The 144179-nt window shown below is 39.2% G+C and overlaps 3 protein-coding genes across 4 annotated transcripts; 1 reads left to right on the top strand and 2 right to left on the bottom strand.

Annotated features, from left to right (window-relative positions):
* Nucleotides 1-7426: 7426 nt before the first annotated feature.
* LOC5573078 (polyserase-2) lies at nt 7427-15709 on the bottom strand. The gene is made up of 3 exons (XM_001660661.2): nt 14650-15709; nt 8540-9050; nt 7427-8478 (listed from the first exon to the last, which is right to left on the bottom strand). The coding sequence occupies exons 1-3, from the start codon at nt 15135-15137 to the stop codon at nt 7561-7563; spliced, it is 1917 nt and encodes a 638-aa protein (XP_001660711.1). The 5' UTR covers nt 15138-15709; the 3' UTR covers nt 7427-7560.
* A 6884-nt stretch (nt 15710-22593) lies between these two features.
* LOC5573080 (extracellular matrix protein A) lies at nt 22594-103058 on the top strand. 2 transcript variants are annotated; one of them, XM_021846436.1, is made up of 12 exons: nt 22594-22818; nt 22880-23059; nt 74321-74533; nt 74600-74713; nt 82490-82603; nt 83020-83679; nt 94104-94307; nt 94366-94584; nt 94640-94912; nt 94982-97153; nt 101267-101488; nt 101544-103058. In XM_021846436.1, exons 1-12 carry the CDS (start codon nt 22656-22658, stop codon nt 102935-102937), a joined length of 5928 nt encoding a protein of 1975 aa, XP_021702128.1. In that variant the 5' UTR covers nt 22594-22655; the 3' UTR covers nt 102938-103058. The 2 variants fall into 2 exon arrangements, with proteins under 2 accessions (XP_021702128.1, XP_021702127.1); XM_021846435.1 differs by lacking the exons at nt 22594-22818; nt 22880-23059 and adding exons at nt 68288-68561; nt 68625-68810.
* A 276-nt stretch (nt 103059-103334) lies between these two features.
* LOC110676884 (translation initiation factor IF-2-like) lies at nt 103335-138961 on the bottom strand. The gene is made up of 6 exons (XM_021846437.1): nt 138715-138961; nt 138538-138647; nt 137419-138158; nt 135123-136184; nt 121444-121455; nt 103335-103708 (listed from the first exon to the last, which is right to left on the bottom strand). The coding sequence occupies exons 1-6, from the start codon at nt 138804-138806 to the stop codon at nt 103502-103504; spliced, it is 2223 nt and encodes a 740-aa protein (XP_021702129.1). The 5' UTR covers nt 138807-138961; the 3' UTR covers nt 103335-103501.
* Between the last annotated feature and the right edge of the window lie 5218 nt (nt 138962-144179).

The raw sequence follows: 144179 nt of genomic DNA, 5'->3' as shown, positions 1-144179 counted from the left end.
GTGGCGTACAGACTCCAACAAATGTCGCATTTAGAAACAACATATGAAACAACTTTCTGGCATACAAAATATTTGCTACGTTTGTATTTCAGTCAAGCTAAATGATACAAAATTGGTTTCTTCGACAAATGTGTTCAACTAGCGGACTTTGGGGCAAGTGTGCCATAGGGGCAAGTGTGCCACCCCTGCTTTTTATAAAAACTACAATATACATTTTTCTTTGAGGTTAACAATATGTTCTCTTATAGTTCATAATACAATGATCAAAATATGATGAAAATTTACATCGACTTGTGCAAAGACAACCAAATTTGAGTGGATTTTTATAAGATTTCGTTGTTTCTAAATAGCACGGTGAAGGATAAATTATTAACAGATTTTTCTAACGTACTGTACATCGTTAAACTATTCAAATGTGTAAGTTATTGTGGCATTTGAACGAAAAAAGTTTTTAGTTTTACATACGAAATCCAGTTTGGTTGAAATGTATACTTATTGGGGCAAGTGTGCCACCTATTTAGTAAACAAAAATTGTTGGGGTGAAATTTATAAAAGCGTAAACATCATCAACAAAATCATAATAATAAACCAAAATGAGGCAGTTTCTGAAGTATAGTAGGGAAATAACTGACATTTTTGCCCCCCAAAGTGATTTTTTTCTCAAATTATTCAATAATAACATGTTTTTCGGCTTATTAAGTATCGTTTTACATATCTACATCACTATTTTACCGTTATTAGTGCTGATCAAGTTTAACATTATGCATATTCGCCATAATGTAAGGGTAAAACATATATTGTATTAAATGGAGACAAAAATAACCATTTTAGTTATACGAATTGAGTAATAGGGAATTACGCATGCTTTGAACCTTGTTATTAAGCATCCCCTTATTACGGTAAACTTAAAATTCTTTTTTAAATTATTGATTAGCGTCTGCTTTGTAAGTAATATTAATATGAAATAAATAAAATTTCATTTCAAGTAGAATTACATGCGATGTTCACTCGGTGGCCGTCTTGCCCCATATGGGTGGCACACTTGCCCCATAGTGTCGAAAAATCGGTTATTTTGGATGATAACACTTTTTGAAATTATTTTCTTTTTAAATGGGACAGTGGTTATGACAAGTTGTGAAACTAACATCATGTGGCTAAATTTGTGGATTTTATAAGCTTTAGGCAACAATTTGCTTAAGGTGGCACACTTGCCCCAAATTCCGCTAAATGAGATCTCTGTGGTAGCTAGAGCTGGTATATTGAATTGTAATTGAAATATTGCTTATGTTTAGTTGAGCGTGCATGTTTGGTTTGATATTAGCGTGCATGTTTTATATCAGCGTGCCTTTTGGTTTCAGCGCGCAAACGAATGAGCACACAAACAGCTTGCAGTCTTGTCTCGGGATCGAGACTTCAGTTTAGTGAATGATTTTGTGACGAGCGGTTGTGCTGGTTTGTACCTAGCACAGGCGCGTTGTAGAGTGACTGGATTCGGATACTACAATGGCGCAGCTGGTAGAATCAAGCAAGTTGGAATGCGTTTTTTTTTTGGTTTCTGAAATGGAATAGGGTAGGTGTACCAATAGTGGAGGTACTAATCACGATTGAACTTCATTTAACCGCACAAATTCAAGAAGCGCAATTAATGTACATGTAAATGTTGTAACAGAAAGTAACGACCATTGACTAAATGAGAAAAATGTTTTCATCGCAGTAATCCACGGCTTGTCAGGAAACAATAATACCTCCACTATTGGTACACTGTTCATTTAGTTTCGGTATATTTTTAATTTGTGTTCCTATAGTTGCGGTATCCGTGGTTCTCTTATGGGATCCTCCACTATAGGAACACTTTACCGCAACTATTGGTACAAGTAAGACAAGTTTTAGCAATTTTAGTGATATTTCATCAGTTTTAAAGCAATTTGAACGCTCTTTTCAACTATTCCGTGTATCAACAAGCCAATACGTCGATTGGCAGTGTTGGTTCTGTGGCTAATGTAATAAAAACAGTGAAAACGGCATTACCACAACTATAGAAACACCCACAACTAAGGGAACAATTACCCTAGTTAAGAAAGTTGTGGTAAGTATGATTGAAGTGGAGAGAAAACGTCCCCAGTAGACTTCCTGTCGGAAGAGCAGTGAAATAGGCTGGAGGATTGACTTTTAAGGGGGCAAGATCCGTCATTGATTTCGAATTTTTCAAAAGCAGTTTTTTCGTTCAAAATTAAGACAATTTACAAGAAAATATGTTCACTGTATTATATTCTCCAACCGAAACACAGTGAACATATTTCCATCAAATATTTTTTTGTTTTGAACAGAAAAACTGCTTTTCAAGTTTCGATGTGTAGTGTAGTATGGGAAACCAGTACCTGCACTTTCGGCCGTTTCCTCCATCGGCCGAACGCGCCTGTGCTAGGTACAAACCAGCACAATCGCTCGTCACAAAATCTTTAACTTAACTGAAGTCTCGATCCCGAGACAAGACTGCAAGCTGTTTGCGCGCTCATTCGTTTGCGCGCTGAAATGAAAAGGCACGCTGATATAAAACATGCACGCTAATATCAAACCAAACATGCACGCTCAACTAAACATAAGCAATATTTCAATTATAATTCAATATACCAGCTCTAGCTACCACAATCTCTTCGCCCAAAAACTTATTACAGTCATCTCGCCCTTACTCGATATTGAAGGGACCATCGAGTTTATTTATTTATTTATACACACCGTCTTCGGCTTTAAGCCGTACAGACTGTTGAACTTAACTCTAGACATAAACATAAGAATTTCATTAGACTTATTTCATTACAAACAACAAAATTCAAAAACATCAAACTAAAGCCACATTTACATAAAATTTGAATCATTAACATCACATAAATCAATCAAAACTAATCAGTCACATAACAAAGCTTGAATCAACAGTACAACGAAGAGGGAACATTTTATATCGGTTTCCACGTATCATATGGTCGATTTACGAATTCTCGAAACTTAACACCTCTCGGCCAGGTAGATGCATCCAACGCAGATGTTTTCAAATGCTTTTTCAACGCGATCTTGAATGACACATAGTCAAACGTCTTAGTGTTTCTCCACTTCGGTATTAGTTTGACGACGTCTCCGCAATCAGACAACGGAACACCAAGTTGCTGCGATACCATCAAACTGATGTCATTTACGGTAGCACATTTATCTATATTGGTTAGATATAACGCAAACACGTCATTGTCGGGTGCTTCGGTGGACAAGTCCAAGATTTCATCCTGCGTTGTGCTGCTGCAAACCACTTCATTCGTACCATCGAAAACCTTCAGCAATGAGATAGGCGTTGAACAATGATGCGGTGTGGTAAGATCAGAGTTTGTTTGGGTGATTTTCGAGAGCGTACAAACAATATCTGCAACAGTGGTCTTCAGTTCGCTGATGTCATCCAACATGGATTTAGGCGTATCAGTGTTGGTCGCTACGTCGGTTGATACTCTTTCCCTCATTCGGCAAAATACTGTCATACAGGGGCTGCAGATCCATATTATATTGCTCGATAAAGCGCACAAATCCGTTTCGGTCACACTAACGCATTCTGCGTGAAATGACTTTGCGCACATCCCTTCGCACACCGTGTATAGATCAGCATTGATGTCGATCATAACAGAACACTTTCCGCAACAACGATCCATTTTGCAATGATGGCTTTGATACTGAGATTCAGACGGTACCGTTTTGTGGGATTATCACCGTAGATACGACGAATTAGTTGATTCGTTCGATGAACTCGAATCGAGACGGTGGTTATGACGATAAGTATCAGCAATTAAAAATTTTTGATGTTTCAAAACTCGCGATATTATGCGGTGAAATACGAGACGATCAGCGGTTCAAGAATCGACAAACTCGCACACACACATTTTTGTTAGGGAGTTAGGGAGGTATCGAGTTGCAGAACACAAAAGCAGTGCAACTGCGTTCCAAGGGGCCATCGAGTTAGCCATGAAAACCAACTTTTACTATGGTTCTCTAACTCGATATCGAGATACGGAATATCGAGTAAGGGAGAGTTAACTGTAGTTCGAAAAACATTCACAAGGTGGCGCTAGTGGGCAAACATTTTATTTGGTTGTATCTCAGTCCTATTATAAGATACGAATTTGGTGTCTTCGACGAAGTTGAACAACTAAATGAGACTTATACCTTGGACAGACATCTGATACATGTACCATGGTACAAGTTGTCAAGAAAATTATTCCAAGGCTATCTTGAATGAAGACAATTATCAGTATGGAACCCATTTCAAGATAATTGTACCATGGTACGTATACCACAAGTGCGTCATAAGTATTACTCGCAAAAACTTTCTTTGGTCGGTGGTGGTGTCGCTAGTGGTAACACATTTTTTTTGCGTTTATACATATGTCAATCCAATGGTTGGATAAAGAGTTGGTGTCTTTGACAAAGTTGAACAACTAAATGAGACCTATTCACTTGGAAACACATTGGTTCGAAAATCATCAAATGGCAAACATTTTATTCGCTTGTATATCAGTTCAGTGATTAAATCGAAAGAAAACTATTCTCCTTAAATCTTTTTAGTTCGGTAGTTCCTCTTATGATGGCGCTAGTCGGCAAATGTTTTGTTCGCATATTTTGAAGTCCAGTGATGAAAATCGTGAATGAATGAATTATCTTGAAATCTTAAAAAAGAAAACACATATTTTCTAGCCGTCGATTGATGAAGCTGATCATTTGAAGGGAATGAAAAACGAGAAAAACGACAAATTGACTTATCCACCGATGAACTGAATTCACTCGGTCCAAGAATTGTCATTCTTCGGCGGGACATGTTCCCAGATGCTCTGACCCCGATCTATTTAAAAAATCTTGGACCAAATCGATTCGGTTCATCGGGGGATAAGACCATATGCATCAGTAATTCAGTAACTTCAACGTAATAGACGAATGATTTTCAAATATCCAAGTCTGTGAAGCATGTAATAGTTGGAGCACAATATATGACTGTTATTGGGCTATACCACAATTTTTTGATTAGTTCTAACAAAAATCTGATATTGTCAAATAAATATTTGGATCGTTGTCAGATTCCAACCACACCATGTACCAATAACTTGACCAAGAAAATTATTTTAAAATATTTGTTTTCATTATTAACTGGCAAGTTTTATAACGCCTTTCTAAAGGCTTTTCTTAAACATCTGTAGGTGTTTTTGGGCCCTTCCTTAGCCGAGTGGTTAGAGTCCGCGGCTACAAAGCACAGCCATGCTGAAGGTGTCCGGGTTTGATTCCCGGTCGGTCCAGGATCTTTTCGTAATTGAAATTTCCTTGACTTCCCTGGGCATAGAGTATCATCGTACCTGCCACACGATAAACGTATGCAAAAATTGCAACTTAGGCAAAGAAAACTCTCAGTTAAAAACGGTTGGAGTGCTTACAAGCTGAGAAGCAGGCCCTGTCCCAGTTGGGACGTAACGCCAGAAAGAAGAAAGAAAGACTATGTATAAATATTTCTCAAGTTTTTATGGCTTTTATTGTAAAAAAGATTTGAGCTTCGTAGAACATAGGCATCCTGGATAACTATGATCTATTCTGGACAAACATTTCAAAAGGGCACATCGACATTGGTAAACAATGGCTTTCAAAGACGCTGTTGAGCCCAATTCAACTCGATCACGTTCACCAATAACACTACCAGGAAGAGCTAACGTTAATCTTCTTTATAGTGGTGTTAATTTGTGTGGGCGGGCTGAAATGGGCTCAACAGCAACTTTTCCGATAAAAAGCTCAAGACCCAAGAGGCGACTCAAGAGTCGTTTCAGTATTCTTCACACCAGGAACACCACTGTTGCCAGCCGAACAATTGGTGAAGCATTCTGCATGCAAACCCACTTTATGCTGATCAATAACAGTTTATTCTGACGACCTATCAAAATGTGATCTTCGGCAAAGTTCGAACTGAAAGAAGAGTGTGGCTAACGTCCCCTATGGGAACATTTTGGGTGTGTTTTGAGAATGACACTACCAAGACAGCCAAAAGGAAGGAGGTTTCAAGCGCCCTAATACTGTTTGGCGATCAAGCAGGTTCTATCGATCGATGGCTTATATTATTGGGGAATCATTACACAATCATGGATGGTTTGTCCATATCATGTGTATTTCTCCCCGATAAGCCACACACATGATCATTTATTTATGAACTGCGTTTTTTGTTTTTTTTTAGCCGGTTGTTATTATTTTACATACAAAGGTATCGACCGTGATAATTTTTATAGTGTCATTCTCAAAACACACCCAAGCCGTTCCCATAGGGGACGTTAGCCACAAGGAAGTGACGTTTCAAGTAATACTGATTCATATGGTATGCCCTCTTCAACATCTAATCCAATTTCTCTCGCCGTTCCCTTACGGTACCTATCCATCTAGTATTCATTGCATTCTTCTCCATGCTCCCTCTTACTTCGAGCAAAATAGACCGATATGCCGATAAATAAATTCAAAATAAAAATTATCACGGTCGATACCTTTGTATGTAAAATAATAACAACCGGCTTAAAAAACAAAAAACGCAGTTCATAAATAAATGATCATGTGTGTGGCTTATCGGGGAGAAATACACATGATATGGACAAACCATCCATGATTGTGTAATGATTCCCCAATAATATAAGCCATCGATCGATAGAACCTGCTTGATCGCCAAACAGTATTAGGGCGCTTGAAACCTCCTTCCTTTTGGCTGTCTTGGTAGTGTCATTCTCAAAACACACCCAAAATGTTCCCATAGGGGACGTTAGCCACAAGGAAGTGACGTTTCAAGTAATACTGATTCATATGGTATGCCCTCTTCAACATCTAATCCAATTTCTCTCGCCGTTCCCTTACGGTACCTATCCATCTAGTATTCATTACTTTCTTCTCCATGCTCCCTCTTAGGGATCATGCACAAATTACGTCACGCTCCAAGGGGGGGAGAGGGGGTCAAGCCAAGCGTGACTAGCCTTACAAAAATTTTGGAGGACTCATACAAAAAACGTGACAAAGGGGGGGGGGAGGCGGTCAAAAAAGTTGAAATTTAGCGTGACATAATTTGTGCACCATCCCTTACTTCGAGCAAAATAGACCGATATGCCGATAAATAAATTCAAAATATTTATGATCAAATGCATACGAAAGTAAGATCATTGCCTTTCGAATGAGCTATAGAAAGTTTGAATTAGATATGTACTCAAAGAGATATGGACAAAACACTTCGGAATGTTTTTAAGGAGTGACCCTAAACTTTTGCACTTTTGAGTGTACGTACATAATAAAGACGGGGTTGGTGATTTAATGGTTATGCTTTATAAACATAAATTCAAGGATTCAAGCCAAGGTCAATATTCGGCTTTCATAAATAATGTAAATATTCAATTTTAGACAGTTTGTCACATTTGATTTATTTACCTATACATCAGACATTACTCTCTTTAAAATAAATAGTAAACAACACATCAGATCGAGCTTTAATATCATTTTTAAATTATAATCCTAATAACTACTTTACGGCTTTATTGTTTGCAGTTCAATGAGAGGTTCAATTAAAGGTATTAGCGGAGGGCGAGCTATTACCAACGGTACTTTTCCTATGCTGTCTTTAGGACAACAAATAAACCCCATATCTCCCTCAAACCCACACATAGTCACACCTGTCCCGTTCCGTTTTTGTCTTTCAACTTCCGCAGCACAACCCCAATGATCAAGACAAGACCCATCCACACCTTCTCGTGTGCGACATGGTTTGAAAAATAGCGAAGAAGTGTCATCCACTGGAAACGTAAGGGATGGTTCAGGAGTAACGGATCGGTCAAGCACAAACGATTCTATCCACGCCATGTAGGAATCTAGCTTGAGCACTATCATGGAACTGGGAGTTCCACACTCACCCGGTACAACGTTGATACCTTGCAGACTGGAGTGACCACGGTTAAGCAATGGTCCACCTTCGTCGATCTCACAAAGTTCCGGAAGTAGGCGGTAATCTGTGTTCCAGCAGTCAACATTGCCGTGTATGACGCCTGAGATGTTTGCATTCGAAAGCATTTCACCGTCACACTTGTGACGGACTGGGACAAATAGTTGTTCCTTGACGTTGACGGAAACGTTACGTAATATTTTCAAAGAGCTTAATCCATAATCGTATGAACCGGAAGTGACACAAGCTGGAGCGATATCGTTATTTGGCTTTAGGTATGATTCCAGCCTTATAAGAGCAACATTGTCCTTCGCAACTACCTTCGTATAATTTGGATGACGTTCAATTTTGCTGATGGTGACTATTTCTCCTAGAATTGAGATGTACTTAGGTTCATTTCCTGCCGGATTCACGGTACAGTTAGCTGTTGTGATAACAGTATTGTAATCGATCAGTGTTCCAGCACACTGCAGGCCTTGTTGTCTATGCTCCCAAAGAAGCTCAACCTATGGAGAGAAAAAGTTTTAATTAATTCCAGAACGATAATATCTATAAACATTTTCTTACTCGATTTACTGGCGGGCTGGCAATCTTACATTCTGGTTCCAGTTGATAACCGACTCTATAGCGTTCGTACTTTCTCACGCATTCCAGTGGGTCTAACGATTCTCCAACAATCGACTCTATCCACCGAATGTGGGGTTGGATTTTCTGGTACACACCAAACGATCCAAACCCGCAGCTCCTGCCGAATGAAGTCACACCAACAAGTATTGGAATGTGCTGATTATAGGTGCGAAGAGTTATTTGTAGTGGACCTCCGGAGTCTCCCTGACACGTATCCATACCGATGTTAGAGGCACACATTTGCTGTTCTGTAATTCCATTTGGTAGACCGCGAGTTGCCTCAAAATGTTCGGCGCAGTTTGCTCTAATTTCCTCTCTCAAATGTGCTTTCAATAGATGCGGGCTACCTTGTTCCGCATATCCGGTGGCTCCAAAACCTGCGACATCGAAATTATTATACGGCAACTGAGAATCGTACCAAACACAAGCTGGACAAACTCCCGTGGTTGTACTACGAAAAAATACGAATACATTAGTGATTGAAGAAATCCCAGTTTTGCATTTCAATCTATCCAACAGGATACTTTTTGCAGGGATGAAAACTACTATCGTATCGTGAGTGAATCAAATGCATACCGAAGCATTTTAACCGTGTCTAAAAATAAGATAAGAATCTGAAAATGTTATTTTCGGGTTTCGAACTTGTCAAATGCCCTGTAATAAATTTACCTTCGGATTACATTCAATGTAAATACGTACCAAACTTATACAGTATGGCCCATAAAAAATGCAAAAATCGACATATCATGTTTTATGATAGTTTTTACATAGAAAATGTGAATGAAACATAAATATTATTCATTACTTCGCTTTGAACATGATTTTTTTCACCTTACCAGAGAGGAATTGGAAGCATATCTTCAAATTTTATCATGCGGACGTCGAGTTCAATATCTGTGTTATGAAAGCTTCTAAAACATCAACGATGACGTGGAATTCTTCACAGGCCTTGTCTCCAGCATACGCCTATATCAAATGATAGAATTGATCCTGGGTAATTGTAGACTTAAACATTTTTTTTGAAAAAAACGTCTCGTTTTGGAGAGCTTTGATTGAACCTTCATATAAGTGTGGTAAGCGGCTCCGTTTTGCTTAACAAATGTTATCCTCAAAAATCTGTTATAGGCCTCCGTATTTATTTTTTATTCAACCTTAACAAAAAATAAAGGCATATCAAACCTATAAGACGCAAATGCCCTCAAAACTATGACCCTGGCAAAATATTTTATTGTGATTATGAAAAACACGTTCTATAAAAACTCCTCCATCCTCTGATACCAAATAAACTAAAATTTTCAACAATAAAGTATGATTTTTAAAGGTAGAAAGTTTATCACCAGAGTATACGACAACCAGACGCTGTTCCTAGCTTTGGGCGGACAAAACCTTTGAACTTATTTGCTTTATTACATTATTTAGGACAGTAAGAAAAATATGACAAAAATTGTCCTGGATAGCGAAGTTGTGTCAGAATATACTACAATAATCAGAAATTACATCACTATCAAAAACAATGCAAATCACGCTTGTGGATGCTATATTCACGTTCGAACAATTTTCGCATTTTTTTATGGGCCATACTGTAAATGTTTTACAGGTGACATAAGGTTATGAACTACACTGCCCATAACTGCATAACAGTAACTAAAATGGTTTACGAATCGTACTGAATTAATTCATAATTCTAGCACCCACGAGATTTGACTACTTCTTTACACAACGGAGAACCAGTGAGTCTATTTGACGTTCTTGGAGGAGAATGACATCTCATCAAGTTAACCCTTGTGCTAAAAATATGTTTCTAATAAGATTTTTATAAGCGTATTATAAGCCATAATTCTAATAAACTATGAAAGATATTCAAATATGAAAGAACTGCCTATGATAAAAAGAAGAAAAAATCTTATAAAAAATCAAGCAGGTATAATTCAAATCATTATTATATCAGAATGACTAGAAAGAACTGACGATGATTTAAAGAAGGTAAAATAATAAATTAAATGACTGGTGGTAAATGACTGGACAATGCGTACCATTGGTACTTCACGTACCTACAGGTATAAAATAGACCCCATTTGTGGTCCTTAGCCTCTTGTCCAGTAACTCCTATCCCTACCTCCCCGTGGTGCCGCCTGGGATACGAGTAACCGTAGGGAAGATCGGGTAACCAACCCTGGTGGAACCTTGGTCGTATGCTGACAGGGAAGGGGGGCTCCTCTCTTCTGAGAGTGTAGCTTATCAGAGCGTCTGTTCTCCATGTTAGGGGCGGCTCAAAACAGCGTCTGTTCTCCATGTTAGGAGCGGCTGATCATCGTCATAGTGCCAGCGTGGGACTCTAAACAGTGCTGTGCACGATGATCCTCCGGCGAGACAGGGGGTTGGGCATCGAAAACGGACTAACGATTGGAAACTCGGATCATGGAACTGTAAGTCTCTCAATTTCTTGGGAAGTATCCGCATTCTTTCCGAATTATTGAGGGTCCGCAAGTTCGACATCGTAGCGCTGCAGGAGGTTTGCTGGAAAGGGTCGACGGTACATACGTATAGGGATGGTTATACCATCTACCAGAGCTGCGGCAATAGACATGAGCTGGGCACAGCTTTTATCGTAATGGGCGAAATGCAGAGGCGCGTGATTGGGTGGTGGCCAATCGACAACAGAATGTGCAAGTTGAGGATCAAAGGCCGTTTCTTCAATATCAGCATAATCAACGTGCACAGCCCTCACCTAGCAAGTGACGATGACGATAAGGATGCTTTCTACGCGCAGCTGGAACGTGAATACGACGGCTGCCCAAGCCATGATGTCAAAATCGTTATCGGAGATCTCAACGCTCAGGTTGGCCAGGAGGAGGAATTTAGACCGATTATAGGGAAGTTCAGCGCTCACCAGCTTACCAACGAAAACGGCCTTAGACTGATTGATTTCGCCGCCTCCAAAAACATGGCCATACGTAGTACCTACCAGCACAGCCTCCCGTATCGGTACACCTGGAGATCACCCCAACAGATTGAATCACAAATCGACCACGTTTTGATTGATGGAAGGCACTTCTCGGACATTATCGACGTCAGAACCTATCGCGGCGCAAACATCGATTCGGACCACTACCTTGTGACGGTTAAAGTGCGCCAACGACTCTCCGTTGTGAACAACATTCGGTACCGACGCCCGCCCCGGTATAATCTGGAGCGACTCAAGCAACCCAAAGTCGCAACTGAATACGCGCAAAGCCTTGAGGCAGCGTTGCCGGAAGAGGGAGAGCTCACCGAAGCCCCTCTTGAGGACTGCTGGAGTAGTCTCAAAGCAGCCATAAACAACGCAGCGGAAGGTGCCATTGGATTCGTGGAAGCAAATCGACGGAACGGTTGGTTCGACGAGGAGTGTCAGACGGTTTTGGACGAGAAGAATGCAGCGCGGGCGATGATGTTGTAGCAAGGCACCCGTCAAAACGTGGAACGATACAAACAGAAGCGAAGACAGCAAACCCATCTATTCCGGGATAAAAAGCGCCGCCTGGAAGAGTTGGAGTGCGAAGAGATGGAGCAGTTGTATCGTTCTCAAGGAACACGTAAGTTTTACAAGAAACTAAATGCATCCCGCAAAGGCTTTGTGCCGCGAGCCGAAATGTGCCGAGATAAGGATGGTGGTATCTTGACGGACGAACGTGAGGTGATTGAAAGGTGGAAGCAGTACTACGATGAACACCTAAACGGCGCAGAGGAGGAAGATCAAGACAGCAGGAGGAATGGCTTCATCAGTACGGCGGATGAGGGAGACGTGCCAACTCCTACAATAGGTGAAGTTAAGGATGCTATCAAACAGCTCAAGAACAACAAAGCAGCTGGAAATGATGGTATTGGAGCGGAACTTATTATAAAGGGCCCGGACAGGTTGGCCACTTGTCTGCACCGATTGATAGCCAGGATCTAGGATACAGAACAGCTACCGGAGGAGTGGAAGGAGGGAATAATATACCCAATATACAAAAAGGGTGACAAGTTAGAATGTGAGAACTATCGAGCGATCACCATTCTTAATGCAGCCTATAAAGTGCTTTCCCAGATCATCTTCCGCCGTCTATCGCCACTGGCAAGTAGATTTGTTGGAAGTTATCAAGCCGGATTTGTGGACGGTCGATCGACAACAGACCAAATCTTTATGTTGCGGCAGATCCTCCAAAAGTGTCGCGAATATCAAGTCCCTACGCACCACCTATTCATCGATTTCAAAGCGGCCTATGATACCATCGACCGCGAAGAGCTATGGAAGATTATGGACGAGAATGGTTTTCCCGGGAAACTGACTAGACTGATCAAAGCTACGATGGATAGTGTACAGTGCTGTGTGAAGATATCAGGTGCTTTATCGGACCCGTTTGAAACACGCAAAGGACTTCGACAAGGCGATGGTCTTTCCTGCCTCCTGTTCAATATTGCGCTAGAAGGTGTTATGAAACGGGCGGGCTTCAACATGCGGGGCACGATCTTCAATAAATCCAGCCAGTTCATTTGTTTCGCTGACGACGTGGACATTGTCGGAAGAACGTTCCAGGTGGTTGCTGAACAGTATACCAGGCTGAAACGTGAAGCAGATCGGGTTGGATTGAAGGTAAATACGTCGAAGACGAAATATCTGCTGGCTGGAGGAACCGAGCGCGATAGAGCTCGCATAGGCAGACGCGTGACGATCGACGGGGATGAGTTCGAGGTGGTGGACGAATTCGTCTACCTCGGATCATTGATAACGTCGGATAACAACTGCAGCAGAGAAATTCGAAGACGTATCATTGCCGGAAGTCGTGCTTAGTATGGACTCCACAAGACCTTGCGGTCTGGTAAACTTCACTTCCGTACTAAGTGTACCATGTACAAGACGCTAATAAGACCGGTAGTCCTCTACGGGCATGAGACGTGGACAATGCTCGAAGAGGACCTGCAAGCGCTAGGAGTTTTTGAACGACGTGTGCTTAGGACGATCCACGAGAATGAACCACGAGCTTGCGCAACTCTACGGTGAACCCAGTATCACGAAAGTCGCCAAAGCTGGAAGGGTACGATGGGCGGGACACGTTGTGAGAATGCCGGACAACAATCCCGCAAAAATGGTGTTCAACTCAAATCCGGCCGGTACAAGACGAAGGGGAGCGCAACGAGCTAGGTGATTTGACCAAGCGGAGCAGGATCTTGGAAGTGTGGGGCGATCGAGGAATTGGAGGTTAGCAGCCATGAACCGAGTTAGTTGGCGTAACATTGTGGCGCAGGTCATGTCTTGAAGGACGTAGCGCCAGCAAAACACGAAACAAAATAATAAATTAAAATTATTGCCAACAATTATGGTACCAGTACAAATCAAAAGAATAGCCTAAGTTTTAAAGAAGGAGCAATTTCTGATAACCCAGAAACGAATCAACCATCAGCTAGGAGTCTTGGCGCGAGTTCACAATTTCGTTCTGAATTACGGGTCGTTCTAATTATCCTCTTGGAGCACTGATATAGCGATAAACATGACGTTTGGCCACAGCATGAGAATCAACAAATGAATAAGCTGATCAGTTATTGAGCCACATTTATGAATCCTACTGATGAATAGAAACAATTTGATTTTTTTGTGTCGAACGGCCAAACACCGACATAAGAATATTTATAAGCATTATATAAAACTTGTATATTACTGTTACGATTGCTGTTTACGTTTCTAAACGCAAATACCAGACGAGATTCGATGTTCCACAGGATATACGAAATCAAAGATACTACTCTTGAAGCACATTTAGGAACAAATTCACGCCAAACGCAAAGTTTTTCTTAGTTTGATATTGAGAAATGACTATTTCGAGGCAGATAAATGAACTTAGTTTGTAGTATACACTTAGGGGGTTATTGAATATCTCGATTTTATCAAAATGAAAGAATTGTTTTTGCCATTAAGGTGTCAACTAAGCTCTATTCTCCGTTTTGGTACACACACGATACGGTATAAGTTTTCATTTTTGCGAAAAGTATCACACTGCACAGATAGACTTCAATTTTGCACCACTCCAACTTACACGATCTTCTTCTCTAGCTCGATCAACGCAATATCATTATACTTGCTGCTGAAGCGATGCTGCGGATGTCTGATAAATCGAAGAATTTTAACCTGTTGCGCATACTCATCGTCTTCCTCGGAGACCAAATTCACGTCACCAAATCGCACCACACTTGGAGCATTATTTTGTTCATCTACTGCACAGTGCGCTGCCGTTACGACGAACCGTTTCGTTATCAACGATCCTCCACACTTCCACGCGATACGAGTGCCATTTTCTGTCCAACCGATAACGGCCATATGTGGAAACTCGGTGACATTCGCGCGCGTTCCTCCAAATATCAGACACTGGTCATTCTTGGGGCCATTGTGGAACCGCTCATGACAGTCACTTAAGCTCGAGCGCGAAAAGTATCCCACGGGAACACGTTCTTCAAAATACGATTGCCCCGATATTGCCGAAATAGCTATCAGCTGACAAATAAACACTTTTTTAAGTAACGCCATGCTTATCGAAAAGCGGTGCGCGCTAATCACTATGATAGAAGAACTGATACGAGACCATCCATGACGGTTTACTTTTATATGACGTCTTTGCGGCTTCACGAGACGTTGTCCGTTAGGTGCCACAAAAACAACTGGTAGCTTGCTGAATCATATCTTGAGTACCAACTGGATGCTAATACAATAAGTGTTCGGTTTTAACAACAGCAGCATACACCATCAGTCGATTGAATGAATACAGCATATTGATGGACAATAAAATCGTGCGACTCTTGTTCGCTCCGGTAATGGCTTTCTCTGTGTTTCGTTCGTCGGTGATTCCCATTTCATGCGTTGTTCTGTGGGTTTCAGACGTTGCAGCAGCCTGGCTGTGATCAGCTTAGGCGAAACATTGTCTGGCACGGGGATTTTTGAGCCATCATTATAACAGGAAAAGGGTTCGGTTTGCACGTAGGATAACTAGCAAATTATTGAACATCTTATAATAAAAAGTGCGAACTGACCTGCGAAAGTGCGAACCATCTAAGAATTACCCTTCGCAATTTTGTACTTTATACAACAATTGTGGTTAATATGCTATACTATTGCTATCTATCGACACCAAACCAAAATGTAGTCCTCAAAAATCTTCACTATAATCTTCAACAGTGTGGCGCTAAACAATGCGTTAAAATCAACAAATGTGTTTTATGCGTTTTTGAATAGAACCCAAACAATTGATTTCAGCGCTATAGTTTGTTCGGAGAAGTTTCTTGATATATTAAAGCGCATCTTTTCACGTAAAAAGCTTCGTGATCAATCCACCTAGCAGTGACAAAGTTGTAAAAGTTGCAATTTGAAACAACTTTGTCGAAGACGCGATTTTGCTATCTCTTATACTTTTTGAGAGATATGCTGTTGTATGTGAATGACCCTTAATAATTATATTTTTAATCATAACATTTTTCCAAGATTTTTAATATTTTTTGTTTCTTCCGCAAAGTTGTTTGTCACATAAAAACACATATTTTAGTACACTACACTGAAGACGGCCTTAAAGTTGAGGTTGGAATAAACGTACCTGTCAGAGGATACAAACTCTAGCGGGATAAAATAGTATAGTACTAAATTCGGTTTTTCGCTCATTTATAGGTATTCCACTAAACAATTCGAAGAATAAAGCTAAATTTTATTACCATGGTGGGGTAAGTGGATCACCAATAACAAACATCTGTTTTCAAAACAAATGTGGTTTAATTATGTATAGTACGAATGATAATACACTTGTTCTTGATATTAGTGCTAGTAATATTACATTTTAATACTTTGAAATTAAAAAATATCTTTATTTAATCAAAACATATGTATTTACATATTTTATACATTACTTCACACTAATTCGAACAAAAATAATATTGTAGCTAAAATAATTTGAAGAAAATTCATCCATTTGTACACATAAGTCATAAAGAAGTATTTTAGGATTATTCCTAACAATGTTTTATAAAACCACTCGGAGTTTAAAAATATTAGCTACATTTACTTTTGAATAACAAACTGAAATCCTTTTATTCTATTTATGAATATATTTGTATCACCTGTCTAGAACAATTTATATGGTCAAATAAGGTACGATTATATGCTTTCAATTGGAAAATTTGTATATTTTGCTCTTTTACAACTTAGCTTAGATAAACCACGAAAAGTTTCGCGTAAATTTTAAAATTATTACTTTTTTATACCAGAGAGGTTAAAAAACTTTCAAGTGGATTATTTCAAATTGTTTTTGATCAATTTGACAAATTTAAGCTGGGAATGAATCAAATTAAGGGAAAACAACATTTGTGGATACTAAAACTTATTAAAATTATCGTAAGCAGTCTGCCACTCAAAAATAATAATACTTGATCCACTTACCCCACCCCATAAAAAAGCAGGGGTAAGTGTACCATGTCCAATATATCTGTATTTATTTATAAAAATCACATATTTTTCATTGTGATTCATTGAATTAGAACTGAAATGCTCACCACGTGTCGAAAAAACTTATAGTATTCGACTTTAGACAGAGATACAGTGGATTTTTGATTGATGGAAAACAATTTTAAAATTAATTATTTTTTGCAGCTAACAAGTTTGCTTGTGTTGGTGTACGTGTAGTACCAGTTTTGCAATAGTATCAGTGTGGGCGTAAGAATATAACTTGAAACGAAGCAATGGTGCGAAAACATTCAACATATGCAAGTATTTATGCTTAATATTGACGCCAGAAGGATCTCCGACGGTGAGAGCTATATTAAAACTATGCATTGGCTAGTGTTAGCGTGGGCAGTGTTCTTTGCTTACATTTTATGGGGTCCATACTAAACTCAAAAAAAAAACACGCAATCAAAATCGAAACAGAACAACCGAAAACGCGATTCCTATGCGGTTCAAAACAAATGCTACAAGTAGGGGAAGACGGGGTAAGAGCGCCCGCCGGGGTAAGACGGACCACCTCCAGTTTGGCATGAAAATGGCGGTTTTCTTGAAAGTTCACCAAGCACTTTGCATAAACACAAGATTTTTGACATTCCAAAGCATATAGCATTATTTTTTCAATGCCAAATATCAAAAACAAAGTGTTTGCTCGTAAATACTGAATTTGATCTAATTTTAACAGATGCTCACTTAAAGATTTCAGAAGAGATTTTTCGTCGAACATGACAAATTACCCGTCCATGCTTTAACATAAATGTGAAATATGCTTCAGTGAAGTGAAATATGAATTGTAAATATTTAGCTTTGAAATGAGGCCCTACTTGTGAAAATTGCGCAAGCGTGGTAAAACCGACCACTGTTGATGGGGTAAGACCGCCACCCCTAATTTGTACCAAATAAAATGTCTAAACCATTTTAAAAATTGTAACTACATTGTACATTATTATTCAAGTAAAATAAAATCAATTTTGTTGAAAATACACAGCCAATCCGCATATTTTTCCAAAATATGCATGTCTTAAGGTAATGATAAGTATATATCTAAGTTTTGTTTAACTAATTAACCCTAAAAATGATTCAATATTCACGTGATTCAATGTAGAATTCATAAAACAATATGCTTTTTAGAATAACAGGGAACTGATATATTTTATCGCAAAATTGTGAACGAAAATCGAGGTGGTCGCTTTTACCCCGTCGCTAAAAATAATCGTGATAAGAAATCACTTTTTCAACCTTCAAGAAATATTTTTTTTTTTACAAATACAATACCTACGATATTTTTTGATCATACCCAAGGCTTCAAAAAACGACATGCTGCGTCTAAAAAGGATTTATTGATTCTTGATTTTGACATGTGAATTAAATTCCTTAGGCGGGCGGTCTTACCCCGTCTTCCCCTAAGAGTTGAATTTCGCGACAAGTTTAACAAGTCGATAGCAAAGGGGAATCTTTAGGAAACAAAAGTCACTCTCGAGCGGCAGTCCATGTGATTGTAACTTCTCTCGATATCAATTAGCAGTTTTCGTTTGAATTTATTATTTTTGGTTTGATCGAAATCGGGGAAGCTATAATTGTAAGATTGTCAGTTCGAGAGAAAATCATGGAGCTTTTAGCTCCCAGATAAGTCTAATTCGCGAGAGGCGTGGGCGTGATCGAGACGAAACGAGTGATTTTAGCGAAACTGAGCGTTAAAACTGATGATAATTCTTAAGTGATTCGTGATTGCTAATGATTGTTGAATGTTCTTTTTAACTACTACACTCATAAGATTTCCCTTTTATTTTTTAGTTGATTACTATTTATCATTTATGTTTGTACATTTCCGTCTTTCCCTTAAAACGGTTACGCGTATTGTGCATAGGATTTGTTTCTGTTTTAAAATCTCAAACCAAGCAATGGGCCCCATAGAGAAGTGTTTTTTTTTTCTAAAAACAAACAGCCCTTTTGCGATTAACCTCTATTTCTACACTTTATGAAAGAAAAAACAGCATGTTAACCGTAAATCATTATACAACGTTGCTATACAATCGTATATATTTATATCACGGTGTGCCAGAAACCGTTATTAACGTAAAAAAATGTCCAAGATTTTGGCACCTACATTCGAAACCTACCATTCGAAAGATATAGTATTCAAGCACCTTCTCCGTGAATTTGAAAATATTTTAACGAGGGAATCGAAAGTTATCGTGATTTGAAGGGTTTGAACTGTTTTGGAAGGGATTTTTACATACTTCACAATTTTCCCCACCAGTGCATCATTATTAATTTGTAAACTAGCCAAGTAACCATCAGCTTTGCATTGAGCATTCAAAACATATGATATCCAAGCATCTTCTCTGAAATTTTGAGACAATTTCTTCGAGAAAATCAGAAGTTACAGTGATTTGTATATTTACTATTATTTCTATGAAGTTTAAATAAGGGCTTATTTATATGGCTTTGCTATATTGATGCGCATAATTGACAAATAAAAATGTCTATAGGACTGACACTCGGTATCCAAAAGATATAGTAGAATCTTCGCAGTTAGTTTGATATAATTTTATCGAAAGACAACATAACCGGAGTACTTTGAAGGTTTGGACATGTCTTTAGGATTTATTTTCAATCGTCTTTCATTCGAGAAAGGCAGTGTTTCGTTACAGCATAAGCAAATGTGATCATTTTCGGCGTTTTGCTGGGCAGTGATTCGTTATGGCCCAAATACGCGTATTGGTTAATCTGAATAATTTGAAAATGGTTCTTTGTTACTCAGTCGAGGATGGATTATCAACTGATATCGTTTTATGCTACTGTTTTAAATGTTCTAAATACGATTGTTCAGAATTTATTTGGACAACGTTTATATTTGTTCAAATAATAGTTCAATAGTTGTTCAAATTAATTCAAATAAATAAGTCTATTATTGTCGAAATAAACCTTGTTTCATGTTTTTCAAATATTTCAATGCAACAAGTCTCATATTCGGATTAGTTTTTACATAATATACCAAGGTCCTTGAATTGTTAGGTACTATAAATATCGACTTTTCATTTAGATACTGATAGTTTACGTTTTAGATTGATGTTGCATGATTCGCATCATGCAAAACCTTTGAATGGTTCGTTATCAAAGGTGTCGTCATATGAGTCTCAAGTCAAGTTTTGTACACATGAAAGAATTACTTTTTATTTTATTTTATTTACTATTTTGTTGACATTATTACATTTGTAGGGAGGTGTCACCAGTGAATATGATGCGATGATCTCTAGGACTCTTGTAATTAAGCGTTATGTTTACCAAGACGAATCCTGTAATATAACCTTTTTCCATTTTCTAAACACCCAATGATTTCTCATGGAAGTGCAGAGGATCCCAACGGCTTCGTCAGAGATAGCAACACGTAATACATTTATTCCATAACCCAAATTGACCTGTATTCGAACGCAGGCGGCGCTGATATTGCTTAGTACAGGAAATGAGAATTCCATTACTTACACACTGAGGATGATGCAACAAATCCTAAGTAGCATAGCATCCGTTGGTTTCTTATACAAGTATAGTTGCTCTTGTAATGACAAAGAAGCAGCAGAGGGCGGTCAATCACGCTCTTTTATCACATTGATTAACATATTGACAAGAATTTGTTGGATTTAGTAATAGTAAAACATTGAACATACTAATTAAAAATATTCAAAATTTGCTTTTCCACAACTTCAAAGTACTCTAGTTATGTTGTCTTTTGATAAAAGCTAACTGCGAAGATGCTAGTCAACTAGTGTGTGTAGTCAACTAAATCTTCTGAATGCCGAGTGTCAGTCCTATAGACATTTAATTTGTAAATTATGCGCATCAATAAAGCAAAGTCATATAAATAAGCTCTTATTTAATCTTCATAGAAATAATAGTAAATATACAAATCACTGTAACTTCTGATTTTCTCGAAGAAATTGTCTCAAAATTTCAGAGAAGATGCTTTGATATCATATGTTTTGAATGCTCAATGCAAAGCTTATGGTTACTTGGCTAGTTTACAAATTAATAATGATGCACTGGTGGGGAAAATTGTGAAGTATGTAAAAATCCCTTCCAAAACAGTTCAAACCCTTCAAATCACGATAACTTTCGATTCCCTCGTTAAAATATTTTCAAATTCACGGAGAAGATGCTTGAATGCTATATCTTTCGAATGGTAGGTGCCAAATTCTTGGACATTTTTTTACGTTAATAACGGTTTCTGGCACACCGTGATATACATTTCATAAAAAAAAAAGATATAAATTGTAAATTGTAATGCAATACTATTGACGAATGATCCACTTACCCCACTGATACACTTCCCCCACTGTACCTTACATATAATATCCAATGTTGAAACATTGGAACAAATGTCAAATAAAATTATTAATAATTTCAGACAGAAATCGTTACAATCTTCTATTGCCACGATTAATGCGTTATATATTTAGGGTAAGTTAGGTTGAGTAAATTAAAAACGTGTTTTTTTTCTCTCTTATAAGCAGGTGAAATCAACTATCCTGTAAAAAATCTGAACTGCTACGGCAAATGAAATGTAATATGTTGTTAACAAAATGTTAAATAATGAATTCTTAAATTTGTTTTACCAAATCAGGATGATAGTGTTTTCTAATAACACAGAACACCTAGATATAAGAAATTAATGTAATGTGTTGAATGATACTAATGAAGAAATTAAAAAAAATCTCAACTAACCCAGTCTCTAATCATCTGTTCTATGATAAAAGGCTGTGGAAAATCTCAATGCATCACTTTGAAAACAACAAGTGAAATTAAAGGGAAAGTTACATCAGAATCGTGCTTTTCGAAATTATTGTTCTATCTTCCTCTTAAGTGTTCCAAAGAGTATCAAATTCTTAGAGTGTTAACAATTTGCATCGTTCCATCAATCTGCAAAGGGTTTTTCACTTCTTCTTCTTTTTCTTCTTGGCATAAACGTCCTCACTGGGACAGAGCCTGCTTCTCAGCTTAGTGTTCTTATGAGCACTTCCACAGTTATTAACTGAGAGCATTCTTTGCCAATGTTGCCATTTGCACATTCGTATATCGTGTAGCAGGCACGATGATATTCTATGCCCAGGGATGTCAAGGATATTTCCATTACGACACCTTCAGCATGGCTTTGATTTTATTTTCGCCTTAAAGTATCACATGCAACTATGTTCAACAAGGCTATGTACATTTCTTATTAAATTTATTTCATATCAGATGTGTGATGCTCCTCAACTCCGAGAGGTAAATGAAATGCATTCTACCAAAACATCATCTGTTCTGAAATCATATGGATCATTTTATATCAATGAAGTTCAGTAAACATTTATTTTTGATGTGCGATTGAATGGGAAATGATGTTCCAAAATGACACTGCCAAGCTTATCTAAACCATAAGGTGATTGGACAAGCAATAAAGTTTTTATTATATCGATTGTGGAAGTATATTTAAAATTGACAATTTCGAACGATTGAGCTATTTGTCTACGATCGGTTGTTGGTGTCGGTTTAGGTTACGTACAAATATACGCATCATTTTCGGAGAAAATGAGAAATTTTTCAATATCCATTATATTGGTGCTAATCGTCTTAAAGGATTATCAAACATCAGCACTAAGTTTGAATTGTGTTCAGTGTGAGAATTGTCCTGAAGAAATAACTGACTTCAGTAATAGTGAACCATGCGAAACGCAATGCGCTGTATACAAAAGTGTGTTATGGATGAAAGGTGAACTGAATCACTGTAATCTCATGAGCAATATTCATTTCAGATGAAAATAATCAGATTGATCGTGGATGTTTCGTCAGTGCAGAAAATATAATGCTTGTTTGTCCGGGAGACAATTGCAACTATAAGCGTATTCCAACATGTGACCAGTGCACAACGTTGGATGACTGTATTACGACTGTGTGTGATAGGGAAAACGACGAATGTTATGCCGGAAAATTCGGTAAGTTTCTTCTTTTCAATTTCTCATCGTAACAGGCGGTTTTTCATCACGCCAATCTGTTATGAAACGGCCTTCTTTCCTGTACCAAATTGATCGGCGCTAAGTCAGAGTGGACCAAGTACAAAACTTGGGAAAATTGGGTTATACTATCATTATATGCGAAATTACCTTACTTCCATTTCACTTTGATCAGATTCGATGAATGTTGTAAACTGCGAGAGATATGTAACAAATTTACTTTGAATGATCAATGAAAATCCATAATAGTATGCAGTCAGAGTAGACCAAGTGCGTATTTCCATAACAGCGAAAATGATCAGCGCACTGAGAAATGCGAGGAAATGAAAGATATTTCATACGATTTGTCAATTTTTCTCACATCGAATGAATCATCTTATCATCTTTTAATAGAAACTCATGAATATTACTAAATTCGATGCATTTGATTTTGATTTTTGACTATTTACCACATTTGGATGGGTGGTCAGAAATTGCAACAATTTCTGTGCATACAGAGCGGACCAAGTGTCAAAAAGCAACGAATCCATCGATTATTGCAATTTTGAGTCGATTTCAGAGTCCGATAGAACATTTTGATAGTTCTATGATGATGTCTAGTTCTATTCTATAGTTCCTTACAAACAGGAATTCCCTAGAGCCCGCTTATTGGACCAGTATATTTTGGGAAGACTCAATATTTTCACTTGGTCCACTCTGACTGAACGCATATTTGAATATTTCAGGTATTCAATGCCCTGGCCCTGCAAAACTTTAATTGTCATGCTATCTTAATGCCACTGATTTCGGGATTGAAGATATTGATTATTGAAGAGATTACGAAAGAATGTTCATAATCTGTTTATCTTAGATGTAAGTACCCAGTTTAACGCTATATGGAAATTTCTGACTTAGATTACAAAAATGGTCCCAGTTTGTAAAAATGGATTTCGTTAAGAGATTTGAGACCGAATTCATGTTCTACTATAACTAGGCTGTCGTGGATAAGTGACGAATCCATTATGACTTTATCAAATAGTGATCGTAGAACAGATTGTTTGTAAGCGGTGCAAAAACGCTAAAAACTTGTAAATTTTAAAAATTTGCATATAAATCCTCAAATGCACTTGATTCCAACGAAAATATCTTTGACATGAAGTGTCATACTAATACTCTTTACTATTGCATTGGTTTTTCGTAACTGATTGACAGAAACTTCGTTTTTTTTTCGTTTAATATGTTGTGGGTCTCGCACTATCAAAGTTACCCGCATTATCAAAGTTACCCCGTTTTACGGTATATTTAACTGAATATGAGAATTAACGTTTTGAACTCATGCGTAAACCTTTGAGGCCATTGAGAACATTACGATAGGTAGGAGGTTTCTGAGATTTGCAGCCATTATTGCATAATGGAGCGAGAGATTGTTAACCTGTCAATTATTACTCCGTACCAAGTTGGCCGCGTGCAATCTTATTTTAATATTTTCAGCGGAAAAAAGTTGCGGAAAATAATTTTCTGTACCACTTCTAAGTTGTCCCCTCTGACAGTTTTAAACTGCAATAAAAAAGTTTCAAAATTAATTCGACATAGAACCAAAAATAACTAAATTGAAACACCGTAAATTTTCTAATCACGTGGGGAAAGTGAAAAGTTTCTTATTAGAGATTGAATTTGTGTTTTCTCTTTAGGTAGCTATAAGTATACAAGGTTTGCAATTATCATAGAACAACTGAACGTGGTGATAATTTAAGAAACACTATACTAAAAGTGTTAAAAGCTATTATCATAGAACTTCTCTAAAAAAAAGGTTGACAAATATTACGATATTAATATGTTTACTTTGGACAGCCAATTAAAAGGAAGACGTTGATTGAAAAGTTCCAATATAAAAGAACGCACGTAAATCTCGTGGAATGTCTATGTAAAGCTAGTTCAAAATATAAAAATGGTGTATAGGCGTATCCACATAAAAAAAGTTCTTAATATTTTATTGAAGGATTCCGTTTGATTTCTCCCGAAGAGTTATCCGACGTCATATCAATACAAATAACGAGCGGTGTAAATTCTACAGAGCAGTTTGCTGACCCACGATGTAAGAACTAACATTGGAAATGTTGCAGTTATAACATTGTCGAATCATTTCAACAAACATAACTGAACAGAAGAAAATTCAAGTAACAAGAATAAAATTTTCTTTGTTTACATGTTACTTATGTTATTGATCATTGGGACGTCTTGACAAATGTTAAAGGTAACAGAAATCGTGAATATAACTGTAAGTTTTTGAATTTAATCTTCAAAACGATAAACTTGCCCCACTTGCCCCACTTGGCACGGTAAATGGCTGGGCATGGCGTACCATTGGTACCTCGCGTACCTACAGGAATAAAATAGACCCCATTGTGTGGTCCTTAGTCTCTTGCCCAGCAACTCCTATCCCTACCTCCTCGTTGTACTGGCAGGGGTACGAGTAACCTTGGGGAAGATCGGGTAACCAACCCCCGGTGGGAACTTTGGTCGTATGCTGACAGGGAAGGGGGGGTTTGCTTTTGCTTTTGCTTCTGCAAACCTTGAGCGTCTGCACTCCATGTTAGGAGCGGCTCACAACAGCGTCTGTTCCCCATGTCAGGGGCGGCTGATCATCGTCCGAGTGCCAGAGAAGGACTCTAAGCTAAACTGCGCACTATGGCCCTCCGAACATTTAGGGGGAATGGTCCTCCGGAAATCTAGGGGGTTGGTGTCAGGCCCTGCAAGCCAGCCGTAAAAATACACCAGCACAGGAACGTCAACGAGAGAATACGGACCGGAACAATCGGCAAAGACCACAGCGACGAAAATGGACAGGTTCGATGGTGCGAACGTTTAGAGGTAATCATACCATCTACCAGAGCTGCGGCAACACACTGGGAACAGTTTTTATAGTGATGGGTGATATGCAGAGGCGCGTGATCGGGTGGTGGCTGATCAACGAAAGAATGTGCAAGTTGAGGCTCAAAGGCCGGTTCTTCAACTTCAGCATCATAAACGTGCATAGCCCTCACTCCGGAAGCACTGATGATGACAAGGACGCATTTTATGCGCAGCTCGAACGCGAGTACGACCGCTGCCCAAGCCACGACGTCAAGATCATCATAGACTTAAACGCTCAGGTTGGCCAGGAGGAGGAGTTCAGACCGACGATTGGAAAGTTCAGCGCCCACCGGCTGACGAACGAGAACGGCCTACGACTGATAGATTTTGCCGCCTCCAAGAACATGGCCATTCGCAGCACCTACTTCCAGCACAGCCTCCCGTATCGATACACCTGGAGATCACCACTGCAGACGGAATCACAAATCAACCACGTTTTGATCGATGGACAGCACTTCTCCGATATTACCGACGTCAGAACCTATCGTGGCGCTAACATTGACTCCGACCACTACCTGGTGATGGTTAAACTGCGCCAAAAACTATCCGTCATTAACAATGTACGGTATCGACGCCCGCCTCGGTATAACCTAGCGCGACTGGCCCAACCGAACGTCGCTGCCGCATACGCGCAGCATCTCGAGGTAGCGTTGCCGGAAGAGGGCGAGCTTGACGAAGCCCCTCTTGAGGACTGCTGGAGCAACATAAAAGCAGCCATCAACAACGCATCCGAGAGCATCGTCGGGTACGTGGAAAGGAGGACATGTGACGATTGGTTCGACGATGAATGAAGGCAGGTTTTGGAGGAGAAGGATGCAGCGTGGGCTGCAATGCTGCAGCAAGGAACGCGACAAAACGTGGAGCGATATAAAAGAAAACGAATACAGCAAACCCGCCTATTCCGGGACAAAAAGCGCCGCCTGGAAGAAGCGGAATGTGAAGAAATGGAACAGCTGCATCGTTCACAAGAAACGCGAAAGTTCTACGAGAAGCTTAACGCATCCCGAAAAGGCTTCGTGCCGCGAGCCGAAATGTGTAGGGATAAGGACGGAAGCATCTTGACGGACGGACGTGAGGTGATTGAAAGGTGGAGGCAGCACTACGATGAACACCTGAATGGCACGGAGAACACAGGCGACGAGGGTCACGACAGCGGAGGAAGTGGCTACGTCAGCACGGCGGATGAAGGAAACCAACATGCCCCCACATTGAGGGAAGTTAAAGATGCCATCAACCAGCTCAAGAATAACAAGGCCGCTGGTAAGGATGGTATTGGAGCTGAACTCATCAAAATGGGCCCGGAGAGGTTGGCAGCTTGTCTGCACCGGCTGATTGTCAGAATCTGGGAAACGGAACAGCTGCCGGAGGAGTGGAAGCAAGGGGTCATATGCCCCATCTACAAGAAGGGTGACAAACTGGAATGTGAAAACTATCGTGCGATCACTATCCTGAATGCCGCCTACAAAGTGCTATCCCAGATTATCTTCCGTCGTCTATCACCAATAATAAATGAGTTTGTGGGAAGTTATCAAGCTGGTTTCATCAACGGCCGCTTGACAACGGACCAAATCTTCACTGTACGGCAAATCCTCCAGAAATGCCGTGAATACCAAGTCCCAACGCATCACTTGTTCATTGATTTCAAAGCGGCTTATGATTGCATCGACCGCGAAGAGCTATGGAAAATCATGGACGAGTACAGCTTTCCCGGGAAGCTCACAAGACTAATAAGAGCAACGATGGACGGTGTGCAGAATAGCGTGAAGATTCCGGGCGAACACTCCAGTTCGTTCGAATCCCGCCGGGGACTTCGACAGGGTGATGGACTTTCGTGCCTGCTGTTCAACATCGCGCTAGAAGGTGTCATGCGGAGAGCCGGGTTCAATAACCGAGGTACGATTTTCACAAGATCCAGCCAATTTGTTTGCTTCGCGGATGATATGGATATTGTCGGCAGAACATTTGGAACGGTGGCAGACCTGTACACCCGCCTAAAACGTGAAGCGACAAAAGTCGGCCTGATGGTGAATGCGTCAAAAACAAAGTACATGCTGATAGGCGGAACCGAGCGCGACAGAGCCCGCCTGGGAAGCAGTGTTACGATAGACGGGGATACTTTTGAGATGGTTGATGAGTTCGTCTACCTCGGATCCTTGTTAACGGCTGATAACAACGTTAGTCGTGAAATACGGAGACGCATCATCAGTGGAAGTCACGCCTACTATGGGCTCCAGAAGAAGCTGCGGTCGAGAAAGATTCACCTTCGCACCAAATGTACCATGTACAAAACGCTTATAAGACCGGTGGTCCTCTATGGACATGAAGCATGGACCTGCAAGCACTTGGAGTGTTCGAACGAAGGGTGCTTAGGACGATCTTTGGCGGAGTACAGGAAAACGGTGTGTGGCGGCGGAGAATGAACCACGAGCTCGCTAGGCTCTTCGGCGAACCCAGTATCCAGAAGGTTGCGAAAGCAGGAAGGGTGCGCTGGGCAGGGCATGTTGCAAGACTACCGGACAACAATCCTGCAAAGATGGTGTTCGCGTCGAATCCGGTTGAAACAAGAAGGCGAGGAGCACAGCGAGCGAGGTGGCTTGATCAGGTGCAACAAGATCTGGAGAACGTGGGCCAAAATCGAAGTTGGAGAGACACAGCCATGGACCGAGTAAATTGGCGTAACATCGTTAACGAGGTTTTATCAAATTAATTGATGTAATACCAACTAAATAAATAAATAAACTTGCCCCACTTGTGGGGTAAGTGAAAAGTATGGAGACGTTTTTCAAAAACTTTTTCTGGACTTTTTTCTTCAATTTTTCATAAAAATAAATTTCAGCATACTGCTTATATTTGGTGGGAGTCAAGCTAAAAAATATACACGACCTCATTTGTTTTAATTTAAAGTCTCTAGGATTGGAAGAATCCCAACTATGTCAAATCCATTACCCACTTGCCCCACGGTACCTTATTATCAATCTCGAATGAACCTAAAATTTCCCTTCACAGGGTTTTAGTTCATGATCTGACCTTTCAGAACCTTTCGGAAACGACGTACTGGACGGACGAGAGTTGTGTAGTGCTGGCTTGGTCTTTCAATATCTAATAAATAATGCGCTTTCAGCTAGGCATTACATAGGGTTATGTGCTAGTATCTATCGAATCAAGCATTGATCAGTGAGAACTGCAATTTTCCCAGTATTGCAGTGACTGATGCTGATACAAACCGATGCCAAACAATTCTTTCTCAAAATGGCTTTAGCATTGTACAATAAGATTTTGATAAATCTTGATCTGTTTTTGGCAATACCGTCAAACGGGGCTTCTTTTGTAATTTCTACATTCTTCAACTTTGAGGATTTGTAGCTCTTACAATTATGGATAGATATTGATAATTATTGCATATATTTAAGTTGCATATGTACGAAACAAATGTGCAAAATATGAGACAAATCCATCAAGAAATAACAAAAATGCTTGAATTGCGAAAAAGGTGTGTCCTTCAAGACAAAAAAGGGACTACTTTGGAAATTTTCACAATTTGATAATGAAATGATTTTTCCTTATAAATTTCAAACTAATTCTATAGATTATCGTCCATTGTGATGTTATTGAACGTTTTTTCATTATTAAACATAATTTAGAAAATTGCAAAGCTCGAAACAATTACACATATATAACAAATTTAAGCGAAACATGCTATTCACTATTTTTAGGTTGCAGTATAAAACTTAAACTTTCAAATTCCTTTTAAATAAAACTTTTACTTACGAATGCTTGATTTGTATGTTGACATATTTAAACGAACGATGTAACTACTAGGTACTGCGATGATTGCATGATTATTAATGAGTTACACTCCCGTGCATAAGTTTGGGTTCACATCCTAAAAAACATGCAAAAGTGTTCTGTTCATATATCTGTGATTACACGTCCAATTGAAACTCTCTAAGTCGCATTCAAAAGGCAAAGAGTTATTCTTACTTCGTGTGTATTTTTCCAAAAACATTCTTTGAACTTTGTATACTAAATTTTTACTTGAAGTTGTGACATTTTTCAAAAAACACACTGAAAAATCATATCTAATTTCCTCAGCATTGGGTCGACCAAAATTTTAAATCAAAGTGTCATTAGAATCGTAATCTTATATTCTTTGAAGAGACCCCACGAAATTTTGGCGGAAAAATCTGGAAAGTAATCAATATCAATGAAACAGTCAGTCAAGTCATCGTGCAAAAGTTTGGGTTCACCCCTCAGTATGGTGTATCGTGCAAAAGTTTGGGTCACCTGAACTTACTTAAATCTGTGAAATCTCAAACCAATCATGTACGTGCAAATAATGGCGCTGAAAAAAGCTTTAAACTATTAAAATCGGTTGAAAAATGGCAGAGATATTGACAAAAATGATGTGCGTGCGGCTCAGGTGAACCCAAACTTTTGCACGATTTGCATCATACTGAGGAGTGAACCCAAACTTTTGCACGATGACTTGACTGACTGTTTCATTGATTTTGAATACTTTCCAGATTTTTCCGCCAAAATTTCGTGAGGTCTCTTCAAAGAATATAAGATTACGATTCTAATGACACTTTAATTAAAAATTTTGGTCAACCCAATGCTGAGGAAATTAGATATGATTTTTCAGTGTGTTTTTTGAAAAATGTCACAATTATAAATAAAAATTTAGTATACAAAATTCAAAAAATGTTTTTGAAAAAATACATACAAAGTAAGAATAACTCTTTGCTTTTCGAATGCGGCTTAGAGAGTTTCAATTGGACGTGTAATCACAGAGATATGGACAGAACACTTTTGTATATTTTTGAACCCAAACTTTTGCACGGGAGTGTATGTACAAAAACTGTCTTTTTGCTATTCCGTTGCATATCACCCTACTTTTTATCAACAGGGTTAGCAACATAACGGCCTACTTTTCCTAACAACAGAAATAGTATCCAAAAGTGTTACTTTTCAGTACTGTTAACGGTGCTGAAAAGTAGCACTTTTCAGTTTTGTTTTTGTTGTCGTCAACTAGATATCGGAATCTCTTCATACGTGATTCCTTCAAGGTCTACAGGTTTCTAATTAACTAAGTACATCAGTACATCATTCGCTGGGCAATCCGCATCTTATTCAAGCCTTTCTGGAATGGAATGAGAACGTTTAGCGGACGTAATGTCAGCTATTTTACATCCAAACAAGTCTGATGCTTCACGAGACAGTTCGTTTGGCATTTTGGCACATAAAAAGCAACAATATTTACAATATGATTCAATTTTACTTTTGGCTTCCTACCTGTTCAGTCCTCGAAAAGCCACAGCGTTTCAATCAATATCGTATCGGTGCAAATGTGAAAATTTGTGACAGTCATACAACAGCTCTGTATCACAGCCTACGTGATGAAAAAATACTGATACTACGCAAGGATACCCACGTGGATGGTCTTGACATATGTTTGTGCTAATAGAAATAATCCAACTGAAACGGCATTTTCGTAATAGCAAAAAATGTTGTATGCAACTCGTTGCAAAACTCGATTTTTTCAGCACTCGTCGTATTTATCCAACTCGGCAAGCCTCGTTGGATAAATGTACAACTCGTGCTGAAAAAATCATCATTTTGCATCTTGTTGCATAATAGTTATTTATGCAACAAGTTGCAAAATGATGATTTTTTCAGCACGAGTCGTACATTTATCCAACGAGGCTCGCCGAGTTGGATAAATACGTCGAGTGCTGAAAAAATCGAGTTTTGCAACGAGTTGCATACAAAATTTTTTGCAATAACGAAAAATGCCGGTTTTTTGTTGGATTTCTGGGGATATTTCAAGAAAATCCACATGACCATCCATGCGTTGTAGCAACTCAGTGTTTCTCAATCAGGTAGGCTGTGGAATGACTGTCACAAATGTTCACACTTTCATTGCTGATTCTACTTTTAAAGACATACCAGGTAAGGACGCCCCACTTAGAATTTTCAACCATATTGTATATGCTGAATTACCAAGATTACAAGAACCGCCCCATAACGCTCCCGTCCTTTTATATAGTGAACCCATAAATCCTCTACTTCCGCAAGACTCAGAATCCCCACGGTCAACCAGCTTCTGAATCTAGAATCCGAATCCGATTTAATTCAGTTCGTCAAATGGATGAAGAATCAACTTAAGTTCTGATTCTACATCCATTTGACGAACCGAATTGAATCGGATTCGGATCCTAGAATCAGAAACTGGTTTGAGAAAATCACAGCATTTCAATAAATGTCGTATAGAGGTGATCCGACGCCGATTCGGTAACTTCCAAAACAGAACTGAAAAGTGCTACTTTTCGATACTGTTATCAGTGCTGAAAAGTAACACTTTTCAGCACTGTTTATATCGGTAGGAAAAGTAGGCTGTTATGTAGGTCATTCCCTTGATAAAAAGTAAGCCGATACGCAATCGAATTGCAAAAATGACTATTTCAATTCTTACTGCTATATGAATTATATGTAGAAGGATCATATTAATACCTGTAATTAAAAAGTAATTTTCATTAAAAACGCAATTTATGAAGTTAAGTTTTGCAAGATTGTGATGAAATATAAGTTTGATTTTGTAAAATGCTTTTAGCTTCTTAGCAGTTTAGAGCTGCTCAAAGTAGTTTATTTTAGCAATTGAAGAATACAATAGTTTTGTACTGCAAATTCATGTAAAATATGACGGAACATATTTTTTCAAGCGATTATGTTGTGAACTTGTCATTGGTACGTATTGAAATATGTGTGTTTTATGTCTATGCACTTTTCCAAATATTTATTTTATTTTTTTATGTTTTAAAATATACGAACCAACATATTATAATACAGTACACTCTCCACATCTCGATGTTCTACATCTCGATATATCTCCCTATGTCGATGATTTCATAAGTCCCTTCAGTCTTCATACATTTTCACTCTCCATATCTCGATATCCTGTTTATCTCGATATCTCCATATCTCGATGGGTTTCTGTTGATTTGCGTTCTCAATTTTCTCTCCGTATGTCGATATGATCAATATCGAAGGTTACTAGACCAAAGTTTTGGGATTCAAAACAAATTAGGAGCGCAAAATGACGTTTGTTTGTGTATTACTTTCTTGGCAAGGGAGTGTTTTGTTTTTGTTTCGGAATGTTTTCTTGTTTATCCTGTTATTGTAGATGTTGTTCCAAAAAAAACTATGCCTAGTGGTAGAGCATACATTGGTTAATAAAAGTGCTGAAGACACAAAATTGCTCAGATTAATCTATATAAATAAAAATGGAATGGTGTTTGTATGTCACGAAATGGCTTACGAACGGGTTAACGGATATGAATGATTATTTCTCCGTTTTGTTCGTCAAGGGTTCCGACGTGTTCGTGCGTAAAAAAATTCCAGGATATTACCGGGAAAGTCGAAAAATCGAGAGTGGACGGAACTGTCATTTTGTATAGGACGATCCATAGCGTATACAACAGCCTACTTGATGGCAAGACGAAGTTTGCCGGGACCACTAGTATTAAATACAAAAGGTGAGTGTCCAAAGTAGCCCCGGAATCAAAAGTATTACGGTAATGCAAAGAAAATGCATCTTGCCGTATTCTCAATCCGTTGTATCGTTTTCAATTCTGTCGCAATAAATTTCCAGATTCGTCTCACAACTTACGGCTCACTGTAGTCACTGTAGTGAGTGGTCAAACTACAACATATCAACGCGATGATAAAATGTTTTACTAGAATATATGAATCTACGGGCAGCTCCCTACATTCCTTTAGCAAGATGGATTTATTGATTTCCTTTAAAATTCATTGTTCGTCATCAGCCCAAACATATGAACACAATTCCTTTTGACCATACAATTGTGGCATTTGCTCACAGTGCAGCGAAAACAACACAATCAAACGAACCGTATATTTACGTCAAGCATCGCGCACAAGCTTTTTTTCTGAGTATAACGGATTGAACTTCTTTTACATTCTCAATTCTACGCGGTCGTCGAGGAAATTTCATAAAATTTCGTGAGTTATAGAACTTGCACGGCGTGTGATTGGAATGAAATCTTTCAGTGAAGAAGAACGAGGGTTTTCCATTGTAAAAATAAGTGCACGGCGAAGTAAGTCACACAGGGGAGCGGAAAGAAATTTGTAACATAAAGTGGTGTGACTCAGTCGATCGTTAAGCATTTCTCTCAAATCGTGTTCGTCCATGCGATTTCGGTGAAAAACCGCAAAGTGGATAATTGAACTGAACTTATTAATCGAAATACAGTAGTTTTTTTGCATTTTTGGTGTACAAGTGTACGAACCATGACAGTTTTCATAAAATTACACTTGGAAAATGAGTCTATGTTGCTGGTAAGTCGGAATATCCACCGTAGTGGAACGTTTTAAGTTTGATACGACGAATAATAGCGCTTACGACGAAGTAGAACGAAACCATACCACGTGATTATTGAGCTGAATTCAGGTCAATTTCTGCGTCCATGAGTTCTCTCGTGGTGTAGGAGTAACGCGCCCTGTCTAGTAAACAGCGGGTCGTGAGTTCGATTCTCATCGAAAAGACGTGTAACTTTTTCGCAGTTTTCACATTAATTTGACCATTTAAACCAATTACTAAGTATATGTAATGTTTAGTTTTTCGGCGATTTGTATGTTTTTTTTTTCAGAGTTGCTCCTCATTACCTGGCATTGTATAGTTCACATTTTATTAATTTCTTCTTCATTCTGGCATTACGTCCCCACTGGGACAAAGCCTGCTTCTCAGCTTAGTTTGCTTATGAGCACTTCCACAGTTATTAACTGAGAGCTTACTGTGCCAATGACCATTTTTCTATGCGTGTATCGTGTGGCAGGTACGATGATACTCTATGCCCTGGGAAGTCGAGATGATTTCCAACCCGAAAAGATCCTCAACCGGTGGGATTCGAACCCACGATCCTCAGCTTGGTCTTGCTGAATAGCTACGCGTTTACCGCTACGGCTATCTGGGTCCATTTTATTAATTTATTTATTTTTTATAAATTGATCAAAAACAAAATGCCTCCATAGACATTTCATATGAAGAATGTCGGTCCCAAAAGAAACGTTGGAATATCTTCAAAACCAGATCACCAGATAGTATTTTAAGAGCTTGTAAAAAAAAGATTTGATTTTTTTGTGCGGTAAAAATGAAGCTGCTGCCCAGTAAACACAAACTCGTATACGATAGCGCATAAGAGTACAATTGTGGAGGCAATATACGTACATGCGTCATTAGACTGCATGTCAAATGTGCGTATATCGCCTCCACATTTGTACTCTTATATCGTATCATTTACGATCGTGTGTTTACTGGGTGGTATAGAGGGGTTTATATTCTATTAATTAATAACACACCGCTTGGTATCAAATTCTAAACATGACTCATATTCCGAACATTCGATTTTAAACAGTGATTAAGCTATTAAATCTCCAACAAATGATCAGTGATTTTACAGTACAGGTCTTCCGTATTGAGAGCTTATGACAATATTAGTTTTAAGCTTTAAATTTTCCAGTGTTCGGAATACGAGTGATTTTTGGAATTTGAGACAAAACGGTACATATTACAGTTATTACTAAAGCCTATTTGATTCCTGGATCGACACTCAAACTTTCATCAACATCAACTTTTTCCGCATTTAAAACAAATGTTAGGTGTTTCTGCGAGACACATTTTTTTTTTCAATTTTACATTCGTAGCAGCCTATTTGCCTTTTCAATGCAAAGACAGATGAACTACTTGATTAAAACTGAAAAACTGTGTTTGCTGTCAAATAAACCCGTTAAATTTGTGTACTTTCCTGAACACTTCGAAATAAGTTTAGATTTTTTTTCGTCGTCATACGTTTATCGAAGCCATCAAAGTGATTATGCTTTTAATCGTCGTTATCGTGGAATTCTTCATATTCTCAATGGTGTCCCGTTATTTACGATCTAGGAAAACAAAATTACCGTCATAAACAAGACTGGGGCTGATAAGCTTTGAAGACAGATTGCCAAACTGGAATCGTGAGCCGATATTCGTCACTTCAAATGCCGCTGAAATTCTACCGAAGCCATTGTTGATGAAATGTAGAGGCATATTAAATACTTGGTGCGCAGTGCTCAGCAATGTCATGGTCAACTTTTGAAATAGTCGCGTATTTCGCGCTAACTAAAGATTATTTTGGAAGATAAGTAAACCTTATTCAAATAACAAAGGTCCAAATAAAAGTGGACTTGCAACTTTGGATTGGTCGGCTTTGAATGCGTATGTTATCAAATATATGGTTTTAAAATTCAATCAAATGTCAACCAAATCGATTTAGCGTGAGCCGATTGTTAGCAATCATCAATCAAAGTTTGAAATGCGATAAGCCAACGATATTGGCACCAATCGATATGGCCATTTGTCAGGAAAATTGTATCCCGTTTTGTCTCAAATTCGTAAAATGTCCCATATTTCGAACAGTGACGATTTCAAACTTTAGATTGCTACTTTTGCAACGTTTACATGCAGATGACTTGAATCCTAGAAGAATTGATATTCCTGTGAAGAAATTTGAGTGGTTTTCTTGGAAAATCGCTACAAAAAGTCGAGTGTTCGGGATTTGAGACAATACGGTATACAGTATCAGGTATGACATACTATGGAAATCATCATATATGAGGAGATTAAAATAGATATCCTGCTTTGATAATGCAATGCAACAATTCATCATTCACGGACCATGTAGAGGCATGGCTAGGAAATAAGATTTCTGAGATGATAAGATTACATTCCGGAACACTTAATTCTCTAATACCCAACCCCGCCTTTAGATGGGGTACACTTTGGAATTTTGTGTATTTTTTCGTAGCTCGGAAATCAAAATGATTTTATTTTTGGCTTAAACCTTGGCTCATAACACGCATATTAGAAAAGTTTTTTATGACTTTTGAAACTTTTTTGCATTTTTGAAAATTGTTTGAAAAAATGTATTCTTATATAACCTACAAATGCCCGGGGTTCATTTAACGTGTAATATAAAAAATCGTACCTTTTATATTTTTCTACGATCAACCTTTCACAAAAGAAGAGCTTGGTGGTATTAAAATAATTTCAAACCTGTTTTTCCGTTAATTGCACGGAAAATAAAAATATTTTCATAACAATATTTAAAATTTAAGATTTTTAAAAATACCGTAAAAATTTGAATTAATATTATTGCCAAGAATCAGTAACTAGAAGAGGCTTCAAGAAAAAATAAAAAAGGGTAGGGATGTTCAAAAATAAAAATTATAAAAATCAAAAACCAAAATTCATAGATTTGCGAATAAAAATAAATCATTGCCAAAAAGAACGATTTTAGATAACTAAAAATGATATTTAGATCGAAAACAAAAATTTGGGTATTAGAGGGTTAAGGCATCTCCTGTTCAATATTGCGCTAGAAGGTGTTATGAAACGGGTGGGCTTCAACATGCGGGGCAACTATCTTCAATAAATCCAGCCAGTTCATTTGTTTCGCTGACGACGTGGACATTGTCGGAAGAACGTTCCAGGTGGTTGCTAAACAGTATACCAAGCTGAAACGTGAAGCAGATCGGGTTGGATTGAAGGTGAATACGTCGAAGACGAAATATCTGCTGGCTGGAGGAACCGAGCGCGATAGAGCTCGCATAGGCAGACGCGTGACGATCGACGGGGATGAGTTCAAGGTTGTGGACGAATTTGTCTACCTCGGATCATTGATAACGTCGGATAACAACTGCAGCAGAGAAATTCGAAGACGTATCATTGCCGGAAGTCGTGCTTACTATGGACTCCACAAGACCTTGCGGTCTGGTAAACTTCACTTCCGTACTAAGTGTACCATGTACAAGACGCTAATATGACCGGTAGTCCTCTACGGGCATGAGACATGGACAATGCTCGAAGAGGACCTGCAAGCGCTAGGAGTTTTTGAACGACGTGTGCTTAGGACGATCTTCGGCGGAGTATGTGAGAACGGCGTATGGATGAGAAGAATGAACCACGAGATTGCGTCACTCTACGGTGAACCCAGTATCACTAAAGTCGCCAAAGCTGGAAGGGTACGATAGGCGGGACACGTTGTGAGAATGCCGGACAACAATCCCGCAAAAATGGTATTCAGCTCAAATCCGGCTGGTACAAGACGAAGGGGAGCGCAACGAGCTAGGTGGTTTGACCAAGTGGAGCAGGATCTTGGAAGTGTGGGGCGATCGAGGAATTGGAGGTTAGCAGCCATGGACCGAGTTAGTTGGCGTAACATTGTGGCGCAGGTCATGTCTTGAAGGACGTAGAGCCAGCAAAAGTAAAGTAAAAAGTAAGTAAGGGTTAAGGCATCCTATACCAGGGATGAATAGCCGGTCGCCTTATGATGAACACGAACATTTTCGCATCCGTAAATGACCAGTAAGTTGTATTTTGGTAAATCCTCCCCTTGGTGGAGTCTTGGCAAAATACTTCGTAGCCAATTGCTTATTTGACCTGAGGTGTGTTCCAGGCTTGATATTCAGATGTGCTTGCAAAGAACGTCATTTTTAGAACTTTAGAAACTTTTCCTGAATTTCTGAATAGGTTTCTTGTAGGATATTGGTGCCTGTTAAGATCAATTAGGTGCCGTTCACAAATTACGTAACGCTCTGGGGAGAGGGGGAGTAGGATCGTCAATCAAAAATTAAAAAAAAGAATACAAAAAGCGTTACGGACAGGGGGAGTTGGTGGAAAATTGCCTATTTTAGCGTTACTTAACAAATGGACGCTGTCTTACGGATTCTTTTCGAAATCTTCTGCATTTCTTCGAAGAATTTTAATGGATGAATGATGACTCTCCAGTGGGGAGATTGCTTAATGTTTTCAGCGAATTGCATTTGGAACTTCATGATACATTTATCCCAGGAGCCATTTATGATACAGGGGCCCAGATAGCCGTAGCGGTAAACACGCAGCTATTCAGCAAGACCAAGCTGAAGGTCGTGGGTTCGAATCCCACCGGTCGAGGATCTTTTCGGGTTGAAAATTTTCTCGACATCCCAGGGCATAGAGTATCTTCGTACCTGCCACACGATATACACATGCAAAAATGGTCAATTGGCATAGAAAGCTCTCAGTAGATAACTGTGGAAGTGCTCATAAGAACACTAAGCTGAGAAGCAGGCTTTGTCCCAGTTGGGACGTAACGCCAGAAAGAAGAAGAAGAAGAAGAAGATACATTTATCCAACTGAACGCTTACAATTTTAGCATATTTTCCTTTCCTTTTTCTCCCTACCTCGAATTTTTAAGAGCACAAGTCTTGAGAATCGATCTACGCTCCGCGTTGAAAATTTATCCCAGGCCTGTCCAACCTTTTTGGCTCTTCTTCGACATAAATGGTTGGTCCACAAATATACTACCAAGCTTTCATTTGAGACTAATTTGGTTCATGTCGATCAATTCTTGCGAGCGAACCATTTATGTCGAAAAAGAGTCAAAAAGGTTGGTGCAGGCCTGATTTATCCGAATAGTCACCACGAGTAAGCAAGCAATTTGATTGATTTTCAACGCGAATGGTTATCAGATTCTCCAGACTTGTGCACTTGAAAATTCAAAATTTGGCTTCGTTTTATAATCAGCTTAAACCTTGATTTCAACACACATTTATTTTCAGGGGCCCACCATCCCAGTTGATCATTTTGCCAGCCGCTTTGCCAATTGTGAAGAGTAATTTGACACACTAAATGAAAAAAAAACGTTGTGAGAAATTCTCCTATCATAAATCTCACCTTCCTTTGCGACAACCTAGCACATTGCCCCAATATGGACGTAATGCCAATACTCAGGAGTATCATTTTGAGGGTGAAAAATTCTAACGGCCATCTTAGAATTCTACGCCATCTCGGTTTAGAACAGTTAAATTATATTTTTAACATCTTAGCGCTCATCAGGCCTCCGTTGAAAATTCAGTCAGAACCTTTCATTCTTATCTCAGCTGTTTAATTAGCATTATAATAGAGAATTCCTACTTTATAATCTGTTTTAATAACCTGTTTTTATAACTAATGCTGAGAATCTGAGAATCAGGCTCTGTTCCAGTACAAACGTAATGCCAGGAACAACGTGAAAAACTCACTCTACTACTTAATATCAACATGTGGTCAAAATCCAAGATGGCTGCCAGATTTTTTCACACAGAATTATACTCCTATTCTTTATTTGATTCTAAGAATACTCCAACGATTGAAAAATTGTTTCTTAGTTGCACGAAAATTAATGTTTGCAATGTGGTTGTGGAGTTCAGAGGTAAATAATATGCACTCTGTCACGAAAAACCCAAAGAATCCAAAATTTACCTTATAAACTCATTATCTCGTAGAACAAAACTTTCTTTATTTTGGCTATTCTTTCAATTCATGAACTTTTTTGGGTCAAACTCAGATCAGCACAATTCTCGCGTAACATTACTAAAAGATCTATGTACAAATGAGAGGCTCTCTTTGTTTATTTTCTCTTTGATTAATAACTGAGTCATATTAACCTCTTCTGTTGCGTTTTATGTATGAAAATCTAGTCAAAGAAATTGCCTTTCGATCTGTAAAAACTCTGAAAAACTTATCAAAAGTTTTAATATTCTACTGTTATAATCGAAAGAGAGCGAGAGAGGAGAGAATCTCTCATTTGTACATAGATCCTTTAGTAATGTTTAGTATTGTTCTGGTCCGTCTCCAAAACGGTCGATGTTCCAAAAAAAAAAAAATTTCTTTTTCATTTTTTTAGAAAATTGTTCCAGTCATGCCTTTTTAAAAAATTGTGGAACCATTTTTTTTTATTTCGCCATTAGGGTGCTCTTTCGTGGATTAGGGTGACCCAAAAATTAATATTTTTTTTTTAATGTGCATCAAAATAAAAAAGATATATTCTCTAATTTATATGATTTTTTTATAAATGGATCGAAATCAATGTACGAGAGATAAAAATACATCATATTCTCTCTAAGATTCAATGCATTAGGTGACGATGATGTTTTGTCGCTACAGTTAAGATGAAGATAAATCGAAGCCAAACCTCAAATTTTCAAGAGCACGGATCTGGAGAACCAAACATCCGTTTGAACTGAAAACTTAATCGATTGGTCAGGTTTGGCTTCGATTCATCTTCACCTTAACTCTCCCTTACTCGATATTGAAGGGACCATCGAGTTAGGGAGGTATCGAGTTACAGAACACAAAACCAGTGCAACTGCGATCCAAGGGACCATCGAGGTAGCCATGAAAACCAACTTTTACTATGGTTCTCTAACTCGATATCGAGATACGGAATATCGAGTAAGGGAGAGTTAACTGTATAATTCAAGAACTAGTCTACGTCATAGAAAAGTGGTAAAACATACATGTGTGAATAACTTGAAAACTAATTGTCTCCACCAAACCATCTTGGTTTTGCTATGTTTGTGTATATCCTCAAAAAGTATATAAGATTTTTTTCTCATTTATTTATTTATTTATTTATTGCCTTCATCGGACTTCAAAGTCTTAATGAAGTGTGATGGAGAAAAGTCTCCTTGAATGAGCTAATGCGCATTCAATTGAGATCATTCAAAAAGGCGTAAAAACTCCATATCTTTTAGAAAAACATTACAATGAATAAAAATTACATTAAAAAGTACACGAGAAACTAGATTACAATATTACCTTCACACGTTCAAAGAGAAACCTTCTCGCTTTAATATTAAAATTGTCGCATCCAAATGATCCTCGTCGTAGAGGTGATAAAAAAACCAAACAGTAAATTTCTTCCAAAGTAAAATGAATGGACAGATAGGGTAACGTATATAACTTGGACATGCATATAATTTGGACAGGCTGCTTGTTCTATGCTCATTTACAATGAGATTATGAGGAATTTATGTACGGAAAATCATGTATTGCATTATTAATACACTATGCTACTTAATAATGATGGCCAATTTCATAACAATTACAAATTGGCTTCAAAAATATCAAAACTGTAAATTGTATCAAAAGAACACCTGTGAAACCTACGAATGCAAGAGGATGTATGTTTCAAGAACATACTTTAAACGCAATGATAGCGCTCAGAATAGGTATTCATAAAAAGTTTAAAGGCGGCATTATGACAAAATATGTCTAAAATTGAAGCTAAGTTCATCTAAAATCTTAACATTAGTATATAAGGCATAAATCAGGTGGTGTCCAAAATAGATTACGGTTTTTGTTCAGTTGATATAATTTGTCCATCTGATGAAACGCACTGGAATGTCGCATGCATGCATACTTGCAGGCGTATTTCGTGGATCTGATGATATTTGCTTCCATTAAATGAAATTAGTGATTATCACTAATATACACATCCAATAAGCGAAAAAATGCATAAGTCACATGTAAACTCTTCAAACATTATGATATGATCGTCCTTTTAAGAAACCATTGAATAGATAGTGAGATAACGCTCCTGTCCAAATTATATTCACATGAGGGTGTCAAAAATGTATATTTGATGTCCGAAATGTATAACAGACAGGCAATTAAAAAACGCTATTTTGGCACCTATTCCTACAGTTTGTAAGCTTTTTCTCTCCATAAACTCAGAAAACAATGATACATTAAGCATATAAGTATCATAACAAAATAATATATTAGTATCTAAGGCAGTTAATCGATCGCCGTTTCCAGACATATCCTTAGCCTGTCCAAAATACATAATTTACCCTACTCACCCTCCTAGATAATGCTGGGCTACCACTCAATATTGGGCTCCGCAGATCTGGTTTGGCTACTCTGAAGTTTTTGTTTGAAGGTCGTAGATGAAGAGTTGAAATCGGAGAAGGTGTACAACTCGTTGAAGCTTGCGGACATGAACCGGATAGGATCATGCAGCCCGTATTCGGTATTCCTGGAGTCCATCCGTAAGAATTCACGCCTTCGAAGAATTTGCTCTGGCGCATAGACATTTAGTTGTGAAAGAATTGCAGATGAATCAGTCTCTCCCAACAAAATTTTACAGCGGTCCTTATATCGTGGCAGGTTTAATGGGTCACGCCATGGAAGATCACGTAAGGCGTATCGTACAAATTTCTTTTGAATCGCTTCAAATCTCGCAATCCATGTAGTCTGGTACGAACATAAACCCGAGATGACGGTTGGCTCTGCAGATCATGTCATCGTAGTGAGCATGGAAAGTGAATGCTGTATCAAGTGTTACACCTAAATCACGAACTTGAGAAACTCGTGCAAGGGTCTGGCCGGCGATATTGTATTGGAAGGTAATCGGATGCTGCTTACGATGGAATGATACGATGCTGCATTTTTGGACACTCAGGGTCAGAAAGTTTTCCGAGCACCATTCAACGAGACAGTCAATCTGACTTTGTAGATTCGAGCAACCGGGAAGAAGGACAAATGAGAGATCGTTTATGAATATCGTGAATATAAGTGGTCTCAGGTTACTTCCTTGAGGCACACCGGATACATTGGCGAAAGTCCTCGATTTGTCAGCACCAATTTTTACTACGAGCTTTCGATCCATTAGGTATGACCGGAACCAGTTTATGATATCAGCGGATATTCCGAGTTTACATAGCCAGGCAAGCAATATTCCATGATCAACTCGATCGAAGGCGGATTTGAAATCTGTGTAAACTGCATCAACCTGAGCTCCTGTATCAATGTTTTGCAATCAGAATGAAGAAAACTGAGCAAGATTCGTACATGTGGACCTCTTAGGATAAAATCCGTGTTGATCCGGGGAAATATACGATTTGCAGGCTTCGAACAATGTATCGTTAATGATGATTTCTAAAATTTTGGAGCATGCGCACAAAGAAGTGATACCACGATAGTTGGCGACATCTCGCTTGTTCATCTTCTTGTATACAGGAAACATTTCCGGATATTTCCATGCCGTAGGAAATTTGCACTGTCTAAGAGAGTTGTTGAAAATGGCTGTTAGTGGTTCAATCAGAGCAATACTGCTGTTGCGGATGCAACAAGGGAAACGACTTTTCCGAAATTTTGAACCGTATATTTGTGGCGCAATTCCGAGCGCAGCGATTAAAATTTTCCTGTTACATAAAGTATCATTTAGACATAGTTTTTAAATTAGTTTTCTTTTACTCACGTTTGTACATTTTCCTTTTTTCTTGCAACGAATCGGTGTGGGAGTGAATAATCCTATTTTTGTACAAAAATTAGTCATAGACTACTCGTTTCTAGTTCTTAGTAATTTACCTTAGTTCACGAACTGTTTTTGAGCGCGATTCTTCGCAGGCGACTGGAACAGATTTCCTAGTTTGCTAACCTTTAATTTCGATTCTTCTCTTTAGATTTCTTTTCCACTTCTCATAAGCCAGAATGTTTCACATCTTACCACTTCACTTTAGATACCGATACAAATTAGTGTAAGCATAAATAGAAACTAGTATAACAAATAACTTTATAGAATTATAGAAACAATAACTTTATAGAACAACAAAAAAGGCTAACTGTGACTAACTATAATGTGTTCACGCCCGATCTGTAGATTTGCCAATCCTTGTATATTCTTGTTGTCATCTCTGACATTTCTCCCATGTCATCGTTAACCGTCACACGTACGTCAGTTTCGCAGGCGCAAAGTACTTGAAACGACAGGTCAGCGTTCAATAAGTGCTGTAGACATCAGGTGCGGCGCAACACTTAAAGTGTACGCAACAGTCCCCCCCAGTAGTTGGACCCTGGTCCGGCTTACTATCGTTTGCACCTATGTCCAAAACAGCTAACTTGGTCGCAGGTCTGTCGTAGAATCCGGAAGCAGTCTGCACAACTGCCGAACGAACCTGCCCATCCGAAGAGGTTTTTACCGATACAACGCGTCCTTTAGGCCAACAATTCCGCGCTAGCTCAGGATCGGCTACGACGACCACGTCACCTACCACAATAGGCTTCACTGGGTAAAACCACTTGGTGCGACGAGTGATAGTGGGCAAGTACTCTGTTACCCACCGCTGCCAGAAACGATTTGCCAGAGCTTCCGAACCCTTCCAAGACTGCTTAACCACTGAGGGACAATCTGTGTACGGAACGAGAGGTTTGGATCCGCTTGACGATCCTACCAAGAAGTGGTTAGGAGTCAGCGCTGGCGACGAACAGTTATCTACGGGAACGTGTGTTAGTGGACGGCTGTTGACGATGTTTTCTACCTGAATAAGGTAGCTCCATAGAACCTCTTCCGTAGGTATCCGTTGAGGTTTGATGATGGCTAGAACCTTCTTAACGGACTGGATCAGACGTTCCCAGCAGCCACCCATATGTGGGGACGCTTGAGGGTTGAATGGCCACGATGTTGCCGGAGTAGTGAATTCAGTCATCAGTTTGTCCTGGTCAAGTCCCGCCACCGCAGCCTTAAGTTCCTTATCCGCCCCCACAAATTTTGTCCCACGGTCGCTGCGGATCTCTATTGGAGTTCCACGGCGTGCAATGCAATTCCTCAGGGCTAGGATGCAAGAACTTGTGTTCAGCGTCGCTGCAAGCTCAAGATGTATAGCTCGAGTTGACAGGCAAGTGACAATCACACCCCAACGTTGCTCGTGTCGACGGCCAATGAGGACGAGAAACGGTCCAAAGAAGTCTACGCCCACGTACGAAAACGGACGCATGAAGGCTGCTACTCGTGCTTTCGGAAGGGATCCCATCGCTGGCGGCTCAGGCTTCGCATTGTTGACCTTACATTGCTGGCAGCTCCGCCGAACCTGATCACAGACTCTGCGCACTCGTGGAATGTAAAATTCTCGACGGACTTCGTTCACGCAGGTTTCGTGGCACTGATGCTGATAACGCTGATGCACGCTGGCCACGACGAGACGGGTGGTTGGATGATCTCGAGGGAGTACAATAGGATGTCGTTCACTTTCGTCCACAAAGTCACACTCTCCCAATCGACTGCTGATCCGCATCACTCCGTGGTCGTCGATGAACGGGTTCAGCTTGAATAGGCTACTCTTCTTCTTCAGCCGGTTTCCTGCTGCAACCACTGCTAACTCTCCGCCATATACGTCTGCCTGGGCTTGCCGAAAAAGGAACGATTTCGCTGTAGAAAGTTCTTCTTGTGTGAGCGGTCCAAGAATCATTGGTTTTCTCTTTTGCTTGTGCCTGACGTTCCCAGTGAAACGATGAACTAAGGCCGTCACCCGAAGCATACGTTGCCAAGACGAGAAGTTTTCTGCCTGTAGAATGGTACGGACTGTTCTTTCGATGTGGCCCAGAAAGTTCGCACGAAGTTCGATTATGGTTTCTTCGCTATTCAGCGAGGAAGATGGCCATTCACTTTTGGGCTTCCACAGGAACGGTGAACCGGTGAACCAACGGCTTGTTGGCTTAATGTCTGGTCTGAACTTCCACTTTGTACCATCATCTGCAACGTTGTGTTTTGTGCCCAGCCATCTCCATTCAGTGATGTCTGTTGCCTCCAGTATTTCACCAACACGAAAGGCCACAAACTGAGAATACCGTCGGTGAAGCCAACACATGACGTCTCGCGCGTCCGTCCAGAAATAGCGACGATCGATTTTAATGGAGTGTCCTTCCGCAATGCTTCGAGCTAACCGTGTACCGACGACAGCTGCTTGCAACTCCAGAAGAGGAATGGAGACGAACTTGAGAGGGGCAACCCTTGTCTTACTTCCGATGAGGGCGCATTCGACGTAGTCGTACACTTCGAAACGGAAATAGGACACAGCAGCAAAGCCGCTTTCACTGGAATCTACGAAGGTATGGAGTTCGATGGTAGCTTGATCGATTCTGGCTTCGTGTCGGAAGTAACAACGAGGTATTTTGACAGACTCCAGGTCGGGCAGTATGCGTAGCCAGGTCAGCCATTTCTCCAGATACTTTTCTTCGATCGGATCGTCCCACCCGGTTTTCGCCCTCCAGATCTCTTGTAGCAAAACCTTCAGATACATCAGATAGTGTGCGATGAGTCCCAAGGGGTCGTAGATAGCCATCAGTGTACGTAGTACGTCCCGCTTGGTGGGATGTTTGGCGCCAGACAGAAGCTCTCGATTGCGATCCGTACAAAGCTTGTAACTGGACGTCGTGTTCCACCACATGCCGAGAACCTTTTCCATGGCGAGCTCCGCATTCATCTCCATTGACTTTTCAAGCTTCGGATTCTCTCCGAGGGCCTCAAGTACCGCTGACGAATTTGATACCCAGTTCCTCATATGGAATCCACCTTGGAGGTGAATGTAGCGAACGTCATTCGCTAACTGGATCGCCTCCTCCTCTGTGTCAACGCTAGTCAACATATCGTCGACGTAGTGGCGACGGCAGATAGCATCGACAGCAACGGGATACTGGTTCTCGAATAGGGACGCGTTCTCGTTCAGGACGTACAGTGCTGTACTGGGTGAACACGTAGCGCCGAATGTTACTACCTGCATCACGTAATCACATGGCTCAGTTGTGTCCTCGCTAGCACACCACAGGATCCGTTGACTGTGTTCGTCTTCAGGTCGCATTCTGATCTGATGAAACATCTCGGCGACGTCGCCTCCAATGCCGATCAACCGCTCTCGAAACTTGTACAGTACTGGCGGCAGAGCGTTCAATTGATCTGGACCCTTCATCAGCACGGAATTGAGAGATACACCTCCTAGGGATGCAGCTGCATCGAAGACAATCCTTATCTTCCCCGGTTTGTTGTGATTGAATACTGGAAAGATCGGCAAATACCATGTTCGGTCTCCAGTCATACGACTTTCTTCTTGTGTCAGCTTACGAATGTATCCCTTTTGTTCGTAGTCCTCCATCTTCGCACGTAGTGTTTCAGCTAACCGGGGCTCACGTTCCATCCTCTTGGTCATACAACGGTGACGTCTCATCGCCATGGATCGGTTGTTAGGTAGACGTACATCGTCGTATTTCCAAAGTAGGCCGGCTTGGTACCTCCCGTCTTGAAAGGTCGTAACTTTGCGTAGCATTGCTAGGGCTCGTTCATCTTCCTTGGAAAGAAGCTGGTTTTTTGGGGCGCTGATTCCTAGACTATCGAGAGCGAAATAGTTTTTGACCGCTTCGTGTAGGCTCTCGTCCGTTCCATGAAAATGCGAGCAAATGTGGAAGCTGTGGGGAAGAACTGGTTGCACCGAATTATTCGCCGATGTATAAGTACCGTAAACCGTCCAACCAAGTCGTGTCTTCACTGCAACAGGTTCATCCAATTTTCCTTCGCGATCGTCCAAGACATGCATCACTCGAGCGTTGCTCACTCCGATCAAAATCTTCGGCTGGACGTTACTGTAGGGCTCAATCGGCAAACCCCTGAGGTGCGAGTACCTGTCAGCAAGGTTATCAGCAGGTAGAGATTGCGAGAGTAGCTTCAACTCCTTCACCGTGTAGACTTCGCGTAAAGTATGTTGACCGCTACCAGGATGTGTTCCGGAGACGTTCAAGGAAACTATAATGGCGTCCTTTTCATACCGACAGGTATCAGCTGTCCATCGCAGACATAGGGGGCTCTTCTCGCATTTCAGGTTCAGTTGTTTCGCCAAACTTTCCTCCATCAACGTCAGGGATGATCCACTGTCAAGGAACGCATGGGTGTGAAGCTCGATCCCATTGTTATAAAGCACAATCGGAATGTACTGAAACAGCACGGACTTGTTTTCTCCTCGATGTGTGTTGCATGATTCGACGTCTTGTAGCACTTGCTGATGACCTTTAGCCTGGCTCTGGGAACCAAACGATGACGTTTCCGGCTTACCTTTAGTGTCGTTGTGCAGCAGCCGATGGTGCTTGTATTGGCATCCACTTTTCCCACATATTTTTGCTGATTTGCAGGGACCACGATGAATGGTTAGGCAGCTGCGGCACAGCTTGTGTTCTCGTAGTGCGTCCCAGCGAGCAGACAGACTGAAAGACAGGAACCGCTTACATTTCTCTATTGCAGCACAACTACCCTGGCAGACGAGACATCCAGCACTAGCGTCAAACTGCTTCGGCTTCGGAACTGTTTCTGTATGCGCATTTAAGAATCCATCCTCCTTTCTGCCCCGACGAGGTTTGTTGTCGACGACTCCCGGAAACTGTGGCATTGTTACGGTGCTTCCGCCAACTTGTACAACCAGTCACTGAATTCAGATAACGTCGCTGAACGAAGAGACTGACGATGGGTTGCCCAATTCAGGCGAATCATGGGAGGAAGCCGCTCACTTAAACTGTGTAGTAGTGTGAGGTTGCATAGGTGCTCTTCTAGTTCATAAGCCTTGACTGTAGCCACCATGTTACGAACAGCTAAAGCGAAGTCGACGAGTGTCCCAAGACGATCTGCTTTGGGGGCAGGCAGACTGTTGATCTTCTGCAGCAACGAATGGACGATAATTTCCGGACGACCGAAAAGCATTTTCAGGGTAGCGATAACTTGATCTAGATTGCTAGGGTGCAACACGAAGCAGTGGGGCGGAGAATGGAGGCAGGTAAATGAGAAGCGGGAAAATTTGGTTGCTGATTGGTCTGCCGCAAAGGGAATGTCGAAACATCCGGCCGAACATTAAGCATTGTCGGAATGATCGATGGATCATCCTGCCTTTCAGGATGCGAGATTGGAACGAACGACGAAACGTTCCCGTTCGATGGCGTGGGTGGTGGGGGCAATCGATTGACACACACTGGTGATGAATGGCACACGGGGGGAAGATCGACAACACGATTTTTCATTTTTCATTGTCGTAGACTACTCGTTTCTAGTTTTTAGTAATTTACCTTAGTTCACGAACTGTATTTGAGCGCGATTCTTCGCAGGCGACTGGAACAGATTTCCTAGTTTGCTAACCTATAATTTCGATTCTTCTCTTTAGATTTCTTTTCCACTTCTCATAAGCCAGAATGTTTCACATCTTACCACTTCACTTTAGATACCGATACAAATTAGTGTAAGCATAAATAGAAACTAGTATAACAAATAACTTTATAGAATTATAGAAACAATAACTTTATAGAACAACAAAAAAAGGCTAACTGTGACTAACTATAATGTGTTCACGCCCGAACGACAGGTCAGCGTTCAATAAGTGCTGTAGACATCAGGTGCGGCGCAACACTCAAAGTGTACGCAACAACTGCACTTTTTTTTTCAAAAAGCACGGCGGTATGCCATCGGGACTTGCTAAGGAAGATGATTTTAGCTTATTAATTGCAGCATTCACTTGATGAGGAGTGATTTGGAATGCTCTTAAGGTAACCAGATTCCTTAGAGTGTTATGCCAAGCTTGCTCAATTTGAGCCGGCGATAGTCGATATTCATTAAATGCACACTTAAAGTGGGTTGCAAAAAGATTGCACTTTTCCGCAGCAGTATTACCGGTATCATCTCCCAGGAACATCTCGACTGGCAACCCGTCTTCCTTTCATTTGGAATTAACAAAACTCCAGAACTTCTTCGAAGGTTTTGTTGCATCCGAAGAGTGTACTGTTTTTACAAGAAATGGCCATAAGTTCGCTGCCGTTATACGCATAATTGTCCCATGTTACTTTTTGTGCATTTTCACTTTTTGTCATCAAACAGTTTATTTTTACGTGTAGTTTTAGAAAACACTTACCAAAAATTAACTTTGTTCGGAAACTCAATGAAAAGCAAGCCAATTCAATTTGTCCCATTGTTGAATTTCCACGCATAGCTGTCCCACTACTGTATTTCTACGCATAATTGTCACACTATACAATTGGCTGCACTAATCTTGAACAAAATATTCAGTTGTCAGTTTTGAATTAGCTGGTGTTTGGGAAAATCGTTTTGAACATCTTCATACGTTGGCTTCACATCCCATGTGGAACAAAACCTGTTTTATGTGTTTGTATTATCAGGATGCATTCGTCATTCATGCGAGTCTGACGTCAAATTTGATTGAAATTTTCATTATCAAAATTTTATATCCCACCCGTTTTTCAATGATTTTCAGTTAAATTTTCAGGGTCAATCCATTTTTTTTTTCAATTTTTTTGAACCGCCGTCACTGTAATTTTGGATTCATCACGAGGAGTACTGAAATAATCCCACATGAAGAATCAGTAACTACTTTAATTTCGAGTCCATGGCTTGCGACAAATCAACTTCATGACTTAGCAAACATAGTCCAAATAAAAATAGTTCGACCGTTTTTGGATGACTTGGCCATATGCTGGGTTGGTCCGAATACCGGTTCACTGGTGGAAGAGGCCATTATATTGGCGAATCTGAAACCTAGCTTGTGACATATCAATTTTCGTGAATTTGCAAATCAAGTCTACAATTGGTTCAAATGTATTTGAATGACTTGAGCACATGTCGGATTTTTCTGAATTGCCGGTTTCCTGGGGGAAATGGCCTCTAAGCTGTCGGTTCTGAAACCTAGCCGGCAACATCCAACTTCATAAATTCACAAATCAAGGCTGAAGAGGGGTAATTCAAAGGTTCCTGGATAACTTGATAACATGCCAGGTTGTTTTAGATACCCTGTTCCCCAGAGGAAGTGGCCATTATATTGGCGGTCTTGAGACGTATCTTGCGACATACCAAACTTGATGAAGTCAAGAAGAAGTCAAAGTCAAGTCAAAAGAAGAATATGACCTGGCCACATACTGGGTTATTCCGCATAGTTGGCTCTTCGGTGCAAGTTGCAAATATGTTGGTGGTTCTAAAACTTAATTTGCGATTATCAAATATCAGGATATGTATTGCAAACAAAGTCCAAAGAATTGTCAAATCGTGTCAAGATTTGTGTCGTGTATTTTGAGTTAAATATTTACTCCGCAGAATGACCTTGAATTCGCAGATGAGTTTCTGTCAAACCTGCAACTGGAAGAGTCGATTTAGGAATTTATTACATCTTATAAACTCTCTAACTTACTCATCCACTCTTTTTTTCACTAACTCATACATTTTCTCATTATCACACATACAGAAAACTTTGATTCCCATCCCAAACTATAAAATCTTTTTTTTTTTTCACTTCCCCACACGTGGCTCCGTTTGGCACATGTCACTTGAGCCTTCATTAGGTGCCTTAACAAAGTCTTGAGGATATACGTCCTATACATTCGGTGCAATCTATACGTAAGAACGATCATCTACAGCGGTACGCTTAGCACATAATTGGTCACTACTCTCAGTGGGACTGTTATGCGTAGAAATGCGCCAAAAATCGTCCCCGTATTTCTACGCATAACAGTCCCACTTTGAATTTCGTAGCTGTATTTACTTTATTCCAATAACACAAACTCTTGATTCTAATAAACACGCTGTTCTTAATACTATTGTGAAGATTTCAATTTAATTTACCACACACTTGGTCAATACGAGGCCTAAATGTGTTAAAATCTTTAAACGCGTTTTTCTCGGTTGTATATTTTGGAACATGGGACAATGCGTATAACGGCAGTTCGGTAGTTATTACTTGTACGGTTGAATTGCTGTTTGCTAAGCGGACAACGTGATCTACGGTATTTCCGACGCGATTTAGACCGTAATCGTTTCAGTTGTCGGAGGCGTGCATTACCCCATGGGGGTTTAGGATTAGGGCGTCATGGTGGAACGAATTCTACAAGAGTGGTTGTCATCTTCTTCTTCTTTTCTTGCGTTACGTCACCACTGGGACAGAGCCTGCATCTCAGCTTAGTGTTCTTATGAGCACTTCCACAGTTATTAACTGAGAGCTTTCTATGCCAATGACCATTTTTGCATGCGTAATATCGTGTGGCAGGTACGAAGATACTCTATGTCCTGGGAAGTCGAGAAAATTTCCAACCCGAAAAGATCCTCGACCGGTGGGATTCGAACCCACGACCCTCAGCTTGGTCTTGCTGAATAGCTGCGCGTTTACCGCTACGGCTATCTGGGCCCCAGTTGTCATAAGGCTTGTGAAGCGTGACACGGCGTCATCAATGTCAAGTGAATTTAGGAACGACCAGTCAATTTGTTGCAGTGCATCGTTTAATCCTTCGTAATTTGCTCTGTTGAAATCCAGGCTTGGCTCTTCGGAAGTAATAATGACCTCGGGTTTTGATAGAACTAATTCGTTGTCCAAAGCAGGATGATCTGCATCAATGAGAGAAAGAGGTTCGACCACTTCACAAATAGAATATGTAGCTAATGTGATATCATTCACTAACGCAAGATCAATTAGGCGATTGTTTCTGTTACTGATGAAATTTATCTGATGCAAGCCATGAAAACTGAAGCCATTCAATAGTGCAGCAGAAATGTGCAATGGTTTTTAGTCACTTCACCACACAAAATTTCACACTATAAAATATGCACTTTTGGGATTGATACAGTTATAAACTTTAAAAGCACTGTTTGACGATTCAGTTGGAGATCCAATCGATGAACGACAAATGAATATCACAGGTAAATGTCACACAATAAACACAATCGAAAATTTACTAGAAAAACAATCACTAAAGTAAACAACCAGTATTGCCAATTTTATTTTATTTATATTTTTATGGAATATAAATCAAAATTGAAAACAATAATAAAACTTCGAATTATTAAGAGGAATACTAATACATAAATAAAAACCGAATTAAGTACTGTACCATTTAATTCCATGCACTAGACTCGAAAATTAAGTTATTTTTTTAGAGACCCCCTCCAACCACTCTTTCACTCTTTCACTCACTTTACCTAACATATACACTAACACTTTTGAAATCAAATAGCCCTCCTTCACGTTTACCGTTATGCCTTTCTGGCCCCCAATATCAAATTTACTTTATTTCACTTTTTACATCGAGTATTTATTTAAAAATTTAATTTACGTCTTTATAATATTAGTTTTTAATAAGTTGTATGACTGAAAGAACTTATACGGGTAGCATACATATTACAGGGAATTTAAGAACCCTTTTATAAACGGATTGTAAAAATCAGGTTATTAACCATATTAGAGCATGAATTTGCTTTTTTAAATTGTTACATATATTCCAACTATTTGAAAAATTACATAAAACCATCATTTTTTTTCCAATGTATTCAAATATTTGGAAACTATCAGATTTGAAAACTACGACCTCCCTTGAATTCCTCCACCATCCCCTATTTTTGGTTACTTAAACTTCTTCTCAAAATTATGGCTCTGATGTGGATCATCCGGTTGAGGCTTTAGTTTTAAGTTTTTTTCAACGTTATTAGAAAAGATTAAGAGGTTCTGTGCCCTTTTGAGAACGATTTTAAAGAAAATCACTCAAAGTAGGTTTTCCCTATTTCTAAATGTTTTGTTTAATAAAATAAATAAATAAATCAGATTTCAAAATAAAGACACTGACAATGCGTCTAATAAGACAATTCATAAGACAACTGCGATCAGCAGGCTTTTTGGTTTGTCAAGAGTTTTTGAAGTTTCGCAATCTGTGTGACCGTTAGATTACAAAAGAAAAAGTAAAGCTCTGAAGGACGATTCAAATATGATGTTCATTGTTTTTCGGGATCTCTAGACCCCACCCCCCCTTCTCCCACTGTCACGCTTTCCCCAATACCTAATACATGCACTGTTACTTTTGTTTTCCCTTTCGTTTGTGTTGCATGGGCACTTTTTTTTTGTCAACCCTACCGTGGAAAGTTTACTGGAAAGCATTATATACGATTATGACCTTTGAAAGGAGCATCACACGAATCAACGGACTAGCTAGAGAATTTGTTTATTATAGAGAAGCGCGAATTCTGAAACCGAAGGTTCCAATTTAACCGTCAAACGTGGTTCCAATCGAGCAAAATCAAAGAGACTCAAAGAGATGTTATGCAAAAGAGACGATGGATGTGTGTTAGTGAAAAGCGATACGTAAGTGACGTCACTGATAAGCTTGGTTTCTTATGGCGACTGACAGGATGACACGCACACTAAAACATTGTTTGAATGACCTCAATTTTTGATAGTCATTGCAAATGTTGTTTAACAAAGTCAAAATTCTCTCCGCGTTTCTCTAGTATAATCATATTCTCTGGGACTAGCATCCAAGGCCAAATGGCACAATAGTATTACGTTCGAAAAAAACATTGCAGCGGGAGATGAACCTACACTTCTTTGATCGATACAGCTAGTTACATTCAGTGGTGGAAAAGTTCGCATCACGAAGCAGCGCACGAGTGTATACCAACGCGTAACAAACATCACCGACTCGCGAACTGGCTAGGTGTGAGTAAGTCCGCACCTGTCTGCTCGGGAGAACATGTTGTAAGAAGTAGCAACAAACTCGGGATCGTTTACTCGCGAGTAACCGAGCAAAGTGTGATTAATTATGGTTTTGATAGACAAATTAATTGTATAACCATCAAATCGACAGTAAACAACTAGTTTATAGTCAAAAACCCTTGGAAACCATAAATCTCGGAGGGGAAGCAGCTTTTTTCTAAAAGCACAATATGACTCTGAGCAGCTCTGAACTCGTTCGCGAATCACTTTTAGCTTCGGTTACTCGGGAGCACGACAGATGCGAGTAAACCAGCACTCTGACGCTCGGGAGCGTTTGGTTTTGTTTTTGTTCCAGTTCAGCAGAACTGTTCGCTACTTTCCATCACTGGTTACATTGCAACATTAGACTGGCCCTTAAACAAAAAAGTTGTAAAACTCAACGGGGCACCCTCTAGATATGTGCCTTAGAGTAAGAAAAAAGCTCTCTCAAAATTTCAACTCATTTGGTTGCTCCCCTAGCTGGCGCATTCAGTTCAGTTTGTAAGGAAAAATCGTTTCAAATATATTGAAAATTGACCCTATGTCACTGTTTCTTTCCTTAGGGGAAGGGGTGGTAAAATGAACACCTTAAGGAAATCGTCTTGTTTCTGTTAGAAAAACGAGAAATTTGTACAGCGCTATCGCACAACATCAAAAATAGGGATGTAATCTATAGAAGCGACATGGATTCAGACTAAAATAGCTAAATTTTCACATATTTTCATCGCTATCAGAAAGCGATGCAAATGTTCATTTTACCTGCACTATGTGGGTAAAATGAACAGCAGTTGGTGGTAAAACGAACACCATGGAAAAAAACGTGAGCATAACAAATATTTCTGAAAATTTTCATTGCCTTACCGAAAATACATCCATTAATGCTTGAAACCCATTCAAAAATAATTCTAAAGGTATCACATTTGACATCATATCATAACGATATTCACCTCACTGAAAAACCTCAAGTCTTCCGAGCTAAAAGTTACGTCAGTTCTAATTTTTGAACGTGGTTTTCTAAAATCTTAGTTTTCGTTGATATTTTCACTTCAATTGACCTATGTATCAACTCGAACACTCAGATTTATGCTCTAAATCGTCCGTGCGTGATAAAAATTCATCGAAATTTTTTTTCTCGGTAAAAGGCACGGTGTTCATTTTACCACTCCTATTCATTTTACCACCACTTCCCCTATACTAGTTAATCGTGTTCAATTGAAACCAGAATGACAAATTCAATAGTTGATACCCTAATGAACATAGTTGCACAAGATTGTATCTGGATTTAAGCTAATTTTCATAAACCTTTCAGTTGTTGAAAGTTAGGCTTAGATCAGCACTCCCGTACAATCACATATATGCATGTACCTTGTACCGCAGCTCGCCCGGCGTCATAGGTGGCTATGATGGGCTTAGTGGCTACCATCCATCTAAGTTGAGGAAATACTAAGCAATATTGCAAATCTACTAGTTAGTTAAAACACCAACTTTCTCTATTTTAATCATCATACAACATTCTACAATATTGTTCGCCATGGTATCAAGTAGTGTTTATGACATTGTGGGTTCAATCAACAATTCTCGCATAACTTCTGATCTCGCCCTAAAAGCCATTGGTAACCATGTGTGTAGCACGTTGTCTCTGAGCATTTGAATGGATTTTCATGTTATTTAACAATGCTATGGGGAAGAAAGGATCATTATCTACCTGCCCGTAATGTTGGTTTGGATGCTTATTCTTTCATTTGCTCATAAACAACGAGCTACACACTTGGCTACCAATGGCTTTTAGGGCGTTATCTCAGAGTATGCGAGAATTTTGCCAAACAGGAGATGATGCACTGAAATTAATTTTATTGTAAATTAAGAACTGCACCAACGATTTTCAACCGACTACATTAATCTGTTAACTTTACCAAAACATAGTCAACATCACTACACAAGAAAATTTCTTCTGTTGATTTAACCAGATTATCAAAGCAAGAGGACATTCAAATATTACGTCCAATATTTTTAAGTCTATTGAAATCCTTCCTATGCACAATATCACGCTTTTTCACTAGCCCCCTAGTAAATGCACTGTCACACGTACACCCCCTCTCCCCTAAATGATTGACGTAATTTTTGAACGTTCCCCAAAAATTGTACTGTTTCTGAACTTTGCCATAGGAGATTTAAGGCAATAAGTGTGATTCCCAATCTATTTCAAATATGGACTTATAGAAAAAAAAGGTTTTAAACCAAAGGTATAGGTTTCTGGTTCATAGTTATTATACACTATTGTGGACATTAGTACCAGATTTTGCCACTTAACTTGATCAAAATACTGAAAATGAAAATTGGTAGTCCCCAACGAACATCGACCGGGTAAGTGCCGGCACCAGCACAATTGTGCTGGTCCCACTTTGTGCCTCCAGAAATCTTAGCTGTGTGAATCAATTCACATTTGGTCTTCACCACTTCCATGAATGACTCTTTCACTCTCGATCCGTATCGGTGCATACCTAGGAAAAACGAATAGTTGAAAAGTTGCGACAAAAAAAACTTGTTCAATTCTTACGGTGTTTGTTTACATTTTGTTTACCCTGAGCTGGTGTTTTCTAAACACGATGTAAACAAAAACTTTTGTGCTTAATGTCGAGTATCAATGATAATTCAATAATCGAGATCAAAAAACTTTAGTGAAACAATGATTTATTGGCTAAAAGAATCATTCAATGTGTTGGGTGCCCAACAGCATAATTGTGCTGGTTCGTTCCGAAAGGGATATGCATTTTGACGGGTCTGGAAAGCGTGTGCAAGTTTCGTTGAGGAAAACAAAAAACAAACTGTATACCATGAGCGTACCGTTTTGTCTCAAATTCCGAACAGACTCATATTCCGAACACTATGTTTTTGTATGGCGATGTGGCTGAAATGTTTCGCTGAAATATGTCATCAAATTAAAAGGAAATGGCAGTCAATTGCAATTCAATTTTAACGTCTATTTTATACCTCTGGAGTAGTGATGATTCTCAAATTTGAGATCAGTAGAACTAGATCAGATAAATTTATTTGCGAAATTATTTATTTGAATACGATTTATTCGTGCTGTTCGGAATTTGAATCAAGGTGTTCGGAATATGAGACAGAATGAACACAGTGTTCGGCATTTGAATCAAAATGGTGTTCCATACATTAACGTAAAAACAATACTAAATAAGCTAAAATAAACAATTTTATCATCACACCCAACAGCAAACAGTTAGACTTAGTGAATAAATTGAAATTTACACAAATATCAGCTAATTTATGCCTATCAGATACATTTGAAGTCACTGTTGGCCTTAAGTGTTCGGAATATGAGTCAAAACGGTATGCGAGCAATGAGAATTAGGCATTTCACGGCGAAATTCTCTCTCTTTCGCTCTTCAGCAAAACTTTAAAACAATGGTGCCAGTACCTGTCAACTTTGACAGGTACTGGCACTATTGTTTGCAGATTTCCCGACGGAGGGAAAGAGAGCGAGTTTTCGATGACGTCACCGTGCAATGGGCAATATATACCAAGGTGTGGGAGAGAAGCAACGGCTATGGATTAGTAAGGAGAAAAAACGTAAAAACAAATAACTACGTCACTAATTTACACGGCTTCTTATGAGAGCTCACTTGCTTGTAGTTGTGAAACATTTGGCACCGTACACAGATGTCACGCACACTAGATGTCTTTTCCACACCTCGGTATATATTCTCATTGGTATGCGAGTGTTCATGTGTTCAAATGTCATTAAGCTCTATTGATTTCACTTGCCATATACGTCAAAATTGTAGAACATGATTTAGAAAATGATCATTTCATGAATACCATTGCTCTCCTGGTTTTTGTAGTCTATCTTACTCAGTTTTTTCTCATCTTTTTGATGGTGATCTCGGAATTCAAAACGCGAAGATACCCCAAAATAGAAAATCGACTTTTGATTGTATTATAACATATAAATCAGTTCAAAACCATGTGTGATGTAATCCATCAAATGCAATCGATATTTTAGAATCCAGCGCCAGTTTCAAAAATAAAAAATTAAAAATTTTGTTCAGAATGTCAAAAAATTGGCTGACTTGCAAAAGGTATTTTAATAAAATACTGCACCGTGAAAAGCTGAAACGTTAATAGCATTTTGTGGGCAGTGTTAACCAGACTCATTTCCCCGAAATTCGTATTGTGAAGCCATGAACTGTTACAACTGTGCGTAGTATTCCTGAGATGGAGGGGGAGGTGGTTGGGCTTGAGTGTTGCACATGGTATCCGACAGTTTCGATCTCGGTGGGCCGCAATTCAAGTTTCTATTAAATGATTCGCACTCACTCACTCACTCATTTCATTTCACCGAAACTTGAATTGTGGCTCTCTGGGATCAAAATTGATCGATTTTGTGTGCAGTACTCAAGCTTACCCATCTGCTTTTCTATCTTAGGAGGATAGAGCATGGTTGTAGTAGTTCGTGGCTTCGTAGTTCGGAAAATGTTATTTTCGTGGAAATGAGTCTGAGCAACACTGTTTGTGAGCACATCTCATTATTTCTGCACTAAAAATAATGATATTTTCTTTCAAAAAACAATCAACAGTCCCGCTTTTCACGGTGAAGTATTCTATTAAAAAACTTTTTTTGCAACTCCGTTGGTGGTTGCAATTAAGCCAACTTTTTGTTATTTTGCACAACATTTTATTATTATTCATTTAGTAGACATCTAAACAGATAACACTGAATCAATAATTTCACGCCCCAATACTCGGTTCGTGGCCGCATCTCTCCATCCACCATCCAAATCTCCCTTCCCTGTCAGCAAACGACGAAAGTTCCCACCGGGGTTGGTTACCAGATCTTCGTACGCCAGGCCCAGCCATTTACCAATCAACAACTATTACAATATAACGGTCTACTTTTCCCACCAACAAAAACAGAACTGAAAATTTATTACTTTTCAGCAATGTTTTATAACGATGCTGAAAAATTATACTTTATATTTCTGTTTTGAGAGTTGGCAAATCAAAATCAGAGTGCTTCCATCGAATTATTCTGGATTTCTTAATGGCTTAGTAAACTAGCTTCTGATTCTGCATCAGTTGGACGATCCGAATTCGGCTCGGGTTAGGGATTCTGTGTGGTATTTTCAGGATCGATGCTTCTAGAAATAACTGAACTAGAACGACAATTTCAGTTATAGGGTACTAACATTTTATATAAAATCATGCTTTGATTATATAACACAAAATATCGGGTTCTTGTGTCGCAAGAGTTTTACTTTTTAGAACAAGGGTCGTTCTTATATGACATTTTAAAAGGGACACGGAAAACAAATACACCCGAAATTTGAGTTGAACAAAAAAGTTTTTTCGTCACTCGTCATATTTATCGAACTCGGCAATAGCTATTTCAGTAACTACATATCAGGATCTAATACAGGTTCTGTAGTAGTTTCGGAACTTTCGAGAATAATCCAATTTGAGTTTCCTTTGAATCTTTTATATTTTCCACGGATCGTAACTTTTCACACCTCGCTACAATAATGGCGGTCGCAACAAACCCCTCCCTTTCTCCCTCTCTCTCCCTCACCCATTCTCTCGGACCTCGGTGATGCTCATCCTCGCCCTAGCCTATATCGCACGAGGGGTGCGCCACTATATCCCCATTAACACTTCTTGATGTAATGTAGCATATAATTGTCGAACCAAGCAGGTTCCTTTCTCTTCCGCTTCTCTGGTACAATTGATTCATCTGGTGATTCTTGGCGTTCCGAAGAATCTATTGGAGGAACAGAACGCTGTTCATTTTGGGGTTTGTTCGTTCCGTCCAACCCTGTACTGATGTCATAGGAAGTAGTTGAGGGTTCAAGCTTTTTCATGTGTGCTGAATTTCTTCTGAACTCTTTTCCAGACGTTAGTGACTTAACAGTTATGCCTGCTCCACGTTTGCTAAGAACCGCAAATTCCTCATTCATAAATGCTGTGCTCAACTTATCCTTCTTCATTCGTTTAAGGACTACAGTGTCCCCCACAGCAATATCTTTTTGCTTTTCGTTTTGCATCACTATAGGCAAATTTAATGCGCCACCAGCATAGAGGTCACTAGGTAAGAAGGAGAGAAATGTCATTGAAAATGTTTGTTTACGTCCAAAATTCAATTTTTCGGCCCAAAAATTAGCTCATAATTAATTAATTATTAAACTATTTTCCATTGGCATAATCATTTGGAATTATTATTCTTGCGATATGCGTGATGCGTTTCTCCTACTAGCCACCAGATGTCGAAGTGATCGTTCAGCTTTGAAAATATTAGCCTATACTCTTTCCCCTTTTCCTTCTGAATTCAATCTCGTTCTCTGGTATCTTCATCATCGACCGAAAGTTTGTCAACTGTGGAAGTTTAGTACGTATCTTCCGTCCAAACATCAGTTCAGCAGGAGAACGGGCTGTAGTAGAGTGGATTGAAGAACGATGTGTGGGAAGAAATTTTTCAAGCTCAACTCTCCAGTCTTGTCCGAGTTCCTGAGATATTTGTAAATGCTTGAGAATTGTTCGATTTTGTCGCTCTTCATCTCCGTTCATCTGAGGCCAATACGGAACGGTGTTGATGAGCTTAAACCCGTAACTTTGGCAGAATTCTGCGAATTGTTCGCAATCTTCTCTTAACTGTGGGGCTTTATCAGCGGTAAGGGTGATTGAAATTACAAATCGACAAAATGTTCTTCATCATCCGGGTGCCAGGATGACCTTCGCTAGCTAGAGATAGAACCTTTTGTCGCAGAGAGTTGGGCACGACAATACGATCTCCTCGCATTAGTATATTACCGACTTGGCAGAGCTCTTGAGCAATCACTCGGTACTCTTTTGGAAGATCGAACAAACGACCGCATGACCGCATTGTTAATAATCTCCTGTATTTCCTCATCCTGCCGACATAGCGCCTCAATTTCTTCCCATCTTACCGCAGCATTGTTTGCAATTTCATTCACGAAAAGTTCTTCCGAATAATCGAATGGTGTCGGGTCCAGACAGCAGACTCCCCTAAACTTAAACGGTGTCAATTATGATGAAAATCATTCTCCCAAAATTTGAAGTGATTTGGAAGAAATCTGGTTGTGCACACGCCATTTGAAGTTTATATGGGAATTACTATGGAATATAAACATTTTGTGTTCAGTCCTCTAACTGCTCGTCGTAATAATCTATAGAAAAGTGAACAAACTCGGCTAATGTGAAATCTTCCCAGCTACAACTTTGCCGAAGACCACATTTTGATGGGACTTAAGGATAAGGAGAAAAACGTTTCTTGATTTCTTTCTGCAAATCCTGCCATATAATTTTCATAGCAGGATCGCGAGTGCGTTTTTTTTTTTTTTTTTTATTGGTATCATTTCAAACATTACATTCATTTCTTATATCTAGGTGTTCTGTGTTATTTGACAACACTATCATCCTAATTTGGTAAAACAAATTTAGGATTTAATTAACATTTTGTTAACAACATATTACATTTCATTTGCCGTAGCAGTTCAGTTTTTTTACAGGTGAGTTGATTTCACCTGCTTATAAGAGAAAAAAAAAACGTTTTTAATACACTTAACCTAACTTAACCTAAACATATAACGCATTAATCGTGGCAATAGAAGATTGTAACGATTTTTGCCTGAAATTATTAATGATTGTATTTGACATTTGTTCCAATGTTTCAACATTGGATATTCTATGTAACTCATTGGTACTATACCAGGGAGGAAGCCTCAGAATCATTTTCAAAATTTTATTTTGAATTCTCTGCAGAGCTTTCTTCCTGGTATTACAACAGCTAGTCCATATTGGTACAGCATACAACATGGCTGGCCTGAAAATTTGTTTGAATATCAACAGCTTGTTCTTAAGACAAAGTTTTGATTTTCTATTAATAAGGGGATAGAGACATTTTACATATTTATTACATTTGGCTTGAATGCCCTCAATGTGATTTTTGAAAGTTAAATTCTTATCTAGCATGAGCCCTAGATACTTAACTTCATCTGACCAATTTATTGGAACCCCTCTCATCGTGACAACATGTCTACTTGAAGGTTTCAAATAAAGGGCTTTTGGTTTATGTGGGAATATTATTAGTTGAGTTTTGGAAGCATTAGGAGAAATCTTCCATTTTTGCAAGTATGAAGAAAAAATATCCAAACTTTTTTGCAATCGACTACGCAATGACACGCAGGCTTCGACCTTTGGCGGAGAGGCCTGTGTCATCCGCAAACAAAGATTTTTGACATCCCTGAGGTAGCTCAGGTAAGTCAGATGTGAAAATATTGTATAATATTGGTCCCAAAATGCTGCCTTGAGGAACACCAGCTCTTACAGGAAGTCTTTCAGATCTGGAGTTCTGATAATTAACCTGAAGTGTACGATTTGACAGATAACTTTGAATTATTCTAACAATGTATGTTGGAAAATTAAAGTTTTTTAATTTTACAATCAAACCTTCATGCCAAACACTGTCGAATGCTTTTTCTATGTCTAGAAGAGCAAGACCAGTAGAATAGCCTTCAGATTTGTTGGAACGGATCAAATTTGTTACACGTAAAAGTTGATGAGTGGTCGAATGTCCATGGCGGAATCCGAACTGTTCATTGGCAAAAATTGAATTTTCGTTGATGTGGGCCATCATTCTGTTCAAAATAACCTTTTCAAAAAGTTTACTGATGGAGGAAAGCAAACTGATTGGACGATAGCTAGAAGCTTCTGCAGGATTTTTGTCTGGTTTTAAAATTGGAACAACCTTAGCATTTTTCCATTTGTCAGGAAAATATGCTAATTGAAAACATTTGTTAAATATATCAACTAAAAATGATAAGCTACTTTCTGGACGTTTCTTGATGAGGATGTAAAAAATTCCATCATCGCCAGGAGCTTTCATGTTTTTGAATTTTTTAATAATAGTTCTCACTTCTTCCAAATCAGTCTCCCAGGCATTTTCGAAAACGTTCTCTTGATTGAGAATATTTTCGAACTCCTGAGTAACTTCATTTTCAATTGGACTAGTAAGTCCTAAATTAAAATTGTGCGCACTTTCAAACTGCATAGCAAGTTTTTGAGCTTTTTCGCAATTAGTTAGTAATAATTTGTTTTCCTCTTTCAATGCCGGTATTGGCTTCTGAGGTTTTTTCAAGATTTTCGATAATTTCCAAAAGGGCTTAGAGCCAGGGTCCAATTGAGAAATTTTATTTTCAAAATTTTTGTTTCTTAATTGAGCAAAACGTTTCTTGATTTCTTTCTGCAAATCCTGCCATATAATTTTCATAGCAGGATCGCGAGTGCGTTGAAATTGCCTTCTCCTCACGTTTTTAAGACGGATCAAGAGTTTAAGATCGTCGTCTATAATCACGGATTCAAATTTTACTTCACATTTTGGAATTGCAATGCTCCGGGCTTCAACAACGGAATTTGTTAGAGTTTCAAGAGCATTGTCGATATCAAGTTTAGTTTCTAAAGAAATGTTAACATCAAGATTGGAATCAACATACGTTTTATATATATTCCAGTCGGCTCGTAAATAATTGAAAGTGGAGCTGATAGGATTGAGAATCGCTTCTTGGGATATTTGAAATGTAACAGGGACATGATCAGAATCAAAATCAGCATGAGTAATCAGTTGGCTACAAAGATGACTAGAGTCGGTTAAGACCAAATCAATCGTAGATGGATTTCTAGAAGAGGAAAAACATGTGGGGCTATCAGGGTATTGAATTGAGAAATATCCTGAAGAGCACTCATCAAATAAAATTCTGCCGTTGGAATTACTTTGAGAATTATTCCATGACCGATGTTTGGCATTAAAGTCACCAATGACAAAAAATTTTGACTTATTGCGAGTCAATTTACGCAAGTCAGTTTGGAGCAAATTAACTTGCTGCCCAGAGCATTGAAAAGGCAAATAGGCAGCTATGAAAGTATATTTATCAAACTGTGTTTCAACAGAAACACCTAAAGTTTCAAAAACTTTAGTTTCAAATGATGAAAACAGTTGATGTTTTATACGCCTATGAATGATGATTGCAACTCCCCCACATGCCCCATCAAGTCGATCATTACGATAAACAAAAAAGTTAGGATCTCTTTTGAGTTTAGATCCAGGTTTTAAATACGTTTCGGTAATAACTGCTATATGCACGTTATTAGCTGTAAGAAAATTAAACAGCTCGTCCTCTTTACCATTCAGAGAACGAGCATTCCAATTTAAAATATTTAAATTATTATTTGGATCCATTAGAAAAACGTAATCCAATAACAATTTGATTTGTAAATTTTACACCTACTTGGACTGCTTCAGTCATAGTGGTGGCTTTGAACATTGCATCAATCATTAGATTCAATTGTTCAGTTAGAAAATTAAAATCAGAGGCAGACATGTCATGTGATTTCCCATTGGAATTTCTGGTAGACGAAGAAGCGGAGTTACCTGTGGCGGTAGGGTTTTTTCCATTTGATTTGAAACAAGTAGAATGGGTACCCATAGATCGAACAGGGGAGGAGTTCGAATTTCCTGCTACGATATCGGCAAAGGATTTACCGTGGGTAGATACATTCGAAATAGAAAGATTCGAACGGCTACCCGACGGAGTAAAATTAGTTTGTGAATGAGCATGATTATGATCTTCCTGATGGGTATGATTCATGATCAAGCGATCGTTAACTGAAAAATGAGCATTGTTCGATACTCTACCAGGCAAATTCCGGAAACGACCGTTATCGTAACGGATATTATCTTTCATCTGCCTGGCACGAGCCTCAATGACCTTTTTGCGTGAAGGACAATTCCAAAAATTGGACCTATGGTTAGCCCCGCAATTACAACATATGAATTTGGTGGTATCTTCCTTCACTGGACAGACGTCTTTGGCGTGAGAAGAACCTCCGCAAATCATGCATTTAGCATCCATGCGACAATTTTTTGTACCATGACCCCACTTTTGGCACCGACGGCACTGAGTGGGGTTCTGGTAATTTCCTCCAGGTTTCTGGAAATGTTCCCATGTCACACGGACATCAAACAAAAGTTTTGCTTTTTCTAAAGCTTTAATATTATTTAGTTCTTTTTTGTTAAAGTGAACTAAATAAAATTCTTGAGAAAGCCCTTTCCGAACAATGCCAGATTGGGTTCTCTTTTTCATAATGATTACTTGGACTGGGGAAAATCCAAGTAAATCATTTATTCCATTTTTGATCTCTTCAGGTGATTTATAGTCACTTGAGAGACCTTTCAAGACAACTTTGAACAAACGTTCAGTTTTGTCGTCATAAGTAAAAAATTTGTGCTTCTTCTCTTCAAGATGTTTGAGAAGAAGCTCACGATCTTTAAGAGTTTCCGGCAAAACGCGACAGTCTCCTTTCTTTGCGATTTGGAAGGAAACCTTGATTCCCCTAATGGAGTTCAAGATCTCCTGCCTAAATCCCCCAAATTCGGAACAACTGACCACGATAGGCGGCACTCTTTGCTTCCTCACTTGAATCAAAGAGCCTGGGCTAGAGGCTGCTTCGATTTGGTGTTCGGAAAATTTGTCTAGAGCATCGAACTGATTGCTCATTTCGATACAATTATTCATTTCACCCTTGGAAGAAAGTTCGCAAGAAGCGTCCTTTCTTCCATTCTTGCCACGTGTAGTGACAGTTTTAAAACCCACATTTTTAGAAGGAAGTAGTGAATTCAGAGATTCACCCTTCCTTTTGTTTGTTGTTGATACCATGTTTAATTAATAAGCGAAAGAAGACGTGACCTTCGAAAGGTTTTTTCCCAAGACGGTGTCCAAGAAGGATTACCACCGCTAGCTTTCGCCAACGGGTCCAACGAAAAATCGAAGGCACGGGTCCAAACAAGGATCGTAAAGGGATCAATAGTAGAAAAAAATAGTACTGAAAAGTACTGTTTAAGTAGCACTGAAAAGTACCGTTTTTAATTTTAGCACTGAAAAGTACTGTTTTTGTAGCACTGAAAAGTACTGTTTTATTGCTTTAGGTAATTTTTAAGAAAACTTCCAAGAGCAGAGAGAATTCGTGTACGCACAGCACGAAGGTACGATGCGCACTGATCGCGAGTGCGTTGAAATTGCCTTCTACTCACGTTTTTAAGACGGATCATCGTCTACAATCACGGATTCGAATTTTACTTCACATTTTGGACATTCGAATTTAACTTCACATGTTGAATGGCTTCAACAATGGAATTTGTTAAAGTTTCAAGAGCATTGTCAATATCAAGTTTTGTTTGTAAATAAATGTTAACATCAAGAATAGAGTCAATATATGTTTCATATACATATTACAGTAAATAATAGAAAGTGGAGCTGCTAGGAATTAGAATCGCTTCATGGGATATTTGAAATGTAACAGGGACATGATCAGAATCAAAATCAGCATGAGTAATTAATTGGCTACAAAGATCACTAGAGTCGGTTAAGACCAAGTCAATCGTAGATGGGTTTATAGAAAAGGAAATACATGCAGGGCTATCAGGGTATTGAATTGAGAAATATCCTGAAGAGCACTCATCAAATAAAATTCTGACGTTGGAATTACTTTGAGAATTATTCCATGACCGAAGTTTGGCATTAAAGTCACCAATGACAAAAAAAAATTGACTTATTGCGAGTCAATTTTCGTAAGTCAGTTTGGAGAAAATTTACTTGCTATTCAGAGCATTGAAAAAGCAGCTATGAAAGTATATTTACCAAGCTGTGTTTCAACAGAAACGTCCTCTTTGCCATTCAAGAAACGAGCATTCCAATTTAAAATATTTGAATTGTTATTTGGATACATTAGAAAAACGTAATCCAATAACATTCTCCTTCTCTCCCTCACCCATTCACTCGGTGATACTCATCCTCGCCCTATAGCCTATATCGCACGAGGGGTGCGCCACTACAGGTTTTATAAAAAGCCTTGTTTTAAGTGTAACCATTGCTGCTTAAATAGGTTAACTGCTTCTAGGAAAATATGCGAAATTCAACCAGTATAGCTACATTGTGTATTTCAAGCCCGATAACACCGAAACGTCCTAATCTGTGGGTTATCGAGGGCGAAGTGTATGAGGTCTGTTCGATAGATTAGCCGTTACTTAAATAAAAGGGGGTGTGCTAGCAGATAATTCAGTTCCAAACGAAGTGGTTTCCCAAACTGTGTGGTGCTAAAATTTTCACACGCGTTAGCCAAACAGATCATGAGCAAAAAATGTGCCATCCGGAGAAAGTTTTATGTTTGTTGTTGATTGTCACAACAGTGTTTAGTGCTTTCGATCAGATTGACGCAGTAGTACTCAGTTGTGTTCAGTGCACGGATTGTCCTGAAGAAGCAAGTGCCATCGAAACTACCGTCCCATGCGGCTTCGTCAATGTGAACATCAATTGTGCAATTTTTAAAAGTGCGATACTAAAGATACATTCGAAACAAAAATAAATCTTACTAAAATGGGTGAAATTTACAGATGAAATCGGCTCTGTAGATCGTGGATGTCAAAACAGTGCGAATCCTGATACCATTATACGGTCCTGTAATTCCCCCAGATGCAATATAGATCGTGCACCAATTTGTGAAAAATGTTCCGATTTGACACAATGCACACCAATAGCGTGTGACCATCTAGGTGACGAATGTTATACGAGTACATCAGGTAAGGCGTCTGTACATGTGATAGAGGTAATAGCAACAAATGACGTAGGTTCGTTATTCATATCTGAATATGCACGTCATTCGAAAGCTTTTCTATTTTATTTGACGTAAAAAATATTCTTAAAATGATAAAATTATTGCAATTTCAAATCAGTGCGCATCGTACCTTTGTGCGTACACAAATTCTCTCTGCTCACGGAAGTTTTTTTAAACTACCTAATGCAATAAAACAGTACTTCTCAGTGCTACACAAACAGTGCTTTTTAGTACAGTTTTTCTTGATCCCATTACGATCCATGTTACAACCCGTGCTCTCAATTTTTCGTTGGACTCGTTAGTAAACACTAGCGGTGGTAATCTTTCTTGGACACCGTCTTGGGAAAAACCTCTTAGAAGGTCTCGTCTTCTCTCATTTAAGGACTGTTCATTTTATAAGGTGTCCACCTTGTGCATTTTGTATCTTTTTAATTTATCAATGAAATTTCAATCGGTTTTCTGTCCATAGTTCTACTAGTATTGTACAATGATGTGATAATAAAAAAATCTCCAAAACAATTAAATTTAACACGAATATGGAACAACGTGAAGAACAATCAATTTTCGGAGGTTATCAAAATCAATGATTGTTAGAAATTGGCTGGAAAATTCGACAATCTATATTATTTATTTTCAAGAAAAGCTTGTTTTTCGCAAGCATCATCAATCAGAAGCCTAATAGAAAAAATCAAGTTATTTTTGGAGCAACAATTTTACAGATACAATAAAACCATTTTTCCCGATATTTTAAGAGAAAAAACATTTTAAATTTGAAGGGAAATGATATGAGTAGATTTTTTTTGATTTAAAGTACGTCATGACGGAAGTGTTACTATAGTTTTAATATGACAAATAACTTACGCATTCATAGAGTTACTTATTGAGTCCTCACAGCACAATAGAAAAACAAATGCTTTATTTTCAGAAGACCTTTCAAAGTACATTGACAATCATAAAAATTGACAACACTGCCGTAATAAAATCGATTTTATTTTCCACATATTATTTTCATAATATGTTATTCTGAGATTACCAATTGAATTATTCGTATAAAAACGTTAACAATTTGCATTAGATCGAAAAAAAAGCGTACTCGATTTCAGAAGTATGAGACTTTTTAGTAAAACGACCATAATGAGTAAAATGTATACTTAAGACTGCGGTTTAAACTCACGATTTAGCTCTCGTTTATACAAATATAGTTTCTTAAGTGATCTAAACTAGTTTTGAACATGCTTTTTACTGTTCTAATTTGCTGGGAATGAAATGAATATAATTGATTTTTTTTAAAGCAATAACTTTTGTAGAATAGTAAAGGGTACAAACAAAGACACATTAAAGACCTCCATGTCCCTTGCAGTTGTCCAAAATTTTATGGCTCATAAGGTAATCTAGAATGCCGTGCAAATTGTACTGCGATCTGTCAAACTTGGGTACCTTTTGCACTACCGAGGGACCAAATGCAGTACTAGAAGTGGTACCAAATCTGAGCTCGAGTTGGACGGACCTGGTACAAACATACAATTTGTTCATAAAAATGAGGATTTTTGATTTGCGAAAAATAATGTTACACTTTGACGAACAGCTTTTCTTAGAAGTTTTTGGAAAAACTTTTCAGCTTTTCAACCAAAAGCGTTCTCTAAGATCTTATATTTTCATAGCAATGTAGAATAATAGTTGAATAATGCACAGTAAGCCGATTACGATTTTATCAATAAATAAAAAAGATGAAGTATAAACAATGTTTCCACTTTATAAAATGAACAGTCCTTATTCACTAAACATGGTTCCAACCACGAATCTTTGAATTCACAACTTCCTTCCAAAAACGTAGGATTTAAACCTCTCACTGAACGGGGAAGAAAGGACGTTTTTCCGAAATGCACGCTTTCTTCCAAGGGTGAAATGGTTAATGTTGATAATTACACCAAAATGAGCAATCAGTTCGATGCTTTAGACAGTGCCGCCTATCGTGATAAGTTGTTCCGAATTTGGAGGATTTAGGTAGCAGATCTCGAACTCCGTTAGGGGAATCAAGGTTTCTTTTCAAATCGCAAAGAAAGAATACTGTCGCGTTTTGCCGGAAACTCTTAAGATAACACAGTTTACAATCTAACTTCTTAGATTGCACTGAAACTTCAACGGCACTAGTCTCGCGAAGGAAGCATCCAACAAGAGTGAACTTTTTGTTTTGCATTGTGCACTAGCAGAAATCTTATAGTGAGAATATCAGGAACGTTTGACAACCATTTCTACAGTTTAGTGCTTTCAAAAACGCAAGAAGGGTCATGAGTCGGCCATTGTGACGGCCATCTTAAAATCTCGAGATGTTTCACCTAAAAGATCGCGAACTTCTTCTAAAACATCTTGAAAAGAGAAGAAGCACAAACGATTTACTAACGACGAAAAAACGGAACGTTTGTTCAAAATCGTCTTGAAAGATCTCTCAAGTGACTATAAGTCACCTGAATAGATCAAAAATGGAATAAATTATTAACTTGGATTTTCTGCAGTCTAAGTAATCGTTATGAAAAAGAGAACCCAATCTGGCATTCTTCGGAAAGGGCTTTCTCAAAAATATTATTGAGTTCAGTTTAACAAAAATTGATCTAAATAATATTGAAGCTTTATAAAAAGCTAAACTTATGTTTGACGTCCGTGTGACATGGGAACATTTCCGAAAACCTGGAGGAAATTTCCAGAACTCCACTCAGTGCCATCGGTGCTAAAAATGGGGTCGTAATACAACACATTCACGCATGGATGCTAAATGCATGATTTGCGGAGGTTCTTTTCACACTAAGGACGTCTGTCTTGTGAAGGATGATACCACAAGGTTTGTATGCGCAAATTGCGGTGGCAACCATAAGTCAAATTTTTGGGCTTGCCCTTCGCGTAGGCGAGTCGTCGAGGCTCGTGCCAGGCAGATGGACAGTAATATCCGTTACGATAACGGTCGTTTCCGGAATTGCCCTGGTAGAGTATCGAACAATGCTCATTTTTCAGTTAACGATCGCTTGATTAGGAATTATACCCATCAGGAAGATCATATTCGTGCTCATTCGCAAACTAATTTTAATCCGTCGGGTAGCCGTTCGAATCTTTTAATTTCGAATGTATCTACCCAAGAAAAATCCTTTGCCGATATCGTAGCAGGTAATTTTAACTACTCCCCTACTCATACTATGAGTACCCATTCTAATTGTTTCAAATCAACCCCGCCGCCACAGTAAACTTCTACTCCGCCTCTTGGTATACCGAACATTCTAACGGAAAATCATCAAATGTACCCACTTCAAGTGATATGCCTGCCTCTGATTTTAATTTTCTAACTGAACAAGAGAACCTAGTGATTGATGCAATGTTCAAAGCCACCACTATGACTGAAGCAGTCCAATTCGGTGTAAAATTTACTAATCAAATTGTTATTGGATTACGTTTTTCTAATGGATCCAATAAATAATAATGTAAATATTTTAAACTAGTGGTCCCGGCAAACTTTGTCTTGCCATCAAGTAGGCTGTTGAAAAGCGCCATGTGACATCTCATACAAAAAGACAGTTATATTCACTCTCGTTTTTTCGACTTTCCCGGTGTATATTTTGAGTTTTTTAAACACACAAACACGTCGGAACACTTCAAGAACCTAACTGTGGAAGAATCAGGTAAATCTTTTGACTCGTTCTCAAGTTATTTCGTGACATACAAACACCATTCCATTTTTATTTATATAGATAGATTAGAATGATCGTTCTTTGAATGGTTAAGAGGACGAGCTGTTTAATTTTCTTACAGCTAATAACGTGCATATAGCAGTTATTACTGAAACATATTTAAAACCTGGATCCAAACCAAAAAAAGATCCTAACTTGTTTATCGTAATGATCTACTTGATGAGGCATGTGGGGGAGTTGCAATCATCATTCATAGGCGTATAAAACATCAACTGTTTTCGTCATTTGAAACTTTAGATGTTCTGTTGCAACACAGCTTGGTAAATATACTTTCATAGCTGCCTAATTGCCTTTTCAATGCTCTGGACAGCAAGTTAATTTGCTCCAAACTGACATGCGAAAATTGACTCGCAATAAGGTAAAATTCTTTGTCATTGGTGACTTTAATGCCAAACATCGATCATGGAATAATTCTCAAAGTAATTCTAACGGCAGAATTTTATTTTATGAGTGCTCTTGTGGATATTTCTCAATTCAATACCCTGATATCCCTACGTGTTTTTCCTCTTCAAGAAATCCATCTACGATTGATTTGGTCTTAACCGACTCTAGTCATCTTTGTAGCCAATTAGTTACTCATGCCGATTTTGATTCTGATCATGTCCCTGTTACATTTCAAATATCCCATGAAGCGATTCTCAAACCTATCAGCTCCACTTTCAATTATTTTCGAGCTGACTTGAATATATATGGAACATATATTGACTCTAATCTTGATGTTAACATTTCTTTACAAACTAAACTTGATATTGACAATGCCCTTGAAACTCTAACAAATTCCATTGTTGAAGTCATGAGCAATGCAATTCCAAAATGTGAAGTAAAATTTGAATCCGTGGTTATAGAAGATGATCTCAAACTCTTTGAAGAATGCAATTTCAACGCACTCGCGATCCTGCTATGAAAATTATATGGCAGGATTTACAGAAAGAAATCAAGAAACGTTTCGCACAATTAAGAAACGAAAATTTTGAAAATAAAATTTCTCAATTGGACCCTGGCCCTAAGCCCTTTTGGAAATTATCTAAAATTTTGAAAAAACCTCAGAAACCAATACCGGCATTGAAAGAGAAAAACAAATTATTACTTACTAATTGTGAAAAAGCTCAAAAACTTGCTATGCAGTTTGAAAGCGCGCACAATTTTAATTTAGGACTTACTAGTCCAATTGAAAATCAAATCATTCAGAACTTTGAAAATATTCTCAATCAAGAGAATGTTTCAAAAATTCCTCGGAGGCTGATTTGGAATAAGTGAGAACTATTATTAAAAAAAATCAAAAATATGAAAGCTCCTGGCGATGATGGAATACATGGAGGTACTTTGAGAGATTTCACATCCTTACCTTTCCCCGTTAACCTAGTATCCTATCCCTGACAACTGTGGCAATGCAGAGGTATAGTCAGTCTCTAGTAACTTTGGTTGTCAAACTAACATTCCTTCCCTTCCCCGTTGATCGTAAGGACGTAACGTGACCGGCGCCGCCATTGACTTGAAATTTCGAGCTCTCGATTTGTGCACATTGAGTATGGTCAGCTTATCCCAAGCCCCATTTATTAAATCTGTATGCAACTTCTATTGTTCTGTTCAATCACGGATCAGGAACTACGAATTGTACGCTCATCTATGCTTACTGAGAAATAATGTTTTATTTCTTTGGGTTGCACCAGAATTTTTTTCAGTACAATGAATTACGAGTGTGTTAAGCAAATATTTATTTTTTTCTTCTCTTTGTTCACAGATGAGCGCCGAGGCTGCACTTCGGATTCCGTTTACGATTCAACATCTGCAGATTTTGAAACATGTTCGACGAATAGGTGTAATCGAGTTGTTCAGTGTGTCAAATGCGATTCAAATGAAGCAACCCACTCGAACTGCTTGGATGAGCCCGAAACATTCATTGCACCGTGCGAGAAGCATGGAACAATTAAGGAAGACAATTGCTATCGACACGGTAATATGGGCAAAAAATGTGATATTACCGATTGAACAAATTTAATTGTTAAGCTTATTGTTTCAGTCGACGGAGAACAGTTTCAGCTAGGTTGCATCTCTGACACCAATTTCCCACCAACATGTGGCGATCAAGGTTATCCCTGCCGAAAATGCGAAGATGACAATTGCAATGCAAAAGGTTCGATATGCATATTTTATATCTAATCATCAATGTAGCAGACAGGTGCCGTTTTCAAAAAATGTATCTCTTAGCCAATCTGCACTCTTCTACAAGCAGCATTATTTGTTTTACCACAAAAATTATTGAAATAGCGGTAATTGTTTTGTTTTTCGATATTTTGCACCATTTATTTCATCGGCCGTCGGAATGATTTTTTTTTTTTGGTTTTACATTTTACTGGACAGTGATAGTTTGTTAATGCAGAGATTGTGATTTCAGTCAAGTATGGATTACCAATCGGTGAGCTCGTTTCATACTTGTGATAACACCAAAGACAAATTAAAGACCACCATGCAGTTGCCCAAAATGTTATGACTCATAAGGTAATCTAGAATGCCGTGAAAAGTGTACTATGATCTGTCAAACTTGGGTATCTTTTACACTACCGAGGGACCAAATGCAGTACTAGAAGTAGTACCCAATCTGAGCCCGAATGTGACGGACCTGATAACACATCGTATTGCATCGTGCCGAAGTTACATTTATTCAATCGTTGAACAACCTATGGATAGTTCGTCACTATATGTGTCGACATAAGCCCTTCTTCTTCTTCTTATTCCTGTAATTACGTCCACACAGAGCACAAGCCCTTATTTCTGTTTTAGGAAAAAAAATGGATATATGTACTAGAGCGGTTCAAAAAATCATTTTTGCTCCACACCACTCATTCGGTTCTTGATCAAATCCTGAGTGTCCTCCCAAAATTTGAGCTCATTTGGATATTATGTACCTATTCTTTTATTTATTTGTCGCAATTACTAAATAAAAAACTTTGACCAGTTCGACATTGAATATGTCGACGCGCTGATAGATAACTCTTTTAATTGAGGCTGCAATTGAGGATCGCATCACTTACCAAGGTGAATCCTAATCATGTAGCTTTTGAACCGTCCCAGTAGCGAAACTCTCTCCTGTGAAAACCATGGTGGTGCAGATACAATCTCGGTCTTTAGTAGAAATGAACGTCCCACTAACATTCCTTCCCTTCACCGATGACTGTAAAAATGAGGCCGGCGGAGTAATTAACATTACCGTAATCCGGGGTAACATTGATCATTTGTATGAATGTTTCTCTAATATTTCGTTTGAAAATGCAAATGATGCAAATTTTATATTTTTAAAGCTACCACCCATAGCTTGAGACTATATACTGTATTTTGTTTATTTAAAGATTAAAACATATTAAAACAAATGTTGAAAGCGATTTTTTTTTATCTAGCTGATATGGAATACGCCTAAAGGTATGCAATTTCCTAAGGGAATTTCAAATTCTTAACAGTAATTCGGTAATGTTACCCAATTGAGCACACTTATAAATTTTTTGACAACGGAATTGTTTTTGGCGATGCCATTTTTAGTAAGAACCACATTTTCCTTGCTTATATAGTTTGCAGACCCAAATCTTATATAGTTTGCAGACCACAAATCTTCGGTAGTGTCATCCTTAACAATTAAAATCATTATTTCGAAAAATTAACAAATTCACGCATATGGTAAACGCAATTTTCGCAAAAATATTAACTTTTTTAAGCTCATGAATATAAAAAAGAGAAGCACCTTTTATGATTTGGAAATGTTTCATCAATAAATGATAATACGAACTTTTGATGAGATGAGTCATTCCGATCAATGTTAGCCCGCTGATCAATGATACCTTGGATTACGGTACTATATTTGGAGTTCTCGAAATTGTACATTAAAGATGCTGTTGCTAGCCTCCAATTCCTCGATCGTCTCACACTTCCAAGATCCAACTCCACTTAGTCAAACCACCTAGCTCGTTGCGCTCCTCTTCATCTTGTGCCGGCCGGATTCGAGGTGAACACCATTTTTGCGGGATTATTGTCCAGATTTCGTGCTACGCCCATCGTACCCTTCCAGCTTTGGTGAATTTCTGGATACTGGGTTCACCGTAGAGTTGCGCAAGGTCGTTATTCACTCATCTCCTCCATACGCCGTTTCCACATACTCCGCTAAAGATCGTCGTAAGCACATGTCTTTCAAAAACTCCTAGCGCTTGCAGGTCCTCTTCAAGCATTGTCCACGTCTCATGCCCGCAGAGGATTACCGATATTATCAGCGTCATGTACATGGTACACTTAATACGGAAGTGAAGTTTACTTGACCATATGGTCTTGTGGAGTCCGTAGTTAGCACGACTTCCGGCAATGATACGTCATCGAATTTGTCTGCTGCAGTTGTTATCTGACGTTACCAATGATCAGAGGTAGATAAATTCGTCCACCACCTCGAACTCATCTCCGTCTATCATTACACGTCTGCCAATGCGAGCTCTGTCACGCTCGGTTGCTCCAGCCAGCAGATATTTCGACTTCGACGTATTTACCTTCCACCGTTCTGCTTCACATTTCATCCTGGAACGTTCTACCGATCCGTATTTATTGAAGATCGTGCCCTACATGTTGAAGCCCGCCCGTTTCATGACACCTTCTAGCGCAATAATGAACAGGAGACAGGAGAAACCATCACCTTGTCGAAGTCCTTTGCGTGTTTTGAACGGGTCCTATAACGCATACTTAAAGCACTTTATAGACTGCATTGAGAGTGGTAATCGCTCGATAGTTTTCACATTCTAACTTGTCACTTGTCACCCTTTTTGTATATTGGGTACACCACTCCCTCTTTCCATTCCTCCGGAAACAGACCTGTATCCCAGATCCTGGCTATCATTCGGTGCCGACAAGTAGTCAGCATGTCCGGGCCCATAGGTTTCGCTCCAATACCCTCCTTCTCAGCTGTTGTTGTTCTTGAGCCGTTTGTGAGCATCATTAACTTCACCTATTATGGGAGTTGGCACGTCTCCTTCATCCGCCGTACTGATGACGTCATTCCTCCTGCTGCCTTGGTCTTCCTCGTCTGCGCCATTCAGTTGTTCATCATAGTGCTCCACTTTTCAATCACCTCACGTTCGCCCGTCTAGATACCATCATCCTTATCCCGGCACAATTCGGCTCGTGGCTTAAAGCCTTTGCGGGGTGTATTGAGTTTCATGTAGAACTTACGCGTTTCTTGAGAACGATACAGCTGCTCCAACTCTTCCAGGCGGCGCTTTTTATCCCGGAATATATGGATTTGCAGTCTACGCTTCTGTTTGTTTCGTTCCACATATTAACGGGTACCCTGCTGCAGCATCATCGGACGCCGCATTCTTCTCGTCGAAAACCGTCTGACACTCCTCGTCGAATGAACTGTTCCGTCGATTTCCTTCCACGAACCCAAAGGCACTCATCCGGAAACGCTGCTTCAAGTCTTTGCGCGTGATATGTTGCGACTTCGTGTAGCTTGCGTCGTTCCAGATTATACCGTACCGGGCGTCGATACCGAATGTTGTTCACAACTGAAAGTCTTTCGCACACTTCAACCACCACAAGGTAGTGGTCCGAATCGATGTATGTGCCGCGATAGTGTTTTCCATCAATCAATTCAATGGTCGATTTGCGTTTCAGTCTGTTGGGGTGATCTCCAGGTGTACCGATACGGGAGACTGAGCTGGAAGTAGGTACTACGTATGACCATGTTCTTAAAGGCGGCGAAATCAATCAGTCTTTGGCCGTTTTCGGTCGTAAGCTGGGAAGCACTGAACTTCCTCATAATCGGTCTGAGTTCCTTCTTCATGGCTTGGACAGCTTTCGTATTCATCCAGCTGTGCGTAGAAACCGTCCTTATCATCATCGCCACTTGTTAGGTGAGGGCTGTGCACGTTGATTATGCTGATATTGAAGAAACGGCATTTGATCCTCAACGTCTAGCTTTTGGTGGTATTCAGTTACAACACCGTCTGCTGAGAGAGGCGCTGAATATTGGAATCTTTCGCTGTGTTCTCGAATTTGCCACCTTTGACAACCATCTGATGAGATAGTGGTGCGAGTCGATGTTTGAATCCCTGACATCCCTAATCATCGTTATCGGTGACTATCCGGCAGGTCCCTTTTTTTAATTTCTTTATTAGTATCATTCCAAACATTACATTCATTTCTTATATCTAGGTGTTCTGTGTTATTAGACAACACTATCATCCAAATTTGGTAAAACAAATTTAAGATTGTATTAACATTTTGTTCACAATATATTACATTTCATTTGCCGTAGCAGTTCAGATTTTAAAAAGGTGAGTTGATTTCACCTGCTTATAAAAGAAAAAAAAACACGTTCTCAATTTACTTCAACCTTTAGCTTTCAGATTTGTTGGAACGGATCAAATTTGTTACACGTAAAAGTTGATGAGTGGTCGAATGTTCATGGCGGAATCCGAACTGTTCATTGGCAAAAATTGAATTTTCGTTGATGTGGACCATCATTCTGTTCAAAATTACCTTTTCAAAAAGTTTACAGATGAAGGAAAGCGAACTAATTGGACGATAGCTAGAAGCTTATGCAGGATTTTTGTCTGGTTTTAAAATTGGAACAACCTTAGCATTTTTCCATTTGTCAGGAAAATATGCTAATTGAAAACATTTGTTAAATATATCAACTAACAAGGGAAGGTCACGATGGTGTTACACGGGGTTTGAAACCGGACTATTTTTGTTAGATTCTACATGTCGAAATATGAAAAACCCCAAAGCCTTTCGGGGTAGCCAGGACGGGCTTTAAAAGGGGCAATTTTGTACGTATATTATATTATTGAGCTAATTGGAAATTTGACATAAATAATTTTTTTTTAGTATTTATTGTGATGGTAGAGAACAGAATTGACATTGATGTATAATGTATTTTTTCCATGCTATAGGCGCAATCGGGATGGGTTTCTTTTTGGTATACTATTAAAAAAAAATTGTTTTGGTGTCCATATTCCATGTTAGTTACGCCAATGGCATAAAAATACATTGCAAACATACATTAATGTAAATTCTGTTCATTAATATCGTAATAAAAACTGAGAAAAATCTTTTTGACAAATTTTCACTTGACTCAATAATATTATATTCGTACAAAATCGACCCTTTCTGAGTTCTTCCTGGCTACACCACTGGTCCATCACCCGAAATGCTTTGGGGTTTTTCATGTTTCGACACGTAGAATCTAACAAAAATAGTCCGGTTGAAAACCCCGTGTAACACCATCGTGACCTTCCCTTGTAAGAATGATAAGCCTCTTTCTGGCAGTTTCTTAAAGAGGATGTAGAAAATTCCATCATCGCCAGGAGCTTTCATATCTTTGATTTTTTTAATTATAGTTCTCACTTCTTCCAAATCAGTCTCCCAGGAATTTTCGAAAACCGTTCTCTTGATCGAGAATATTTTCAAAGTTCTGAGTAATTTGATTTTCAATTGGACTAGTAAGTCCTAAATCAAAATTGTGCGCGCTTTTAAACTGCATAGCAAGTTTTTGAGCTTTTTCGCAATTAGTTAGTAATAATTTGTTTTTCTCTTTCAATGCCGGTATTGGCTTCTGAGGTTTTTTTTTTCAAAATTTTAGATAATTTCGAAAAGGGCTTAGAGTCAGGGTCCAATTCAGAAATCTTATTTTCAAAATTTTTGTTTCTTAATTGTACAAAACGTTTCTTGATTTCTTTCTGCAAATCCTGCCATATAATTTTCATAGCAGGATCGCGAGTGCATTGAAATTGCCTTCTCCTCACGTTTTTAAGGCGGATCAAGAGTTTAAGATCATCGTCTATAATTACGGATTCAAATTTTACTCATATTTTGGAATTGCAATGCTCCTGGCTTCAACAATGGAATTTGTTAATGTTTTAAGAGCATTGTCAATATCAAGTTTTGTTTGTAAAGAAATGTTAACATCAAGATTAGAGTCAACATACGTTTCATATATATTCAAGTCGGCTCGTAAATAATTGATAGTGGAGCTGATAGGATTGAGAATCGCTTCATGGGATATTTGAAATGTAACAGGGATATGATCAGAATCAAAATCAGCATGAGTAACTAATTGGCTACAAAGATGACTAGAGTCGGTTAAGACCAAGTCAATCGTAGATGGATTTCTAGTAGAGGAAAAACATGTAGGGCTATCAGGGTGTTGGATTGAGAAATATCCTGAAGAGCCTCATCAAATAAAATTCTGCCATTGGAATTACTTTGAGAATTATTCCACGACCGAAGTTTGGCATTAAAGTCATCAATGACAAAACAATTTGACTTATTACGAGTCAATTTTCAAAAGTCAGTTTGGAGCAAATTCACTTGTTGTCCAGAGCATTGAAAAGGCAATTAGGCAGCTATGAAAGTATATTTACCTAACACCTAAAGTTTCAAAAACTTTAGTTTCAAATGACGAAAACAGTTGATGTTTTATACGCCTATAATCCCTTCAAGTCGATCATTACGATAAACAAAAAAGTTAGGATCTTTCTATGGTTTGGATCCAGATTTTTAATATGTTTCAGTAATAACTGCTATATGCACGTTATTATCTGTAAGAAAATTAAACAGCTCGTCCTCTTTACCATTCAAGGAACGAGCATTCAAATTTAAAATATTTAAATTATTATTTGGATCCATTAGAAAAACGTAATCCAATAACAATTTGATTAGTAAATTTTACACCAACTTGGACTGCTTCAGTCATAGTGGTGGCTTTGAACATTGCATCAATCATTAGATTCAATTGTTCAGTTAGAAAATTACAATCAGAGGCAGACATATCACTTGAAGTGGGTACATTTCATGATTTTCCGTTAGAATTTTCGGTAGACGAAGAGGCGGAGTAGATGTTTACTGTGGCGGCAGGGTTTTTTCCTTTTGTTTTGAAACAAGTAGAATGGGTACTCATAGTACGAATAGGGGAGGAGTTAAAATTACCTGCTACGATATCGGCAAAGGATTTTCTGTGGGTTCATTTGAAATTAAAAGATTCGGATGTTATCTTTCGTCTGCCTGGCACGATCCTCGACGACTCTCCTTCGCGAAGGTCAAGCCCAACAATTGGACTTATGATTGCCCCCGCAATTCGAGTATATAAACTTGGTGGTATTTTCCTTCACTGGACAGACGTCCTTAGCGTGAGAAGAACCTCCGCAAATCATGCATTTAGCATCCATGCGGCAATTTTTTGTACCATGACCCCATTTTTGGCACCGACGGCACTGAGTGGGGTTCTGGTAATTTCCTCCAGGTTTCTGGAAATGTTCCCATGCCACACGGACATCGAACATAAGTCTAGCTTTTTCTAAAGCTTTAATATTATTTAGTTCTTTTTCGTTAATGTAAACTAAATAACATTCGTGAGAAAGCCCTTTCCGAACATTGTTTTTTTTTATGGGATCCTCCACTATAGGAACACTTTACCGCAAGTATTGGTACAAGTAAGAAAAGCTTTAGTAATTTTAATGATATTTCATCAGTTTTAAAGCAATTTGAACGCTCTTTTCAACTATTCCGTGTATTAACAAGCCAAAACGTAGATTGGCAGTGTCGTTTCTGTGGATAATGTTATAAAATCAGTGAAAACGTCACTACCGCAACTATAGGAACACTTACCCTATAGAGCATCGAACTGATTGCTCATTTCGATAAAATTTTCAACATTATTCATTTCAATTCTGAACAATACAAAGGATTGATCAAATATTAAGATGAGATGACAATGCAATGACTTAGGTATGAATAGAACGACAATAATACGACTAATTATGTTACAGGTTAATATGTTCATCACCCCTCATTCAGTATAAATTCACAACACTCCTGCACTCCTTCAAAAATCATTTCATTCGATAAAATTTTAATATAATGATTTTTCCATTCGCAGATTTCCAGACATGCTACGTATGTTCTGATAATACTAACTGCGCAGATGTTCAAACAAATCAAAATACACTGATTTGTGCTGAATACAACTCTGAATGTTTTATGGCATATACGTGTAAGTGTAAAATTTAATCACAATCATTCGTTTCTGTACAAGAAGTTCTATATCAATCTTAGGAAGTATTTATTGGATCATATTGTATGAGCTCAGTTTTATGCACATGGTCAAATCTCAACAGTAATTCCATTCAGGATTTTTAAATGAACATAATTTAAATGCTTCGAAATTCCGTCATCTCTTTTGTATCTTTGCTGCAATCCTTATTAAAAAGCAAAAAATTTTAGAAAGCAGCGTGAACAGTTGGACGGGTCAGTAACATAGTATTATACTTATTCCAAGAGAGCGTTCATCATTTCATTCCCTGATATAAAACTTCGACAGCCAGCGATGGCACTGTGCCAACGGTTCCACCACAGACAGTCTGTGGTTCCACGGTATCCATAGATGAATATATTCTAAAATATTTTCAGACTCAACCAAAATGATAGAACGTGGCTGTTTAGAAGATTTACCAGACACATTTTATGAGGACATAACCGTTACATGTGCAACCCCAAACTGTAATCAAGAAGAATTTCCAGATAAATCAACACATCTTAAATGTTACCAGGATACGTTAGGTGAAGTCGAGTACTGCAAATCACCGGACGCGACCAAATGCTTCACATTGGAAGACGAAAGCGGAAATTCACTACGAGGCTGTAATACTGACGACGGTTTTGCAGAACTTTGTAGGGAAGGTGACAATTGTGTAGTTTGCGATACAAGCGAGTGTAACTCTCCTACGGAATGCGTGATTTGCAGCGGGTCAGAATCATGTCGGGATGAACCACTGAAACGAGCTTGTGCAGAATCAAAGTTGTCCAACGAATGTTACACGTACCTTGATAAAGCTAACTTAGAGAAAGGTTGTCTCGGTGAACTGATGAACGGCGATACCACATCGAACGTATATGAGGCTTGCAGTTCCGATAATTCACTATGTAATAAATGTTTCGGACCTCACTGCAATGAAGTTCATTGTTTAAAATGCGATTCCGCTGAAGACGACACATGTGTGGAAGGAGATCCAGATTCTATCGCCTTTGAAGCATGCTTGCCCGACGACAGGTGTCTGATGTTCAAAGACGGTAAGTTGGTGTATTAACAAATGAATAGAGGAAAAAACAATACCCTCCTCGAGGATCTGAGACATGGATTCTAGAACATGAGGCGTCCGATTTGAAAACGGTCTTCGACAAAGTTGTAGCTGATGATTGTATCTCACAGTATCAACGTAGCTCTAATCCCCAAGAGCACATGGGCAAACACTATGACCGATTGAATGGATTGGTTGCTTTTCTCATAGTAATTCCCATATAAACTTTGAAGGACTTGTGCAGTCTCAGTTTTCATCCAAATGAGCTCAAATTTTGGGAGGACGCTCAGAATTTGATCTAGAATCGAATGAGCGGTGTGGAGCAAAATATTTTTTGAACCACTCTAATGAGGACTCTTTGAGTTATAGGTCACCAGATTTATATAAGCAATCAGTAATTTCTTGCTGTTTTTTTTAATTGCTTTTTAATAAGCACGCAATTTTTACCTTATACCGTAATGCGGAGTAATATTGATCATTTTTGTTTGATATTTCTTAAACATTTCCTTCGACTATGCATATATTGCAAGTCTAATACAGTATATATACCCAATGCTCGTGTCTATATACTGTATTTTGTTTTCTGAAAGTTTAAAGCATGTTTAAAAAAATGTTTCAAGTGATTTTTTTATTTAGCTGATATGGGGTAACATTGATCACTCATGAAAATAACGTTCAATAATATTGAAAATATCATTACTTACTAAAAATCATGGTCCCGAAGCCAAATACGAAGGCCAAACTCTTACAAGTAATTTACTTTTTGAGTTATTTCAAAATTAAAAAAAAAACCCGAATTGTGAAATACGCCTAAATGTAGGCAATTACCGCATTATTTACCGTAGATATGGAGCAGGGCCGAGTATTCTCAAGAGACCACCACCACAGTTTAGTTTGGGGTCTATACTATCTGTGGAACGAGAATGCAGCAGTGGATGAGCGTCATTTTGGCACAAGGTCGAAAAAAATGATTTTTTTCGTAAGTTAGGGGTTTGCTCTACTTCGTCGTAAGCGCTATTATTCGTCGTATCAAACATAAAATGTTCCACTACGGCGGATATTCAAACTTACCTGCAACATAGATTCATTTTCCAAGTGTAATCTTGTGGAAGCTATTATGGTTCGTACATTTTTATACCAAAAATAAAAAATAATAAAATAATATATAAAACTACTGTATTTCGATAAATAACTTCAGTTCAATTATCCACTTTACATTTTTTCTACCAAAATCGCATGACAAACAAATAGAAATAATAAACCATAGATGAATAACATCGTTGGTGTTCCCTTTGTTCTCACTCAGAAACATGTTGGGTACATACCATGCCCACACAGTTACGGATCACCCACAGTGACGGATCACTTTGGCGTTTAACATCGGATAACTCGCTCAAAACATAAACAGTGACGTAAAACATATTTTTCTTATGTTATACTATTTGTCTTCTACCATTTGTAATGTTAAGCACAACATTCAACCGCTAAATAACGGTGTATTTGACAAATGTTTAGTTGGTACCACACAGCTATCATATTATATGGTCGTTTTCTGTAAGAAGTGCCGTCAGCATTCATAAGCTCCCACAGGTGGTAAAATTCAAATGTTATAGCATAAAACATGCTCGTTCGCGTCAATTAAGTATGAATTCATCTTTGGAAAACATGTTTCTTGATTGTTGATTCTAAATACCGAATATTAGCACTTCTAACTAGTGATCCATAATATGGATCAGGAAATTATTGTTTACCACGGTTATGGATCACGTCCAAAGAATGTAGATTTCTGCCATTTTAAGCATTGGATTCGACATTTTCAGACAATCGCACTAAGGATTTAACTAATAACACATCAAGATTTGTAAATTTCATTTTTTAGCAGTCAAAAATGGGTGGAAAACTTGATGTGGAGCGAAAACAGTTCATGTCTCAGTTACTACAACGCAGTATCACAAAACAAGGGCATTTTACCCTTGTTTACAGCTCTTACACTGCTATTTTTTGCAGTAATATGTGACACATTGTTAACTTTCGCCAAATCATGCTATACAGATGCATTGAGTTGAAAATCTCTTGATTTTGCGCACTGATCCGTAATATGTCACAATTTGATCCATAATATGAAAATTGATCCATAATATGGTTTTCAGAAACCGATACAATTTTTAATTTCTATGCAATCCTATGTAAATATTACACTCAAAACAGTTTACTAACCGAAGTTCCAATTTGAAACGATTCAAATCATGCATTTAAGTTACAATTTCACGTTTTCCATGTCGTTTTATTGAATTTTAAAGGTTGGACTCCACACTATTTGATCCATAAGTGTGGGGTCATGGTAAGTGTCAAACTGCATACATTTCCGCGTTGATATTTATAGCCCCGCCAATCTCCGCCAGCAAAAGATGTTCCTACTGCGACGCCAGCGACAAGAGACCTGGGAGAAAAGTTTACCTTTTCAAGTTTTAGCGATGATGATGGTTATGACTGTGTGCATTTCTAGCTTAGTTTTTTATACAGGCGAAAACTTAAATGGAGAAAAATTATTAAAATATTTCTGATCACAATAGTGTTTTTTTACGTGCAATATGGGTAACAACCCAAGGAACAATTGTGGGCGATTAATAAACTTGCCTGAAAAACTACAAAACACTTTCACTTTTTGATGTTTAAACAACTTGCCTGGTCAACGAACAAAAGTATAAGTTGTAGAAAGTGATGATCAAATGTTGCATATATTCTTAGCAGCGCTTTAGTTCCTCACTTCATGGTATTTGAATAGCAAGTAGAACCAAAGTTTAAACAACGTGTGTTGATAATTTAGTTTGGTTGTCGAAAAGTCTCTCTAGGATAATTAAAGATGAGCTGTTTCTGTAGATCCAGATTCCGTTGTTCCATACACGACATACAACTGACAGGGTTTCATAACGAGTAATAACTAATTTGTGGAAGAAAAGTTGTCCTTGTTACCTATGATCATCGTCATTCAAAGAGTAGCCTGTGTACAGTATTAATTCAACCACATGTTTTCATGACGTGATTATAAATAAATTCTTAAACTGCAATAAAGCTGATTGTTTGAACAAGTCTTGCGTTTGAGACCTGTTCAACAACAAGCAATGTTCAACAATCATGTTTACATACACCGAAGGCAAGCAAAATACTTAGACGATGTTTAAACAACATCCGTACGGTAATCTGTTCGATTATCTTATTCTATCTTTAAATACTGCTCTCAGCCTGCAGATCTATATAACCTTGGTTGGAGCAGAGGAAACCTACGTGCCTGTTTATTGGAGTTCGAGTCTCAACATCATAACAATCTTTGATTGATTGAATTTTTTTTTACCTGCCACACGATATACGAATGCGAAAATGGCAACTTAGTCAAAGAAAGCTCTCAGTTAATAACTGTGGAAGTGCTCATAAGAACACTAAGCTGAGAAGCAGGCTCTGTCCCAGTGAGGACGTTAATGCCAAGAAGAAGAAGAAGCTTTGATCAGTTAGAATCTGCAATTATTGATCAAAGCTTAATAAGATGGATACTAGCACATCACCCTACGATTATAGATTATGCGAGCATAAACCAAAAACAAATCGTATAAATTAAACACTGCTTGAAAGAAACTGTTGATGTCATGTTTAGTCTTAAAAGTGTTTCACACTTAATTATTATTTTTGTTAAAATGAGTAAAAACTGACCGAAAATTTCATTCATATAAAAACTGCATCTACCCAACTGGACTAAAAAGTTTGCAACGATTTCACGATAAACTTGGTTTATTTACTAACGGAAAAAGAAAGACCACTCTATCTGTTCATGTGCCCTGGCTAAAAGATGATTATTTGAAGTTACTAACCTTATCGTAGAGGTATGGTTTCTCAACTAAAAGCATTCCATAATGTGTTTTTTTTTAATTAATCAGTTTTTGAATGCAAACACGTAGTTATTGCTGTGATTTGTGTTGTAAAATAGGGTAAGTGTTCCCTTAGTTGTGGATGATCCTATAGTTTCGGTAGTGCCGTTTTCACTGATTTTACTATATTAGCCACAGAACTGACACTGTCAATCGACGTATTGGCTTGTTGATACACGGAATAGTTGAAAAAAAAAATTGCGTTCAAATTGCTTCAAAACTGATGAAATATCACTGAAATTGCTAAACCTTCTCTTACCTGTACCAATAGTTGCGGTAAAGTGTTCCTGTAGTGGAGGATCCCATGAGAAAACAACGGATATCGCAACTATAGGAACACACATTTAAAAAAAAATACCGCAACTAAAGGAACAGTGTACCAATAGTGGAGGTATTATTTTTCACTGATATTCCGTGGATTACTGCGATGAAATATTTTTTCTCATCAAGTCAATGGTCGTTTCTTCCCGTTACAACATCAACATGTACATTAATTGCGCTTCTTGAATTTAGGCGGTTAAGGCCGCACGGGACCTCATCTTAATCACCCTATCCATTTCAAGAAGCAAATCCCAAGAACCACTCCATATATCGATGCGAAAATGTATCACTATGATTCCTTATATGTAGTGCACAACCCGACAAATTTTCAGCTTCATCGGTTCACTAAAACTCGAGATTTGCTTCCACAAAGTTTTGATGATTATTGTTAGAGTGAGACGAAAGATAGGGAAAATAACACGGTCTCCCGTGTCCCTTTAAAAGAAGTTTAATCGTACTTAGTACCTCCACTATTGGTACATCTACCCTACCACTTACAGCTTAGCTTAGACTGACTACACATATCAATGGTTGCTATTCCGTGATTGACCGAAGTCAGTGAAAATGCACAAAGAATCAACTAGAAGTTCGGCTGGGATTGGCCATAATCTTCTTCAGTGTGCATAATTCAGTACCTCTATTTATACAGGGTCAATAACGGCGCCGGCCACGTCCTTGCTGTCAGGTGGGATTGGGGGAAGGAATGTTAAAGTGTAACCTTTGCTATTTGGAGACCGTGTTTGCCTCTGCATCTCCACAAAGGTTACTGGGAAGGATGTTTGTTAATGGGGAGGATCGTTGGGTCAAAGGATTCACTTTGATAAGTGATTAGACCATGATAAATAGTTTTTTGTCAAATATAAATATGCTTTTATGAAAATATAATATTTTCATTTGATATGAACAATTTCTATGTAAAGGAAAATTATGCCGACAGTTGAGGTGACGAACCATTCAAAGTTTGTTGAACATATATCTAAAGTTTGTTGAATAAAGTGAACCTTTCGCAAGTCTACACTTGTAGTGTCGAACCATTCAAAGTTTTTTTATAATTACAAAAATAAAGATAAAAAGAAAGGGGTGTTTTGAAAACAAAATAATGTTAAACATAAATAATTCATGAATTAGAGTTTATGTCGACACTCACAGTGAAGAACCATTCATAGTTTGTTGAAAAATCATATTTACGTCCTACCATTGTATCGATTAAATGTGCAGTCATACATATTTTATAGATTAGAAATAGTAGCATGAAACGAGCTCACCAATTGATCCGTCATCCTTGACTGAGCAGCAACAATCCACATTCAGCTTAACTCGTTTGCTCCGCTATATAAAAGCACTCAGAGAAAATAGGCGCACGACCCGAGAGGGAAAACAACTGACGACTGCTCGGGCTTTCTTAACGCACTGCCAAGGAGCAATCGTCAAGGTCGAAGATCAAACAGAACTAACCGATCGCGGAACTTTTTCACTTCACTCGACCGACGCGCGACATGTTTGATCCTGCCCTCGTCACTCGCTCCCGCAGAAGCAAGCGTCAAGGTCGGAAGATCAAACAGAACTCAGAAAACACTAGATTACTTCTACCGAACATAAACTCACTTTATTCTGATATTCGCACAAACACGTACCTTTATTCTGTCCCACTTTCTTCTCGCTACTCCACCGTCTCTCCTTCCTGGACTACGCTTCGCTCCTTCTCGCTTTCGTTCCGACAGGACACGGCCGGTGGAACCTTCACTCCTCCGCACTGCACGTCTGCTTCCTTGTTCAGAGTGGACGGCCGGCTCAGTACATCTACCCTACCACTTACAACAGAATAACTCCTTCACACATCGCGTTGATGTTTGTTGACTTATCTGTGCCCGTTCTAAAATTCACATTCAATTGTATTTCTACCACTACTGGAAATGGTAATAGTAGTAGGCTTGAATTTTCGCGAAAATCACGTGGCTCTCCGAGTACAGTAGTTCAAAAACGTAAATCTCATCAAGTAGCCTCTGTTGGGTGCACGAATTTTCTGAATGATGAGTGTCATTGAAGGCTCTAAATGCGGAATATGCAGCGGGAAAGAGAACATTTTTCTACAGTAATTTTGGGTTGCCCTTAGCAACGGGTGTTTTGCAATTTTCAAGGCATTTTGCCTACAGCAGCGATGGGCGTGAGTTTCACTGGCTTCGCTGACTGTGATTGGCTTTGTTTGGCTACTGTAGAGTGAATTTCAGATTTTTTCCCAACCCTGATTTTTACTCACCGTAGCAATTCAAAAATCTGATGCGATACTTTAAACACTTTAATTTTCTTCGCATCGTGCTCATGAGAGCAAGTTTATTTCATAGCTTCTTCGCACATCGCTCTTCAACAAAACTTGAAAACAATGGTGCCAGTTCCTGTCATCTTTGACAGATACTGGTCCCGTTGTTTTCAGATTTCGCATGCACAGTAACCTTATTCTAGTTTTGATTTGCATTTGAGCTGCCCTTGAAATTAAAAACAAACGTTCAAGCTCAGACAAACAGACGTAACACGTAACAAATCGGGATTCAAATCATAGTCCAGAGAACATGTACGCCCAATGCTAAAATCGGTATGTTTGGACCAACAGATGGCGGTAGTGTGTAAACGTCAAATTCGAACAAAAACGATGCGAGCGCTGCGGGTGGATTGACCACCTACAATATATTTGAATTGACCGTTAAATAGGTGGTTGATGGACAATGACGAGAGTGTGATGTCTGTTTGTCTGTGGTTCAAGTCTATTGCTCATGAATACGTAGCTCATTACTGGGTTAAATACTAGTTACACAATCCAGATGCGATGAAAACATCAAACACATAAAAACAATTTGAGCCGCTTCATAATGTATTGCCTACATTTTATTATTTAAATTTCTTTATTAGTATCATTCTAAACATTACATTCATTTCTTATATCTAGGTGTTCTGTGTTATTAGACAATACTATCATCCTAATTTGGTAAAACAATTTAAGATTTTACTAACATTTTGATAACAACATATTACATTTCATTTGCCGTAGCAGTTCAGATTTTTTACAAATTAGTTGATTTCACCTGCTTATAAGAGAAAAAAAAAACATGTTTTCAATTTACTTAACCTAACTTAACCTAAATATATAACGCATTAATCGTGGCAATAGAAGATTGTAACGAATTTTGCCTGAAATTATTTTTTTTTTATTTGATATATGATTCAATGTTTCAACATTGGAAATTCTATGTAACTCATTGGGAGGAAGCCTCAGAATCATTTTCAGAATTTTATTTTGAATTCTCTGCAGAGCTTTCTTTCTGGTATTACAACAGCTTGTCCATATTGGTACAGCATACAACATGGCTGGCCTGAAAATTTGTTTGAATATCAAAAGCTTGTTCTTACACAGTACCAAAAAATAATGTGATTTACGTCTTTTGGGATGCACATAAAAGAAGCGAGCCGAATGACGTAAATTTGTGTCCAATTTCAAATACGTTAGTGTCTGATTCGGGAAATGTCGATCACAGTTCCATAGTTTTCGTGTCCTTTAACATGTAAAATTACATTTTTTGTTCAATACATCTTCAAGGACACGTTTTTGGGTCGTTCCATCACTTACATCATGTGTCATTCAGTCATAACCAGAATTACGTCCAGAGTAATTTTCATTATTTTTAAGAGTGTAAGACAAAGTTTTGATTTTCTATTAATAAGAGGATAGAGACATTTTACATATTTGTTACAATTGGCTTGAATGCCTCCAAAGTGATTTTTGAAAGTTAAATTCTTATCTCTTATCTTAACTCCTCTCATCGTGACAACATGTCTACTTCTTTTTCTTCTTTCTTGCATTACGTCCCAACTGGGACAAAGCCTGCTTCTCAGATTAGTGTTTTTATGAGCACTTCCACAGTTATTAACTGAGAGCATTCTTTGCCGATTGACCATTTTTGCATGTGTATATCGTGTGGCAGGTACGAAGATACTCTATGCTCTGGGAATCGAGAAAATTTCCTTTACGAAAACATCCTCGACCAGCGGGATTCGAACCCACGACCCTCAGCATGGTCATGCTGAATAGCTGCGCGTTTACCGCTACGGCTATCTGGGCCCCAACATGTCTACTTGAAGGTTTCAATTAAAGAGCTTTTGGTTTATGTGGGAATATCATTAGTTGAGTTTTGGAAGCATTAGGAAGAAAACTTCCATTTTTGAAAGTATGAAGAAGAAATACCCAAACTTTTTTGCAATCGACTACAGATGACACGCAGGCTTCGTCCTTTGGTGGAGAGGCCTGTGTCATCCGCAAACAAAGATTTTTGACATCCTTAAGGTAACTCAGGAAAGTCAGATGTAAAAATATTGTATAATATTGGTCCCAAAATGCTGCCTCGAGGAACACCAGCTCTTACAGGAAGTCTTTCTGACCTGGAGTTCTGATAACTAACCTGAAGTGTACGATTTGACAGATAACTTTGAATTATTCTAATAATGTATGTTGGAAAATTAAAGTTTTTTAATTTTATGATCAAACCTTCATGCCAAACACTGTCGAATGCTTTTTCTATGTCTTGAATAGCAAGACCAGTAGAATAGCCTTCAGACTTGTTGGAACGGATCAAATTTGTTACACGTAAGAGTTGATGAGTGGTCGAATGTCCATGACGGAATCCGAACTGTTCATTGGCAAAAATTTAATTTTCGTTGATGTGGACCATCATTCTGTTCAAAATGACCTTTTCAAAAAGTTTACTGATGGAGGAAAGCAAACTGATTGGACGATAGCTAGAAGCTTTCGCAGGATTTTCGTCTGTTTTTTAAATTGGAACAACCTTAGCATATCTCCATTTGTCAGGAAAATATGCTAATTGAAAACATTTGTTAAATATATCAACTAAGAATGATAAGCTACTTTCTAGGAGTTTTTTTTTGATGAGGATGTAAAAAATTTCATCACCGCCAGGGGCTTTCATACTTCTTATTTTTTTCAATAATGCTTCTCACTTCTTCCAAACCAGTCTCCCAGGAATTTTCGGAAGCGTTCTCTTGATTAAGAATGTTTTCGAAGTCCTGATTAACTTGATTTTCTATTGGGCTAGTAAGTCCTAAATTAAATTGTGCGCGCTTTCAAACTACATAGCAATTTTCGCAATTAGTTAGTAATATTTTGTTTATTCTTTCATAGTCGGTATTGGTGTCTAAGGTTTTTTTTTAAATTTTACATTTTAAGCGAATATTTTTTTGTTTAGAACATAAAAACTAGTTTTGAAGTTTTGATGATGGTGATGATTACGAGACGGATCCTTGAACATTAAATTTAGTGTAAAACGCTGCTAACTTTACAACATTTTGACGAAGTCTTTGCAATAACTACTTCACTGGACACCGCCAAACACTAGCTGATATCAAAAAGACAATCCTTAGCTGACGGTCTTTGTCCTCGCTTGATCTTTGTTAACATGAGGCACGGACTTGCGAGGACCAGAGCAATGTTGTATGCTCTTTCTAGTTTATCGACTCGTCATTTCAATGGTCTTTATGTCTACAAACCTTATTAATTGAGATCACTGGTTACGCTTGTACCTCCAAAGGCCCAAACTCATAAGTGTTCTTAGATAATCACGTTCCGTGAACGCAGGTCTTAGTGTATGTAGGGGAACTTACGTATTCTCGGCAGTCTAAGCCGATGCCGCGCTTCTTTTGTAATTTTCTCGGACATCAGCAGTCAAATAACGTGTTTGTGTGTTTACATTCATGCGTTGCTCAATCCTCTATCGATTCACACCGACAAACTTGTCAAAATTTTTCTGGAAACGTTGTTACAACGCTGCGGACATCTCTTTTCAGTGTGACTATTGTCAGCAGCCTCAATCTCTTCGGCAACTTTCCCATAAGCGCTGCAGGCGAATCTGTTCGGCAGCTCCAAATCAGTCGCATTTTGAGGCGTGTTCATTTGAATTGATGATATCTCTGGCAAAATTGTTTGTTCCGCCTCGCAAATCTCGTCAGCGGGAAGCTGACAGAGCAAAGAATCATCTGAATATTTTCACTGGTGTGTTTTGATAGATAAATACTGTGTATTAGGCGTTTGAAATTTGGTTGCCGATAATAGTCGAATGGTGCCGAAGCCGTAAGTCTCCCTATGTAGTACTAATTCTCGCTAATTATTTTCCAGAACAAGGATACACAAAACGAGGCTGCTCTAGTAATTTTGACGGATCGGATGAAGAAGGCACAGATCCGGGCTACAATTTTGGGTTGGTTCCTAGCGATGCGATCAAATGCTACCAGTGCACGGAAGACTGCGTTGATACCGATGAAAGTCAGCTAAAATATTGCAGCTCCAATAGCGTGTTGGGATGTTACTACATATTCGACGGTAATTATGTCCAACTTACAACAAATTGAAAGTTTCATTATTACTAATCTCTGACTAGGAGTGTCCATTACGAGTCGGGGTTGTTTATCGGAAGAAGGATTAGATTGCGATGGCGATCAGTATTGCAATAGTTGCACAGGAACAGATGGCTGCAATTCGAATACAATAATTGAGTGCTATCACTGCAGTTTCGATGAAGCAACACAAGACTGTATCACGAGCGGAAGCACTGAAACCTGTTCTACGACTGGCGACTGCGTAGTTTACATCGATAATGGTATGTAGATTTGGCAAAGGTCTCCACGTGACAAAAACAATATTTCATATTACAGAAGGAAAGTTTGTACGGGGATGCGAGAGTGATTTACCTACAGAGGCAACGTGCGCAAAGACATGCAGCGACAATATGTGCAACAAGAACGATGTTTGCGATGCTTCGATTGACTGCTACGGAATATGTAGCGCAGTTATGCCTGAAGAAAAATGTGTACGCTATCAAAATGTGAATCAAGTGCACACGGGGTGCAATGAATTTAGGGAAGAGATTTGCGATCTAGATGATGAACATTGCTACGTGTGTGATCAAAATCTATGCAATCGAGCAGGTATGAGTTGTTTTTTTTAAATTGCGCAGAGAAAAAATCAATAAACCAAAATTATTTGTACTATTCCAGCTGTTGCGGAGTGTTACGACTGCACGAACTGCCCTATTATCGAGCCCCAACATCGAACTATACTTTGCGAAAATATCAACGATAACTGCTACACGGCCACAGAGAACCCGAGTGGACAGGTGATTCGTGGATGCTTTAGCGATAAAAAGGATGAGTTAACTGGCTTGGAAACATGCGTGGGAGCTGCTTGCAATAAAGCTCCATTGGTGGAAGGCAACTCATGTTATCAGTGTACGGATTGCAGTACTACTGATGGACGAACTCCCACTAGTTGTGGCAATCCACGTTTTGAAGGATGCTACACTGCGCAAGATCTAACGGAGCGTACAATATCTCGTGGTTGCAAGACGGATGCTGATTATTCAGAAAAATGTCAAAAATTCAACTGTTTGGAATGTGTCGGAGAAGACTGCAATACAGACCAGGTTAGACCGCAGCCATTATGGTGTTCATCGTGTTTTGAGGCTGATTGTTTCGACTACACAGCTCCGAAGCCCTGCAAAGAAGGAATGCTTGTTGATTACTGCATAGAATATGTTGTGTTTAATATTCCCATTTATAAAGGGTGTCTAAGCGACGGCATTCCGCCTGAGATTGAATCTGATTGTAATGGCGACGAAAGATTTTGTAAACTATGCGATAAAAACTACTGTAATACTCCTAATCTATCCTGTTATGAGTGTACAAGTCTACAGGGCTTCGATTGCATAACAAAACCAGATATCTTGGGAAATACAAAAGAATGTGGTGGTCTTGCACATTGCTATACTAGCGTAGATAAGGAAACTGGTGTTCTAAGTCGGGGCTGTTCCACCGAAGGCACTGCTGAGTGCATCGAAGGTCCTCTGTGTAAAAATTGTCAAGATCACAACTGCAATGTCGATGTGGTACCTAACGATCGTTTGTATTGCTACCAGTGTGAAGGGCTCAATTGTCTAAATCCCACCAACTCGGAACCTTGTCAAATCTACGAAGCTGATCAAAAATGCTTCACTTACGCAGAAGACGCAATTACTGTCTATCGAGGATGCTCCAATGACAATTTTGCGCGCCAATGTGATGAAAAACCATGCGTTTTCTGTCCTGGTAGAGGTTGTAATGATGAGCCAACAATTGTGCCGAATACACTTTCCTGTATTCAATGCATCCGTAATAGTGATTGTGATGGAAAAGCTTTCGGGGAAAAGTGTACCAAAGACCTACTCTTGGGACGATCCGACAGTTGTTACACGCAATATCATTCAACAGCTGTTCCAATCGAAAAAGGATGCTTATCTGATCTGACTGAATCACACCCTTGCATGCAAGGCAGCCTCAACTGCAATATTTGCTCAGGGGACGATTGCAATCGAGGGAAAGCAATTTGTTATGAGTGTGACTCGGAGCAGGACAACGACTGTTCGCAGATATCGAACGAGACATTCACATCCGAATGCACCGGCGAGTGTGTGACCCTGGTAGATGACTACACTAAACGGGGCTGCATAGAAGATTTCCCAGAATTGGAAGTAGTCAATTGTGAAAATTCAGAATATTGTGAGATCTGTCAAGGGAAGCAATGCAACAGCGGAATACTGCCCGACACTCGTACACAGTGCTACGTCTGTGAAGGCTCAGAGTGCGTCGAACCTTCAGCCGAATTGTTGAAAGCTTGCACCAGATACAGGGAGGACGACCATTGTTACACAAACGTTGTAAACGCATCTTGGGTTCAGCGAGACTGTTGGTCCAGTCTAGAAAACGAAAATTGTGGCGATTACTGTCAGTCATGCGTTGTACCTGGATGCAACAACCAAGGAGTTATGCAACCGAACACTCTCACCTGCATCAAATGTGAAGATGGGGAATGTGTTGGAAAAGTCGATGGTAGTAAATGTACTTCACCGATTATGTTAGGAAGACAGGATTGGTGTTACACATTTGAAAGTAAAGGAAAGCTTTCGAAAGGATGCCTAAGCGATTTGGAGGAAAATGAGTCTATAAAGGATGCGTGTACAAACGATGTAGATGAATTATGTGTGGTATGCAGCAATGACAACTGCAATGGAGATTTTCCGTACTGTATCACTTGTGATTCTGAGAATGATGCTAGCTGTGGCGGATACTTGGCAAAAGTACCTGATAGTATGAGGACGCTCTGTGAAGAACGGAATTGCATAACCTACGTTGACGGTAAGTAAGAAGAATTAAGCTTTCCGTATCGCTATGCCAAATGTGCAAATGTGGCTAGGCGTAAGCCAGCAGAGCAGACTAACATCGGTTATAACAGATTTCTATCAGCAATAGTTGAAAACAACAGAAGCTGGTATAATTCTTTTGTATAATTCAGCGAGATGATAATTAAGGTTAACAAAGGGAAATGGAAGAGGTCATTGCGCATCTCGGCTGATATGTGATGGACCCCAAGGAACTTGATTTGATTTCATACTTTCGATAGCTGTGTTTATCTTATGCACTGATAGGACTACAACGTTGGTTCAAGTAGTAGGTCAAGCTCTTTGCGGATCATGCCCCAAAGTAGATACTTGGAAAAGATTTACGAAGTGTTCCAAACAGCCAGCGTTTAAGCTACTCAGCTTGGTCGATAAGCATCTTTTCAGATGTATTTCTTACAGGCAACGTCACATTCAACTTTCTGAAGGATAAACAATAAAGACTGGACTTGAAAAAAATGATTACCAAAAAATCATTTTAAATCGGATACTTCTCAAATTTGCAGATATTAAATAACTCTATATTAGCTATGTTTTGGCATAATTTATTTATTGAATTTCCTCCGCAAAGCTGAATGCTTGTACATTTCTCTTAACACTCACTGCCCATGAGATCTTGTGATTATATCGGCCCAAAATCTTGACGGCATCTTGGCACCCATCAGCATGAACCGACACATTTCGATAACGTATCGATTCCGGCATTCCGCTACTCCATTTTGTTGTGGCGAATATCCAGCAGTGAACTCGGGATGGATCCCATACTTGCGGTCGAACTTCATCAGCGCTTCGCTCGAATACTCCCCTCCCCTGTCAGACCTGATGCGCTTGGGAAATTTTCCAAACTGCGTGTGGACGTAGTTGCAGTACTCCTCGATGCGATCGACGACCTCGAATTTTTTCTTCAAAAAATAAATTGTACAGTAGCGACTGTGGTCATCTACAAAAGTTATAAAATAACGATATCCACTCACCGAGGGTGTTTCCAGCGGTCCATACACGTCCGAGTGGATGAGGTGTAACGGCATGCTGGTCGTCTTTTCGGTGGTCTTGAGGAAGGAAGTTCAAGCTTGCTTTCCTCGCACACAGCATTCGCAACCTTCACGTATTCCGCAGTCGGCCACCGCCATACCATCGACCAGCTTCTTATTCATAAGCACATCCAACGCTTCCGGATCGCGATGTCCAAACCGACGATGCCACGTGTGTTGACAATCTCGCTTGTGAGATAGAGTCACCTTCGATGCTATCGCTTGCTCCGGTTTGTTGAGTCGATATAGGCCATTGCGCTTCGTTGCTATGACAATGATTTTGCATTTTTCACCGTCAAATCGTACTTCCGCTTTTCGGGTGGTTATAGTAAGCACTGACAAAAGATTTGCTGACAGTTGCGGCACAAACAAAACGGCCAACTCCACCTTGCCTGATGCTGGTTCCATTTCGTCGAAGAATCCTCTATTTGATGTCACGTGCGAACTCGCACCAGAATCGATGATCCAATCGTCCGTTGTGGATCCGTTTCCAATGGTCAGCGCATACATACCTCCGTCACGGGCAACTTTTGCATTTTGCTTGCTTCGGTCCGCGTGGGTCTTTCTGTAGCTTGCAGTCACGTTGCTTGTGGCCAGGTTGCTTGTAGAAATGGCATACATTCGGCTTCCGACCGGCAGCTTTCAGCGCCGATCCCCCAGATGAATTCCGGTTTTGCTTGCTTACCTCGTCCAGCAGCTTCTCTCGAATGAGGTTCAACGTGAGGGCATCATCGGCACGTGTCTCCAAGGCAGTAGTCAACGCGTCAAATGATTTTGGAAATCCTTGCAGAATGAAGGCCATCATGGTGTCTTCTACCAGGTCCTTTCATGCGCTGCACAGTTTCGAGTACAGGTCCTCCATTTTCGTGAGATAGTCGTCCATATCTTCACCTTCCGTGTACCGGGTCTCGCACATCCGTTGCAGTAACGAAACCCTAGTGGACAGCGTTGCCTTTTGGTGCTGCTTGGCAAACGCCACCCTCCTTCGCCGTTTTCGTCGCGCTCGAATCACGCCGAACTGGTTTTCTTCCAGCAGTAGCAAAATCGTTGCACGTGTTTTTTGTCACCTTCATCCCATTTCGCCAAGGCTGCCCCAGCTTCTTCCGCTTGAGCTCCATCTGCTGCCGGGGGTCGTTCTTGACGTAGATCCGCAGACTTTCCCGGATCAGTAGCGCTTCAGTGCGGAGCTTCCAGGCTTCGTAATTCGAATTGTTGAGCTTCGTGGAATTCTTCAGATCCATCCTATCGCAGGAGTGGATCCAATCGTCGAACTTCCGGAAACTTCTTGAAAAAACGACACGGTGCTAAAGGCTCATAAATTTATTAACTCTATACATTTACAGATTGCTGTGATCGCATGGTGAAATTTGAATTTAAACTGGTTGCTTCGATAATCTCTGTATTCCATTATTGATGCATGTCATCCCCGGATACTTGGCTGTGATTGTTGGTGGTTTCTTCACTGTCTCGCATTTTCTTACCAGGAGGCGATCTTCTGCTACGTACACGTCGGCTGCTGTCTGATCCATGTGATGTTTGCGAGCTATTCGTTTTGTTACCATCGGGTTTACGAGTTGTAACGAAATCGCTGAGCGTGATTGCACTCGGCGCTCCGATGGGCTTCGGAGCGGGGGGTGCCATCATTGTCCGCTGTGCTGTTGGGAGTCGGGTTTCTTTCGGGTTGGCACTCAGTTGGCCGGACACGTTGGGTTGAATTTGGGGTTCTGTTGCTTTGGACTTATGTTCGACTTCGCCGGTTTTGTTGCCAGCACTGACAGTTTCGCGACGTTAGCATATGATTGATCTGCTGCGAACTTCTGCACGAGCAGTTTTTTGTTTTATACTCACGACATTCCGACATGTACAAACTCATGGCAGTGAAGGCACGTCTGCCACTGCGCTTTGTTACCAACTGTCGTGTCTTCCCCATGAATCGTGACGAGAGGAGGGATGTTTTTTTCACCACCATCCGAGCAATGCGTACACCGGTCTTGACGCCACCGAAAGCGGATCGTTCGTCCCACAGAAGATCCCGAATGTTGAGAACGTCACCGTATTCGGTGAGAAACTCGGAGATTTGGATGTTGGTGATCGCGTTGGAAAGACCAAACAGGCGCACTTCGACAGCTCCATCCTCCATCGAAATTCGCATAACTTGTACGCCTTCACATCAAACACGAATTCGTGCTTGTTATCGTGCTCCTGAAGGATCCTCTCAGCGAGATCGAGGTTGCTGACCTCCACGAAGGTGCAATGCAATGCAATGCAGCCCTAGCTCTTTCTCGATGAATTTGTGGCTTTCATCGAAGGAACTGCGAATAATCAACGCGGCGCGGCATCGCGGAACACTGCGACGCGGTTTTTGCAAACTTGATACTTGAAGTGTCGTTGAAAACGATCGACAAAAAACGTAATAAAGTACATAGTCTGTGCACGATTTCCGAAATTTGCTCTTTCCAGAATATCGACTGATCAGCTCGGAAGTTGAATGCTAACTGATGATGATAATTAATCTTCGAACTGTTGAGTGGAATACCTATGAATGAAATCCGAATTTATTTGGTACTATACCGTTTAATTCCACTAGAGTTTGTATCCTTTGACAGAAACGCGTATTTCGACCTCAACTGTAAGGTGGTCTTCAGTGTCGTGTACTAGACTCGACTTGAAGAAATCCAACGTATCGTAAGCTCTAGCGGAATTAAGCGGTATGGTACTTAAGTCGGTTTTCATTTATTTATTTTTAGTATATTCAGACTTAAGACTTTTCTTCTTACTACGAATTCCGAACCGTTAGAGATGTTCACGTGAAATTTGGACATCCGGCCCCCTTTTCACGTTTGGTTCTGGAAATATAAGACGTCACAATTTCAATTACCTCTACCCCTCCTCCCCAAAACCGTTAATTAATTTGTGCATGACCCCTAACTGTCTTCAGCTTTCAGGACACAAGATCAAATACTTGACAGCGACGATTTGAAAGGCAGAAATTTTCTTTTACATTTTAATAACGTTCACATTATAATCTCATTTATCCACAGAAAATGGCTATACGCGGAAAGGGTGTGCCGACGAGACAAACTTTTGTGAAGACAAAGAACATTGCGTTGAATGTGCTGAGCCTATGTGTAACAATGCAGCTTTTCCGGAAGGCCGTATTCTATGCCACCAGTGTGAAAACTGTGGATTGGATAGGCCAATCGGTGCGCCACTTACGTGTCGTCAGTATGATGCATCGGACTCCTGTTATGTGGACGTTACTGGTAAGTTTATCCTTTATTCGAATTTATAATCGAGCTAACAGAGACGTATTCCTAGACTTACCGATTAATCGAGGATGCGTATCGGATGCACAAGTAACATGTGACCCAGATAGCTGTTTGACTTGCACCACCAATGGATGTAATGATCAGCCATATGAATACGAGAGTTCGCTTTCCTGTATCCAATGCATGGGAGCACGAGATTGTGAGAGTGCGAGTGTGCCAAGTGCCTGCGACGGATTGACTATTCTAGGGCAGGCAGATGAGTGCTTCAGTCTTGAAGTGAACGGTGAAGTCATTCAAAAGGGCTGCCGAAGGACCTTTGATGTAGATTGTGAGGAACCGGATTGCAACACTTGCAGTTGTAATGGATGTAATTTCGCAAATAAGAAAGACATTACTTGTGCCAAGTGCTCTGGAAATGATTGTGGAAACGCAATTCCTGGAGGTAGCACATGCTTAGGCACAGGTTGTATTTCATATGTATCAAGAGATGGAATCGTGTCTCGTGGTTGTCTGGAAGACTTTCAAAATGAATGTTCTAGCTTTGGGAGTAAGCATAAGACATGCTTTGCTGATAACTGCAATATAAATATCTTCCCTGAAGATAGAATTTTGTGTCACCGCTGTGAAAATTGTTTGGAGAATATTGGAAGCCCTGAAATATGTCCCACCTATGTGGAGAATGATAACTGTTACACTGCACAATCTGTCGATGGCCAATCGGTTTCCCGTGGATGCCAATCCGAATTGCTAACTAATTGTGTTGAACCACTTTGCAGCCTCTGTGATGAATCTGGATGCAATAGTAGAAATCCTCTCGATCCTGGAACAACTGAAACTCCGGAAATAACGCCCACAAGCACCGTTACGAATGAGATAACAACTACTCTTTCAAATGAAGTATCCACAACTCCCGCACCGACTTTTTTGTCGTGTCTACGCTGCCAAGAATCCAGTGACGACGCTTCATGCGCATGGGGCTTCCAAACGAGTGCAGCCGAGCAGTGTTCTTCGGAACATGCAACTGGTTGTTTCACTTGCCAAAAGGATAGCCTCACCATCCGTGGATGCTCTTCAGAAGACGCTCAGAGTTCGTGCACATTAGAACCTGAAACGTGCAGAGAAGATGGCTGCAACAATAAAAACCACCGGACTCAACGTTGTGCCGATGGTACAGGCTCTTCCTACACTGTAAAGGATTGCGAGGGAATTGTGGAGTATGACAAACGTGGATGCTATATCTTGAGAAGCGGCTTAGGCGTTGTAGTCAATCGAGGATGCTATGCAAAGCTTACCGAAGAACAGATACAAACTTGCAGCACCGACAGAAATATTTGTTATATATGTACGGAGGATGGCTGCAATTCAGGTTTCATGGTACGCGTGCTGAACAGTTTGATTGTGATAGTTGTCGTATTGGGACTTGCAAGAAATATAACATTGTAGTTAACAAATAATTGAAATTTATAGATACAAGCATTTATGTTTTATGCAATTTACAGCACTTATGTTTATGTTAAAGATTAATTATGTTTTTTTTAAATTAAATTAAAGTGACAGACACAAAGTTTGCAATCATTTTTCTATATCCGAAACGTGAGAAAATACTCGATATAGTCGTTAGTTAGAAATTAGCCTTTCGCTTTTGTATTTCTGATTAATTTGGATCCATTTTTTGCCTGTAGGTACAAAATTGTAGAAATAGATTTATTTGGAATTTCAGAAGTTGACCTTCCCAACGTCTTTACAAAAAAACAACCCAAGGAAATTGTTTGCTATCCCTTACCTTTCTCATTATTATACACCTAGTATATGGCCCCTACGGAAAATCCTCAAATTTAAATTGAAATATAAATTCAAGGTTAACAGCTTTTAACCGGCACTGTTAATCAGTTATATATTCTTATATAATAATCCAATGCATTGTTATGAACATACTTACTGCTACGAAGATATTTCATCACACGTCGGTGTGTAGTGTTATTGTTTTAAAATTATTAAAATCTAGCATCAACGCAGCGCAATTTTCCTTAACTGAGATGAGTCGCTAGTTTCTAGTTCGATGAAACCCCACGTTTTCAGCGTTAGCAAATGTTTGAAGCGCCTGGCGCTCGCCATCCGGTCGTCGTTGGTAATCTGCGCAAGTCGATTGATGGTGATTGCGTTCTGTTTGGTGTTTGCCATTTCGCGCTGTTGCGTAAGATAGAGTTTCAAGATCTGTTGGATGATAAATAACAATGTGGTATTAATGTAATTAATCCAGTCGACATTCTTTACACATGCCAAAAACACACTAAACTGCGTGTAACATTTTTTTCTTTTGATACATTGTTGAAATTTTCAGAATTTCCGAAACTCTCCTAATTTACGATTTGAAGAATTGTGAATATGATGTAAGCGGATCTGGAGTTATTTCAAATTATTTTGGGGTATCAATATTGGTCAAATATTCTATTTAACTAATATCTAAAAACCCTGACGAGCTAACATATTGGTCTCTTCGTAAAAGCTGTTCTGCAGATCTGGCAGTAACAAATCTAGGGATTCATCCACTAGATGGCGCTAGAAGCAAATTGTTTTTATCTCGAAATCCTGATAAACTAGAAGGTTTGTGCCTTCGGCAAAGTTGTTCAGCAGTTCAACGGCTATCCGGCAGCGACTAATCTGCTTGAAAATTAATGCTGGTAACATATATTTTCAGTCTTTTTTATCTCGTGACCTTGATGAGCTAGAATGTGGGTGTCTTGGGGAAAGTTGTTCAAAAGTTCAAGGCCTATCTGACAGTGTTGAATCTGCCTGATAATTATGTATTAGGTGGCGCTTGTAAAAAATATTCATTCTACTGTATCTTGAAATCCTGATAAGCTTTTGCGAAGTTGTTTAGCGTATCAAGGGATAACAAGAAGATCTAGGTCGGTGAAACATATAATTGGGAATTCATTCGCTAGGTGGCATAATGTTGTTTTTTAAAACTTTTCAATCTCAACATCCTTATTAACTTAAAGATGAGACATCAGTTAAATAGATTATATGGCAAATTTTGGTACCCTCAGCTATTAGCGACTGAATGAAATAGAAACTTAGAAATCACTATTATGAAAAAAGGTTCCAGACAGGAACTACCATAACTCCCATGACTGAGGACCTTAGTCACAATTGGTTGAGATGCTCCCGAACCGTCCCTTCTTTCGGTGGATGCGCTCCCGTTCTTAACTCATATCGATCGCTTCACTAGTGCTCGGTAGTGTTTCGTATTTGCTTTTAGCATGATCGGTTCATGTTGCTTGGTATCGGTCGAAAATGATCCAGGTTTTCTCGTATCAGGAATCATTTGGTGTATATGTTGCTTTATTTTTCTACCCGTAGTACCTAGTCAATTTTACCAGCTAATTCCACCGTCAACAAATCTTGATTAGTTGTCGCTTGACCAGCTTGGTACTTCAGAATACTCGATTTTGTTTCCTTTACTATATCAGATGGTCGTTTTGCTTTGGTCGGTTTCTTGAGAGCTAACGTTATCCGGATTCGTCGTCTTAAATGCCCAGATGTGTTTTGCTCCAAAGCGGGACAACATTTTTTAACATTGCAGCATTACTATATTTTCCCAAATTATGATTTCTAATTTAAAGTTAGTATTTCTTTCCTAACTACGTTTGAAAGCTTAGACAATACCAACAAAGTAATTATCAGAATTCCGCTTAATATGCAAAATATTAGGACACATATTCCGGAACATATGTAATTCATACAAATGCAAGAGAAAGTACTTACATCATTCTAAATGGTATTCTTACAGCATTCTTAACAGTTTTCTGATAGAATTTTGAGATAATATTTTTATAAACTAGAAACTGATGAAACCTTGTGTATAATTCTAGAGCAAAAATCTAGAGCAAGATTATTATAGATTTCTGAAAGAGATTTCAACATAAACTTGAACAAAATTCTAAGTTTATTTTAAAACGGCTAAGTAGACTCATTAAGAGTATTGTTAAAAATATCAGAAATTCATAGTCTTTTAAAAAAATCTCTCCAAAATATTAATTTTTGCAGATTGATCATCGTCCAAATTTACGATAATGAGGTTTTAGCTGGATTGCTTATGTATTAAAAAACTTGGCTCGCTCGAAAATTCTGTATCTGAGATTTATCCCGTCTTTCTAAATGGGGTTTAAGTCTGCCTTACATTCTATGACTCATAACTCATATCATATACTCGCTGATAGAAATTACACAGCTTTCCTATTACTTTAAACAAGCCATTGACATCATTAGAAAATGCATGTAATACATGTTTGGTAAGCTAATAAGGTAACAATGATAGCTGTTCTAGAAATGCGGGGCATTTTAATGATTTTAGTGAAATGCGGGACATTTCGCGGGACACTTTTTAGCGCGGGACAAATAGTTAAAATGCGGGACTGTCCTGCGAAAAGCGGGACGTCTGGTCACTTTATCTTATCATCATCTCGGCCGGTGAGGCACCTGTGGTGCAATGACTTGCAGATCGGTATCCCATCAAATAGTTTGCAACTAACTCTCTGACATTTCGCCTTTCTTCGGATAACCCTTTCTATAATGAGGCCTTGAAGGATTTCACTGCATTTTCCGCTTGCCCACTAGATATCCAGGTTTTGTTAAATGCATACTAGACTCCATTCGCGGCCAAAAAAAAAATCAAAATTTCCCAGCAGGGAACTGGGCACCATTGCACACACGATTTCATCCATGAGACCAAACCTGCTGATACTCTAGCTTATCCAAAACTTTCATGCTGCAGGTGATTCCCATCTTGCAGTTCGGGACCAGATTTTTCAAACGGGCTGCCCAAGCGTTCAGCGACTCATGTTCCTTTTTCTTCGCTCTCAAAAACGTTTGTTCCCAGACAACCAGAAGTCGCATGAAAGTTTACGTAATAACTCGTTTATTCGTGCAAACTATATCAAAACCGCAAAACACGGTGGATAAAATCGTCAGATTGATGAGTTTCCTCGCATAAAACGCTTTTTTTCTGAGTTCATTTGTACATTTTATTTCGTCCCGTACACTCGTACAAAGTAAGTCGAATCAATCCGTAGCAGTTATCAAATCAACGTTTGTTATCATAGGATAAGTCGCATAAGATCACAGGTTAGTTCGGTAGAAAATTTACACTCTCGCATTGTATGCTATTATTCATCACATAACATATGCACGTATATCGCTTCCACTCTTGTACGTAGAGGCCTTTTCGCGACATCTTATAAGTGAAATTTTGCACATACAAAGCCTCCAGGACATTTCATTATACGTTGTCTGGGTTGCCCTTCGTGCACTATCACCGCTGGCGTGAAATATTTAGAGAAGCACACAAATTCATCGTAGATTTTCGTGGCAAGAGAATCCTGCGTACAAAAGTCGAATATAAGCTGGTAGGTCAATCAAAACCGCTCGTTTAATATCCGGCTGTATATTGTTAGCAGTGAAATACTGCTCCAGCTGCTCCTTGTACAGCTCCCACTCTTTGCTACTGCAATTGAAATTACGGAAAGCTGGACAATTGCGCCATCTGTTCCTCTTTTACTTTCACTGTTCTCACACGTGTTACAATCAATTACTCCTCGTCAATGTAATATACTTAACGACTTGATAACTTCCCACAAATCCGCATGCTAGCGGCGACAGACGGCGGAAGATAATTTAGGGAAGCACTTTATAGGCTGCTTTGAGAATAGTGATTGCTCCATAGTTTACACATTCTAACTTGTCACCCTTTATGTATGTTGGGTATATTACTCCCTCATTCTACTCCTCCTGTAGCTGTTCTGTATCCCAAATCCTAACTGTTAATCGGTGTAGATAAGTAGCCAACCTGTCCGGGCCCATTTTATTAGGTTCCGCTCCAATACCATCCTTGTCAGCTGCTTTGTTGCTTTTGAACTGTTTGATAGCATTGTTAACTTCACCTATTGTGGAAGTTGGCACGTCTCCCTCATCCGCTATTCCTCGGGCTGCTCTGGTCTTCCTCCTCTGCGTCATTCGTAGTGCTGCTTTCACCTTTCAATCACCTCACGTTCGTCCGTCAAAATACCTTCATACTTATCCCGGCAAATTTCGGCTCGCGGCACAAACCCTTTGCGGGATGCATTGAGTTTCTTGTAGATTTTACGTGTTTCTTGGAAACGATAGAGCTGCTCCATCTTTTCGCACTCCAAGTTTTCCATGTGGCGCTTTTTATCTCGGAAATGATGGGTTTGCTGCCTTCGCTTCTGTTTGTATCGTTCCACATTTGGACTGGTACCTTACTGCAGCATCATCGCTCGCGCGGCAATCTTCTTGTTCAAAACTTTCTGACATTCCGGACATTCCTCGTCGAACCAACAGTTCCGTCGATTTCTTTTCACGAACCCAATGACACTTTCTTTTGTGTTCTTAATGACTGATTTGACACTATACTCCAGCGATCCAGCGATTTGACATTTCAATATGAATTTGAACTTAAAGAAAAAATAGCCTTTTCCTTGGAACGTGTTTAGTGTATTTTTCAGATTACATCTAGGAAAAAATAATAACTGTTTGTACATGTTCCAATTTTGATCGGCTTCCTACAGATCTCATTTTTTTTAAATGAGCGAAAAACATGTTTTAGTAGAAAATTTTGGAATGTGTTCATCTGCGTTTTCATGTATGCTCATAAAACGACACTCAACTAGAAATAAGAATAGAGCTTAATTTATCAGCTTGGTAGAGCATCATATTTTTCTTGTTCAGGCATATTTTATCCTGAATGAAAAGAAGTTACTAAAAAAATAGGGTAGCGGTCAGACAGCAAAATAATAGTGACTTTAGTGACCAAAATTATCAAAATAGTGACCTAAAAGTGACTTCAAAACTACAAGTATTAGTCATAAAAATGACAAGAAATGAACATACGGTTTATGTCAGTGCTTCCCAAAGTGGGCGAATTCGCCCCCTGGGGGCGATTTTTAGGTCCAGGGGGGCGAAAATTTGTAAAACTAAATTTGGGGGTGAAAATGCTAAAAAAGGGGCGAAAGTGAGAGCAATTGAAAAACACATATAGAATCAAAGTTTGTAAAAGACAACTAACTAACTATTTTAATGATAGCATATACATCTGACGAAGAATTTATTTCACACCTAACTATTCCATAGATTCTTTACTCTAAACGCGCTCGTTTTTAAATTATGATAGACAAATTTGACGATTGTCATTGAGATCTGAATGATTTTTGCTAAAAAAAATATTTAATGCATTTTGAAAGCAGAAACTTTTGGCGATGTTTAAAATTTAGTTATAAGGCCAAACTAAAGTTTGGCGACTTTTTGTTAGGGGATCTTTAGAATGAGGCAGATTTCTCACACACTTGATAAACTTGTCATTTTGATATTTTGTGGACCCGCATACTAATCAGTATTTATAGTAAAAACCATTTTATAAAAAAATTATGTGACTTTGGTAGACGAAAATCGAGTTCCAAAGATAAAATCTCTGAATCTCATATACGTAAATCATCCTACTTGATAATAGGCCTGAGTGACATAAAATTGCATGGATCAAAGCTTTAAAAACATCTAAATTAAACGTTACATTTAAGTAAAAGGTGAGTTGGTTTTTTTCTTATATTTTGTAAATAGATTGAACTGTTTTCAGAACAGACGAAAACGTATTACCCAATTTTCCATAAAATTACTAACTTAAGAAACATTAAAAAAGACAAAAAAAAAACAGAAAGTGAGCTAAACATTTTTTGTTGATCGCACATAAACCAGGATAGATTTGTTGATACAAAAACAATTTATGCATATGCTACATATGACTCTTTAACTGATATACAAGTAGAAGATACTCTTCTTGGGGTATTTTTATAGAAGCATTAGGCTGATTGACTGCTTTAAATTTGAACATTTTTTGGTATACTTATGATGATATATTGATCAATACTAGCGTACAACGTAAGTATAACGCTTAATACAAATGTTGAAATTTCATATCAGGGGGGCGATTCTGAAAAATATTGGTCTCAAGGGGGCGAAAGTCAAAAAAGTTTGGGAAACACTGGTCTATGTGAATATTAACTTATCTACATATTAGGTGAATTTAGAACACAGAGAACAACAGTAATTTGAAATACTTTTTTAACAATTATCTGTCAAGGATAATACATAATTGAATTATAATGGTCGAATAGATTACGCATTGGAGATTTAATTTCTGATTTTTTGAGAGACGAATATAAGCTGTATGCCAAACGGCATTATACCAAACGGGGTAGACCACTTTCCTTTCCCATGACTTTGATCAACTATTTCTTTAAGCTAAGTATGCTGTTTCGCTCAAGTAAAGAAATTCCTTTAGTGAATGGGTCAACAAATTTCCTACAGCGAGCCCCATTTGAAATGACATTTCTTCTCAACTGCGTACTGCGAGCAGAAAAATGTGGTTTTCTGAACCATTTATGGGAAGAAATTTTCCACGCATCGAGATAGGTGATAGATGGACTCCTGGACTGCGCATAACTGCATACAGGTCGGACTCGATTATCCGGAGTATCGATTTTTTTTTCACTCCGGATAATCGAATCCTCCGGATAATCGAATCACTAAGAAAAAAATTGAAATATGCAACAATAGAACTTAAATATTATCTTTTTCTGTTATTTTATTTATATGATGCGGTGGCGTAGCCAGAAATGTTTTCTAGGAGCAGTACCGTGAAGGCCCCTAACTCTGCGCAGCTCCTAACTCTGCGCACTTTCATCAAAATCCAGCAAAATCTGGTAAAATACTTACATTTTTGTTCAAAATTTATTTTTCATATATTGCTACAATAGTAATAAAAAAGCACACCAAGAATTTTCTTGACAAATTTACGTTTGTTACTTTAATAAAAAATAAAATAGCTTTAAAAATATTGAATAACTTCCAAATTAATTGCCCGTTATCAAAAATGCAAAGGGAGTACCTCATCACTTAAGTCATTTGAAGCAAATTAAAGTGAATATATTTTCGATTTTTAGTACGTAGGCTCTAGTTTATTTATCGAGCAATCATCACTGATAAAGTGCAACTTATTTTCTCTCCATTTTCATATTGTTCTTAAGTGCGCATAGTAAGGAACCATTTTTCAACTATGTTCCTTACTATGCGCAGCAGTTATAAAACGTTATTTTCAACGATTGTAACCCTCCAAAGGTCGATATTGAAGGGAACCATTGACTTGTCAACACCATCGAGATATGGAATAGAAATGCTTTGGAAAATTGTTTGAGGGGACCATCATGGTAAGGGAAGATTAAAAAATGACCACCATCATATTTAAAGGATTTCTACACTCCGTCCCCTCAATCCCCTGTCGCGATTTTTACAGTACCTAATGCATGCATTGTCACATTTTCATAGACTCCACCTTCCCGTGAACGATGGACGTAATTTTTAAATGCTCCCTAACCATGCAATAAAATAATTTTGATTTTTTGTATAGTTCCATGAGTTAATATCGAGTAATGGGACATCGAGGTTTAATCGCATTTGCAACATAGAAACGCCAATAAAGTGCTGTTATTGATCTGCAATAGGAATCGTTCATTAATTAAGTCACGCTTATACAGAGCGGCGATACTTTTCGATTGAGTGATGAACACTACATTAAGAATGGATATACCCTTACGCTTAAACTATTCTTCGTATTTAGTAGAAATGCTCGGATTTCACATATAACAAACCAGCACCAGGTTCTTATTTATTTTCTTCAAACCCGGATCCGATCCGAATCGAGACAATAATTTGATACCAAACCCGGACCCGAACCGAACCAAAGACATTTTTTGTTTTATATTTGCTAGTGAAAATAAATAAACAGTCAAAGCTTATTTTCCCTTACACGCCAAGGGTGAACGCAAAAAAAGACATAGTTTGTACCCTTTTTGTATGTTGGTTTAGGTTTTAGAAAACTAAGTTAATAACATGTTTTGGAAATCATATGATGATTTCGATTGTTTTGAGAGTTGCACTTAATGGCATTCAATTGAATTATAGATAAAATTCACTTCACTTAGTAAACTTGTGTTAGAGACATTCCACGCTCCACTGGGGACGTAAAGCCGTATGAAGCAAGAAAATGAAGAGAAATTCGGAGTTTAAATGCTAGTAATGCTATTAGTAAAACACTTCAACTGTTATAAAGAATTTATCGAGTGCGCAGAGTTAGGAACCTAAATGCGCAGAATAAGGAGCATTGCAAAAATCAGTGCGCAGAGTTAGGAACACGGACACCCGTGAGAAAAATTAAAAATTTGCAATAAAAATCATTACATGTCGGACTCGACTATCCGGAGTGTCGATTTTTTTTTCACTCCGGATAATCGAATTTTCCGGATAATCGAATCACTAATGTGCTATGCACGCATTGATGCAAAGCATACTTCTTCATTAATTAGTCACAGACCCACATGGGCACAAACGAATACCACGGCGAAGCACGCATTAGCAGCTTGTACCGAGGCACTCGAACGGTGCGCATGTTTTGCTGATTCTACTGTTTGAGTCCGTTTATGTTTACATACAAAAGCGGCAATTGCCAAAATATCGTCACCGCCGTCCCAGGCGTCTTTATCTATCCATTAAGTTCAATTAATTGACATTTTCCAAATAAAAGGGACAGAGGTTCCACCACCAGGGCAGTCTTGTTCTGGCCTTCGACTCACTTGTTTCACTGCATTCTAAATGCATACTGAACGTCCCTGTAGCACTCTGGTTCCCAGATACTGCTTATGATCTGAGGTTGGCAACAAGAAAGCAACTCTAAGGGCTAAAAGACCGAAGTCTTTAACCCCCTACTGTTAGTCCCCGGACGGACTTTCAGATGGCGACCGGACTTTCGAACACGCAATGTTCGGATAGTTTTGTGAATTTCTTGTGAAGAATTAAAGTGAAGTGAAAACACGTAGAAGCCCGAACTGAACTGAAACCAAGTGAAAATGTGGTTGTGTGCAGTGACCATAGTGATCCTACTACTAGTAGCATATCAGTTGTTTCTGTTTATAAAACAGGAATTCACAGGAATAGTCCTGTTGAAATAATAACCCAGTGACCACCTGAAAAAAAAAAGTGAAATTGACACATGTGAGCTTGGTGAAAAATATTTAAAAATGGGGTCAGAAGAATCGAAGGCTCATGTCGAGCATAACGGAGATAGCCGTATCGAAATAGTGAATGTGCAAAGCGAACACACTACAAAATTTAACGAACAAAAAGTGATATTACAAATCATACTAGTAGTGGTAGCAATCCAACTCTGTATGACGACATACCGCGAAATTAAAGGGTATATGAACAGGAAGGCCTCGAAAAAGGCAGAAGAACTACTTAGTGTTGTCTCCAAAAAGTGAACAATAAAAACAAACAGTGCATCCAACGGCTGATTATAAAGCTAAAGTGAAGAAGGCGTCTACCTCGCCATAAGAAGGTATACAGTGAAGAAAAAAAAAAACAATATGTCAGAAATAGCAACTATCATCATAACCCTCAGGAGAGGCATAGCAGAGAAGAAACCTGTGAAGATAACAACTCATACGAAGGCAGGAAAACAATTTGTAAACATTTTACAACGTGAGCAAAGAATAAAAAACGTGAACAAAAAACAAGCACTTTTCCAATCTTCAATGTGTGACATCACCAGCGTGGACCGAACACCGGTAGGAGTTAACGAAATTCTATTTTACGCAAGTGAACAGCTACCTAGTGTTACGGGCAGCCTAGTTATATCAACACACCGAGGAATAATGACGCACTTAAGCGCAGTGGAGAAAAATTTGGGTGGACGTATAATCGCCCGAATCTTCTGAAAATCCAGCAGCGAAGTAAAAATCCAGCAGTTTTACCTAAGGATTACGACATCAGCAGAATCATCGAGATAATCTACGGTGAAGTGGTGAGAGATTTTTTTTTAACGGATGTGAATGTCTTTTTTTATAAACTGTATATTCTTTAAGCTTACTATGTCATTCTTGGTGTTATAGACAAATGAATACAATAACTACAGTCAATACAGAATATGAACATCTTGGACCTTGAAGAAAAGTTAAAAGAATTATTAATTCTAGAATCAAACTTAAAAAAATCCATCTATAAAAAATTTCTGCATAAAACTTTGCTCGAGAAGCAAAGGTTAAACAACCAACTATATGATTATGTACAAACAGGATTAATAAACTTAGAAGATTCTCTATCAGAATCAAAATTGACTTATTTTGAAAAGGCTTCAAGACAGGCTTTTCTGTGTGTCCAACAAATCTTGAACACCAAATTGGCGCACACAAAACGAACCATTCCTTTTAAAACATTAGTATCTACCATTATCATTTTAAGACGCTTAAAACCCGAACCAATCGTACTAAATATACAAGAAAACATGGCAAATGCCACGGAAATAATAAAAATTGCCTCGTCCCTCATACCCCAGTATGATGGGAACGGCGAGAAGCTTAACAACATAACCGCGGCGTTAAAAGCGTTAAAAACTGTTGTTACAGCCGCAACGGAACCTGTTGCAATACAGATTATCTTATCAAAATTAGAGGGAAAAGCAAGATCAGCGGTTGGAGATTCACCCGTTGATATCGAGGCGATCATCAATAATTTGACTCGGAAATGCAAACAGTCTGTGTCATCAGATGTAGTGCTAGCAAAACTAAACGCAACCCGACAAAGTGGGGCGCTGAATAAGTTCACTAGTGAGATAGAGGAACTCACTAGCCAACTTGAGGCAGCCTACATAGGAGATAATATCCCATTGGACACAGCAACGAAGATGGCAAATAAGGCTGGAATCAAAGCCTTATCCAACGGCTTGAAAAGTTTGAACACTCAATTAATTGTGAAAGCAGGCACATTTAGTACACTAAATGAGGCCATAGGAAGAGCAGCGGAAAACGACCAGGAGGAAACACCGTCAATGAAAGTTTTGCATTACGGACAAAGAGGAGGAATGTACTCCTTTAATCATGACCAACGGTATAGATCCTTCTACCAGAACAATCATCGAACAAATTCAGAACAAAGAGATAACACCTCGCGGTTTGGAGGTTACAACCAAAATTTTCGAGGAAATAACAACTCGAATTCAGAACAAAGAGACAATACCTCGCGGTTTTGAGGATACAACTCAAATTCCCGAGGTGGTAACAACTCAAATTGGTACAGAGGTAATAACAATTCCAATCGAGGAAATGGCAGAAACTATAGTTTAAACTATAGCAATGGCCATCGAGATCAACACCAGGAACGATACAACAGTAACAGACATAACCCAAGTCATGGTAGGATCTATCATGCTACGACACAAGAGAACGATTCTCCTCTTCAAAACAATCGCAATAATGAATGCGATGACAGACGCGAAACCGGACCACATAATTTTTTAGGAGGGAGAGCAGACCAGATCGAACGGTCCTCTCAATAAATTTGAATGCTTCTAATTTCGTTTCTGTTGGTACTGAGATGTCCGAAGGTAAAGTTACTTTGATTATAGACAGTGGAGCAGACATTTCATTATTTAAAATCAACAAAATTAAACCAAACAGATTCGTGAGCACAGCTAACAAAATCAAATTAACGGGAATTACAGATAAAACCGTCGAAACGCTTGCTTCCACGGATACAGAAATATTTTTCGAAAATGGATTAAAGGTAAAACATACTTTTCAATTAGTTTCAAAGAATTTTCCAATACAAACAGATGGTATTCTAGGGCGCGATTTTCTCACTACCAACAGGTGCAAAATAGATTACGATTCTTGGTTATTACATTTTGACATGGGAAATAAAACAATTTCCATACCTATTGAAGACAATTTTAATAATGGCTTTATACTTCCTCAAAGAAGTGAAACCATTCGTAAATTATCAAAAAGAGCTTATCCAAGTGACATGGTTGTACACGCTCAAGAAATCCAAACTGGAATTTTTGTTGGTAATACAATCATTTCCAAGGACGAACCATATGCAAAATTTATCAACACTACAAATGAACCAGCTTTTATAAACTATGATCAGATTAATCCTATTATAGAGCCTTTTGACAATTATCATGTCCTGAAAACTATGCAGAATACACTTACAAGCACCAATCGTCAAGAACAAATTTTTAATGAAATTGATCTTTCGGATATACCTAGCTTTGTACAACAAGATTTTAAAAATTTGATCACGAACTATGCAGACATCTTTAGTTTAAAGGATGATAAACTCTCTTCAAATAATTTTTATAGTCAAGACATTCATCTTACCGATAATGCCCCTGTATATATACCAAATTACAAGCAAATTCACTCACAAACAGATGAAATTAAAAAACAAATTGATAAAATGCTTGAAGAAAATATAATTGGACCTTCTATTTCGTCATATAATTCACCAATTTTACTAGTCCCGAAAAAATCAAATAATGACAATAAAAAATGGAGATTGGTTGTCGATTTTCGGCAACTGAACAAAAAAATTTTGACAGATAAATTCCCCTTGCCAAGAATTGATTCAATTCTGGATCAACTTGGTCGAGCAAAATACTTCAGTACTCTTGACCTCATGTCAGGATTTCACCAAATTCCTCTTACACCAGAGTCCAAAAAATACACAGCTTTTTCAACACAATCAGGTCATTATCAGTATACGCGAATGCCATTTGGACTAAATATCAGCCCAAATAGTTTTCAGCGTATGATGACAATAGCCATGGCAGGGTTAACCCCTGAACACGCATTTATTTATATTGATGACATTATTGTGATAGGATGTTCTGTAAAACATCACATTTCAAATTTAGCAAACGTTTTTAATCGCCTCAAATACTACAACTTAAAATTAAATCCAAGTAAATGTAAATTTTTCCAGACCGAAGTTACATATTTAGGTCATAAAATTACCGATAAGGGTATCTACCCTGATGATTCAAAGTTTATAGCAGTGGAAAAATTTCCAGTTCCAACAAATGTTGATGACGTTCGCAGATTTGTCGCCTTTTGCAATTACTATAGGAAATTCGTACCAAAATTCGCAGGCATAGCAAAACCATTAAACGATCTACTTAAAAAGAATGTTAAGTTCGAATGGTCTGATAAATGTCAAAAAGCCTTTGAAGAATTAAAAGCTCATCTATTATCACCACAAATTTTAAGATATCCAGATTTCTCGAAAGAATTTACCATTACAACGGATGCTTCTAATGTAGCGTGCGGTGCAGTGTTATCTCAAAACTTCGATGGTAATGACTTACCAATCGCTTACGCCAGTAAGACGTTCAACAGCGCTGAGTCAAGAAAACATACTATTTATCAGGAAATGATTGCCATTCATTGGGCGATTAACTATTTTAAAGCTTACGTATACGGCAGAAAATTCAAAATTAAAACAGATCACAGACCGCTCGTCTATCTTTTTGGAATGAAAGAACCTACAAAAAAGCTTACACAAATGCGTCTGGATCTAGAAGATTACAATTTTGAAATTGAATACATCAAAGGCAGAAACAACGTTGGAGCTGATGCACTCTCCAGAATAGCAATCACGTCAGACGAATTGAAGCAGATGTCAATTTTAAAGGTAAACACTAGATCAATGACTGGAACGAAGACGAAGGAACCAAAATCAGATGATTTGACAGGTGCGCAACTGTCAATCTACGAAACGGATTCACCTTCAAAAACCTACAAGTTACCAAAAATACGCACAACGATAAATTCATTCAAAGAAATCACAATTATCATAACGGATCCAAAAGAAAGTAAAGAAATATATGCAATCACAGCCGATGGAACTCAGACGCTAGAGTCAGTTTGTCTAAGGTTGAATGATATGCTTCAGAAAATGAAAATAAACAAGCTTGCAATGTCGACACAAAATGAAATATTCACAATTCTACCAGTAGAATTGTTTAAAAAAATCGCGATAAAAACGCTAAAGAACGTGGAAATATTATTACATAAACCACGCAGAAAAATTGAAAATTCAGAGGATATTCAGAAAATACTGCATGATTATCATGTAACACCTATCGGAGGGCATATTGGGCAAACCCGATTATACATAAAACTACGAGACAAATATGATTGGAAGGGTATGAAAAAAACAGTTAACCGATTCATCGAGAACTGCAGATATTGTAGAATCAACAAAGTGTACAAGCATACCAAGGAACCAAACATAGTAACCACTACCCCAGCTAAACCATTTGATGTGATATCAATTGATACAGTAGGACCTTTACCAAGAACCAACAGTAGCAATCGATATTGCATAACTATACAGTGTGATTTAACAAAATATGTTGTCATAATACCTGTATCAAATAAAGAAGCTTCGACCATAGCAAAAGCTTTGGTTGAACATTTTATACTTATTTATGGAAACTTTCTTGAACTCAAATCGGACCAAGGAACAGAATATAAGAACGAAGTACTGAATCAAATTGGAAAAATACTAAAATTCAAGCAGAACTTTGCTACGGCATATCATCCGCAAACAATAGGTGCGTTAGAAAGAAATCATAGATGTCTCAATGAGTATCTACGATCTTTTTCAAACGAACACCATGATGATTGGGATGAATGGATAAAATTTTATTCATTCGTTTATAACACCACCACACATACCGATACTGATTATACACCTTTTGAGCTTGTATTCGGGAGAAAACCTAACTTACCACAAGATATTTTTAAACCCAAAATTGATCCAGTATATAATTTAGAGCAATATTGTAATGAGTTAAAATATAAACTCCAAAAATCCCATCTGGTAGCAAAAGAAAACCTAATTAGAGAAAAACAAAAAAGATTGCAAAGTTCAAATAAATATACAAACTCGATCAAATTATCCGAAGGAGATTTAGTATACATAACGAATGAAAATAGGAAAAAGTTGGACCCTCACTATATTGGACCATTTAAAGTAAAGAATGTACAGGCACAAAATTGTAAGTTGCAAGAATTGAATTCGAGAAAGTTGATTATTGTACATAAAAACAGAATAATAAAGATGTAAAATTTGTTTTTAACTTATAAATGTAGACTAAGTTAATGTAGCGCCGGAGCATTCAACAGGCAGCGTTTGAAATTTGGATGTTTTAGACTTTTAAGTTAAGGCTATGAAATAAAATACGTAAAAAAAAAAAAAAAGAAAAAAAAATACCGAAAAAAAAAAAATTTTTTTTTAAGCTGCTTATATGCATTATAAAATATTGTAAAACCCGAAATATTGTAAAATTTTATCTCAAAGGCATCTGGGACAGGCAACCGCAAGAATGATTCCATTTCATTTTCTTTTCCATTACATCATTCTCTCAAAGGGGGAAGGTGTGCTATGCACGCATTGATGCAAAGCATACTTCTTCATTAATTAGTCACAGACCCACATGGGCACAAACGAATACCACGGCGAAGCACGCATTAGCAGCTTGTACCGAGGCACTCGAACGGTGCGCATGTTTTGCTGATTCTACTGTTTGAGTCCGTTTATGTTTACATACAAAAGCGGCAATTGCCAAAATATCGTCACCGCCGTCCCAGGCGTCTTTATCTATCCATTAAGTTCAATTAATTGACATTTTCCAAATAAAAGGGACAGAGGTTCCACCACCAGGGCAGTCTTGTTCTGGCCTTCGACTCACTTGTTTCACTGCATTCTAAATGCATACTGAACGTCCCTGTAGCACTCTGGTTCCCAGATACTGCTTATGATCTGAGGTTGGCAACAAGAAAGCAACTCTAAGGGCTAAAAGACCGAAGTCTTTAACCCCCTACTGTTAGTCCCCGGACGGACTTTCAGACTAAGAAAAATATTGAAATCTTTGATAAAAGAACTAAAATATTATCTTTTTTTTTATTTTATTTATATGATGCGGTGGTGTAGCCAGAATTTTTTTCTAGGAACAGTACGGGCCTTTACAAGAAAAACAAATTTTTGACCAGCATACACAAAAAAAACACTTTTTCAAACCCCCTCTTCTTAAACACGTTCTCACTGCAAAATCATTCATATTGTATATGGCAATATCAAATTTTCTCAGATTTATGCATGAAAATTGAAAAACAAGAACATAAAAAAACAAATTCCGGATAATCGAGTCTAAAATTCCGGATAATCGAATCCCGGATAATCGAGTCCCCGGATAATCGAGTCTCCGGATAATCGAGTCCGACCTGTACTTAGTGAAGCTTTTATATTTTTTCCTTATACATAAGATCAATAAGTATTTGCTTCCAAAATTTCAGAATATTGTTTTTTGTTTTCAATTAATTACAGCTGTTTGAAATTTGAAAAGCCTTAAGTGCGCAGAGTATGGGGCCTTCACGGTAGTGGTCTTTACAAGAAAAAAAAAAAAATGACCAGCATACACAAAAAAAAACACTTTTTCAAACTCCCCTTTTCTTAAATACGTTCTAAACTGCAAAACCATTCATATTGTATATTGTAATACCAAATTATCTTAGATTTATGCATAATTGAAAAATAAGAACATCAAAAAACAAATTCCGGATAATCGAGTCTAAAATTCCGGATAATCGAATACCGGATAATCGAGTCCCCGGATAATCGAGTCCGACTTGTATTTGTAACATTCGACAAAAGTAGGCATTGAGTAAATGGAATACCAAGTGTGCATTTTATTGCAGTATGGGAGGAAACTAGAATTTCTAAAAATCACTATGAAATCAAAAGTGCTTATTTGAGGCTGAAATTTTGTACAACTCATATCGCATATTGGGTGAATAGTCAGAAAATGATTCTGATGGAAATTTCATTGCTACAGGCTCATGCACAATCTCAATGTGACTGGTATGCGGTTACAATTGCCAATGTGACAAAACAACTTGGTATTTTTTTCGAATTTTCTAGAACAATCTCACAGATTTCAGTAAGTTGATCGAAAGTATTTATCATTTGCTGACTCTCCCCGGTATTAACTCGGAATTGTCAGAAATGTCGAATGTGACAAATATGCAGTTATGGGCAGTAGATAACATATATCATGTATACGTACTTCATGACAAGAGCTTGAGATTAGCTTGTCATGAGCGCACAATAATAACCGCGCGCTTGAGCACGTACTTTGGTGAGACACATTTTTTCATGTAGCAACGTACTAGCTCAAACGATCTTATCTGCACTGCCTCATGCGTCGTCTCATGAGAAACGCAATGTGACAGTGCATTTGAGACTCTCTGGCAGGCTTGATAATGCTCCTCAACATCATTAGAGTTCGGAAAAATACTCTAGAGCAGCGTGCTGCCTTTGCCTCTTTGCGTGGGAGCGAAAAATGCTAAGCAGAGAGGAAACGAAAAATGAGCGAGGAAGATGCAGCACAAAACACAACCGAGTAAATTTCCATCAAAAAAAAGGTCCTCTCACAACTCCTCGTGGACTGTTTGTTCGGGCGGCAGACTCAAGAGTTATTTTGAAGTGTGAGTTAAGGTGAGCATCGCAACAAGAGAGGAGTACCTGAAAAAATCCTCGTGTTTTCATGCACTCTCGCTCGAAACGCTTGAGGATATGTGTTGAAAATTTTGAGTTCAGTTTTTTCTCCTCAGAAATACGGCAAAATCGCCTCCTCTTTGCCTCACAGGAGGAGTTTCTATCAAGCCTGCTCTCTGGCGAAGGTTTCAAAAGCAAGGAAAAGGGATATGGATTAAACTGCTCGTAGGAAGTATAAAAGGACTGATCGCATGACACACTAGCTCATTTAGGTATACATGAGAACTACGACACTCTGCTAAATAATCCGGAATAACTCCGGAACCACATTTCCAGTTTCTTCGAAACAGAAGTTTGAAATGTTATTTGGGGAATTCCGTAAATTTCAATAAAATGCATCAAGAAACAAATAAGTTATTCAGTTTCATGTGAAAAACTTGTTAGATAGATAAAGGTTAATGCTAGTTTACACAATTTTTACTCACCGATATCAGCATCTGCAAAAAAGAAAGAAATAAGCAAAGCATTAGAAACCATTTCTCATAAAAGCTGACGATTTGGACGTTTTGCCGCAAACTTTCTCAATCTGGCCCATAAACCTAACGATGGCCGTATTGGCCCGATTCAGGCTGTTAACCATGGCACGGAGTGATTCCCGCTGCTGTCCGATCCTATCGGCCATGGGCTGCCGAATCTGGACTTCTACCGGGTCGGTCATCGTTCCGATCGATTGGAACTTCTTAACCGGTTCCCGACGCGCCGGAAACAAACAATCCTGCTCCACCATTTTACCCATTTGCGTCTCGAAGAAATCGTACTGCGTGTTGAGAAATCCGGTCACGATGTCCTGGGTGAAAGATTTCTTCGGTTCCGATAGAACTGCTGCCGTTGTTGGCATTTGGGAATCGTCGAAGCGAAAATCTTTCAGCTCGTCTACCATAATTCTGGGTGGCGGCATTTCGTCGGAATCGATCACGTGGATGGAGGCCACAGGTGGAGGGTTGGGTGATGAAGAAACCCGAGATACTTTTGGTGCCCGAGGCGATGGCGAGGGAATAGGATTCGTTTGGGTACGGAAGGGAGAGTTTGTAAGATCGTAAGCGTCGCCGTCGATTACGGATGTCCTTCTGGCGTCCTCCTGGTCCTGCGGAGGAGGCTGAGGAATATCGTCTTCGTCTTCTTCGTCGTCGATCAGCAGTTCGTTTTCGCCAACTTCGACACTGTCATTCAGGGGCCGTTTGCTGCCAAGTGGTGACGGGTTATCCGGTGCGGCCGATGCCATCTTGAATTGGAACTTGGAGACCGTCGAGCTGGTGCTTGCTTCAGGGGCACTTGCTTGTTTTCCCGCAGCACCGGCCAGGAAATCTCCAATGAAAGACTTGAAATGGGTAGAAGAAGCGGCCGATTGTTTGGCTGGAGAAGCGTCCTCCGGAACCATTCGCGTCTACGAAGGTAATTACCACAGTTGACCCTATGCGTGAAGCTCCGATTATTTTTCATGGCAAAGCATAGGAAGTCAATTTTCAAATGCTTTTAAAAAATTCAAAACACTTTTTAATTAAATTCTGTTAAGTGTACGGGGTTAGACTATTGATCAACTATAGAATCAGCAGCATATTGAGAAAAAAATAAAAAACTCAAAATTATATGCCTATAAGGTAGCCCATCAAAAGTATATCAACATATACTGAAAAGATTTTAAATAACTATTGTAGTTAATTTTATATGAGCATTTGAAATGTCGCTTCCTATACCTTGCCGGGTAAAATTTTCGACGCTTCACGCATCGAGCAAACTTTTCCCAGATGGCAGCACCGTACCTTCGTGCACTCGAATAGGGGAATCACTCAAACGGGCCAGGTTCTGCGCGATGGCTGGTGGAGGTACCCATGTGTTTGTTTCGGATACAGAAGGGGAATCGCGGACTGGGTCAGGGTTACGAATTATACTCTGTCGCGTTCGAATGGTACTTCTACGTAGCCGGGACATTTTTCACAAAATTATAAGTTAGAGATTTGCGGTCCAGCGCTTATGAAAAAAATGTTTTTAACTATTTTACTGTCGGCTTCAAATCGATATCACGTGTGTGTTATCAATGACTATCCTCTAAATCGGTGTTACTCCATTCAATTCAGCAGTATCAGCAGCAGTACTGCACCGTGAAACATTTCAATTATCATTGTCTGTGTTGATTATTGCATACTTGATGGCGTTAATTGCTAAAGATAATTTGGGGCAGTACACGGAGAAAATGAAGTACTCAAAAGTGAATTCATTTCACTCAATTCGAGGTTTTCAAATATGTGCTAGAATAAGGGCGTAAATCGCATGATTGATTTCTCTTCATCAATCCTCAATTCTGTGAATAAAGGTGACAAATAGCAAGTTTGTCAGCATTTTTTCACTTTAGGCCGCTCGCCATTTTCATTTTGTTTTCTTGTAGACACAGATATCAGATGTTTATGCTAGAACAAAATAATTCTGAAAAACTGTAAATATTCAAACTGAAACACTTTGACATCTGGAATATGCGACCTGGAAATCAACAAGCAGACACACGGATAAAAACGGATTATTCAACGATGGAATGGAATAAACCAATAATGTACAATGTAAGGTATTGCATACAATACAGCGTATTGTAATTGAATGTCGAAGCAACATTATTCTTGATTGAATGTACACAGGGCCGGCTTTACAAATGTGGGGGCCCCGGAGCCAGAGTATTGTGGGGGCCTTTATCCCAGAAAACAATTTCAATGTTATAGTATGTTCTCATCGGGAATTCCCATTTCACTTTTAAGGTTAATGTTTAAGATAAGGTTCTAATTACCATAAGTTACAGATATTTGAACTGAATTAAACAACTCATAAGCGTAAGTTGAGATCAATGGCTGTAAGTGATAAAACCATTTTTTTGACAAAAACAGTTTAGAATTTGTCCAACAATTTTCACTCCGTACAAATTGTATGAGAGCAAAAAATAACACAAATCAATCTCCTACAAATTATAATACTTTTTGAAACGGAAAACCACTTTAGAAGGTTTTTTAGAGTTAGGTCAAAATCTACCAAAATGTAACATTCACTTACTTTGGGCCCCTCAATTTAATGTAGTTCAATATAGCTTATTAAAAATATTTCAAAGCAATGTCGCAATTTCTTTTCTTTTCAACGTATTTGTTCTTTAAAATTCATGAAATATGTTCACCGCAGTGCTCAAACATTTTTCTTTATTTTCATTCATTTTTAGATTCATATAAAAGAGATCCAACTAAGCTTTTAGAAACAAGCAAAAAGTGAAACTTCCAGATCCAAAGCAATAGGGCACACAACAGAAAAGCCTTGAAATAATTAAGATTGCAAGCCAAAGGATTGTATACTAATTTAAAATTTGAAATCCTAAATTTTCAAATCCCTGTATTTGATTGGCACCATTCCATCGGTTTCTAATAATTCTTAAATGTTCAATAATTATTTTAGTTGCATTTTGTGGTGGCCCCTAATCTGTGGAGGCCCGGGGCCATGGCCCCCTTGGACCCCCCGTAAATACGGCCCAATGTACAATTCAATAACAATTCATTAGTTTAATTTGAGTATGGAGCACGATCAAAGCAAGCAAAGAAAAACATCCCATCTGTTGCGGTCCACGATCGTCATTGTATCGCAAGTTGTAACAAGTCTAATAAATGGAAGCAGCGAGCGAGAGCCCCAAAGAGAGAGCGATGATAAAATCCATTTTTCTCGCTTGTTTACCGTTGGGGATAGGTGTTTTTCTTTACTGACACGATAAACAACTTCCAATAGCAACAGTATCCCCCAGACTTGGAGCATGTTTAGAGGGGTTTTATCATGCACTACTATCCCCCCAATCTGATCAAAGTTGTAGCAGTATACGATGAACAGTCTCTCATAATGTGCAGCATGTTATGATAGTTACAGAGAGCGATACGTGAGAGATTCTCTCAATTTTCTCTAGATTCAATCCCTGATTGTAACAGAACACTGTATTGGATTTTAATGGTTTTGTACCTTACGATTTTGACCAAATTTTTATTTTCGTGGAAAACACCTTTTCCTTTTTACTGTGTTGCTTTACTGATAGAAGTAAACGAAACTGTTCAGAGAGCAAGATATTGTAGATCTAACGCAAAGCTAAAATGCGTAGATGGCGCTCTTCTAGAATAGGGACTAGTGCATCTTAATCAATATTTCTAGTGATAACTTTGGAAGAAAAATCACCATAATCATTTATCTGACAAGATTTTCCCAATTTAAGCCACAGGAAACCGTAAATATTCATTTCAATTTGAAACCATTCGCAGCCTAACCTCACTTTTGATGACCAATATCGGGTGAAAAATACTTGAAAAGTAAAAATATTTAATTTTGTAAAAATAAGTGATTTTAACTGTGGTTTTTCAAAGGACGAATGCAACAATGTTGAAGATCTATGCCTCTATATACCTACTGTCGTGAATCGCAAGTCAGTCCCGTCTGTAAAAAGTACGCATTGAGAAAATGGGCTGTGAAGTTTTCAAACTCGTTTTCCATAAGAATATTCAAAATATTCCAGAGGATCTTAATGAAATTTTCACAATTTGCTTTTCACTTCGATATCATTCTGAGAAAAATATAAAGATGATCAAAACACGGTTCATTTTTGTGCTACAAGCAGGGATTGAATCCTGAGAAAATTGAGAGAATCTCACATATCGCTCTCTGTAACTATCATATCATAATATGCAGCACATTATGAGAGACTGTTTATCGTATACTGCTACAACTTTGATCAGATTGGAGGGATAGTAGTGCATAATAAACCCCTCTAAACACGACCCAAACCAGGGGGACACTATTGCTATTGGAATTTCGTGGATTGTTTATCGTGCCAGTAAAGAAAAACAACGGTTAAGGCTAAGTAGCCCGTCATTCTTTTGGTTACAATGATGACTTTTGAGCTTGCAATTTCAAAGTGATAAAACTCAGTCTTGATAGTTTATGTTACTTGAAAAATTATCACTGTACGCGCTAACATGTATAAAGTATGCTGATACTTTTTCAGCTGTGTGAGCGCAAAACCAACTGATTTTCTTTAATTTCAAATCGTGAGATGAATTAGCAACAATCATCAACGACGCGTACAAATTTTAATGACGGCCTACTTCGCCTTGACAAGTGAGAAAAATGGATTTTATCATCGCTCTCTCTTTGGGGCTCTTGTTCACTGCTTCCATTTATCGGACTTGTTACAACCTAGGGGGTGCGAACTGGATATCAACATGCAGCCAGGCTGCTGTCAGGCTCAAATTTTCATTAAAATGAACCGAGTATGCCTAGAAGTGTGCGGACATTATTTCGCCATGCAAAAAATGTATACCCTTTGAGACACAGAAATAATCAACTTTTGAAGAAAAGTTTTACTTGGTCTTATTGATGCGTAATATTTTCAGAACATTTGTGCAATATATTTATACTAACATACGGTCAGAAACTATCTGTTTCAGCTGATTCATTGGACTTTTTGCCCTCATCGAATTGCAGAAGTTTAGTGTGAAGTATTTTAAGTGTGCACCTTCAAAATGGTTTCCAGCGATACACACAAACAAACAACGGTTAGCACTGGTGGAAACAAATGGTGTTCAAATTGAATGACCAAAATGTTCGACATCGCACCCCTCAGGTTACAACTTGTGATTGACGATCGTGGACTGCAACAGTTTGGATGTTTTTCTTTGCTTGCATTGATCGTGCTTCATACTCAAATGAGAGCGAATTCTGCAATGCCTGGCTACACGGTGCGGAAATCTGTAGTGGGACTGATATGCGGTTACTTTTCATTATAGGACAGTTTGACTTGCTGTTTTTTCCTATTTTTTCCGAACAAATTTTATTATCTCATCAGTGTAGCTTAAAGAGCATTGTAAGATATGTTGAAAACTGAACTCAACTCAGTTTTAACGAAAATGCAGATGGGACTGCCTTGCGATAGGCAGTATAGGAGTTCAAATTCTTTAGCTATTGTTAACAAAAATATCTGGTAAGTTGGTAACAATCCATAAAAAAAAATCACAAACTCTATTCTTTTCACCACCAATCAATATGCATTTTGTTGAATTGTTTGTGTATTGTTATACAATACACCAATTACCATTCAAAACAACACAAAAACAATATTTTTTACAGTAATTCACTAAATTTTGCTACCAATAAAAAAAACAATATATCTTTTTGTTTTTGTCAAACCTTAGTAAAAGAAAACACAATATTTGTATTGTTACGATACTTAACAACCCATACGTTATATTGTAGAAAACCTCATATACCACCGAGATGAACTAGCCCAGGGCTAAAAATCTCGTTAATAAAGATAGAAAAAAAAACTCATAGTAAGACGTATCATATTCTTGGCACTTCCGCAGTGGGGTTTTTTGAAAGCTACTGAGCTTATATTTGGCTACAATATGCGTCATTTTGAAGTGATTCTTATTGCAAAGTTTGAGACAATTCGGCTGAGAAAAACACCCCATGCCAAAGTGAATCATCGGAGTGCCCAAGTAGCTCTGCACTTTACACACAGTGAATTGTTCAAAACAATATATCCAATGTTTTGAATGGTACTCTTACAATACGTTTTATTGTATTTGTATTGTATTATTTATACGGGCAGGCTGCTGTCAAACAAAAATTTTCGTGAAAATATCCGAGTATGCCTGGAAATCTACGGTCATAATTTCGTCACGCTGAAATATGTTATACAATTTATATAACACAAAGGCCGCCTACTGTTGAAGCAAAGTATGCTGTTTCGCTAAAGAGAAGTAAAGAAATTTCTTGACTGAATGGTTTAAGAAATTTCCCGCAAAAAGTTTCATTTGAAATGAAATGTGATTTTCTTGACCATTTCTTGGAAGAAATTTTCCACGCATCGAGGTAGGCGATTACTCATCTTGTCAACGGCAACCAGCCTTAAGAAAAAAAATTATTTGGTCCAAATTATTCTTGTCTTTTACATTGAACTGATTAATTTTTTTGTGTAGTAATTTAAGTGTGCCTTTAGACCTGTACGCAATGTTCACCACCATTTTTATTTTGATGTATTTTCACTTTGTTTTATTTCAAAATGTTACGATTCAATAATCAAAAATCAATTGCAGGGCTGGTGGCAGCCAGGCAGCAAAATAATAGTGACTTCAATGACTACAATGATTAACCCTCTAGTAACCAAATTTATATTTTCGATTTACGAATTAAATTTACCAATTGGGTCCTAAAATGTTTAATGAAATCTTGTTTTTATTTAATGACACGAAAGAGCATGTTACTGCAACTATTTTAGCAATTTTTCCCGCTCAAATAACGGCTACATCATTTTTAAACTTTAATTTAAAAATTGGGTCCATAAATGAACCTTGGCACTTTTGATCATGTTTGACGTTCACTTAATCGACAAAAATACCACAGGGCTTATAGTTTTAACACTGGGGTTGTTCCTATCTGACATTTCGGAAGGGACACGGAAAACAAAATACACCCAAAATTTAAGTTTAACCCAAGGAGTGTGACAAAATCTAAAAAAAATGTTTTTGGGCTTAAACAAAAGAAAAACATTAAAAAATTGAGTAAACATGTGTTTTTGACCTAAACTTAAGCGTTTGACATTATAATTGGGACAGGCCTATAGGACCCTATTATGAACATGGTTAGCCACACACAAACATTGAGATTTACAGGATTGGCGACTGACCCATGATCAATTTTTCGTATATACGCCTACTTTATCCGAGTCGTTAGAGTTCGCGGCTAGAAAGCAAAGCCATGCTGAAGCTGTCTGGATACGATTTCCGGTCGGTCCAGGATCTTTTCGCAATGGAAATTTCTTTGACTTCCCTGGGCATAGAGTATCATCGTACTTGTCACACGATATACGAATGCGAAAATGGCATCTTTGGCAAAGAAAGCTCTCAGTTAATGACTGTGGAAGTGGTCATTGAACACTAAGCTGAGAAGCAGGCAATGTCCCAGTGAGGACATTTCATTTCATTTATTTAGTTAACATCTAAATAGGTAACACTGAATCAACAATTTAACGCCACAATACTCGGTTCTTGGCCCCATCTCTCCATCCTCGGTTCTGCCCAACGCTCGCCAAATCGATACGCACTTGATCCACGTCTTCTTGTACCAACCGGATCTGACGCGAACACCTTCTTTGCAAGGTTGCTGTCCGGCATTCTTGCAACATGCCCTGCCCATCTTATCCTTCCAGCTTTGGCCACCTTCTGGATACTGTGTTCGTCGTAGAGTTGAGCGAGCTCGTGGTTCATCCTTCGCCGCCACACACCGTTTTCCTGCACACCGCCAAAGATCGTCCTAAGTACCCGACGTTCAAAGACTCCAAGTGATTGCAAGTCCTCCTCGAGCATCGTCCACGTTTCATGCCCGTAGAGGACTACCGTTTTGTACATGGTACATTTGTGAATCTTTTTTGACCGTAGCTTCTTGTGAAGGCCATAGTAGGCCCGACTTTCACTGATGATGCGCCTCCGTACTTCACGGCTAACGTTATTGTCAGCCGTCAGCAAGGATCCAAGGTAGACGAATTCGTCGACCACCTCGAACGTATCTCCGTCTACCGTGACACTGCTACCTAGGCGAGCCCTGTCGCACTCGGCCCCACCAGCTAGCATGTACTTTGTCTTGGACGCATTCACCAAAAGTCCAACTTTCGCTGCCTCGCGGTTCAGGCGGGTGTACAGGTCTGCCACCTTTTCAAATGTTCGGCCGACGATGTCCATATCATCCGCGAAGCAAACAAATTGACTGGATCTCGTAAAAATTGTACCCCGGCTGTTAAGCCCGGCTCTCCGCATAACACTTTCTAGCGCAATATTGAACAACAGGCACGAAAGTCCATCACCTTGTCGTAGTCCCCGGTGGGATCCAAACGAACTGAAAAGTTCGCCTGAAACCTTCACACAATTTTGCAAACCCTCCAACGTCGCTCTTATCAGTCTCGTGAGCTTCCCAGGAAAGCTGTTCTCGTCCATGATTTTCCATAGCTCTACGCGGTCGATACTATCGTATGCCGCCTTAAAATTGATGAAAAGGTGGTGCGTTGGGACCTGGTATTCACGACATTTTTGGAGGATTTGCCGTACAGTCGAGATCTGGTCCGTTGTTGATCGGCCGTCAACGAAGCCGGCTTGATAATTTCCCACGAACTCGTTTACTACGGGTGACAGACGAAGGAAGATGATCTGGGATAAAACTTTGTAGGCCGCATTTAGAATGGTGATCGCTCGAAAGTTCTCACAATCTAACTTGTCGCCTTTCTTGTAGATTGGGCTTATTACCCCTTCATTCCACTCCTCCGGATGACCAGGATGATATCATCGACATAAAGAAGGAGATAGACCACTTCATTCCCATGTCGTCGCCAATAGAGACAGCTGTCCGTGTTCGAGCGTTGGAAGCCCAGTTGCAGGATAAACTTGTGGAACTCCGAATTCCAGCTTCTTGGGGCCTGCTTCAGTCCATAGAGCGATTTCTTCAGCCGACAGACAAGGCCGGGGTCGTCCCTCTTGACGTGGAAGACCCATCTGCAGTCGACGATGTTCTTTCCTTGTGGCCGCGGCACAAGTTCCCAAGTCTCGTTTTTGCGCAACGATTCCAGCTCACTTCCGATGGCCTGTTTCCAATCGTTCCAGTCGTCTCGTCTCCGCAGCCCGTCAATCGTGGTCGGCAGGTTGTCCACAAACATCTCGGCGTTCAACGCAAACGCCATCGTCGATTCACCGAAGCCATTAGAAACACCTGAGAAACATTCAGCAACAGTAGTTGCTCTTGAGCCGGTAATGAAATCTAACAACTTAACGGGAAGTCTGCGCTCCCGTTCGCTGCGCCTCGTGATCACTTCTGCTGGGCAGTTGTCACGTTCTGGTTGCGAAGGGAGCGCGCTGTCGATCTCGTCGTCGTCGTGGTTGCCCTCGCCATCATCGTCAGTGACTTCACTGCCTTCCTCATCGGTTAGCTTTTCTTCAGGTTGATTCGCAATCGCATCCGTAGGCTCCGTCATGTCCAGTTCCTTTACCGAACGGTCTTCTGATACCTCCGATTCTGCATAACTTCTGTATAAGACTTGAGTGACCGGCTTCTCTTGCTCAGAACCACTTCTCTTCTCGTCGAATACCAGATATTTTGAAATGAAAATCTTCTTCTTCTTTGCGTTCCAAATGCGATAGCCATTCGGGGTGTAGCCTACCAGAATATTCTTCTCAGAACGTGGATCCAGTTTGGTCCGCTTTTCCTTTGGAATCCAAGTGTGCGTCACTGGCACTGAGCCAAAAACACGCATCTTGTCGATATTCGATTTCTTCCTATACCAGGCCTCAAATGGAGTTTTCTTCTCTTTCAGCGCTGTCGTTGGACTACGGTTGGTCACGTATGCGGCGGTTAGTACCGCCTCACCCCACATGGATTTGGACAAACCGGCATCCTGTATCATCGCACGGGACTTCTCCAGAAGGGTGCGATTCATTCGTTCTGCTACACTGTTCTGCTGTGGGCTGCATGGAACGGTTGTTTCAATACTGATACCTTTTGAGCGACAAAACTTCTGAAACGATCCTCCAAGATACTCCCCGCCGTTGTCGCACCTCAGTCTTGCCACACGAGTGCCGAAGAAAGCCGTAACCCGAGCGTAGTACTCCTCGAATTTTTCCTGCACCTCATCCTTGCTGTGTAGAAGGTACACGACCGTAAAATGGCTATACCCGTCGATGAACGTCAGAACGCTTGTTATCCCAGGTCCTCGGAGTAAACGGGCCACATACGTCCGAGTGGATTACTTCCAACGGGCGCGTCGCACGCCTCTCTGCAACATCGTCAAACGGGTTTCGGGTTTGCTTCGCCTGTATACATACCTCGCAGATGCACTGATTGGGTCAGTCGAGAACCTTCGTCGACGTTTCCACCATCCCATGCTTCCAAAGAGTTTTCATACTTGCTTCTCCCAGATGGCCGAGGCGCCGGTGCCACAAATCGAAGCAATTTTGCTTTGCGGCCATCGCGCCAGGTTCGGATGATGCACCTGCACTTCCACATAACTCGATGTTCATTTTGTATAACTGTCCGGCTCTCCGACCGGTAGCCATCACCCGTTCACACTTCGAAATCATCACGGAGCCGTTCTAAATCTTCACCACCATACCGTTGTCTTCAACACGCCGTACCGAGAAGAGATTGCATTGCAGTCCCGGTACGTACAGGACGTCTTTCACTACTGCCGGTTGCCTTCTTTCTCCGATCAGCATGTTCACTCTCACGGTCCCCGCGTACTCCACATAGAGCGCCTGGCCGCACTTGGCCACTGCTATACGTACCTTCTCAGCTAGCGGGTGTAGTTGCTCGAAAAATTCCTTGCTCCTCAGCATATGGTCTGTGGCTCCCGAGTCGAGAACCCAATCGATTTTCACATCTTCTGTTGCCGTGGAAGCCGAGAAACAATCTCCCTTCGCGGTAGCGACGAACGCGACTTCCGACTCCTCAGCAACGTTCACTCGATATTTCTACTTCCGGTTAACCTTCCCTCCGCTTTTTCGGTTTCCTTGGTGACCAGATTCGTTTGGAGGACTATTTTCCTGACATTTGGCTCTCTTGTGCCCAAGCTTACCGCATCCAAAGCACTTAAGCCTCATTTTCTTTCCGACAAACGCCGAGTCGCTCGCCTGGCCATCCTTACCAGCAGCTTTATTGTTCTTGAGCTGGTGAATGGCATCCTTAACCTCCCTCATAGTGGGGGCTGGTTGGTTTCCATCCTCCGCAGTACCGACGAAGGCATTTCCTCCGTTGCATTAACTTTCATTGCCTATGCTCTCAGCGCCATTCAGATGTTCGTCGAAGTGCTGCTTCCACCTTTCGATCCCCCACGCTCGTCCGTCAAAATGCTCCCATCCTTATCCCTGCACATCTCGACTCGCGGCACGAAGCTGTTGCGGGTTGCGTTGAGCTTCTGATAGTACTTGCGTATTTCTTGAGACCGGCACAGCTGTTCCATCTCCTCCAGGCGGCGTTTTTCCTCCCGAAAGAGGCGGGTCTGCTGTTGCCGTTTCCGTCTATAACGCTCCACGTTCTGCCGGGCCCTTGCTGCAGCATGACCGCCCGCGCTACGTTCTTCTCCTCCAGAATCTGGCTACATTCCTCGTCTAACCAATCGTTCCGTCGTAGTCCGTCCCACATACCCGACGTTGCTGTCAGCTGCATTGTTGATGGCTGCCTTCACTGTTCTCCAGTAGTACTCAAGAGGGGCTTGGTCCAGCTCACCCTCTTTCGGTAATGCTGCGCGTATGCCGCTGCGACATCCGGTTGCTTGAGTCGCTCTAGGTCGTACCGGGGCGGCCGTCGGTACTGTACGTCGTTGACGACGGAGAGTTTTGGGCGCAGTTTAACCATCACCAGATAGTGGTCAGAGTCGATGTTAGCGCCACGATAAGTCCTGACGTCGATAATGTCGGAGAAGTGCCGTCCATCAATCAGAACGTGGTCGATTTGGGATTCTGTGGTGATCTCCAGGTGCATCCGTATGGAAGGCTGTGCTGGAAGTAGATGCTACGAATGGACATATTCTTGGAGGCAGCGAAATCAATTAGTCGTAAGCCGTTTTCGCTCGTCAGCCGGTGGGCGCTGAACTTTCCAATAGTCGGTTTGAACTCCTCCTGGCCAACCTGAGCGGTTAGATCTCCTATGGTGATTTTGACGTCATGGTTTGGGCAGCTGTCGTACTCGCGTTCGAGCTGCGCGTAAAAAGCGTCTTTATCATCATCAGTGCTTCCGGAGTAAGGGCTGTGCACGTTTGTAATGCCGAAGTTGAAGAACCGGCCTTTGAGCCTTAACTTGCACATTCTCTCATTGATCGGCCACCCGATCACGCGCCCCTGCATATCACCCATCTCAATAAAAGCTGTTCCCAGCTCGTGTGTGTTGCCGCCGCTCTGGTAGATGGTAGGGTGGACCATTCCCCCTAAATGTTCGGAGGACCATAATGCGCAGTTTAGCTTAGAGTGCTTCTCAGGCACACGGACGATGATCAGCCGCCACTGACATGGGGAACAGACGCTGTTGTGAGCCGTTCCTAACATGGATTACAGACGCTCCAGGTTTGCTGAAGTAAAAGCTTAAGCAACCCCCCCTCCTTCCCTATCAGCATACGACCAAAGTTCCCACCGGGGTTGGTTACTAGATCTTCCCTAAGGTTACTCGTACCCCGGCCAGTACCACGAGGAGGTAGGGATAGGAGTTGCTGGGCAAGAGACTAAGGACCACGCAAAAGGGTCTATTTTATTCCTGCAGGTACGCGAGGTTCCAATGGTACGCCATGCCCAGCCATTTACCCAGTGAGGACATAATGCCAAGAAGAAGAAGAATAAGTGGAAAAATACATTTACGTTGTGTTAAAATTTTCCACGATAAGATCTTCTACTATTTCTTATTCTACTTCTTGGCATTACGTACTCACTGGGACAGAGCCTGCTTTAGTTGTACCATTGAGTAATAATTAACGTATTGAACGAATCATAATAGGTACGCAATTTTATTGTTTTAATGTCATCTTACAGATCTTAAACTTTCATACCATAAAGTGCCGTAATTAAGCGCAATTTTGGAATCAAACTTTTGAATGAAAAATTAGTAAATGAGTATTGCATCAACAAAAAAGCTTTATGAGAGGATCGCTTCATACTCTTCAAGGGTTGTGTATGGTCTAATCCACCGGTGTACTAAATTAACTCCGTCTGATAATTATGACACTTGAGCGGGGCACGCTCCCGTATGATCACCACGTGATCTGGACCCGCTCTAGTGTCAAATTTCTTGAACCGAGTGAATTTAGTACACCTGTGGATAAATTCATTGAGCAAGTAGCCATTTTCTCGAATTTTTAGACCATTCCTCCCAACTATGGTCTAATCCACCAGTGTACTAAATTCACTCGGTCTGAGAATTGTGACACTTGAGCGGGGCACGCTCCCGTATGATCTCCACGTGATCTGGACCCGCTCTAGTGTCAAAATTCTTCGACCGAGTCAGTTTAGTACACCAGTGGATAAGACCATTTAGCTGTAATACATACAACTGTATACACTAGTTTGTAAAGTAGACTCACCTCTTTATGTGATGTATCCTCAGGTTGTGGTACCTGATCATCGCTCGTAGGGCGATCTGGCTGCTGAGGCGCCTCAGTGACCGGAGCAACTTGCGTTGCCTCGGTTAAAACTGCACCCGGTTCAATCTGCTCGCGAGGCCTCTCGATTGGTGGTCTCAATATACCACTCGGCGTCTCACGATTAACACTAATACCGGTATCGAGGCACGTGCTGGTATCCGAAATGATTATTTGCGGCGCAGAAATGTTCACGGACGAGTCCGGGAAAAGCATTTGATTGCCGAGTCCCGTGTCCAACATCTGGCTGGTGTGATCGAGTGGAACCTCTGTCAAAGCCGGAATCGATGGAATAACTGGCTCGATCACCGGAGGAAGCGTCGTTTCTCCAATTGGGACCGAGACGGGGACACCTTGTAGCTGCTGCTCTTCACGTTCTTCGTGCTGTGGTCTCTCTTGAATGGGATACAGCTTGGACTGATTGGCTGTTGGTTCCCTGATGGAACTAAGTTCAGCTTGCGTTGCCGACACGTCACGCATAACAGGATGCTCTTCAATGCCATTTGGAAGCGAGGGTCTTATCGAAAGCCTTTCGGCTGAGGTACGTGCATGCTGGATAGTGCCGGTAGGGCGAGATTCAATTATGCATTGTATCAAAGCTCGTGACTGCTCATACATGTCCAAGTTATCAATGAAGTCATATTCGAAAACAGTTCGAAGTTTCATTGTAACGGGGATTGAGTTCTCTGTATAAGTGGGAACCTTCCGGAAGATGTTACGAGAACGGCGAGAACGTGGCACTGTTGTTGCCTCTGATGATGATGATTCAATCCGAACGGGGGCAGGTACATTAGATGATTCGACTGCAGCTGGTGTAGCCACTTGTAGTATTGGTGCCACCTGTTGCACTGAGGTCGGTTCTGCATCTTGAGCAGGTTCCAATGTTGGAGCTTGGACTGATTCTGGAACTATACCGGCTGCAATGATTTCTGCTGACTGCGGTGCATCTTGACTAGGAACATTCACAAGAGTATCTGCTGGTATTATTTCGTCTGTTGGTCCAACCTACAACATAATGATAAAATTAGTACCCAAGTAACCATGGAGCATTTAAAATAGCATACACACAGCACGGTAGACGCAATAAGCTTCTTTTTACCGTGACACACAGCATTATATGCGTTGGCACGGCAACGCAATAAGTGCTTATCAAGCGTATAGCTGTCATTAGTGCTTCCCCAATGCAGGTTTTGGCGAAATAACGGGCTGCTTCAATGCTACACCTTCAGGAACGTTGCATTTAACTGTCAAAAAAGTGTAACGTCTTGGTGGTGAGCGAAGAAAAAAACAAAATGTTGACCCTCTTCTCTTCTCTTCTCTTTCTCTCGTGTCATGGTTTCTGTTATTGGAGCTTGTTGTTGTTGTGGTGAAGTTTTTTTTGCTCAGATCCCAGTTTGGGATTCGTAATGAGAATTTGGCGATTATAAGTTTTTCGATGGCGATGCTTCGCGCAGCAGGAACTGCTACGGAACGTTGGGTGACGAGCGATGAATTTGTGCCCTACTTAAGCTAGCCCTTTTGAGGTTCGAAAATATTGTATAGCCAGTAAATGATCGAGATACTGGCATGCATTAAATAAAGTGAAAGAGGAAAGCGAGTGGATTTTGTAATTATCCGTAGTATCTTGTACGAGTTGATTCAACTTATAATATGTTCCTTCTTTTGTAAAATGATAACATTTATTCTTAGCGTACACCTTCTGGAAAAATGTGAGTCTGGGAGGTACAAATCACGCATGAGCTAATTTCTTCCAAATCTCGTGAACCATTTGCGGCAACGTAGCTGTTGATGTTTTATCGGTATTCTGCGTGGTTTTCCATAAGTTCGAGTGCTTTGTGAAATCTATTCTCGCATCATAGCCGCGAACAATTATGTCAGGCTACCGAAAAAAACATACACACAAACGAGCGATTGGTTAGAAAGAGACAAAACGCTTTGTCGAATCGTAACATATGTGCTTTACTCTTCTTTTTAGCAATTGAATAGCAACAAACAAGCATCTCGGTTGCACAGAACAAAAATAAGCTCTTGCAGTGGACATGCTTCTTAAGAACAGATTGATTTTAAATAGCAGTGCTTCTGCTGATTTGAGACGGCTATGCAATCAAACTGCTTTGATATGACAGAAAGCACCTGAAATGTTGTAAGCAGTCTGCTGTGCTGCTTATTCAAATGCTTAGTGGTTACCTGGGTATAACTCAAAATGCCCATGTGGTTAATGAATAGCGAAGATTGTTACCTGTTGTTCTTGCTCCTGATCATTCGGTAATTTTTCCGCCAAAGCTGGTGGTTTAATTGCACTGAGATCTGTGTTGTAGAATCGACGAATATTCGGATTCGGTACAATGGGTGTTGATGCGCTGATTCCTGCTCCCGTCGCGGAGGGTGGAGGCATTGCTTCTGTCGTTGGCAACGGAGCTACTTCTAACTCTTCAAACCATCCTGCAATTGATGGCCGCGCAAGACTCGGAAACTCTCCTCTCAAACGATCCAAGACGGAACGGTCGCTAACGGGCATTGGATGGTCGACTCCGAAAAACGCTGCAGCATCTCCCGGTGGTCCAAGGTCCAGATCTTCCTCAATGGTACCGATCGGTACAGATGGGACCTCTGCAGGTGGTTCTTCAAGCAAGAGCTCTTTTGGTGGCATTGCTTGAGAAAGGTCAACCTGGTTCATGGACACATCCAAAGCCCGTTCGATTCCATCTGCAGGGGTGGACGTTTCCATAGGCTCTTGCTGCACCGGGGCCACGGATCTCTCAACTTCTGCGTCTGGCTGCGCCGGCTCTTCGGCCATACGTCTCTCAATATTGTCTACCAAATGCCGGATGTCGCTCGTGTCTTGCGGTGCGTCCTGTTCAGTACTTCCCTCCACATGATGTGGCAGTTCGGGGCCAGGCACATAGCGCACTATCACTGGAGGAGCCACAGGCCGCTGGGGTTTATCGCGGAAACGCTTCTTGATTCGTTCAGCTTTCTCTGTAATATCAAATACACAGGGTAACAAAAATGACATTTATGCGTATCATTTATGCCGTGAGCAACTCCGAATCTACAAAAGACATAAATAACACGGCACCGCTAAAACGTCAAACAGCGAATCCGTGCATAGGTCCATAGAGTATCATCGTACCTGCCACACGATATACGAATGCGAAAATGGCAACTTTGGCAAAGAAAGCTCTCAGTTAATAACTGTGGAAGTGCTCATAAGAACAAAAAGCTGAGATGCAGGCTCTGTCTCAGTGAGGACGTAACGCCAAGAAGAAAAAGAAGCATTTGAACCACTATGTCTTTCAATACTTTCGATTTTAATTAGGCAAGAATTCTTTGAAATAAACTTTATAGATTAACTTACTTTCCCGCAACTGATAGAACACTTCCAGGTGGCTTGCTTCCGCCGTCGTCAAGCTCCGCAACTGTTCCGTGTTGAAATTGCTTCTGTAGTATTCCTCGAAACATGTCGTTCTGAAAAACGGCCACAGATGATAACTGATTACCTACTCGAATCAAGTTAAGATGAAAGCCCACTTACGATAAATCACGGTATTCCTGGTCCGACAATAAATCCGATTTCCGGACCTTCCCCGGGGAGCGCAGCAATCTTTGAAACACTTTCTTGGACATTTTTTAGAAAATGAGTAGATTCGTTGTTCCGAATGAAATTGATTTCAATTTTTAATTGATTTTTCGTAGCAAACTTGTGCAAAATGCGTTTTGTTTTCATGAATTGATTGACTGACCGCGGTTGCCTTTCACCATCTATGGATGAAAAAAACCGTTATTTTTATCATCGTCTCAACTTCACACAAACACACAGCCGCACAGAAATATTTCACAAACCGTTAGCTATTGCTCACACCTTGAAAAAAAATTCACTCTACACCTAGTAAATCATGCTAAAATATTGAAACATCTTTCCAGAATGAATTTATATTCCATACACTCTGCGTCGTTAAATCTCGATTACTTTTTCAAATCGACGTAAGTAACTTCCATACGGTTTTGAGAAAACTAATTGAGAAGAATCACAACCTGTCTTCTAAAACTGTTTTAAAATGAATCCCCTTTTTAACCTATTTTCGCCGTGTACATCGCTCAAATTTTGCATACAATCAGATCGCGTTCAAAAACTAGGTATTGTGCATTTAGACAAAACTTGTCGGGAGGTCGCTGGCAAACTGGCAACTTTGCTTACTTCCGATAACTTTTTTCTGTTCAAATCATATCATCCCGCAACACTGCACCTAGCAAATCAAAACAAAAACATCGTGCAGGATGACACACTAATGTCGTTTTCGTTTTTAGGAACTGGGTCGGTGATCAACACATAAACAAACAAACGTCAAGCAAATCGTAGTTCGGTCGAACCTGAATCGGGTTGGGGTTGAAACTGTGATTCAGAACGGGTTGCGCCAGTTCCAACCTGGGTTCAAAAACGAATTCGATATAATACTCCACTGCACTGTGACGTCACGCATCAATTTTGACAAGTACTGGTCCTGTTGTTTACAGTTTGGACTTAGTACTTATTTCGAATCATTCTTAATTTCGTGAAAGTTTGCTGCGAGGAGAGGTCAAATCCACTGCAGATACCCACGGATCGTATTATTCTATCTTCCTACCGTGAAAAATCGTCACCATCAGCATGCTGGTGATAGAAATGCGAAGATGAAAAAATGATGGAAAAAACGTCCGAAACGTAAACAACAGGACCAGCAGCTGTCAAATAAGTGAGGTTAGGCTCGTCATATGCAGCGCTCTATGGGTGTGAAAAATCTCCTGTGGAACTTTTGCCTTGCCACATCATGGAATAGGACTGATTCACGGCGGTAAATGTCCACCAGCCATTCCCGTATTCCGCCACTGAGTTTCTCAAATACCTGTTTTCGCTGTTTTTTCTTACGGATTCCATTTTATTTGTAGGCATGTTGTCGGTGCACTGTATCGGACTTTACTTCCCTTTTCTGCTAACCAAAACAAGTTCATTCTCATCATAAGGTAGCTGCCAAATTCAAATGTCAAAAAACTTCGGAAGTAAGTTCGGAAGTCGGAAGTCTGGACTTCCGAACTTCAATTTAGTGCTGGCGACACAATAGTTTCTATTATTTTCAACAAAAATAATTATAACAAAATGATAAGCCGTTTCATACAGTTACTTTCGACATTTTTCTACCAGTGTAAAATCGGCTCAAGTAGTGTTTTGTTTTGATTCGCGTTTTGTTTTGATTCACGAAATTAAGAATGATTCGAAAAAAGTACTAAGTCCAAACTGTAAACAACAGGACCAGTACCTGTCAAAATTGATGTGTGACGTCACAGTGCAGTGGAGTATACAGCGGGGCGGCGAAAGTAGTGGTTAGGTTGCGAAAGTTGAAAATCTTACTTTCGTCGTTTTGTAAATCCGGAAATTAAACATTCTAAAAGTGAAAAATCTAGTTGGGTAGGAGTGGAACATGTGGAATTTCGCCTGCGAAACACGTAGGATCAATAAAGTAAGTTTATTCACTTTTTTGACTTGAGACTGTTTGAATAAGTTTTCGAGAAATATGTTAAATAAACGCTCATAGGGATAATTCAAATATTACGTAACGCATCAGGAGGAAGGAGGTAGTGTTATACATATTTTATATTTCCTTACATAAGCTGTTACGTCCACCACGGGAGGGGGTAAAATATTAACAAATTTTAAGTTACGTAATATTTGAATCATCCCATTGGAAATGTGACAAAAATCTGGTCAGTGCACAATGGTCGGGATCCATATAAAGGGGCGGCCAAAACTACCAAAAACTTTTTTGAGATTTTTTTGATTTTTTTAATTTTTATATATACCTCATGTGTTATATTATTATGGTCCTTAATTGAAATTGAACTAACATTTAAATTTCTATGACTTTTATGACGGCAAACCGGCTGAAGTCAAAAAATTGAAAAATGTAACAATAAAATAGAGCACAAAATTTATAATATAGGAATGCAATATTTCCCCAAAGTTATCCACTATCTGAAAGCTTATGGTTCAACACCTTTATCGAGCATGAGGATGGAAAAAAATATTTGGTTGAAGTTTTAATACTATTCAATATTACACTTTAGTAATTTTGATGATTTTGAACATGAAAAACAACTCTTGTCGCGTCATGTCGCCGCCATTTCGAATATTGCACATCAAAAAGCATCCTTAGATCTTACAAAAAACCTTTAAAATTTTTGCAGAAATTTGCTGATTTGCAAGTTAGAGCTATTTGAATAACACAATATTTTACATATATTTTGACGATATTTTTCATACAAAGTTTATTTAAAATATATTTTACCAGTATTTATACATATATTAATCAAACTCGATCAAATACAAACAAAATTTGTGCTTTCAGCCCAGTTTGATAACAATTTAATAATTTTAAAAATCTTTTTTTTTTCAGTTACGTAAAATGTGAATAACCCGTTCTGAAACAACAAAAACGTCAAATAACATATTCAGATTACATATCTCATCGATTAAGGTGATAAAAATAGTTTTGGCCAAACTTCACTTTTTTCCGACCATTGTGCAGTGGCTCTTTTGATGGAAAATGGCTCGAAGAGAAGAGATTATTCAGCGAGATTTATAAGAGCAAGACTGACTAGAATTCGGAGTGGGATTGTTTTGTGGTGCAATTAAAACGTTGCATACTTGCTGGCGTTATGGCCGGTACGCTGATCATAAGTACTGTGCAAAAGGATAGGACAAGAAACGGTCAAGGAATGATTCCGCTACCGAAATTACTTGAGCTGTACGCAGCTGAGAAGTAGAGCTGATTTCATAACATCGGTAACGCCTGCCGTACAAATCAAAGGGAGCTGTCACTTTTCCGAACGGAAAAATGTGCCGCTCAATTATTCCGCAAGTAAAAGTGACATTTCGCTCATACTGAATCAGCTGTCAAAATTACTTGGGTAAAAAGGAGAAATTTTACTTGAGTGATTTACGTTTCAGGTCCGTACTTGGCTTTAAACAGAACAACAGACGAAGACTACCAAAAAATTCTTCTCAGATTCTGAGTTATATGATACCGTTTTGACTCATATTCCGAACACTTAAGGCCAACAGTGACTTCAAGAGCATCTGATAAGCATAAATTAACTGATAATTGTGAAAACTGCAATTTCTTCGCGAAGCCTAAGTGTTAGCTGTTGAGTGTACCTATAATTTGTTTTATTGAAACTTGTTTAGTATTGTTTTTACATAAAAGTATGGAACAACATTTTGTTTCAAATGCCGAACACTGTATTCATTCTGTCTCATATTCCGAACATCTTGATTCAAATTCCGAACAGCACGAATAAATCGAGTTCAAATGAATAATTTCGTAAACAAATTTATCTGAGCTAGTTCTAGTGGTCTCGAACTAGAGAATCGTCACTACTCCCGAGGTATAAAACATATTGGAAGATGTTAAAATTGATTTGCAATTGACTGCCATTTCCTGGTATTTTCTTGACATATTTCAGCGAAATATTTCAACCTAGTCGCCATACTAAAACGGAGTGTTCGAAATATGAGTCTGTTCGGAATTTGAGACAAAACGGTACAACGTGTTGGCCAAACTTCAAGAAAACTACGGCTTATGGTTACCATACACGGAGACGGAATTAAACTCAATTTTGGGTTGTTTCAACGCAATTCCGTAGTTGAGCCCAATAACTCAATTTTGGCTAAATTTCCAAGGTCCCCACTAGGTAGTTTGGCTTTAATTCCGTTAGAAAAGTATACTCAATTTTGGGTTGATTTAACGCAAAATTGAGTTCTTTCGACCCAAACATAAGAAAAGTTGCATTTACCCAAATTTGGCTTATTGGGCCAAAGTACCCCCATTGGGTAGATGCAGCTCTCTCTATTTTTGACAACATTCGTGTGGGAGAAAGAGAAAACCGAGAGATTTTGGGTTGAAACTATAATCGATATACTTAATTTTGGGTAAAGTAAACTCAAAAATTAGGTAAAAATATTTCTCCGTGTATATATAACGCGGTGCTGAGTTGTCACATAATCCACCGGCGTACTAAATTCACTCGGTTCAAGAATTGTGACACTTGAGCGGGGCACGCTCCCGTATAGTGGTTATCACGTCCAATGGTATGGGTGCCCTAGTGTAGATGTAGTTGTGAACCTTAGAGGAAAACAATATGCACTCTGTCTCAAAAAACACCCAGAATCCGGGTATAAATTTTTCAAATTGGGTAATATTTCCATATGCATTTTGATGAGTCTGGAAAACGTGTGCAAGTTTCTTTGAGGAAAACAAAAACAAACTGTGTATGACGAGCGTAAGCTAGTCTACGTGTGTTCAAATGTCACTAAGCTCTACACGCTCGTTCAAATCTACTCAAAAGAGAGTAGCTGTGATGTTAAAGTCACCAAAATAGCTTTGGTGAGCGAATTTGACGGATAGCGCCGACAATTTTTGTCGCATAGGATTCATCGAATGTAGCGCGGTTGTTGCACCATGGCCAGATTCATTTCCTGAGCGCGTGCACGGAAAGAAATAACAATTGTGATTTAAAAAAAAAACAGTAGCGGAAAATCAACTGATGATCATTGTCGTTCTACTATTATCAAACATTTTAATAAAAATAAAATGCTTTTAGAAGTGCGCAGCAATGCTAAATCGGTCTGATGTATTCTGCGCAGTTCATATATATTTTCCACACGTTCTCCTATAATTGTTTTTAATCCACTTCGATACCGTCAATCCGCCCCCAAACTGAATGGCGTACACTCAGCTTAAGGTGATTATAAAACGAAGCCAAACAAGGGCACAAGACTGGAGAATCTGACAACAGTTTGCGTTGAAAACCAATCAATCTGCTTGCTTGCTGGTGGTGACTAATGGGATAAATTTTCAACGGTGAGAGCTGTTTGGTTCTCAAGTCTTGTGCTTTTGAAAATTTGAGGTGTGGCTTTGTTCTATAATCACCTTAACGCAATTTATAATTAAGTATTGAGTTGTAAAT

Source organism: Aedes aegypti, chromosome 2 (assembly GCF_002204515.2).
Source record: "Aedes aegypti strain LVP_AGWG chromosome 2, AaegL5.0 Primary Assembly, whole genome shotgun sequence".
NCBI classification, from domain to species: domain Eukaryota; kingdom Metazoa; phylum Arthropoda; class Insecta; order Diptera; family Culicidae; genus Aedes; species Aedes aegypti.
Note: the sequence above shows the minus strand (reverse complement) of the source record. Positions and strands in the feature narration are given on the sequence as shown.

What these genes read in the sequence shown, in the direction of transcription:
- LOC110676884 (XM_021846437.1), bottom strand. Translation starts at nt 138,806, where the DNA reads ATGTCCAAGAAAGTGTTTCAAAGATTGCTGCGCTCCCCGGGGAAGGTC. An exon ending in CAGGAATACCGTGATTTATC is followed by an intron (nt 138,648 to 138,714) that starts GTAAGTGGGCTT and finishes GCCGTTTTTCAG; the next exon opens with AACGACATGTTTCGAGGAAT. An exon ending in GTTCTATCAGTTGCGGGAAA is followed by an intron (nt 138,159 to 138,537) that starts GTAAGTTAATCT and finishes TTGATATTACAG; the next exon opens with AGAAAGCTGAACGAATCAAG.
- LOC5573080 (XM_021846435.1), top strand. Translation starts at nt 68,372, where the DNA reads ATGTGCCATCCGGAGAAAGTTTTATGTTTGTTGTTGATTGTCACAACA. An exon ending in ATGTTACTACATATTCGACG is followed by an intron (nt 94,308 to 94,365) that starts GTAATTATGTCC and finishes ATCTCTGACTAG; the next exon opens with GAGTGTCCATTACGAGTCGG. An exon ending in CTGTTATGTGGACGTTACTG is followed by an intron (nt 101,489 to 101,543) that starts GTAAGTTTATCC and finishes ACGTATTCCTAG; the next exon opens with ACTTACCGATTAATCGAGGA.
- LOC5573078 (XM_001660661.2), bottom strand. Translation starts at nt 15,137, where the DNA reads ATGGCGTTACTTAAAAAAGTGTTTATTTGTCAGCTGATAGCTATTTCG. An exon ending in GAGCTAGAGAAGAAGATCGT is followed by an intron (nt 9,051 to 14,649) that starts GTAAGTTGGAGT and finishes ATTTTTTCGTAG; the next exon opens with TACAACCACGGGAGTTTGTC. An exon ending in CCAGCCCGCCAGTAAATCGA is followed by an intron (nt 8,479 to 8,539) that starts GTAAGAAAATGT and finishes TTCTCTCCATAG; the next exon opens with GTTGAGCTTCTTTGGGAGCA.